Consider the following 117,713-nt stretch of genomic DNA (forward strand, 5'->3'; position numbering starts at 1 on the left):
TCCTCTTGTTTGGGGTTAAATGTGTTCCAAAAAAACGTATGTTGAAGTTCTAACCCCCAGTATCTCAGAATGTTACCTTAGTTGAAAAGAGTCATTGTAGATATAGATAAGTTAAAATAAATTCATACCAGAGTAGGATGGGACCTTAATGCAATATGACTGCTGTCCTTATAAGAAGAGGAGAGGAACACAGAGAGGAGATGCCCATGTGAAGATAGATACATATGGAGAAAACTACATGACAACACAGGCACAGATTGAATTCCAAGGATCAACAACCAACAGGAAGAGGCAAAGATGGGTTCTACCCAGATTATCAGAGGGAGCATGACCTTTATGATACCTTGATTTCAGACCTCTAGCTTCCAGATCTGTGAGACAATAAATTTCTATCGTTTTAAAGCCACCCAGTTTGTGGTACTTTGCTATGGTCCTAAAACACTGATATACCACCTTACTGGTTTCCTGGTTTCTACTCTTGACTACTATCTAGTTTTAACACGGCAGCCAGAATGATCCTGCTAAACCTCTGAGCCAGATCATCTCTTGCTTCTGTCCAAACCCTGCAATGGCTCCACTTTTCATTCAGAATACAAGCCTTACATAGGTCTCTAAGTTCCCATAAAATCTCTCCCCCTTTTATGAATCTGGTCCCTTCTCTTACTCTCTGCCTCATTCACTCTACTTTAGTCACCCTGACCTACTTTGCTGTCCCTAAAACTTCCACACAGACTTCCATCAAGTCTTTGCACTTGATGTTCTCTGTCATGACAATAACAGAGAATTTGACCATACTTGACCTAAGCAAGTTAAGGGTTGCTTAGCTTTAAGTTGAGTGTGGCCCATATTTGCTTTGTGGCTTATAAAACTTTACATATAAACAAATGCATATAGGCTGGAATTGAGGGTGGGGGGAAGTATAGGTGGTTTGGCCATATAGTTTAATGGCTAAGTAAATAAGACTTAGAGAAGTCTGAAAGACCTAAGTGATCAAATTACTTAATAGTGAAAAAGGGAAAATGACCTACGCAATTTTTACTTTAAAAAATCACCCCAGGGCCTCTGTTCCCTCATCTGTAAAATGAGAAAATAAAAGTTAATGCAATATTAAATCAGATGATGCATGCAAGGTGCTAGCCACATGGAAAGCATCCAGTAAATATCAACTATTCTTATTACTATCAATGAAATTTAAAAGGAGTTTAAATATGAGTACTGAGATATCAAGAATAATTATTTTGAGGTCTACCAAAAAATATGCTAGGCAAGCATTTGAGTGGACACATTTTCCTTTGGGACAAGTTTGGGCTTAAAAACTTCTTAACAAAATTCATATCAAACATTTGTGGAACCCTAGGATTTTACAAAGTATAGATAGAAAATGATGTTGTTTGTTTAGGTCTCTCTCAGCACTGACACTTTCTGTATCCAAATAAAGTATTCATCATAGCACCTGTGAACGGGCACAACTCTGGTTCTTGCTTCATGGTCATAGTTCCCCCAGAAAATATTGGCACCCCTAAACACCTCCTCAGTTAAGCCCATTTTCTGCCCCCATCCCTTGCCTTTCGAAGAAAGAAAAAATCCTTTACCTTTTTCTCAAAAATTATCAAACTCACAAAAGAAAACTTTTAATCTATAAAAATTAGTCTCATAGCTCCAAAGGGAGGGTGACCTATTAGGACAGGATCACTGACAGGGTAGATGTGACAACTCCACCCCTGTGGAAATGCGCGAAAAATTTAGGGAGAAGCTACAGACCCTCAAGAGGGTTTGTGCTACTACGTTGGGCAGAAAGGTAGAATCAGACTTAAATAAAAAGCCAATATTTAGACAGCTGTGACAGACTACATCTATTCACTTTAAAAGTTAAGTAAGCGGACGTAAGATAAATGAAAAATATACCAGGATACCATGCTGGTGCTGCAAAGCATGGATGAAAGTTAATTTGAGTGTTTTACTAGATTTCAAAAAATGGAACGGTATTTTATTTTCGGAACTTTGCATGGTCTTTGATGAGAGTCCGCCCTCTGGTGGCTCCAGCAATGACTTGCAAGTGAACAGGCACCTTAACTCTAACACTATCTTGAGCAAGTTCAACTTCTCTAAAGGTAGAAAAAGGAAAATGATCTATCTGATCTTAACTTTAAAAAAAATCACCTGCCCTTCAAACGCTTATATCATTGGGTTCAATTTACTTTAATAATCTTTTTTCAACATAAAGGAAAGATACCCACTGTTCACTTTGTCTTTGGATGATGAATTCATATTTGCTTTCTTCTTTTCTATAATAAGCATGGATTATCTTTCATTTTCAATATTTTTATTTTGAAATGTTAAAATCAGATAGAAAACCGTTAGTACCTGTGAATATATCATCCAGGTCTCTAGAATTATAATATTTTGCCAGATTTGTTTCAGAGTTTCCAATTATTTTCTATTTTGAAACTTATAGAAAAGTTACAAGTACAATTCAGAGCTTTTCTCCAGTTGCTTATTTGATGCCCAAATGCTTTTTAAAATATAATTTATTGTCAAATTGGTTTCCGTACAACACCCAGCACTCATCCCAACAAGTGCCCTCCTCAATGCCCATCACCCACTTTCCCCTCTCTCCTACCCCTCATCAACCCTCAGTTTGTTCTCTGTATTTAAGAGTCTCTTATGGGGCGCCTGGGTGGCTCAGTTGGTTGAGTGTCCAACTTCGGCTCAGGTCATGATCTCACGGTTTGAGGGTTCAAGCCCCACGTTGGGCTCTGTGCTGACAGCTAGCTCAGAGCCTGGAACCTGCTTCAGATTCTGGGTCTCCCTCTCTCTTTGACGCTCCCCTTCTCACGCTGTCTGTCTCTCTCAGAAATAAATAAAAACATTTTAAAAAAGTTTTTAAATAAGAGTCTCTTACGGTTTGCCTCCCTCCCTCTCTGTTTGTAACTATTTTTTCCCTTCCCCTCCCCCATGATCTTCTGTTAAGTTTCTCAAGATCCACATATGAGTGAAAACATATGATATCTCTCTTTCTCTGACTTATTTCACTTAGCATAATACCCTCCAGTTCCATCCACATTGCTGCTAATCGATGCCCAAACACTTTAGTATTTAATATGAGCAAAAACATTTTCATACATAACCACAATGTAACCATGAAAATCTTCAGACTTCAAGTGCTGCCAATTATCTCAATAATGTCCCATGGTGGCTCTAATAACCCATACTAGGCTGTCCAAACAGAGTCAGTCACCCTCCTCACCTTGCTTGAACTCCAACACTCCAAGCTAGGTTGCTCCTCCTACATGGATGACTTTCTCACCCCATCAGGCTCTGCCAACCTATACCAGACTCATCTCCTCCTGCTCACATATAAAGCACAGCCTTGCTCACCCTGTGCAGGCTCAGAAAACTGACACACCTCTCATAGATGCTCTCCTCATCCATCTTGGGCTCATACCCCTTCACCAGGGTTTTTTTCCTTCATACATGCCCTGGTCACACTGTTCAGGGTCTGACACCCCATACTATGCCATTCAAATGTGTAGATGTCCTCCTAACCTTGCTCAAGCTCTGATTCCCCATGCAGACAGCCCACACAAAAGAAGAATCTCCTAACCTTCTTTAAGCTCTGTTATGGGTTGAACTGTGTACCCCCCAAAAAGATATGTTGAAGTCCTAACCCATGTACCTCAGTATGTTGAAGATGTAACTAGTGAATATGAAGTCATACTTAAGTAGGATAGGCCCCTAATGCAATATAACTGGTGTCCTTGTAAGAAGATGTCCTATCTGAAGACAGAGACATACAGAGAGAATGTCACATGACGTTGAAGGCAAAGATTGGAATTATGCAGTTGAAAGCCAAGGAATACTAAAGATTGATGGCAAATCACTATAAGCTAGGGAGAGGCAAAGGATTCCCCTACAGGTTTCAGAGCATGGCCTTGCTGACACCATGATTTCAGACTTCCAGCCTCCAGAACTGAAAATAAATTTCTGTAGTTTTAGGCCATCAGGCTTGTGGTACTTTATTACCCTAAAAAACTAATACAGGCTTTGGTATTGAGAAGTGGGGTACTATAAGGCTGTAACAAACCTAACAACGTGGCTTTGGAATTAGTAAGAGGTAGGGGCTGGAAGCATTTTAAGGTTAGTGACAGAAGAAACCTAGATTGCCTCGAAGAGAATATTGCTTGAAATATGAATGTTAAAGGTGCTTTTGGTGAGGTCACAGACAGAAAGAGCAAACAAGTTGTTGGACAATGGAGAAAAAAAAGCTGATCCTCATTATAAAGTGGCAGAAAACTTGGCCAAATTATTTTCTACTATTGGGAGAAAAGTGGAACTTGTAAGTGATGAACTCAGATGGTGAGCTAAGGAAATTTCCAAGCAAAGTGTGGAAATCACACTCTGGTTCCTCCTTGCTGCTTATAGTAAGGTGATAAAGGAAAGAGATAGAGAATGAATTGTTAATAAAAAGGGAACCAGAATTTAAAGATTTGGAATATTCTCGGTCTAGCCACATTACAAAAAAAATGGGAAAGCATACTCTGGAGAGAACAAAAAGGTGTGGCTGGACAATCTTTGATAAAGAGATTATGAGTGTGATTCAAGGATCCAATCAACCAAATCAGCAGAGGCTAGGAATAGAAATGCAGTTATCCAATAAAGATCTGTGGACAACCCTCTTTTCTGATCGCTTGCCTTGGACTCCTGTGAATTGTGTGGGAGGCTGGCAAAGTTTTTGAGAGTTTTATTCTTCAGAAACACTACCAGCATGGACTAGAAGGAGCAGAGAGGAACATAATGAAGAAATGGAAGAGTCATTTTTGCAGGCACATGGGTAAACTAGGACTCCTAGGTTCCAGAGAGCAGAGCCACCACTTCCTTCTAGAGGACAGAAATACTGAGAACAAACTGAGGGTTGATGGGGGTGGGGGAGAGGGGAAAGTGGGTGATAGGCATTGAGGAGGGCACTTGTTGGGATGAGCACTGGTGTTGTATGTAAGCCAATTTGACAATAAATTATATTTTAAAAAACAGAGGACAGAGCCACTCCTACGAATGAGATGGTGGGTCCACCATCTAGGATGAATGGGGTGGAGCTACTACTTAGGACAAGGGTGGGGAGGTGGGTTCAGCCAGGTGGGGCAATAATGGGACTCGTCATGTCCTGGATTCCAGAGATCTGGACTCCCTTCTGGGTTCAGGGATGGAGCCTCTGCCCAGGGCTAAGAAGGTCAGGTAACCTCCTTGTTTCTAGAGGGAGGAGCCATGTCCTCAGCTGTAGAGGGCAGGGTAGCTGCCCAGGACTAAGGGGGTGGTACCTCTACCCAGGGCCCAGGGGTAGGGTTATTGTCCAGAGGTGAGAGTCAGGGAGGCCACCTAGAGCCAGCGTCCAAGTCATCTTTTCTTTCCAGATGGTGGGCCACCACCCAGAGCTGATGAGACGGGCCCAGTGAACAGAGCCACAGAGAATTATTCTAAAGCTATAAATCCCAATGGAAATACTCTGTTGTGTTGGAAACTGCTTTAAACCAATGATACCTTTTCTCCTTGGAATTTCTCCCTTTTGGAACAGAAATATTTATCCTATACCTGTCTTACCACTGTATCTTGGAAGCAGATAACTTGTTCTCTACAGTTTACAGATACACAGCTAGAGAAGAATTTTGCCCCAGGATGAAGCATACCCTGAGTCTTACCCCTACCTAATTTAAATGATATTTAGATGAGATTTCAGACTTAGACTTGATGCTGACATGGGTGAAGACTTCTGAGGCTAGAGGAATGGGTAAAACTACATGTGGGAAGGCCATTAATTTGGGGAGAGGGGGCAAAGGGCAGACTATTATTGGTTGAATTGTGTCTCCAGAAAAGGATACATTGAAGTACTCACCCTTAGTGTCTCAGAATGTGACGTTATTTGGTAATAGGGTCATTGTAGAAATAATTAGCTAAGTTAAAATGAGATCACACTGGAGTAGAGTGGGCCCCTAATCCAATATGACTAGTGTCTTTTTAAAAAATATTTTGAGATGGTGGGGGAGAGGGGCAGAGGAAAAGAGAGAGAACTCTAAGCAGTCTCCATACTCAGCATAGAGCCCAATTCAGGGATCAATTCCATGACTCTGGGATCATGACCTGAGCTTAAATCAAGAGATGGATGCTCAAATGACTGAGCCACCCAGGAATCCCCCAGTATAACTGGTGTTTTAATAAGATAACCATGCAGAGACAGAGACACAAAATTTCATGTGACAATGAAAGCAGAGATTGGAGTAATGCAGCTGTAAGCCAAGGAACACCAAAGATTGCCTGCAAACCACCATAAAGCTAGGAAGAGTCAAGGAAGGATTCCTCTACAAGCTACAGAGGGTGCATGACCATGCCAACACCTTGAGATGGTAATATCTATGTCCTTCCCCTTAAACCTGGGTAGACTTTTGTAACTGCCTCAACCAATAAAATGTGGTAAAAGTGATGCTGCATGACTTCTGAGGCTAGCTCATAAAACGCAACATAGCTTTCACCTAGTGCATGCTCTCTCTCTCTCCCTTCCTCCCCATCTCTCTCTTTCTCCCTCCATGTATGTGTGTGGTGTGTGTGTGTTTGTGTGTCTGTTTCTGCTCTTGGAATGTATATACTATGTTGTGAGGAATGTAGATACTATGTTGTGAGGAAGCCCAGTCAATATGGAGAGACAAGGTGTGGGTGTTCTGGCTAACAACCCTAGATAGACTCCTAGCCAACAGCTAGCATCAATTGTCACACATGTGAGTAAACAAAGCCTTAATATGGTTCCAGCCTCCACCTTCAAGTCTTCTAACTGAAATCCTAGATATCAGAGAACAGAGACAATCTATACCCTCTGATGCCCTGTATGAACCAGAAGCTTAAGGAGGTGATAAATGATTTTGTATTATATTGAGCCACTAAATGTAGGGGTAACATATTACACAGTAGTAGGTAGATAATGCAAATTGTTTATAGTTCATAGTTCTCTGGAATAACAAGAAACCACCTCTGGATATAATTGGAGATGACGTTTGGGGTCTTGAGAGAGATAAGTATATTTTACATTTAGGTGGAACATAAACCATAGGGAGAGGTAAGTATATTTTGCATTTAGGTGGAACATGAACCATAGGGACAAGAGTGTAGACTGTGCTATATTGTTACATTAAAAACCTCCGAAGAACAATACCTCTATGTATCCATGTCCTTGGTTAATCCTCTCCTATATTGAGTCTAGACTTGACCATGTGGCTTTCTTTGGCCAATGTGATTCAAGCAAAATCTTGAAAGTACTTGCACTTTAGGGCTTGTCCTTTCTCGATGTTGGGAACCCTAATACCACTGTGGGAAGAAGCATGGCCTTACCTGCTAGAGGATTAAAAAAAAAAAAAAAGCTCCTGGAGAGAGCCCAATTATCCCAGTCATTCCAGATGAGGCTCCAGAATTAACCAGCCCCCCCCCCACAAAAAAGGAGCATAGTTATCATAGTTATGCAAGAGGGGACAACATGAGCAAAGGCACAGAGTCATGAACTAGCAGTCTGTGTGCAGAGGACCAACTAAAAGCAGTTCTGTATTACTGTAGGGTCATGTTTGAGATGCGGTATAGCAATAGTGTCTTAAAAAACCAAGTCACAAAGGTATTTTATGCTTTGCCTTCATTCTTCCTGTGGGTCATTATGGGTCTTAAGCAGGGACAAGACATAATCAGTTTACAATTTAGAAAGATCACTTTGGTGGCAGAATACCTAAAGAGGAATGTGCACAGGAGGAACAGTGATCTTTAACACAGTACGGAAGTCCTAGCCTCAGCAATCAGACAACAAAAAGAAATAAAAGGCATCCAAACGGGCAAGAAAAAAGTCAAACTTTCACTATTCACAGATGACATGATACTCTATGTAGAAAACCCAAAAGAATCCACCAATAAATTACTAGAACTGATACACCAATTCAGTAAAGACACAGGATACAAAATCAATGTACAGAAATCTGTTGCGTTTCAAGGAATCTATCCCACTTTCAACTGTACCAAAAACCATAAGATACCTAGAAATAAATCTAACCAAAGAGGTAAAAGATCTGTACTCTGAAAACTACAGAGCACTTATGAAAGAAATTGAACGTGACACAGAATGGAAAAACATTCCATGCTCATGGATTAAAAGAACAAATATTGTTAAAATGTCTATACTCCCCAAAGCAATCTACACATTTAATGCAATATCCCTGTCAAAATACCACTAGCATTTTTCACAGAGCTAGAACAAACAATCCTAAAATTTGTATGGAACCACAAAAGACCACAAGTAGCCAAAGCAATCTTGAAAAAGAAAAGCAAAACTGTAGGCATCACAATTCCTGACTTCAAGTAATATTACAAAGCTGTAGTGATCAAGACAGTATGATATTGGCACAAAAACATACACATAGATAAATGTAATAGAATAGAAAACCAGGAATGGACCCACAACTATATGGCCAATTCATGTTCAACAAGGCAGGAAAGAATTCCCAATGAAAACAGACATTCTCTCCAACAAATAATGTTGAGAAAACTGGATAGCAACATGCAAAGGAAAGAAACTGGACCACTGGCTTATACCATACACAAAATAAATTCAAAATGAATGAAAGACCTACATGTGAGACAGGAAACCATCAAAATCCTAGAGGAGAATATAGGGAACAACCTCTTGACATTGGCCATGACAACTTCTTACTAGATACATTTCCAAAAGCAAGGGATACAAAAGCAAAAATGAACAATTGGGACTTAATCAATATTAAAAGCTTCTGTACAGCAAAAGAAACAATCAATAAAACTAAAAGGCAACTTTTGGAATAGGAGAAGATATTTGCAAATGACATATCTGATACAGGGTTAGCATCCAAAATCTATAAAGAACTTATGAAACTCAACACCCAAAAAAATAAATAATCCAGTTAAGAAATGGGCAGAAGACATGAATAGAAAGACACTTTTCCAAAGATGACATTCAGATGGCTAGCAGACACATGAAAAGATGCTCAACAGCATTCATCATCAGGGAAATACAAATCAAAACTACAATGAGATATCACCTCATACCCATTAGGAGAACCACTATCCAAAAGAGAGAGAGAGAGAAAACAACAACAAAATAACAGCAGCAAGGATGTGGAGAAATTAGAGACCTTGAGTACCGCTGGTGAGATTGTAAAATGGTTGAACCACTATGGAAAGCAATATAGACATTCCTCAAAAAAAAAATTTGTAGAATTATCATACCACCCAATAATTCCACTGCTGGGTAGATAGCGAAATAATTTTGAAGTAGAGTCTCAAAAAGACATTGCACACCCATGTTCATAGCAGCACTATTCACAATAGCCAAGAGGTGGAAGCAACCTAAATGTTCATTGATGGTTGCATGGTTAAAGAAAATGTGATGTATACATACAATGTGATACTATTCAGCCTTAAAAAGGAAAAAAAAATTCCTACTACATGCTACTGGCATGAATAAACCTTGAGGACATCATACTAAGTGAAATAAGCCAATCACAAAAAGACATGTGATTCCACTTATATAAAAGTACCTGAAGTAGTCAAATTTATAGAAACAGAAAGTAAAATGGTGGTTACCAGCGGCTGAGGGGAAGGGAAGAAAGGGGACTAGTTTAATGGGTACAGAGTTTCCATTTTGGAAAATGAAAAACTTCTGGAGATCTGTTGTACAATGATGTGAATGTACTTAACAGTAGGGAACTGTACAGTTCACAATGATTTAGATCATAAACGTTATGTTATGCCAGTTTTTAAAATTTTTTTTATGGTAGTAAATACATTTTTATTTTTATTTTTTTTTTTTACAAATAGTTTATTGTCAAATTAGTTTCCACATAACACCCAGTGCTCATCCCCACAAGTGCCCTCCTCCATGCCCATCCCCCCCTCCCCCCCACATCCATCAGTCCTCAGTTTTTGTCAGCATTCAAGAGTCTCTCATGGTTTGCCTCTCTCCCTTTCCCCCACCATTTCCCCCCTTCTTCTCCCGATTAGTCCTCTGTTAAGTTCCTCCTAGTCCTCCTATACGTGCACACATATGATATTTGTCCTTCTCTGCCTGACTTATTTTTTAAATGTTTATTTATTTTTGAGAGAGAAAGACAGGCCGTGAGTAGGAGAGGGGCAGAGAGAGAGGGAGACAGAATCGGAAGCAGGCTCCAGGCTCTGAGCTGTCCCCACAGAGCCCATCGCGGGGCTGGAACCCACAAACTGCGAGATCATGACCTGAACCGAAGTTAGATGCCTAACCAACTGAGCCACCCAGGCGCCCCAACCAGTTTTTTTTTTTTTTTAAATCACGATAAAAAGATGCATAGAAAACTATGGAAACAAAGTACAAACTCCTGACACATCAGGCACAGTCTCAGCCCTTAATGTATTTACGGTCTAGTGAGTTCCTAGGCAGCATGGACTATGTTTTACTGACTTTTATCCTCAGCACCCTGCAGCGTCTGGCATACAGCAGGCACTCAAGAATTGTTGGCTAGGATGGGGCACCTGGGTGAGTCAGTTGGTTAAACGTCTGACTTAGGCTCAGGTCATGATCTCTCAGTTCATGAATTCAAGCCCTGCTTGTGAGGTTGAGCCCCACTTTGGGCTCCACACTAACAGTGCGGACCCTGAGTGGGATTCTCTCTCTCTCCCTCACTCTCTGACCTTTGCTCACTCTTGCCCTCTCTCTCAAAAAAAATTAATTTTATTTATGGCTAAGCTAATGAGAAGGCAGAAAGAAAGAAAAAAAGAGAAAGAGAGAGAACGAGAGAGAGGGGAGGCCAGAGACATGAAGAGCCCTAAGACATGAAAGGAGAAAAGGGCAGAAAGCATTGAGCCTTAAAAAAATTATTGTGCTCTATGTGGGTTCCGGAGAGGCGGTATGCCTAGGACAAGGGTGGGGTGGGGTGGTCATGGTGTCTATAAAGGTGGCAAATGTGGAAAACCAAGCTTCTGGCCCTAGTACAAACTACACAATTACTCAGGGACATATGTGGAACAGAATCATAGCTTGTTGGGGGGCCAGGAAGAATAGTAAAAATTACAGCCAGCTACCCACTGACAAAGCTTGATATATTCTGATTTAGTTTAAATGAGGGGTGTTGCTTTCAGAGAGAAACTTAACCTCCACCACGCCCTCTTACACAAGACTTCTGAACCACTTTCTCAAACGCTGAGGCTCGCACCAAAAGTTCGGGCGGCAGAGCGAGTGTTGAGTGGTCCAGCCGCCCTTCCCCGGCGCCCCCCCCCCCTTCCCGAGGGCTAGGTGGGTTGGGGACGTCAGCGCTCGAACTCCGAACGCAGTACAGTGAGGGGCGTGGCCTGGAGGACGCATTACCCTGGCGACCACCGCGGTGGCTGCCCAGACTTGATCTGATCGGAGAGTGGGAAAGGTGTGAGTGAAGAGGCGAAACGAAGACGGCTTGCTGCCCCAGCCCCCTCCCCACCCGGCACCCTGGGGGCTGACGGGCGGCCATGGAGCTGTACCTCAGCAACTGCTATAAGGCTGCCGAAGCCGCCGCCACCAAGGCGGCCGCCAGCAGCCTAGCTGCCGACAGGGAGCAGTGCGCCACAGTGAGTGGCGGCTAGTGGGCCGCAGTGGTCCTCCTCCTAGCTCCTGGGCGGAGTCTCGGTCCGCGGGCCGACGGAAGGGGCGGAGACCTCATCGGAGGGAGCGGGGAGGCGGCGGCGGAGGTTGGGGGGGAAGGGGCGGGTGCCTGAGGACTCAGCTTCAGGCCGCTTGGCTGGGCTGGTGGGGAGCGCTGCGGGTGGCGAGGACCAGCATTGGGTGCGGTCCAGACAAACGGTAACCCGTGGAAGCTGAGAGTCTTTCCGGATCGTCAGCAGGGCGGGCTCTTTTAACCCTGAGTGGATGGTTCTTTGGTTTATGTGAAAGTATTAGCCCATTGAAATGTGTGTGAGTAGTTTCATCTAAACTAAAAGAATAGGTCTTTAAAAAAAAGGACAAAACATGGAAAGAGCCTAAGTGTCCATCAACAGACGAATGGATCAAGAAGATGTGGTTTATCTATACCATGGAATACTACATGGCAATGAGAAAATGAAATCTGGCCATGTGTAGCAACATGGATGGAACTTGAGGGTGTTATGCTGAGTGAAATAAGTCAGGCAGAGAAGGACAGATACCATATGTTTGCACGTATAGGAGGATTAGGAGGAACTTAACGGAGGACTGTGGGGNGTGGCGAGGACCAGCATTGGGTGCGGTCCAGACAAACGGTAACCCGTGGAAGCTGAGAGTCTTTCCGGATCGTCAGCAGGGCGGGCTCTTTTAACCCTGAGTGGATGGTTCTTTGGTTTATGTGAAAGTATTAGCCCATTGAAATGTGTGTGAGTAGTTTCATCTAAACTAAAAGAATAGGTCTTTAAAAAAAAGGACAAAACATGGAAAGAGCCTAAGTGTCCATCAACAGACGAATGGATCAAGAAGATGTGGTTTATCTATACCATGGAATACTACATGGCAATGAGAAAATGAAATCTGGCCATGTGTAGCAACATGGATGGAACTTGAGGGTGTTAGGCTGAGTGAAAAAAAAGACAGACTTTCTCGTTGTATCTAACAGGGCTCACACAAAAAAACCATTCCAGAGGTCGGAGCAGCTAATCTATTGGATCTTCCTCTTGGGGTCAAGCTGCCTGTTATCCCAGGAAGCAACAATATATTCTATACTACAAATATAAGTGAAAAGGTAAACTGAGTTTTAATACTGCTTAAGTGATTTTCTTTACCCTTTTTAGCGTACTATTAAACTTGAAACACTTGCTATGATTTTGCTTTGAGTCAACTTCAATTTCACACACAAAGCGAAGGCAAATGAGTTCAAATGTTTAGCGTCTGAACTTCACCTTAATGATGGAAGGTCCCATGATATGCCTCAGCCACCAGTGCAGCCTTACCTCCAAACCAAAGCCTGTGCTCCCAAAGGTTGGGGTCTTTTCTGCCTACCTAAACATATCATGCTAATTCTTACTTCTGTGCCTTTGTCCACCTGGCTCCCACAACCTGGCATGCACTCTTCTCCCCTTCCTGACCTTCAATGAGCCCTCTTTTAAGAGCTACTATAAGAAGCCTTTCACAAGTATCGCAACACCCAACTAATCTTTTCTTACAATTTACATACCCTTGGTCTGCACTATCTTACTTAGCACTGAATCAGCACTTTTAGTGATTTAGCATGCTGCATTCACATTGTTGCACATTTTGACTCCTCTGCCTAACACCCCCAGTCTGTCCTTAATTTAGGCCAAGACTGAAGGAGGTTCAGAACTTTCTAGCTGAGAGTGTGCTTTAAGCACAGTAGCAAAAGATTCTACAGGAATAATTTTGACATCCTTCTTCTTGCACTGTGTAGTATGTCATCAAGGATGAGTACAGGCTTCTTGGTATTTTGGGTACTTTTCTAATATATAAGATTTTTAAAGTTTTTTTGGTAGAAAACAACAGAGTTTCTCTTTTGAAAATGCATAATGGTCTACTAAATATATACCAACCTCACAGAAATTGACTGAGTAACACTCCCACAGATTAGCTTTCTTAAAACATACTCAAATCCTATTTCACTACTAGTAATAACATTCCATTTTAGTTTGTAACTTTAGCCCTATCTGTTGTTTTTTTCCCTCAGTTATCTTCTATTTGCATATTTCTATTCTGTTCCTGCTGTTCACTTGTAAGCTACTTCTTATTTCCAGGTTTTTTTCTATACTCAATTACAGTGATTATCTCTATATTATATTGATTAGCCCCAAAATATATGCATTTAATCATGATGGGGCACTGCATTCAGCTCCCCTAAAGACTAACTTTGTGGGATCTTTGTCTTTAAGAGGATCTCCTCAAGAAGGTAAGACTTTATATATACATCATTAGGTGTTTTTTATTTTCTTACTCATTTTACCCTTATCACCACCTTGTAAGGTGAAGCTATGATTTATCTAGGGTCACAGGTAGATAGTAACAGAGTTCTGACCAGAACCACCATCTCCTGACTCTTAGGGCATGTTTCTTTACCTGACCTTTCTGCTTCCTCAACTGCTGACCATTTTAGCAGATCACTATAGAAACAGGGAATTTAAAGGTCTTTCATGTTGTTTTGAAAGCAAATGGAAGGCAAAATTATATCATCCAACTGTTTTATTTTCAATCAGATTAAAATGTAACAATGTAACCTATGTGTCTTTAGCTCTGCATTAATCCAAACCTGACAAGTGATCCGATACTTCAACATTTTGATACCAAACTTATTCTCAAGTAATTTATTTATAAATTAATTTGCTTATTAGTATACTATACTTAGATGGCAACTGCTCATAAACTTAAATTGTTTTCATTGTAAAGTTAATAGTAAAAACTTTGCCAATTAACTTAGACATTCTGCTTTCAAGAAAAGATAACCTGTTAAGAGAACAATTTTCATACTTTTAAAATTCTTCCCTGTGACCTCCCACTGGCAGGTAGTGATGTTATAATAGATTCTTCAGTTGAGGGAAACCAATCATTTTAATTGACAATAGAAAACTTACCCTGGCCTCAACAAATGGATTTGTTTCTTTCTTTATAGGTCAGTAGCCCAGGGCTGGTCAACACATGTCTGTTACCAACTAAAGTCAACATCTAAAAGAAGCCATAATCAATCCGCTAATTGCATCATTGTTTCAACTGCCATCACTGTTGATCATTTCTCTTCTAGGAAAGATGTGGGCTTCCTATCTAGTCTCACTGTAAATTAAATCATTGCCCAGAAGGATGTCTTTCTTTGCCTTTTTAAGGAAACATTGGTAGTCAGTGAATCCAGTTTCCTGATATAGGTCCCTTAAGAAATACAAGAGGCTAGCATCAATCAAGCAGTCAGAAACTTACAAAGGAAGCTTTTAAATGGAAAAAGAAAGCTAGAACTCTATCATGCACTTCTTGTATTACCCTCTGCCCACATATGAAGGATCCTGTCTGCCTTACAAGAACTCTTAGGGCGACACATCACTGTTCATTAATTGGACTGAGGTTGAGGCTACCACCTCCAACCTGAAGACAGTTTTGGTAGAGAAGAGAGAAAGAGGCAGTGAAATTTACCTAAATCAACCCACTGTCCACATTCCCTTACTTCAGGTTCTGCTTGTATGCTTCATTTTTACTGAACAACCTAGTCATTTCAACAAATTGAGGTTTATAAGTGTAATTTCATCCATTTTACATATGTAATACTTTTGAATCTGTGTATTTGCAGCTTTATCAGCCTTCTTATGACTTTAACCTGACTGATCCTTATTGCCGACTTTTGGAGACCAGCTATAAAAGTCTGCATGATCCACATTTAAAAACATACTATAAACGAAAAGATATCCTAAGGAGATTAAAGAAGGATGGCTACATCACCAGCAATAATAAAGTAGGTTGAAGTCTACTTCCTTTTAACTAATAGAAGTCTAGGGACTTGATAGACACTTGGTTCTGTTCTTCACTAGGAGCCTACATCAACTTTGGTTAGACAATAAAGAATATTTATTAGAGAACTCAATTAATTACTCAGTATTTGGATCTCTAAATAAGACTACTTGTTCCTTCTTGATCTTTTTTCTTTGATAACAGCAAAAGATAAGCATTAAATGATTCAAATATGTAAAGACATCCATACACACGTATTTATTTGTGTATTTTCTCCCAGCTGTATTGTAGTGCCTTTCCTCTTGCTCTAAAAGTAATAATGGCACAATATACCTATCAAGGAATATTTCCTATACTTTTTGAGAAGACTAGAGATAAAACAAAAACCTAGCAGAAAATAGCATAATGAAATAAATTGGGGGGGGTTATTAAATGTCATTATTATACTGGTGTTTTAATAACAAATTCATTGGGAATAGTAAATTTCTGAGTATGATGTGAACCATATTGTTGACATAATATTATTTAGATAGAAATTTCCTGGTGATACAACAGTTTTAGATACAACTCTCCAAATTGCTACCAGAATGTGCTATTATTACCCTTGATCCCAAAATTGTTACTAAAATGAATGCTCTTATGACATTTTTCTCTGGAAAGCTTTGTGATTGTCAAAACTTTCTGTTTATATATTTCATTTTTGGTTTTGTTTTTATAGGTCATATGTACTTTGAAAGAACTGAATAAATACAGGCAGTATCTGACGACTTTAAAATTAGACTTTGAAAGAAACTATATAAAACAACAAGTAAGTTGATACTTAAATTTGTTTTATTTTGGACCTGTAAAGATAGTTTTTATGCAGGATTTGGAAGAAAGGTTTGGTCCTCTGCAGAATATTTACTTATAATAACCTGACCTAGAATTATTAAAGTAACAAATCAAATAAGATCTCTAGAGATCTATAAGAAATAAAAATGAGACTGTTGCCTTTAATTTACAGACAGAAATTTTCACTTTTCTGGAATGGAGTCACATTAGATTTAAGTTCAGGTTAACAGAATTAACCATTTGTAAAGTACAGGAGGTTTACTAAGCCCTAAACTCAAGAAGGCAGACCAAAGGGTAGGTTTATTTCTAGCTAATATAAAGACTTTAATTTTTTTTCTCTCAGAAAATGATTGAAAAACAAGTAAATAAATTGTATGAAACCAAGAGAGCCTGTGATAGTTATGAAAACACACAGTTCCAAGGATGGCTGTTACAGGAAAGTAGACAAGCAACTCCAGACCAAGAGCTGGTAATAAAACACAGGTACGAATGAAATTAATGCATATTTCGTGGACATATTATAGACCCCAGGAAGTTGTTGAACTACTAGAGATCATTGAAAGCAGGATGAAAAAAAAGTATTAGACACTATTTACCTTCCTATAATTTTCAACATGGAGAGAAAGGAAAAGGAGATTAAGAGGTAACAGGTTTTGGGAACCCTGGTGTCAAGGCTTGGGAGCAGAGTTTCTTCCTGAGAAACTGGAGTCACCAGAAGCCCAAGGGGTAAGCCAAACTGATATTTGAAGAAATGCAAAGTACAAATCCCTGAGCTTGGGAAATCCACGTCCATATTAGCAGAGAGAGAGAAGGTGTGTTCAGCATGTTTCAAAATTAAGTTTAAGGAAATTACTGCAGGGTCAAAAAAGGAGAGTTCCTATAACTTTATCTGATGCTAATACAAACAGGTGTTGTTCCCCCACCAACCGTGTGTGTTCATTCAGCTATTACCCACACACGTGCACTGTTACAATTAGGAGGCCAAGCCCATGCCCCAGGAGGCAGAGATGAGTTCTAGTTCTCTTTGTCCTTTATCAGGGGTGAGGGCCAGTCCCCCTTCCCCTGTCTCTTAAATTCCATGGATTCATGTCATGATATGCCAGAATATGTGCTGATCTACCAAGGTCCCAGAGTGGTAGTCTGCAGATCTCTCTATACATGGAAGGTCATTCAAGGACTTGGAAGTTACAGAGAGGCCAGTAACCACTTATTTTTTGGTAATTTTTAAAAGTTTATTTATTTATTTTGAGAGAGAGCATGCAAGTAGAGGGGCAGAGACAGAGGGGGAGAGAGAATCCCAAGCAGGCTCCACACTCAGCATGGAGCCTGACACAGGTCTCAATCTCACAATCGCGAGATCATGACCTGAGTTGAAATTAAGAGTTGGATACTTAACCAACTGAGCCTACCCAGGCATCCTTTACCCATTCTTTTATTTAATTTTTTAAATGTTTTATTTATTTTTATGAGAGAGAGATAGAGACAGCGTGTGCAGGGGAGGGTCAGAGAGAGAGGGAGATACAGATCTGAAGGCATGCTCCAGGCTCTGAGCTAGCTGTCAGCACAGAGCCCGGCGTGGGGCTCGAACCCACGAACCGTGAGATCATGACCTGAGCCGAAGTCGGACACTTAACTGACTGAGCTACACAGGCGCCCCTACCCACTCTTTTTTTTTTTTTAAGGAAATTCCAATTACTTATGTTTTGAAGTCAGTCTTTAAGCTGATTTCAGCTGCCTTTGGAAATTCATGTTCCTCAAACTGCTGAGCTATAGATAATCTCTGTATAAAATGTTTTTAATCACTCTGTTCCACATTTTGCTATTGTCTCAGCCACAATAAAAAACTTTTGTAACAGAGTCTAGTAAAATTAGTACAGCATGGTGAGTTAGGGGATCAGGTTAGCTTAAAGGTCCCTAAAAAATTAGATTTCCTGTATTTAAGAAACAAAATACAACGCAGAAGGTGGTTTGGGAATATCAAAGTAGATAATACCATCATAAGGGAAATATCCAATTTACTTTAACTTATATTTGCACTTTTACTTAGATATTTAGATATGATTAGTAGGGAATTAGACAAGGTGGAGCACACGGCAGAAAAGCAGAGTGCACTCCGGATGAAGGAAGAAGAACTACGACATCAGGACCACATTAGAAGAAAACTTAGTCTTCGTAGACAAATTGAAGAGGTGAGGAAAACCAAATTTTGAAAATTGAAGGGGAAATTGTGTATGGTTGTTTCATTGGTAAACATTTTTAGCAGTTCCACCATAGGACCTGAAGCTATTTCAGATCTAAAAAATAAACCACTATTAAAAATAATAATTTAAAGAATAAACCACTACTTTTTATCAGTCATTCTAGACAAGCTTTTACTTAACATAGTGAGATCAATACCACAAATTATATATCTATTGCATTTTTAGTCACACCTCATCTGCTCTGAAAGTTTAAGATATTACCTCTCGTGAAAAATTATCATGCCTGTATTCTCTCAAAGTACAGACAAGCTTATTTATTTATCTTCTCTGTCAAAATACATTTAAGAGCAACTGATTACATGTGATATACCCCTTAGTCAATAAGAGAAAACCCTCTTGCCAACATCTTTTTAGACCCATCTTTGGAGCCAGGCTTATGCTTGAGTTAAGTTTCCAACAGTAAAATAATTATCTTCCTTTTGCCATTCTATTGCATTCACCAACATATTCCCAATGAAAAGCAGTAAGAGAAACCCATTCTAAAGACACTGTAAGATTTTTATTATGGTTGACTCGATTTCTGTAAGACCCTTCACTTGATCTAATTTGCTTATTGACAAAATACAAAAAAACCAAAAAGATAATGAAAGAAAACCCTCTACTAAATATGATAACATTGTGCTCCTAAGGAATGGAAGATGAAAGAAATGTTACTTTTGACCAAGATTGGAGAAGAAGTAAAAAGAGAAGCCAGAATTGAGGAACAACGTCAAAAAGTCAGGGAGGAAGCTCACCGGAAGGTAGAGTGAGCTTTTACCAATAACGTGGGCTATTTGAGGAAAAGCTTTTTGCCAATTTTGATACTTTAAAGTATGAGTTATCAAAAGTGGCTTAAACTCGTGAGAATAGTTATTGATGGAGAGACCCAGTCTGTTCTGAACCTGGACTTCAAGGGTTGGTCTCAAATGCAACCAGTGTCCAGAAAGTAGGCAATGAGTTAAATTGGATCTAGTTGTTAACAATATATTCTTTTTCATGCTGGACAATAAAAGGAAACTCATCCTTACTGCTTTCCTAACTTTGTACTCATTGTTACTTCAGAAATCTCAAAACAGGAAGGAGGGCACCCTTCAAGTAGACATCATATTTGAAATGTCTGTTTTGCATTTCCAGTGGCAAGTTGCTATTAAATTCTTAAATGTTAAATGTATTTTTTAATATTTTAGAAACAAGCACTTTTAGAGAAAAAAATCGCTCATCATTTACAAAAAATGCAAAGGGATGACCTTAAGAGAGAAGGACCAGAGGGAAGTATAAGTGAAAACAAAGGACAAGATGAAAGAGAAGGTGAGAGAGAGACAATAAATGATAAACTTTCTAAGTAGAAGATGCATATCTATATATTAGATATGGTGGCTTTTAAAAAGAATTTCTATGTGCTGATACAGTGAGGTCACAGTTTCCTTGCAAAGGAAAATCCTAGAAGCCCATGCTACCTGTGCCAAGCAGTATGCAAGGCACTTCCTAGTTACAGCTCAAGTTGTAAAGAATGTACACACACACACACACTCACACACACATACACATTATTATGTATATATAACAAATTCAACACTTCTATAAAGTGATTCAGTAAACAACACTGCCTGCACCACAGGTTTAAAAAGTAGCCAGTAAGAGGAAACTAAAAAAATACAACAAACAGGGAGGAAGATATACATATATACACATACATAGAGACAGACAGAGAAAAGGAGCCAGTGAAAGAAAGCATTAGCAAAAAAAAAAAAAAAAAAAGAAAGAAAGAAAGAAAAGAAACAAAGAGGAAGACCAAGGAAAATATTTTTATTTGTTTTTAAAAAATGTTTATTATTTTTGAGAGAAAGAGACACAGAGCATGAGCGGGGGAGGGACAGAGAGACGGGGAGACAGAATCACAAGCAGGCTCCAGGCTCTGAGCTGTCAGTACAGAGCCCGACGTGGGGCTCAAACCTGCAAACTGCGAGATCATGACCTGAGCCGAAGTTGGACATTTAACAGACTAAGCCACCCAAGTGCCCCAAGAAAAATATTTTTAAAAATGGAAGAAAACATTTCAAATGAGGACCAGTAAGAAAAGATTATACAAAACAGCAAGAGAGCAAACTAGTAAGAGAAAGGGGGGGGGGAATGATTTTTTATTTTTTATTTTTATTTTTTTATTTTTTAAGGAGACAAAAGAAGAGACATTTGAAATATACCAAGCATAGAACAGAAATAGATTAAAAAAAAAAACACCCAAAAGGTTAAAAAGGAAGAGGCAGTAAGAAAAGATGGTACAAACAGAAAAAATGAAGAGAAGGAAAGAATGAATAGGAGAGAAAAAGAAAGAAAACTGAACAAAGTAAACCAATAAGAAAACACACACACACACACACACACACACACACACACACACACACGTCACATTAGATGAGGAGGAAAACAAAAGCAAAGAAAGGAGACAAAGAGACTAGAAGGAGACAGAAAGACAGGAAAAGAAAAAAGTGAAAGAAAGAAGAAACAGATATACAAGGGGAAAATACAGGAACAAAGAGGGAGAAAGGAAGATGGAGAAGAAAGAAGTTTAAAAAGGATAAGTCAGTGGGACAAAGCAAAATAAAAATAGACACAGCCTCTCACAGAGACAAAGGAGTTTGACAGATAGTGAGAGTCTAGTGAGAGACAAAAGAATTTGAGTCATCTAAAAAGGAGTCAGTTCAGAGGTGCCTGGCTGGCTCAGTCAGCAGAGCACATGATTTGATCTTAGGGTCCTGAGTTCAAGCCCCATGTTGGGCATAGAGCTTACGTAAAAAAATTGTTTTAAAGAAATCAGGGGGTGCCTGGGTGGCTTAGTCGGTTAAGCCTCCCACTCTTGATTTCGGTTTTGTGAGATCAAGCCCCACATCAGGCTTTGTGTTGGTGGTGTGGAGCTGCCATTTAAACACTTAAAAATAAATGAATAAAAGAAGTCAATTTAAAAATGCATTAAAATTAGGGGTACCTGGATGGCTCAGTCGGTTTAGCATCTGACTCTTGATTATAGCTCAGGTCATGATCTCACGGTTTGTGAGATAAAATAAACTTAAATTTTATTTTTAAATTACATTAAAATTAGATGGATGTATCAGTCAATCAATTCATAAATACATACATACATTCATATATATGTATATGTATATGTATATATACTTATATAGATTCATATACAGATTTATAGAACTGATTTTTTAAAATACTTTTAATGCTTATTTTTGAGAGAGAGAGAGAATGAATGGGGAAAGGGCAGAGAGAGAGGGAAACAGAATATGAAGCAGGCTCCAGGCCCTGAACTGCCAGCACGGAGCCTGATGCGGGGCTCAAACCCACAAACCATGAGATCATGACCCGAGCTGAAGTCAGATGCTTAATGGACTGAGCAACCCAGGCGCCCCCAATAGAACTGATTTTTAAAGAGAAGCCAGTAGTAAAGACGGGAAAAAAATAGAGGAAAAAAGGGAAAAACAATTTAAAGTAGTGAATATAATGAGAGTAAAAGAAATAGGGGACTGAGGGAGGGGGGTGGGATTAAGGGAAGGAAGGGGCAGGAAGTAAATAAATCTCTAAAAGGGAAGAGTCTGGGAAAAGAAGTAACAAAGAGTGTGAACATGGACAGTGAGAGGATGCTGAAAAGGAGAAGCTAGTGAGAAGATTAAGTACAATCATTGGCAGGAGGAGGAGATCAAGGTCTAAAAAGAAGAAATTAGCTAACAAATATAGTAAAATAATACAGATACAGAGATGCATAGATATAGAAAAGAATGGACTTTAAAAGTACATTCCACTAAAAGGAGTGTAAAAAAAGATAAATAGGAAGACATTATAGGAGGCAGGTATGACACTTTAAGAAGGGAGGAAAAGATGGAAGGATGGAATGGAGGGAGAGAAGGAGAAGGAAAGCAAAGAATTGTGAAAGGGATGAGGCTAGGAAACTTGGTAAAAAAAAATAACAGAGAAGAAATAAGACTAAGTGACACAGGGGTTTAAAAGCAGGAGCTACAGTACAAATTAAGTACAATTGAGGAAGGCAGAGAGAGAGGGAAAGATGTAAAAAGATGTTACTTAAAATAGAGTAAAATAAAGATAGGTAAACTGATGAGACAGCTGAGCCATAGTGGGTGGGTGGGTGGATGGATGGACAGACAGTCGCAAGACTGGACAAAAAAACCCCACAGAAAATAAGAGAGAAGGAAAGAAGTTGTTATAAGGAGTCACTTAAAAGAGAAAGGAAGGGAGGGAGCAAGAAGAAGGAAAGAAGGAAGTAAAGTTTGTACAGGATGAGTCAGTAGGGAAAAGTTATTTGTAAGGGACAGATAGGAGAGTGTAAAGGAAGACCAGTAAAAAAAATCAAGTACAGAGGTGCCTGGGTGGCTCAGTCGGTTAAGCATCTGACTCTTGATTTTGGCTAAAGTCATGATCTCCAGGTGCATGAGTTCCAGCCCTGCACTGACAGTGCAGAGCCTGCTTGGGATTTTCTCTCTCTCTTGCTCTCTCAGTCTCGCTCTCTCTGCCCCTCCCCCACTCACACTGTCTCTGTCTCTCTCGAAATAAATTAATTTTAAAAAATCAAGTACAATTGTATAGTGTGCAAGAGATTTAAAAAGTGGAAGGCAGTAAAACAAAGACCTTAAAGAGAAAGGTGATTGATAGCCATATAGATGGCCACCCAGCTAGGTAGGTGTATAGGTAGAAAGATCTGATTTTAAATAGAAGGAAGCAGCAATGAAAACAGGACAAAGATGTATAAAAAAAGTGGGGAAATGGGAAAAAAAGTTTAAAAAGAGTAGTAGTAAAAAGAGAGTAGATGAACACAGGAAGAAAGAGAGAGGAAAGAAGGGGGAAGGAGGAAGAAAAGATGAATGAACACAGGAAAGAGGGAAAACGAAATGAAGGGACACAGATGGGAAAGAGAGGGTGAGTGTGTGAGTAGTTGGGTGGAGATAACGAAGGAAATAGGAAGAAGGAAGAAACAAATGAGTCAAGGAAGGATGAAAAAAGCAAGAGGGGAGGGAGAGGAAAGAAGGCAGGCAAGCAGGGAAAAAAAAGAAAGAAAAAGAGATAGTGAAAGAAATGGTGTGAGTAAAGATCAGAGGAAAGGGAGGGAAGGGGGAGGAAGTGAGGAATGGAGGGTAGAGAGATCTAAAGAGAAGTCAGATAAAAATAAAGGTGGGTGAATAGATGGAAACCAGGTAGATAGGCAGACAGGATTTTATGAGAAGGGCCTCATACAAAAGACAATATTAGAAGAAAACCTGAGAGAGTGTGAAGGGAAAAAAAGTTTAAAAGGAGAACCAGTAAAAAAGGAGTATATAAAGAATGGAGGGAAGGAGGGAGGAAAGGAGCAGGAAAAAAGAGAAGAAAGGAAGGGAGGCTGGGACATGAGGATAGAGGGAAAGCAGGAAGTAGGGGTGGGGACATAGGGAGGGAAGGAGGGAGGCGGGAAGGCAGGGGTGCAGGTTCACCAAAAGAAGACAAAACAATCCATAGGAAGACAGTTAAAGGAGTAAGAAGGAGACCTAGAGACAGGAGATGAAGATCTAAAGGTAAAATGGAGGGAGGGAGCAGGGAGAAGGAGAGAAGGAAGGCAAGAAAGAAAGAGAAGAATGTTCTAAAATGGGGTAAGGCTAGGAAAACAGTAAAACAAAAAGAAAGATTATTGGAGCAAGACACAGAGGAGTTGAAAAGGAGAAGCTAGGAAGAACATGAAGTACTGAGTGGAGGACAGGGAGAAAGAGATCAACAAAAGTCAGATAAAAATAAAAATAAAGATGGAAGGAAGACAGCTAGATGATAGGTAGGTAAATATGGGTAGATAGACATAATAAAAGGTGGAAGACACCAGAGGAGAATATATTAAATTTTTTTAATGTTTTATTTATTTCTGAGAGAGAGAGCGTGAGCAGGGGAGGGTCAGAGAGAGAGAGGGAGACACAGAATCTGAAACAGGCTCCAGGCTCTGAGCTAGCCATCAGCACGGAGCCCGGAGCCCGGAGCCCGATGCGGGGCTCGAACCCACTAACCATGAGATCATGACCTAAGCCGAAGTCAGACGCTTAATCGACTGAGCCACCCAGGTGCCCTGAGAAGAGAATATATTAAAAAGGTAGAATGAGAGAGAAAGAGGAGAGAAAAGGAAAAAGGTTTGGAAGTGGAGCCAGTGCAAAGTGAATAAAAGACCGTCATCTTCCATCACATAGACACAAAGGGATGCATATCTTAAAACTCTAGTGAAATCCAATCAGCACACATAGTTTGGAATTATTTTGTCTATCTGAATGATTAGAAACAGTAACTGTATTCATCTCTTTCACAGCTGAGGTATATGTGTATTGTTTCCCCTGCCAATCTCTGAGGCACAGCCAAGGAAGAGCATGAGCACTATCACAGCATCTCCAGCATAGTTGTGCTGTTGTGCATCCCCGCACAGAGAAAAGGCCATGTTCTCACTGGGCAGGATGGAGGGATGGAGTTTTTTCCTTCTCCCAGAAGACAATTCTGTTTGCCCAAGTATAGCTTTAACTACACAAGATAATAATGTAAAAGTTATTGTCCTGCCTCCCCATCACATCTGTCCTCGGGTTTCTCAACCTTGCCACTATTGACATTTTGGGCTGGATAATTCTTTGTTGTGGTGGCTGTCCTTTGTGTTGTAGAATGTTTAGTAGCATCCCAGGCCTCCACCCCCTAGATGCCAGGAGTGATCCTCCCTCACCACATGTGTAACAATCACAATGTTTCCAGAAATTTCCAAATGTCCACTAGGGAACAAAATCGCCTCCCACTGAGAACCACTACTTAGCCTCTCCAATTCCTCCTTACAACCCCATATGTACATTAGCATATGGCTCTCCTCCTATTGGGCATGAGAGAATAAATAGACTCTATCTTGGATAACTTTGTCATTTCCACTATTAAAAATAAATATTTTCTTGTGTTCCTTTAAGCTCCTTCTCCAGAGATAAAGAAAACAAGTGATAGTACCAGTGGCCAGAAATTACACCAAGGACAAAAACGTAATTGAAATTATTATGATTAGAAGTACTACAATAGTAATTTGTAGAAAGATAGGATTTGGTACTGACCTCATCTGCTTACAATTCAGATAAATCCTCTATCCTCTGTTATGAATGATGGATTTTGACTCATGTTTGCCAACAGTGCTACAACCTCACTTGCTTTCTGGATTAGACTCCCTAATTGCTTGCTCAGTTCATGTCACCGCCACATGCCCGTGAGCAGAGCAGGCCACATTTTACAGCTGACAAGTCTGCAAGCCCAGTTCATAGCCCTGCTTCTCCATGGCCCCTGCTCCTGATTTCATTTTTGTATTTTTCCATTACCAACAAGATCCCCAGGCACTTTTTTTAACCTGTTCCTCACTGGCTGCTACCGCCACTACTGCCAGTCTTTACTCAGCAGTTCTACCTCCTAGGGAAGTTTTTACCTGTATCTCATTTGTTTCATTCACCTGGAGAGTCATCCTTGCAGATTCCTGACTGGAGGTGCTACTGATGTTTCTGAAGCCAGTAGCCCTAGAGACCTAGTGAGGATGAAGACTCCAGCCCAACACTCTTTCCCAAAACCCTGCCCTTCCTTAGACTTTGGAATTTTCAGGCCTGAAGTAACTTCTGTCACTTCACTGGTAGCAGAAATATTTTACTCTGCCACATATTTTTCTGCAGCAGTGGAGCATGTCCTCAGTGTTGCCCACTCATGTTCCCCTGTTTCTTTTTGAACAGCCTGATGGAATAGTAGTAGTTGTTGCTCTAAAACCTCAACCTATTTCTTGAATAGGCTTCTTTAATATATACATGGCTATCACATTTTGCCAATGTCTTCCTTCCTTTTGGTTTCGGGCTCAGTCATTGATTTTTCTAACATACTACTGTAAACTTTGTGGGATCCCCATAATGGCCCTGAATTTCATGCAGCCTCCCCCATTTTCTTTCCAAAAGATAATGTCCAGATGTTGGGTAAGAGGTGTGGCTTATGTTCTTAATCCTCTATGTGTCAGCAATATGGGCATCACCTAAAAAGCTTATTAGAAATGCAGATTCTCAGGCTTTACTCTGGACCTACCGAACTGGAATCCACATTTTCACAAGATCCCTGTGCTTTATATGCACATTAAAGCTTGGGGAACAGTGGATTCTGTGACCTCATGGAGGTGAAATAAAGCCATGGTGCTTAGATGAAATGTCTTCTGCCTCTGGTCTCCAGAGAGATGTCCTCATCTCCTCTGACATAGTGCTTGGCCTATTGACATTCACAGTGGAAGTCAGCCATCAGGGCAGTGACTCATGGTCTGGTTCCACTGAGCTTAGAGCTCTCTGGCTTTCCCATTTCATCTCAGTTCTGGCTGGCTTCTCCATAATACTCAGGATGGGGCCTTCTTACCTCCACCACATGACTGCCCTTGGTAAGCTTCCCAGCTAGACTCTCAGCCCTTTCTGGGCCATGCCCATCACATAGAAGCCAAGAGTGGCTTAAGAAAGCAAAATCTTAAGGGGAAATAGGAAGAGGTTGGTAAAAAGGTAGAAGAACTTTTAGCTATAAGATGAATAAAGTCTAAAGCTCTAATGGAAAACATGACTATAGTTGACTGCACTGTATCTAACTGAAACTTGCTGAGAGCAGAACTTAAAATGTTTTCAACAACAACAAAATATAAATATGTGAGGTGATAGATGTGTTAATTAAATAGGGGGATCCTTTCACAATATATACATTTATCAAGTCACTACAATGTATACTCTATCTTACAATTCTGTATGCCAATCATATACATCACTAAGCTGAAATTAAAAAGAAAGAAAGAGAGGGAAAGAAGGAAGGGAAGGAAAGGGAGGGCAGGGGAGGGGAGGGGAGAGGAGGGAAGGGAAGAGAAGGAAAGGAAAGGAAAGGGGAGGGAAGGGGAGGGGAGGGGAGGGAGACCAACTTTGGAGAAAAGCTTGCTCTGCTTCACCATATATATTGTAGTTTCTGGCCCATGTCTCAGGTGAGGAGGAGGCAGAAGTAGGGGCGGGTAGCCTAAGAGATTTCTTCCTAGAACCCTAAGTGGGGAGCAGAGCAATAGTTCTTTTCTCTCTATGCTAACTTTGTTTGTCTGAAGCAACCAAGACCCAAAGTAAAAAAACATGAGGCCTCGTGATTTATTTGCTCTCCAACTCTCCCACCACCCTTTCACTTTCCCACTGTCTCTGAGCTGCTAAAGGAATAGACTTCCCCCACAGAACTTTCTTTAAGTCGTATATTCCTTCTTCCTGAGCTTCCTGAGCCCAGATAGCTCTTCCTGGAGGGCTAGGGTATCTCCAGTACACTAAAGGAGAGTTATCTGAGATAAGTATATCAGTCTGTTGCTATACAAAAATGAAGGTTAAATTCAGGGCAATTCTTGAGACAGTTGCATAGCTTGCAAAGCATACTGTCTTGGCTATGTCATCCTATTTTTGAATGACAGGTGCTGAATATTACTTGGGTGTATATTGTGGCATTCCTCCTGTTAAAAATTCTAACGTCCTCTTCCCTAGTTCCACCCCCAAGCAGGTGAAGTACAAAACTAGGGCAGAGGTCTTGTACTTAAGGAATCAAAAATGAGAAAATAATAGAAAATTTTTAAACAGTAGCCCTGTTGTATAATGGCTGTTTCACACCTGTCAAGCCCCAAAAGTAAACACAACAAAATATGGGTCTCCAGACCTACATCTAGAAGGTATGCTCACTGTAAAAAAAGATGTAAAATATAGAAAAATATGTAATATATAGAATGTAACACCATAGTAAACATGGGGAAAAGGCACAAACATTTTACTGAGGACATACAGATCGCAAATAAGCACATGAAAGAGCTGCTTAATATTATTAGTCATTAGGAAATACAAAGTAAAGCACAATGAGATACAACTATACACCCAGTAAAATAGAATTTAAATAACTGAATTCAAATAAGTGTTTGCAAGGACTTGAAGCAGCCATAACTCTGATATTGCAAGTTGGAATGGAAAATGGTAGCTAATTTCAGTTAAACTTCCATATGATCCCAGCCATCCCTGTCCTAGATATGTGCCCAAAAGAAGTGAAAATATATGTCCACGTAAAGACTCCTAGCAGCATTATTCATAATAGCCAAAAACAACTGGAAACAACCTAAATGCCCGTCAGTGGGCAAATGGATAAAGTGTAGTATAGAATATTATGTAGTAATAAAAAGGAATAAACCATTGTTACAGGCAACAATATTGATGAATTTCAAAAGAAATATGCTAAATGAAGGAAGCCAGACCAAGAAAAAAATAAAATAAAAAGAGAGTACATCCTATTTGATTCCATTTGTAGCAAATTCTAGAAAATGAAAACAATGATAGTGACAGCAGATCAGTGGTTGCCTGGAAGACAGGGGTGGAGAGAGGGATGAACTATAAGGGGAAACAAAGACTTTTGGGAGTGGTGGAAATGTTTGTGGTGATGGTTTCAATAGCTTGTATATGTGTCAAAACTGGACAAATGGTGTGTTTTAAGTATATGTGGTTTATTGTACTTCAATTGAATTTTGATAAAATTGTTTAAAATTATATGATTTCTCTTTCATTTATTTTTAGGACCAGGTCACCGTTCTCAGAGTTTTGTAAAAGTTCCTACCAAAAAACCATCAGTCTTCTTATCTTCTCAGCATGATGTACAGAAAAACAAAGCAGAACAAAAGGTAGAAAGTTGTATGTCTCAGATGCTTTGTATTGATCTTAATTTATCCTCTTAACTATTACTTCTATGAGATACCCTCTTCACGGGCATGGTACTGACTGATCAGAGATAATGGGGTCCTACACAGAACAGAACATTCTGAGTCAGCTTTATGTTAAATGTACCATATGGTTTAGCAGAAACCGACTTAAATATTTGCCAACACTGATAATAGCTAATGTTTACTGAGAACTTGCTGTGGGCCAGGGCCTGTGTTAACCTACAAGGAGGGAAAAACGGGGAAACAATTGACATGGGATACAGAGATGGAAAAGACATCATCACTACTCATGAGGACTCACTATGCAGGGATTAGACACAAATAAACAAAAGTCCTTACCATAAAATAAGAGGAGAGTTTTGATTTGTACAAAATGTAGTTGGAGCACAGAAGATTTAGAGACTGGTCCTGCCTAGAGAAATATAACAAGGCTTTATTAAAGGAGGGCTTCATTGTATTAGGTCTTGAGATATGAGTGCAATGCTTCCAGATGAATGAGGATATAGTGAAGCAGTATTACACACCGATATTAAAGTGTTAAGTGAGAGCACGGTAGTGCAAGCCTGCAAAGGCGGGGCAGCACCAGAGAGGAGACTGAAAAGGTGGGTTGCAGCCATTGTTTTGTATACCTTGCGGAGAATGGATTTGTCATCTCAGTAGTGGAGAACCACTGGAGGTTTTTGAGAAGAGATGTGAAAGAAGAATGAGATGGAGTTTAGAAAGGTAATCTGGGGGCACCTGTCTGGCTCAGTTGGAAAGGCATGCAACTCTTGATCTCCCAGGTCATGAGTTCAAGCCCCACATTGAGTATAGAGATTACTTAAGAAAATACACTTAAAAAAAGAGAGAGAAGCCTTTTTTAAAAACTAAAAAAATAAACAAATAAAAATATAGCCTAATTGAAGTGTACAAGATAGATGCAGTGTTTCAGAGAGAGATTAGAGGGAAGATCATTTTGAGTCTACTGGGATAGTCCAGATAAAAATGATAAGGGCCCAAACTAAGGGAGTGGCAGTGAGGGTAAACCAAAGGCCACAGACTTATGATGTTTTAGAGTTAGGCTATGTCAGGATTTGGTCACTAAATAGATTTGTAAATCCAGAGACAGGGAGAGGATGATGATGATGATGATGATGACGACGACAATGACAATTTAATTTTTGTATATAGCTTCTCTTGAAGTAGGATGTCTTTTCTCTGTGCTCCCATAGTGCTCAGGCCTACCTCTATCTCAGAAATCACTATACTGTGTCATATTTTTCTGTCTGTTCTACTGTAAAATGATAAACTTCTTAAGGTCAGGAATTGTATACCTTATTTTAATTCCAAGCAGTGTGTTCAATAAGGATTAGCTTGGATTGGATTGGTCCTAGCTGAAATAAATGGAGTAACTCTAAGCTTTCTACTGTGGATCACTGGATGGATAGTTTTATCTTGTTTTAAAGTTTATTTACTTATTCTGAGATAGAGTGCACACATGGGAGGGACAGAGAGAGAGGGATAGAAAGAATCTCAAGCAGGCACTGCACTGTCAGTGCAGATCCCAACACGGGGCTTGAACTCACAAACCATAAGATCATGACCTGAGCCAAAACCAAGAGTCAGATGTTTAATCAACTGAGCCACCCATGTGCCCCTAGATTGTTATGTCTGTAACAAAAATATGGAAGACAGAGGAGGAAAAAATTTGGAAAGATGGGAGTACATGAGCACATGACAAGGTTCATTTTGAAGTAGTTAGTTTGGGTACCTGTGAGAGATATTCATCAAAGAGGTTGATACTATGTATTAGCATTGATCCCAGAGCTTAGGAGATATGGGATGGGGAAAAAAGGGGACATACTATATTAATGTGATTTCTCTAGAGCCAGCAAGTCTCTTTTAGAAGCTTAATTACTAATGAATGCTTTTTTCTTGAATATTAAACCATACAGAAAGATAAAGAAATGACTAAAACATCACATATTTTAAATGAAGGTAAGAAAATGACAATATTTATAATTGCTCTGTTATCTTTAAGTTAAATAATTACAGTTTTGTCATGTAGTTTTCTAAATTATGCTTTTTTACCCCTAATTATAAAATCTGTGATTATTTTGATTAAAGAAGATATAAAAATTATTCATGATCGTAAATGTTAGTATCCCACATTTTTGAGTGATTGCTGGGTGAATAGGCACTTTGGAATTTGCAAACCATGGGGAAGTTAGAGTCTCTGCTGTGGCTGCCTATACTGATAGGTAGAGTAAATTTCTGAAGTACTGTGATTTGTGCAGAGAATTCTCTCTAGGAGAAGGTCTCTAATGTCATCCTTTCTCCCCAGACATAAAAATACATCCCATTTCCCATCTTCTGGCTGAACTAGAGGTTAGCTAAGTCTCTGTTAGTCTCTGCAGAAGATTCCCGTGCATATTCTACACAAACACAAAGAGCACTACCTCTCCACCCAAGTGGCCAATTAGCACCTCAAATCCAGTATGCACAAAACCAAATTCATCATCTTCCAGTCATAAAACCTGTTCTCTGTTCCTCCTTTTATTCAGTCACAAAGCCGGAGTCACCTTTGACTCTTTCCTATTGCTCATATTCTAATCCAAAAGTTGTCACATTTTGTCGAATCTACATCCTTTAACCATCTCATAATCTTTCTTTCCTTTCTGTTCACACCACCCCTGCCCTTAACAACTGCAATAATTTGCCTTCAGTCTCTTTTTCCTCTTGTTAATCTATCCTATAGTTTGTTATGAATGTAATCTTCTCGAAATATAGCTTTGAACATATAATTCCTCTACTCAAAAGTCTTCGGTGGTTTCCCCTTGCCAACTGAATAAAGTGCAAAGCAGTTCATTCTGAGGCAGGGGGAGTGATGGGAGATTAAGCTTGACAAAGTAATTTAGGAATTCAGACTTGTCTCTGACGGTGGTGGTGAGACACTGGAAGACATCTTGTATTTGGAGATACTGCCTTTATTGGCATAAATAAATACATCCCTGACTATGGTAATTCTAGACATATGGCAGTTCAGCAAGAACTATATCATTTGTTTTTCATATTTAAAAATACTTTTTCTTTTCCCCAGGAATCAAAAGTAGCTCACTTCAAGCTCCAAATGTTTCTGCTAAGACAAATGGCCCCAGACATTCTGTGCAGGCTATTTTGAAACCAGAGGCAAGTAACATTTCTTTTGTCCCAGATACAGATAGAAAAAAATGAAGTAAGAAATTATGATCAAAATTAGTAAAACACAATTTCATTCATTAAAAGACAATTCAGAACAGCCGTATTCCCTGAAATTAACCACTCTATAGTAAGATTTTATAAAAGTTGAAATGCAAACCCACAGTAATAATGCTCTCCCACTTCAGACTTCCAAAGCTCATAGCTGTCAGTTACACTACTCTTGTCATACTGTAAGTAAAGGGAATATCAGTAACAAGTTGTAAACTAGCAAAAAGTGGTAAGATCAAGACTTAAATGTGTTAAACAGATCCAAAATTTGAATGTTACATTTACCTCAATTTTAATAGAGATTTACCAGGAGCAACTTCAATGTTCCCACTTAGCCCTTAGGTTACGGGCTTCCTAAATGATGCGCTTCAAGAACTTCAAAATACATACCTGTGCCCTGCAGAGAAAGCAACAAATTGGGCTTTGAGAATCCTTTTCTTCTAGTGCTGATGGGCGGTGCAGAGATAGCCATGCTGCCTCACCCTGTCCCCTTTGTGAACAGGGATCACTCATCTGATGGTGGAAAGTTGGCGGCAGACATTCAGGGTACAACCTTTGGTCACAGCATAGATTGCCTTTGCGGACTTCCAGATTGTCATTTTAAGAATCAAATCCACGTATTTGGCTCTGTTAGCCCTGTATTAACTGGCTCAGTTGTTCTAAAAAGTTAATATGTTTGAAAGAGGTGTCATCAAGCAGGAAATCCACTAAAGTCTTCCCAAAAGTCTACCTTCACAACTAAGATAGCAAGTGCCATCATTTGCAATGTCCTACATTAAATGCATAGTAAGCAACAGACTCAACTATATATAGCTGCTCAATGTAGCAAGTTAGCCACAATATGCTTCTCTCTATAAACAGATATTTATTAAACAACTGCTGTGTACAGGGCACTGTATTACTATGTCAACATCCATAATTGGTATGCTTAGTTTCTGAAAAAAAGAAACCTAACTATTCTAAGATAGTTTAGTAGTTGTGCATTAGGAATTACTTTTTTCATTAGTTTCACTATGGAGCCATAAAAAAAGTATCCCCTGAGTGTAACATGGATGGTAAACTCAATACTACATACTTTGCCAAAAAGTCAATAAACACATTTAGACTATCAGTTTTTAAAGCAGGCTTTAAAAAATTTTTAATGTTTTTATTTGTTTCTGCGAGAGAGAGACAGCGTGAGCAGGGAGGGTCAGAGAGAAAGAGGGAGACCCAGAATCTGAAGCAGGCTCCAGGCTCTGAGCTGGCAGTCAGCACAGAGCCCGACGCGGGGCTCGAACCCACCAACCGTGAGATCATGACCTGAGCCGAAGTCAGACCCTCAGCCGACTGAGCCACCCAGGCGCCCCCCACCCCTGCCTGCTGCCTTACTGCCAGTTACATTAAATACAATATATGGGGGTGTCTGGGTGGCTCAGTCGGTTGAGTGTCTGACTTCGGCTCAGGTCATGATCTCACGGTTCGTGGGTTCGAGCCCCGCGTCGGGCTCTGTGCTGACTGCCAGCTCAGAGCCTGGAGCCTGCTTCAGATTCTGGGTCTCCCTCTTTCTCTCTGACCCTCCCTGCTCACGCTGTCTCTCTCTCGCAGAAACAAATAAAAACATTAAAAAAATTTAAAGCAGTCTTTAAATATCTATATGAACAATATGAATATATCAAATGGTCACAAAAACCTAATTTATTTTGAGAAATAGCATGACCACTTTTATTACAATAAAATATGATACTATTTTCCAACTTATTTTACCCATTCAATCAGTGTCAGGAAATATACTTCTGATGGCTTATGTTTAGCTCTTAGGCCTGAAAAAAATAAAGTCAACTCTGTTGGATTTATCTTTCTGTATAATTATCTAAGCAGGTAGAGCTCTTGGCCAAATTAGAGGCACATCCTATGCATGCAGAAAACCTGCTCTCTGCCTTCCAGCTTTCTAAAATCATGTCCCCTATAGTTTAAAAACCACACATAATCTTTTTATGTGTTCAGTTGATTACCTTCCATGCTGATCAGTGCATTCCTCAGTTAATTTTAAAATACCAATGAATTATACAAGCCTGTGAATTCTGTAAGTAATATATGTAATATAAACCAAATAAAGCATATATTTTTATTATAAATGGACTTTTAAAATTGTTTTCTTAAATTTCTGTATTTTAAATATGAGAAATAGCTGGTGTTCAAATTCTTTTAAAACTCCTTAGAGGATTTTCATTGTTTTGTTTTTTTTTTCTTGTGGCACATATAGATGAAATATGCTGATTTTAATGAAAAAAGGGCCAAGAAATCAAGCTTTAACTCTGAGACAGGTAAACATTAGCAACAGTTAAGTAAATCCTGAAATCTATTACCCTATTCATTCAACTAACATTTATTGAGCTTCTGCTATATGATAGGCATTTTGCTAATTACTACATACATATAAAGTAGAAACCATACCAAGTAGAAAAGCCATGATCCCTCTCCTGGATTTTACAGTTTGGTGGGGAACAGTTATGCCAATAATCACAACCCATTATAATAAGTGTAATAATGGAGGTATGTACATAGTTCGGTGGAAGCATAAGGAAGCCAGGAAAACTTTTATAGAAGACACAATTGGGCTGAGACATGAAGGAGAAGAAAGAATTTTCTAAGCAGATGAATAGAAGGAGAACCTTCCAGGAAAAGGGAATACATTTACTAAGATACAGACATTAGAGCATAGTACATTTTTGGAAATAGAAATCTTCTCAGAATTGGCTTTATCTAAAAGTTCAAGCTAGAGAATTGCAGAAGATGACTGGTATATAAGGGTTAGATTATTCTCTGGTAGGCCATGCCAAGAAATCTATCTTTTATAAATCTACCTTTTATCCTGTTATTCAAGGGCAACTATTGGAGAATATTGGAAGGGGCATAATATAATCAGAATTTGTCTTTTATAAAAAGGAAAAAAAAAAAAAGAGGGGCATCTGGATGGCTCAGTTGGTTGAGCTCAAGTCATGATCCCAGAGTTGTGGGACTAAGCCCTGCATTAGGCTCCACACTAGAGCCTGCTTGATATTCTCTCTCCCTCTCTCTCTCAAAGATCAGTAGATAGATAGATAGATACATAGATAGATAGATACATAGATAGATAGATAGATAGATAGATAGATAGATAGATAGATGATAGATAAAGGGATAAAAGAATTAGAGGTGAAGAGACTAGAGGAAATGAAACAACAAAAATAATAGCATTTAGTATATGCCAGTTACTATGCTAAACTCATTATATCCTCTCATTTAATCCTCCTACCAACTTAATGAGGACAGAAGTATTTTTATCTACTATTTTACATAAGTAAACTAAGTCTCAGAGTGGTAAATTATCTTGCCCCAGGTTTCATGGTGTATGTGTCAAATCCAAAGTTTTAGCCCAGGTCTGTCTTACTCAACCAATTCTAGCCACATGCCATGCTGTCTCTTTCTACACAATTAAAGAGACTATTACAATAGTCCAGCCTAGAAATGAGTACTGAACAAAGTCAGCGGCAGTGAGGATGAAGAGTTGGGTACAGTTTTGACTCAAATTAAGGAGGTCGAATGGATGAGATTTGGTTACTGATTGAATATGGGAGATTAAGGAGTTGAAGACAACTCCCAGATTTCTAGCCTGGGCAAATAAATAGGTAGTGAATAGTGGTTCCATTCAGTAGACAGGCAGTACAGAAGGATGAGCAAGTTTGGAGGATAAAAAAAATTAGTTCAACTTTTTAAGGTAGATTTTACTTTATCCTTTTAATTCCCTCTTTGATTTGAGAGTTATCCATGTTTCTTAATTATCAAGAAATTAATATTTTAGGTCACAGTTTTTTTAATTAAATTCAGAGAATATAGCCCGTAAATCTTTAACACGTTGAAGTTGTTAAGGTTTTCTTTGTGGCCAAATATGTGATTGCTATTTGAAAGTGCTCCATAGATATACCTAAAAAATGTATATTCTCTATTTGAAGGATGTAAGGGTCTAAATGAATATTAAATTACATTTATTGATTATATGTCTTTACTGATTTTTTTGTCTACTAGATTTTTCTTCTTATTGTCTACTAGATGTGTCCAGCCATTAAAGAGGTGTTTTGAAGTTCTACACAATAATTGTATTTTTATCAAATTCCTGTTGCATTTCTAATATGTTTCACACAGACTCTTCAGGATATTTATTCAACCATAGAAGACTTATTTATTTTTTGTAACAGTCACATTAGTTATCTGTTGCTAAGTTAACAAATTACCCCATAGCTCAGTGGCTTAAAAAAACAATCAGTATTATCCTACCGTTTCTGTGGTTAAGAATATAGGAACAACTTATCTGGGTGGTTCTGACTCAGGGTCTCTCATAAGGTTATGGTCAAGATGTAATCCAGAGATGTTGCAGTCATTTAAAGGATTGACTGGGACTGGAGGATTCCCTTCCAAAATGGCTCGCTCACATAGCTGTTGTCAGGAGATCTCAGTGCCTCACCCGTGGGCCTATCCATAGGGCTTCTTGAATATCTTCATGATATGGCATCTGGCATCCCCCTCAGAGTGAGTGATCCAAGATAGAGGGGATGAAACCACAATATATTTTATAACCTAGTTTCAGAAGCTATACACCATCACTTCTACCCTGTACGGTTCATTAGAACGAAGTCACTAAGTCCAACCCACACTCAAGGGGAAGAAGGTTAACCTCCACTTCTTGGAGGGAGTATTAACAAGGAATTTGTAGACATACTTTAAAACCACCACAACAGGAGCACCTGGGTAGCTTAGTTGGTTAAGTGTCTGACTCTTGGTTTTGCCTCAGTTCATGATCTCACAGTGAGATCGAACCCCATGTTGGGCTCTGCACTAACAGCATGGAGCCTTCTTGGGATTCTCTCTCTCTTCCTCTCTCTCTGTCCCTCCCCCACTTACACTCTCTCACCCTCTCTCAAAACAAACAAACAAACAAACATTTAAAAAATAAAACCACCACAATAGTGTTATCTTCATACTTATTTTTTCAGGTTTATGCACTATTAATTCTAGCTCCTTCCTTTCCAAAACTATACACGTGCAAAAACATACTCATATACAAAGAAACTCAAGAAGGCACATAGAATTTTAAGTAAATCTTTTAAAGCAGATCATTGGAATTTATTGATTATTCACAGTACACTTTATATTTATTAGGAGAAAGATAAATAGTAATTCACCTTTACTTTGAACTGGCTGTAATTGGTAATACAATTTTCTATTAATCAGAGAATTGTTTGTATAAGACTATTTAGTCATGTATACATATAAGTGACATACACCATTCCAATATTCCTATAGAAATATTCTACATGAAGACTGGCTTTAGGGATAATTATCCAGAAATATTTTCTAAACTCCACTTATGCAACTTTGCTAGATGTCATGCAAAGACAATATTTGAGTGGAAAGAGATTATGACTATTAGAATAATAAAAAAAACTTTGATCCAACATCTATGTTAAAGAATTGATTCAATAAATAAGTATTACTGAGTGCTTACTATATGCCAGGCACTGTAAACTATAGGATAGTAAGTCCTATAAGAGAAGGAAAGTATAGGGTGCTTCAGGAGCATTGACAGAGGGTACCTGTCTATCTAGGTAGATTTCAAGGAAGCCTCTCTGAGAGAGGTGACACAAGCTGAGTGAATCCTAAAAGATGAAGAATTTAAGAGAAGGAACTAGAGTTATAAAGGAAATAGTAAGGGCACAGGCAAAGGGAATTGTGTGTTGTTCAGTGTCTCTGGAGCATAGAATATATGTACAATGGTGACCAGAGATGAGGCTGGTGAGGTGGGCAATCACCCCAGATTTTAAAATATATTTTTTGCCTTCCTGGGAGTCCATGGAGGGTTTAAACACAGCAGTGACAGCAGGAAATAAAGACCTATTAGTACATGTTAATTACCATTTTACAAGTAGCTTGTGAAAGATACCAACAAGTAATTTTCTTTCTCTCTCTCTGAAAACTCACCCATAGCTCAAGGAGTCTTCGCTTCTCATGATTCATCAATTAAGTAAGTATCCAATGAAATTTAATAAAGTAATGTGTAATTTTAAATTAACATTTTAATAATTACACAGTAGTGCTGTTTGAGGGCAGATGCTCCCACGGAAGCCTCAGTTCTTGCAGTTCTGCCTGCATTCATTTCTTGCGACCTCTCAGGACTAAGCTCAAATTGTAAAGCTGGCAAAGTTATGTATATTCTTTTACCTTCTCTCTAGTCGCACTTTTGTTCTGTGTTCCCCTAACACACAGGGTCTTCATTTCCCTTTCAGGTAGCACTACCTCTTCTTTCCAGGTAGGTTTCTGGGATCTAGATCTATTCTTTTCCCCTCCACACTCAAACACACATTACTTGTCCCTTTTTAAGGTTATTGGTTTTCTAATAATAGTGAATTAGTTTACCATATAGTATTAATGACTTAGGCTGTCACCTTGTCCTGAAGGTATTTGCACTGTAACCTAACGTAATGAATCTCTAATGAGGCAAAGTCAAGGACAATGGAGAAGGGTTTCTTTGGGGGCTTAGGTACCTTTCAGCCCTCAAACCTTGGTGGCCACCTATTCTGTTAAAGTCCTGTTCCCCTCACACTTGAATATTTTGTGCATACAAAATAACTCCTGATGGAACACACATATCCAACACCACCATCTTTTTTTTTTCCCCGTGATCCCATCCCATTTTTCTGGTGTTAATTCAATTTATAAAGTTTTCTTTTTTCTTTTTTTAGAGGGAATTTTTATTTTATTTTATTTTTAATAGTTTATTGTTAAGTTGGTTTCCATGTAACACCCAGTGCTCATCCTCACAAGTGCCCTCCTCCATGCCCATCACCCCCTTCCCCTCTATCCCACTGCCATCAGCCCTCTACAAATCAAAACCACACTGAGATACCACCTCACATTGGTCAGAGTGGCTAAAATGAACAAATCAGGAGACTTTAGATGCTGGTGAGGATGTGGAGAAACAGGCACCCTCCTACACTGTTGGTGGGAATATAAACTGGTGCAGCCCCTCTGGAAAACAGTGTGGAGGTTCCTCAAAAAATTAACAATAGAACTCTCCTAGAACCTAGCAATAGCACTGCTAGGAATTTACCCAAGGGATATACAAGAGTGCTGACGCGTAGGGGCACATGTACCCCAATGTTCATAGCAGCACTCTCAACAATAGCCAACACATGGAAAGAGCCTAAGTGTGCATCAACTGATGAATGGATCAAGAAGATGTGGTTTATCTATCCAATGGAATACTACATGGCAATGAGAAAGAATGAAATCTGGCCATTTGTAGCAACATGGATGGAACTTGAGGGTGTTATGCTGAGAGAAATAAGTCAGGCAGAGAAGGACTGATACCATATGTTTGCACATATAGGTGGATTAGGAGGAACTTAACGGAGGACCATGGGGGAGAAGAAGGGGAAAAATAGTTGGGGAGAGGGAGGGAGGCAAACCATGTGAGACTTTTGAATGCTGAGAACACCATCATATTTTAAACACTCAAACCAAATGAGGTCCAGGATAGGTTTTATAAATTCCAAATTATGATGAAAATGGTTGGGTAAGTTGAAGCAGTATGTGGTGGTAAATGGTGTTGACATTCAGAGCAAGCTTCCTAGAAGGATTGAGTTTAGGAGTGATGAAGTCAGTTTGTCTGACTTACTGAGTGCTCATAAGATACAAAGATGCTAAAGGAAGGAAACTGACTAGCCCACTTTTAGGATGGTTTAAAGACATAAAGATGAGGAATAGTGATTATATAGTTTTAGAAAGTGTTAATTCCTATTTCCACCTTCCTCCTGCCTCCCCACTATCCTAGACTACAGAACTACAGAACTACAGAATCACGTGAGACTTTTCAAAAACAAATGCTCTGGATACCTTTTTGCTAAAAATCTTAGCTCAACTAAAATGAAGAACTCTACTTGTGACCTGGAGCTTCCTCCCCATTCTTCCTAAATAGACAGTGTTAAAACACCTTTAACTATCCTTAGGACAATTCCAGGCCAGAGCACAACAAAACATAGCTAACAATGGCTTTGAGGAGGGATATGATATTATCAAGTCAATACCTCTGCTGAACAACTGTGACAGCAGCATGTAGGACAAATGGAAGATGCTTAAATAGGTGCCCATTACAGAAGTCCATTAATGATTTGTGGCCTGCACAATGGCCTTCCTTTTGGAGTAGAGAGAAGTATGCATCCAAAACATGTTAAATTAGAATTTATGTGCCAAACTTTTTCGGGAACCTACTATGTTCAAAGTATAGTTCTGGGTATTAGATGAATACTAAGATAAATAAAGCACTACCTCTAACCTCAGTTGTTCTTTACAAAGCATCAGGACAAAAGACAGGGAGACTTGAGGAATGCCGGACAGTGAACTGAGGACAGGGCCGTGGACATAAGCAGTGTCAGGAAAAGGGAAGGCCACTCATGGAACCACCCAGTTTTTGGTTTTCAGATTAAACCACTGATGTTAGGATACAGAAGTGATGCTTTTAATTCCTACTTAGCCACTGGAATGAATAGATGGATTTGGCAATAGAATGGGCTGTGTGTGTGGATGAGCAAAAGGTATTCAGGTATCACCTCAAAGCTATGGATCTGAGATACAAACAGAAGACCACCAATTAGATTAAAAATTAGGTATTCAGAGGATTAGGGAGACTAATTTTAGGTTTGTCACATTCATCCTCAAGAGGTGGTTCGCCAACCATGTGAAGATATCTTTATCTTCTGGACTAAAGCAAAATTGTATGGAGGAGAAAATCAGAAACAGAGCATTATATTTATAGCTTTGTGAAATGGCAAGTTAAACTGTGAAAAAGTGTGCCTTCTCCTTGGGGCTTCTGAACTAATGGTCATTAATATCACTGCCCTCTTTATTTAAGAAGTAGGACGTGAGTGATACAAATGACTTATACCTTAAAACACTTTAATGGCATCAACCTATCAGGGAAAACCATCTAAGACTAGGGAAAATTAGATGGAATATCATGTCACTCCTGAAATTGTGATGGAACTTTCCAATATCATAGCAAGTTCATTTGCATGCTTCTGTTCAATTGACACTATCAAGAATCTGATAATTCATTGCAGATTATAGATTGCATCTGATATTACAACTATTTTCTAGTGGCTTTCTATGAGGCTTCCTCATTTTTCTGGTTAGTTTTGTTCTTAGATCTTTACCATTTCCTTTTACCTAAATGCATGCCTTTCGGACAGAAAGCCTGTGGGGACAGGGAGCAACAAATACACAGGACCCACTGGGTTCCACTTGCTGCGTGTGGTGTGAGGTAGAGAGAGTGGAAAAAAGAGTCTGGATGCATTAGGTTGCAAAGGACCTACAAGAAGGAAATTGTGCTGCAGTTGGCCTAAGAAACTGAGTCTTATAAAAATAAATGAAGCCAAAGGATATAATGTGTGTCACTGACATCCATATTCAAGTTCTAGTTTCATATTGAAAAACGTTCCTAGTCTGAGGATGGGTTATTGCTACCTAACCCTAGCTGAGACCTATAAGTTTTTCTTTCCCCACTAGGAGTCATGTTGTAATTTCAGAGACTGGCTTTATTTCTCAAAATTGAATTGTAGGCCTTGGGGGAAAAAAGTAATTTTGATAAAATAAGGGCAGGCCAAGTAAAAATGAAGATAAAGTGCCATTTTTCCTTTAAGGAAGTCAGGAAGAAGAGAGGCAAGTGATCCATGTAGGCAGGAAAATATGAAATAAATCAAAATTACAGTCTTAGGCCTTGTTTTTTTAAAACTCTTTTTTTAGTATTCTATAAATTACATGACTGTGGTTCTCTTGCTACAATTTAGTAAAATATATTTTTGGTTCCATGTAGTAGGTGATAATAAAGAATTCTGCTGAAAACATAGAATAGATTGCAATGACATGGATGGAGCTAGAGAGTATAATGCCAAGTAAAAGAAGGCAGTCAGAGAAAGACAAATACCATATGATTTCACTCATGTAGAATTTAAGAAACAAAACAAATGAGCAAAGGGGGAAAAGGCAAACCAAGAAACAGACTCTTAACTAAAGAGAACAAACTGATGTTATCAGAAGAGAGATGAAATAGATGATGGGGATTAAGGAGTGCACTTGTTGTGATAAGCAATGGGTGATTAAAATAAAAACTTTAAAAAAGAGAGAAGAAAAACATAAAATATTATGATACCTAGAAAAGGGCTACATCTAATTTGGTATTGCATATGATCGAAACCCATTATTTTAATCCATCGTTATCAATAATCATCCATGGGTCTTTTTCTGCTGTAGGGTGAAGGGGAGAGATTAGGAATTTTGAGGAGGTGGGCAGAAAGCGAATTATCTGAAAGCTCTGATCAAGCAGAGCAGGCAGAGAAGACTAACCTTCCCCCTGTCTCTCCAACCCCATACTCTTCCCAACTCACTACAAAACAAACTTGGCTAAGGTGGTTCATGAATAGCAACATCAGACAGATGTTAGCTTATGCAGCAGCTGTTTCTTATTCTACTATTTATGCAGCGATCATTCTACTCTGAATAATGGAGCATGTCCTATACCCACAGGCCAATATTTAAGTAGGAGGCTAAATAGGGGAATTAGACAAAAAAATAAAGCTTACTCTTTTTTGTGAATTTCTATGGAGAAAAAAATCTCCAAGCACAAAGGAGAAAATCTGACTCACTGATTGGGAATTGGGGGGAAACTTACATAAATTATTAATCATAAGTAATAAAATCAATCTTTCTTTACTTTTAGACAACAAAACTATCAAAACTGCTGTCAAGAAAAAGTATGTATAATGAAATTCACTGATAAAGCAACATGTTAAGGATATTTTGTAATAATGAGATTAGAGAAAAATCTGTGAATCAGACAATGAGCAAAATCATCTGTTGACATTAGCGTTTCCCTCTTTGTCTTCTTCTCTCCCTTGACTTTCACTCTCAGTTAACCTTCAGTTTTGCAGGGGTACAAAGTTATTGCTATTGGCCCTTTGGGCAAGGGGGCTCAGGAGGATATATTGAGGGAGCACTAGGAGGTTTAGTCACCAGGTGAAAAGCATCAACTACCACAGACCTGTTCCATAATGAGAAGCCATTAAGGAAAATATCTTAGCATACAATTAAGATCTGGTAGGGCTGAGCCTCCTGTCCCTTGGGCACGTGAACCAGGATGCCTAGATCTGTCTCTTAATTTTCCTGGGAGTAAGGAAAATCTTAGGGTGGTACTCCATCAAAAGAAATACGTGGTAACCTGAGAACTGTAACTTGGACCAGGTAAAGATAAGAGGGTGAATTTGATGAGTCCCAACTCTAGGGCTAGACAGAGGAATCATGAACATGAGAGAGGTTCGGAAGAGTAGCACACATACACTTTTTTCACACATACATCTGCTCAATTCAGAAAACCAGCAACAATCACAAATTTAGATATACTAGCACTAAAAAGACATTTCTTGGTTTAACAGTATAGTGAAAATAAGCTGAAAATCAGATTCTACTTACCACAGTTCACTTCAGTACAGAAATGCCCCTATTTTATACATCAAGTTTGGAAATGCCTCTTCTCTGCTACCTTATGAGTAATAATGTAGGTTTTCTGTACATTTTCTCTGGTATTAAGAAAATAATACATATTGAGATTCTTGGCTCATATGTATTAGAACAGATTTGGACCAATTTAGACCAAGAAGGTAAGTAACTTACCTGTTAATGGTTAGATGTTAGAAGTGTTTGAGTTCAGCCATGTTTATGTAAAACAAGTGTTTTTCAACCATATGTTGTCATCTCAGACTATGTTTTTCAAACTCAATAGCCATTTTCTAGTGTGGGCAGTAGGTGACAAAGAATGCATTAAGAGAACTAGATAGTGATAATGTTTGCATGACATAATGAGTATGCTTAATGCTACTGAACTGTACAGTTTAAAATGGTAAAATGGTACATTTTATGTTATGTGTACTTTGTCACAATAAAAATGCATAAAAGATTTGGGAATTGGAGTGGAAAAACTGGCTTTTCCCTGAAGTGGCTCTCAGACCTCTAATGGATCACGAGAGATATGCTACCTACAACAAGGTGCTAACTTTTCATTGAATGTTGGCCTAAACTTAAACAATCTGAAAGGTAACTTTGGAGGTAATTGGGAGGAAACAACCATGTTATAGGGAATCTGGTGCCCAAATGCCAGGATATCAAACAATGCATAGCCAGAATACCAAGCATCCAGCCTTTGCTGCCACTGACTTGTATGCATAGCTTTGAGAAATAAGAGTTTCTGTGGAAGGTATGCATTCTTGGTCTAGATGTCTTGAGAGTAACAATAACTTCAAAACAAATATTTTATTATAGGAAGGATAATTTTTATGTTCCCAAAATATATCTGCAATATGTAGAAGTACCTAAACAAGCATAGAGTTTTGCAGGTACAATTTGCATTTGGCCCCAATCTAGTCTTAGGTGTGACAGTGAGTACAATTAACCATTAAGGAAAAGGTCATTCAGGTCTAGTCCCTGGGTTTCTACTTTAGCTCATACTGAAGGATCCCCAACTTCCCTCTACTGCTCAGCCTTCTGGCCCTTTGAATCTCAGGTCTATATCAGCCTTTTTGACTTTAATTAATGTGTTTCTTTACTTCTGAGCCATCCTCTGTCTCCCTATCCAAGACAGTTTGCACTGATAATCTTTTGTTGCACCCAAAGCCTATTCATTTCCTCTAAATCATCAGTACTAATTGTTGACCATTAATTAGGCCTTAATAAGTAGTTGTAGTCGTTGGCATATATAAAGACATAGTGAATTGACAGAGGAAGGCAGCAATAGGCAGGCCACAGAGCCCACAGGCTGACTACTCCACTGTGGTGCTTTTTAACCATTACCTCATAGCTGGACAGATTCCTACATAAAAGAAGGCTACCTCTGCAAAGGCATATACATGTTTTGGAGGCAAATTTGTTGTGTGAAATAGTTTGTATTTCAATACAATAATTAAGAATTTCAATAATTTCAATAATTAAGAATTATTGCATGGACACAGTCTGTCTTTTTGCCAGAGCATTGGTTTTCTATGAGCTTAGACACCCACCTGGCTATATTTTTATTTATTTATTTAAATTCAAGTTACTTAACATACAGTGTTGCATTGGTTTCAGGAGTAGGACCCAGTGATTCATCACTTCCATATAACACCCAGTGCTCATACCAACAAGTGCCCTCCTTAGCGCCCATCACCCATTTAGCCCATAGCCCCACCCACCTCCCCTCGAGGCACCCTTTATTTTTCTCTGAATTTAAGACGCTCTTATGGTTTGCCTCCCTCTCTGTTTTTATTTTATTTTTCCTTCTCTTCCCCTATGTTTATCTGTTTTGTTTCTTAAATTCCACATGAGTGAAATCATATGATATTTGTCTTTTCCTGACGGACTTATTTCACTTAGCATAATACACTCTAGTTCCATCCACGTTGCTGCAAATGGCAAGATTTCATTCTTTTTGATTGCCAAGTAGGATTCCATTGTGTGTGTGTGTGTGTGTGTGTGTGTGTGTGTGTGTGTGTGTGTATTACACATCTCCTTTATCCATTCATCAGTCAATAGATATTTGGGTTCTTTCCATAATTTGGCTATTCTTGATAGCACAGCTATAAACAGTGGGGTGCATGTGTCCCTTTGAAGCAGAATTTTTGTATACTTTGGATATATACCAACTAGTGCAACTGCTGGGTTGTAGGGTAGCTGTATTTTTAATTCTTTGAGGAACATCCCTACTGTTTTCCAGAGTGGCTGTACCAGTTTGCATTCCCACCAACAGTGCAAAAGGGTTCCCCTTTATCCACCTCCTTGCCAACATCTGTTGTTTCCTGCGTTGTTACTCTTAGCCATTCTGACATGTGTGAGGTGGTATCTCATTGTCATTTTGATTTGTATTTCTCTGATGATGAGTGATGTTGAGCATATTTTCATGTGTTTGTTAGCCATTTGTATGTCTTCTTTAAAAAAGTGTCTATTCATATCTTCTGCCCATTTCTTCACTGGATTATTTGTTTTCTGGGTGTTGAGTTTGATAAGTTCTTTATAGATTTTGGATACTAACCCTTTCTCTGATATGTCATTTGCAAAAATATCCCATTCTATAAATTGCCTTTTAGTTTTTTTGATTGTTTCCTTCACTGTATAGAAGCTTTTTATCTTGATGAGGTTCCAATAGTTCATGTTTCTTTATGTTTCCCTTGCCTCGGGAGAGATGTTTCCTAAAAATTTGCTGTGACCTAGGTCAAAGAGGTTTTTGCTTGGTTTCTCCTCTAGGATTTTGATGGTTTCCTGTCTCACATTTAGGTCTTTCACCCATTTTGAATTTATTTTTGTGTATGGTATAAGAAAGTGGTTCATTTTCATTCTTCTACATGTCACTGTTCAGTTTTCTCATAACCATTTGCTGAAGAGACTTTTTTCTATTGGATACCCTTTTCTGCTTTGTCAAAGATTAGTTGGCCATACAATTGTGGGTCTATTTCTGGGCTCTCCATTCTCTTGCATTGATCTATGTGTGTGTGTTTGCACCAGAACCGTACTGTCTTAATGATTACAGCTTTATAATATAGCTTGAAGTCTGGAATTGTGATGCCTCTGGCTTTGGTTTTCTTTTCAATGTTAGTTTGGCTATTAAGGGTCTTTTCTGGTTCCATACAAATTTTAGGATTGTTTGTTTTAGCTCTGTGAAGAATGATGGTTTTATTTTGATAGGGATTGCATTAATGTGTAGAATGCCTTGGGTAGTATAGACATTTTAACAATGTTTATTCTTCAATCCATGAGCATGGAATATTTTTCCATTTCTTTGGCTCTTCTTCAATTTCTTTCATAAGCTTTCTATAGTTTTCATATGTTATACATCTTTGCTTAGGTTTATTCCTAGGTATCTTATGGATTTTCATGCAATTGTAAATGTGATAGATTCCTTGATTCTCTTTCAGTTGCTTAATTATTAGTGTATAGAAATGCAACCAATTTCTATACATTGATTTTATATCCTGTGACTTTGCTGAATTCACATATCACTTCCAGAAGTATTTTGGTGGAGTCTTTCAGGTTTTCCATGTAGATCATCATGTCATTTGTTAAGAGTGACAGTTTGCCTTTTTCTTTGCCAATTTGTATGCCTTTTATTTCTTTTTGTTGTCTGATTGTTGAGGCTAGGATTTCCAGTACTATGTGGAACAACAGTGGTAAGAGTGGACATTCATGTCATGTTCCTGACCTTAGGAGAAAAGCTCTGTTTTCCCCCATTGAGGATGATATTAGCTATGGGTCTTTTGTATATGGCCTTTATGATGTTGAGATATGTTACTTCTATCCCTACTTTCTTGAGGGTATTTATCAAGAAAAGATGCTGTATTTTGTCAAATGCTTTTTCTGTATCTATTGAAAGGATCGTATGGTTCTTGTCCTTTCTTCTATTAATGTGGTTTTTAAAAAATATTTTTACTTATTTCTAGGAGAGAGAGAGAGAGAGAAAGAGAGAGAGAGAGACAGCGTGAGCAGGGGAGGGTCAGAGAGAGAGGGAGACAGACTCCGAAATAGGCTCCAGGCTCCGAGCTGGCAGTCAGCACAGAGCCCGATGCGGGGCTCGAACCCACGAACTGCGAGATCATGACCTAAGCGAAAGTTGGACGCTTAACCGACTAAGCCACCCAGGCGCCCCCACTATTAATGTGGTTTTATCGCATTGATTGATTTGCAAATATTGGACCAGCCCTGCAGTCCAGGAATAAATCCCACTTGATCATGGTGAATAATTCTCTTAATACACTGTTGAATTTGATATGCTAGTATCTTGTTGAGAATTTTTGCATCCATGTTCATCAGGGATATTGGCCTGTAATTCTCCCTTTTAGTGGGGTCTTTGTCTGGTTTTAGAATCAAGTTAATGCTGGCCTCATAGGATGAGTTTGGAAACTTTCCTTCTATTTCTGTTTTTTGGAACAGTTTGAGAAGAATAGGTATTAAGTCTTCTTTCACTGTCTGGCAGAATTCCCCTTATTTGTTGGGAGGAACAAACAAGGCCTCTTGTTTTTTGGGAGATTTTGATAACTGATTCAATTTCTATGCCAGTTATGGGCCTGTTCAATTTTTCTACTTCTTCCTGTTTCAGTTTTGGTAGTGGGTGAGTTTCTAGGAATTTGTCTATTTCTTCAAGATAGCACACTCTGCTGGCATATAATTTTTCATAGTATTCTCTTATTATTGTTTGTATTTCTGTGGTGCTGGTTGTGATGTCTCTTCTTTCATTCATGATTTATTTGGGTCCTCTCTCTTTTCTTTTTAATGTTTGGCTAGGGGTTTATAAGTTTTGTTTATTCTTTCAAAAAACCAGCTTTTAGTATCATTGATCTGTTCTACTGGGTTTTTGTTTTTGTTTTACCCCTATATTGTTTATTTCTACTCTAGTCTTTATTATCTCCATTCTTCTGCTGGCTTTATGCTTTATTTGCTGCTCCTTTTCTAGCTCCTTTAGGTGTTAAATAAGGTTAGGTTGTGTATTTGGACCTTTTTTGCTTCTTGACATAGGCCTGAATTGCAATGTACTTTACTCTTAGGACCGTCTTTGCTCTATCCCAAAGGGTTTGGACTGTTGTGTTTTCATTTTCATTTCCTTCCATGTATTTTTTAATTTTTTCTTTAATTTCCTAGTTAAACCATTCATTCTTAAAATTTTTTATGTTTATTTATTTTCGAGAGAGACAGAGTGTGAGTCGGTTATGTGCAGAGAGAGGGAGACACAGAATCTGAAGCAGGCTTCAGTCTCTGGGCTGTCAGCACAGAGCCGGACATGGGGCTTGAACTCACAAACTATGAGATCATGACCTGAGCCGAAGTCTGGTGCTTACCTAACTGAGCCACCCAGGTGCCCCACCCATTCATTCTTTAGTAGGATGTTCTTTAACCTCCATGTATTTTGAGGGCTTTCCAAATTTTCTCTTGTGGTTGAAGTTTCATAGTGTTGTGATCTGAAAATATGCATGGTATGATCTCCCTCTTTTTGTATCTCTTGAGGGCTGATTTGTGATCCAGTATGTGATCTATTCTAGAGAAGGTCCCATGTGCACTTGAGAAGAATGTGTATTCTGCTGCTTTAGGATGAAATGTTCAGAATATATCTGCTAAGGCCATCTGGCCCAGCCACTTAGCTATTTTTTCTAACCAAGAAGCCATTTATGGTCAGCAATAAATGCTCAAAATCAAAGTTCCAAGGGATTTTTGAATCAAAGGGAATCTTATTAAAAGAATAGATCACAGCCACAGAGAATAAACCAACTTGAAATTAGATATTCTAAATAGATCCTTTCCTGTGTTCTTTCTATACACCATTGCTGGATTCTAGCTATATATTGTTTGATACAAGGAATTAAACTATCCCTAAAATAAATTCACATGTGATTTCCCTGTGTCTTGCTTACCTTCTTTCCAGGTAACTTCAGAAGAACTGAACAGTATAATTCATAATATAATGATCTGGGTTGTGGCTGCAGTGACTAGTATATTATACCCAGCCATCACAAAATATGAAGAAAGGTTGCAAAATATTGTATACCCATTGCCTGATGATTCTACCCTCTCTTCAAATAGTGTGAGTTGCTGCAGCACGTTCAGTGAAATGCTTCTATATGAAGCAAGTAAGGCATTTCAGGCAGAGGTCTGTGAAGACACAGCTGACAGGTCAGTACAGCAACCAGCAGCACCCATAAGCCCACCTTCTGCCCACAAAGAAAGAACAGTTACAGGAAAAACTCATCACAGGAAAAGACAATGTAAAACCTCTGGACCTAAAAATAATGAGACTGCTGGATCCCCTAAGATTAAAACCTGCAAATCTGACAGTCATCTTTCTGCACCAATTGAAACAGGCACAAAGGAATCTGAAGATGCTACCACTAAAACAGATGGCTTAGAACACCCACTGTCTACTGATGAAAAAGCAAAAGTTGTAAAGGAGATGCAGGAGTTAAAGAATGTTTTTGATAACTTCAAACATCATCTAAAAGAGGAAACTGAGCTGATTTTAGAAAATATCTTTCATGAAATGGTGTCTGAATTAACCCAAACCATTCCTATTCTTTCTTCTGTTATGGCAAAAACTTTGGATGACCAAACTGACATTGACAAAGGAGACTTGATTTCCAGTGCCAGTATCTCCTCAGCAGCTGCTGAAATTATGGAAAGCATGCTTGATAAGTTACAGTCTGTTGTTGAGAAAAAATGTATTGAAGTATTTTCACAAGAAAATTTTTCAGTTCACTTTAAATCAGACTTACCAATCAGTGGAGAACATTTCATTTCTCCAGAAGAAAAAACTTCAAAAGCTCCACTGTCTTACACTGTGGAGAACATGAGTGATATTGCAGAGGATATGGTTCATGTGATTTTAGAAAAGCTGATGGCTCTTGCATCTTCTAAGCAAAATGAACTTGCTCGTCTTGAAATCACAACTGAACTGGCTTATCAACAACACAGGGAAGATCCAATATATGTGTCCCTTCAAAGAGCCTGTAAAAGGAAATCCAGTGCTGAACCTGATGCAGCCAGTTTGAATGGCAGAGAAGAAATACAAAATATTGTGTCAAATATTTTTTCCCAGTCCTCTTTGGTTGGTTATATACAGGAAGCAATCAGCACTATATTAAATTATATACGAATTGGACTTAATGAAAGCCTCATTGCATCTAAAGAAACAGTGGTCATCCTTCAACTACTTGATGATATCTTGGCTCAGCTACATCAGAAACCAGCAAAGACAGTTGTCCAGAAAAGAAGACACCCTGGCCTAAGTAGTCCTTCTGGTACTGAAGAAGAGCACAGACTCACGAGCACTAGAGTAGCTAATGATCCTAGATATGGATGCCTATTTCCGCCTATTAATGTTCCTGGCATGCTTCTTTATTCTGAAGATGAAAATAAAGAAATAGACAAGATTGTGGAAAATGTGCTGATTTCATCTATCAAAGATGAAAAAGCAAAATTACAAGAACAGCTTCCTGATCACTGGCTAACCAGGAAAAATGGCGATTTAAAGTACAAAAGAAATATGAACTTACCTACGAAGCCTGCTTCTCAAGGCAAACTAGTATTTCCTGACTGGGGATTAAAGACTGACCTTCCAGCTTTTGATAATAGGGACCTTTTGAAGGACAAGCCATGTTTGAATAAAGACCATTTGCTTCTTGGCCAACATGTAAAGCATCAAATACAAAAAGCCTCAGAAAATATAATTACAAGTATTTTAGCAGAGATTCTCAAAGACATATCTTCTGGGCCCTCTGGTCACCTAGATTATAAAAATGATAAGGAAGCTTCACTTCTTACCTCAGAAAGCCCACAAGATCTTTCCTCTCAAGACTGGATGAACCAGATGTTCTCTGTGTCAGAAATCCAAATAATAGCTCAAGAAGTTGTAGATGCTGTATTAAAAATACTTTACATAGCTTATAGTCACATTATCCATCATTCTTCATCAGTAGATGAAACTTCTCTAGGTAATGCTGACATACCAAATAATGAGCCATTAGAAATATGGTTTGAGAGTAAAAGGAAGATGAAATTTTTATTTTTACTTGGCATAGACCCTACAAAAGATCTCTGGTTAGAACCTGAAGAAAGTAGATCAACACCTGAACCTATAGTTCACATTAGTGATAAGATCATCTATACAATTTTTAAGAAGCTGAAATCATTTATTTGTCCGAAATTGCAAAACTGCTTTAAACTAGAAAGCTATGCTGACCATTCAAAGCCTGTACCTGACAGGAAACCTTCATTTCAATCTCACTTTGGTACTTATACAACTAAAGTGGTAAAAATTGTTTTGGATGCTATCCAGAAAGAACTGAAATACAATAAGAAAAATGAAAATTTTGGGAAGAGTGGCTCTCCCAAGCATTTTATAGATACAGGAGTTTTTGCTGACTATGAAAAGGAATTAGACTCTGTTGTCACAAGGCTAAATAATGACATTATGATAAATTCATTAGCAACTTGTATTTGTGAGTTGTTAAGTGGAAATACAGGTAAAAGCAATGTTATACTCCCTTCAGATGAGCTAAGGTCTAAAATCTCACATGAAACTGCTGACATTGGTCAACAATGTCATTGTCCTCATATGCAAGAGAAAGTTGATAAATGTACCAGATTGCAAGTGTTAGATAGAATTGGGGATACCTTATATGACATGTTACATGAGCTCATAGGAGACCACCCATTTTCTCCCCCATCTGATGAACAAAATAGAGAGCAGATCAACGAGAATTTGAGGACAACCACTTCACTGCAGTCTAATATTCAGCTCATTTCTCATACAATTCTAGAAGATATCATTAGAAAATTATGTAGTGTTGAAATGGATCACATTTACACAAATTCAGAATGTATAGCTACCTCAGAGTATATTGATACTGACAGCCTATCATTTGCTTTGCTCCTTGAGGAAATGAGCAGATGCTCTGACATAATCTCCAGTATGATGTCCAGTGTGATCCAGCCAGGTAGCGAAGAGGTGACTAACAACAAGGGAAAGACAACTGCCTCCAAAACAGGGACCACAAAAGTAAAGCATACAGATAAACTGGAAGCCATGGCTTCAGAGATCTTTGAAATGGTTTTTGCTAAATTGAAATGGTTTGCCAATAGAAATTTAGAAACTCTGGGCACTACAGTCAGTGGAAATAAAAAGAACAATAAGAGGTACTGGGAAAGTGAAAGTATCAACATTTGTACAAACACACATGAAAGACAATTGCAGTCTGCTTTGTATGTGCATGCAAAGAAAGTATCAAGTACTATTTTGAAGGCTATGCAAACAGAATTAAATGTGAGTTTGCCAGATTTGGAAACAGATATGACCAAGCCACTACAGGAGAAAGAAGTGCTTAAGAATCTGGTCAATTTAATTTTAGATGCAGGGCATCCAAATAAGTTTAATGAAACTGAACCAGAAGATCAAGGCATTGAAAATTACAGATACAGGCCAACCTGTGGAAATTTTCTTCCTGGAGGAGCTGACCCAGAGTCTTATCTAGAAGATCTTGCAGATATAGAGAAAGAAAGCCCTCGAGAGGAAAGACCACCAGAAGAAACTAAATCAGAATCTCTTAAGCAATGGGACCTAGAAAGAACATTTAAAAATTTTGAAGTAGAACTCAAAGAACCAGAAAAGTCCCCAGTTGTGCCCATTATAAGAAATATTTTGAATGAAATTTTTCAGGATGACTTAATTGATCAATTAAGTGTGCTTACTCTCTCCCAATCCCATGTATTGGACACTCCTCATGCTGGAGGTAAACCATTTGCTCAAAAATCAATTCCATCTGTGGATAAAAGAATGGATCTTTTAGTGTCTGAAGCAGATGTAACTGTTGTTGTAGGTAATGTTGTTAGAACCATACTTCAAAAACTTTCTTCTGCTGCCATGACAGACAGAAATGCAAATGAAAATAAATATAACACTATCACCTGCTTGGCAAATATCTCTTTTCCTGAACATGCCAGTGGAGAAAAATCCTCTGTTCATTCTACCACACTGGACAGAAATCCAGGTACATTTCAGTCCACATTTGGTAGCAGTAAAAGGACCAAAATTAACGTAGTTGAAGATATTATACAGTCAGTATTAACAAATCTAGAAATGTTTGCTACTTCCAAAGTAAAAGCTCTCTTTTGTCCTCATATCAATCTCACAGTTCCAATGGCTTTGCCTCTACAGCAGGATGAGATTGCTTTAAGCCAACCATGGCTATCAACCAAACATTCATATTCTGATGATCAATGTTCCTCTTGCTCAGGGGATCATAACAAGTCTGGAGAGACCACCTCAATATGTCACCTGACTGCCTGTAAATTAAACAGATATGCGACAGAAGTGGCTAGACAAATTTTACAAGGAATCAAACAAAAGTTAGATAAAGAAATGGAAAATCCATTCTTAGCTCATAATATTGTGGTTTCTGACAGGATCCCAAGTCAGACTGTTAACACAGTGTTAAGTATTACGTCCACTAAAGGTAAATATGAAAAAAACATATTTGACAGAGCTATTGATCTAAGTCGGCCAGAAGATATTATTGAAAGGCTGTTCAATAAAAGTGATTATCGAAAAAAACTTCAACTTCAAATACTAGATACCATTGAAGGTATCTTAAGTGACATCTGTGAGAAAGCACTAGATGAGAATAATGTCCTACTTGCAGAATCCACTCTTAATAAATGTAACATAAGTGGGAAACATTTAGACGCAAACTCTGAAACAATCCCCAAGTGTGCAAATAAGGCTGTTCCAGTGCTTTTAGTTCCTAAGTCTTCTGTTGCTATGATTTCCAGTGATATGGTGGATATTGTTCTTCAAACTCTTACTTCTGCTATCATGCTTGGTGTAAATGCAAAGGATTCTATTTTTCCAAAATTGCCCCTGACGTTTTCTGGTGTATTTCCCGAAGCAGAACATCAACAACCTCTTGTTATGGACCCAATGAATGAAAGAGAAAGGGAGATACTTCCATTTGCAAGAAGGGGAAGAGATGTACAGCTGAAATCAATCTACTGTGATGATAATCAGACAACTATATTTAAAAGACAAGATGCCAAGAAATATGCTTTTGACCCATGTGAAGAAAATGCTCGCTTCATTACTAAAACCATTTTGAATAGATTAAAATCTTTTGCCACAGAAAGAATAGATTTTCTACTTACTCTTTATACTCAGACTAGAGAAAAACCATATGTTGTTGGCCCAGAATTTACAAATTATAAACAAAACTACAGTGTATTTCTTGAAGCAAACCAAACGCCATCAGATGTGAATATCCCAAAAGTCTCAACAGCCAGAACTATTCTTGGTCAAGAGGTAACAGATTACACATTTGCTAATTACAGAGAAAAACACAGACCTGCAATTCATATATCACAAGGTAGTCTTAGGGAATATGCTGATATAATTGCCAGTACCATTTTGATGCTTATAAAAAATGACATAGATTTAGAAATCCAAAAAATGTATTCATATCCAAACAATACTTCATTCCAAGAAAACATAATTGCAAGTGAAACTGTCTACAACATCTTCAAGAGTTTATGTGATAAAATATCTTTAAAGGCAAATAGGTTTTACTCACAGCAGAACCCTAACCTATTTACACAACTAGCTGTACAAAATGAAATATTGCCTGGTCAAAGAAAGATGGAAGATAACAGTGAACTATCTCTTTTTTCAAAATACCCACATCAAAACCAAATTCTATCAGAAGCAGAAAACCTGAGAAGGGTTTTGGAAGAGATATTTAAAAATGGAGAATCTAGACAGGAAAAAACTGCTTTGTTAAGTGTGATTAAGGAAATGTTAAAGAAGATATATCAAAGGATAATGGAAGACATAGACCATTGCCCTCCATTTAAGGAAGCCCCCCACTTTACATCTGGTTCTAAAATTAAAACATCAACAGCAGCACAAAAGAAAACCTTACAGTCACATATAAGCAGTGTTGCAAATGACATAGTTGAAAGTGTTTTCAGAAAAATGTTCTCAATAGTTACAACATCCTTATATGAAAACAAGGAGACCAAGGGAGAACTGGAAGCATCTGGCAATGATGAATTACTGATGAATCCATCATACTTTCAGGACTTGAAACAAGCAGAAAGAAGTGTCCCCCCTGAACATGTGACACTGCAAGTTTGCCCTTCTACAGGCTTTAGAGGTATGGCTTCTTCAGAAAACACCTTATTGCAAACTTCTCCACTGCAAGTGGGTAAAGAATTGGTCCAAAAGGTTCTCAAAAAGATCACAAATTTTGTTTTGCAAAACCTAGAAAACAATTTGTCCCCTAAAGATTGGTCTGATGAAACGCAATCTCTGAGGCCATGCAGTTCTAAAGCTAGTTTCAAAGGCAGCCCTAATACGACTTTTAAAACACACTCTAAAGCAAAATCAAAAGTTATTGTTTTGCCTAAATTTGGAACAAAACCACACCTAGGACCTAGTGGTGCTAAAGCCAAAAGCAAGACCAAGTTAAGTCCTAGAGTGAAGACTTTTAGAGGCAGTCAGTTCAATACTGGCATTGGTCTGCCATACCTGCTATCAACAGGGGATGCTAAAAACTCCTTAGTGAGAAGAAAACTCCCCACTGCAGAACTAAAAATGTATGCCAAGGATATAGTAAGCAATATTCTGGAAACAATTATGAATGAATTTCAAAAGATGAGGCAAAATAGACTAATGGTAAATATAAACACTTTAACTTCTGATCAAATCTTGACAGCAAGTAAATTAGTTAATGCAGTTTTGCAAGGATTATATGCTACAAAGAACAAAAATTTGGTCAACCAAACAAAAGGCTCATACTCCCATGATCTCAAACTTTCACAGATGAATTTTAGGCCAATCTCTCTTTCACATCCAGAAGCCCGTTTCTCTTTGGAGAACGTTTCTTCCCAGCTAGAGAAAGTCTTTCCTAAAGAAGATATTTTAAAACAAATGTTTGGCAAATGGCAAACAGAATCAAATGACATAGAAAATGACAAATATAAGCTATTTATGATAGCTGAGACTGTTCTGAATGAAATTTCAATGAAAACAAAAGAATTAGAACAATCTGTTTCATTTTTAAATTTGTCACCTCTTGAGGCTTGTGAAAGTAGGTACCATAACTTTAAAAGCACTGCTTTTAGAGCTGAAGGTTTTCAAGCACAAATTAATATATTTGGTCAGGAAATTGTTAAAAAGCTATTTGAAAAATTAGAGGTGTACTTTATGACTCAGATGTTCATAACAGATGGTGAAGAAATGCTAGAAAGCAAGAAAGAAACTTCTGCTAGAAATCAAGGAAGCTCCTTAAGAACAAACATCCTCAACAGTGTACCAACCTATAGCACAAAGTTGAAAGACAAAATATTTGGGGTCTCTAGCCACCAAATTGCTCAAGAGATCATGGAAGGGGTTCTGAACATCTTAGAATCATTTGCAGACCTACAGTTTAAACATATCACTACATATGCTTTTTCTGAAATTGTGAAAATACCTATTGAAAACTTTTTTGCTGTCCAACAGAAACCATTAATGAAAACAATATTACCCAAGTTACAACAACTGAATAAGTTTCCTGTTGAATCTAAATCAAGTAGTATGATCTCCCAGGAAAACATGCAGAATAGCCTTCGACAGCTTCACTCATTCCATTCAGAACTGCTTACTTATACCGCTAATATTGTCAATGACATGCTTGATATAATTAAGAACAACCTAGACAAAGAAAAATGCCAAATGGAACCATCTTCAAGTCAGATCATCAGCACACTGATGGACCAGTGTACTCATTTCTATGAATCGATCATCAAAAGCCATCCAAAGGAAAATCTGCTCCAAGTAGCTGAAAATGCCAACACTGCCAATTGTCACAGGTTTGCAACTGGGATGGGAATGTACACTTCAAAGTCAAAGGGAGTTAGCTGTGGGGATGATCTTCCACAAATCCCTGGCTTGTATTTTTATTCAGAGGAAGATAGAAAAGTAAAGGACAAGACTTCAGCAAATCTACCTTCATATATCAGATACTCTGCAGGTGATACACCTAAAACCAGAAAGCCATTGGAAGGGCTCAAATCAGAACTTAAACCATTATATTCTAGAGGTAAAGCCCATGGCCTCATCCATTTTGATCAAGCCTTGAAAGGAAACAGCTCTTTCCCAGAAGGCAGTGTCTTACAAAAACCATCTGAGAAATCTGGTGACTCTGGGCAAGCAGCACCAGAGCACTCCACATCCTTCATAGAAATGGAAGAAGGTGAAAATCAAAGAGTTCATCACTGTGAGTTTCCCAAACCAATTGTTAAGCTAAACCAAATACAGAAAACCATTTCTTCAACCAAAATATGTGTAGCTGCAGAAAATATTGTCAATACGATGCTGTTGAGTTGTAGCCTCTCAGGTCAAACTCCACAAACTAAAGAAAGTATAGAAATAATGAAGCCACTTTTTGTATCAAGGGAAAAGCCTTTGTCTCTAATGTCTGGAGAACAAAAGGATAATAAAAGCTTGCTTAAAATATGGGAAAAAAGAATCAGCTCTAAAACCAAAGAAGAAAACAAAAGCCTTGTAGCAAGTGGAGACGATTTCACTTTACTGGAAAAATGGAAAGATAAGTACCAAAAGTTAGAGAAAATAGCACCTCTTGAAGAGGCTGAAGTCATTGCTTTTGCAGATCAAGAACTGGGACCACATGAAATCCATCTAGTAGCAAGATATGTTACTATAGCTGTGGTCACACATTTCAAGAACTTTGAAGCCAGAGGTGAGTGAGGGATAACAACTTATAAAGAGTTGGCATCATTTTAGATTTTAAAAAGTCCATGAGTTTTGTTTTCACTTCTCACATCCAAGAAGCTGCATCCATTGCTTCTCTGAAAGTAACCTTGGATTTGGGGTGGCTGATTGTGTGTTTTTCAACTGGTCAGTATGCTAAAAGGAAAAAAATATGTTGACACATTTACATAATTTTTATTTGGAGGAGTGTTGTTCAGTTTTCACTATTAACAGATGAAATTAAATGGGCATAATTTAAAGTGATATATTTTGTTGGGCATGAGGTATGACTAGAACATGATGAATCCAGTTGTCTTGCTTGGGAAATACAGCTGCTCTAAAGGCAATTCCCAAACATAAGTTCAAAGAGGGTTTTTGTATGTGTTTTTTTAAAAGACTGATTTCTTAAGTTATAGTCAGAAGTTCCATACATAGTTAATTGACTGTAATGATCCAACTTACTTCTGATATATACAGTTAGTCTTTGCAATTATTGATGATAGAGTTTACAAGAACAGTGGCATTAAACTTCTTGTTCTATTCATGTGCCAATGTTCTGACTTAAGCTCTTTTTAAGTACAGTACTCTAAACCCATGCTTACAAATAGGATACCTGCACCCCTTTTCTATGAATGCTTACATGCATATATTGGGTTAAGCCATATAAAACAGCCATTTTTGTGTGTCAAAAACTGTCAAATATCAGCAGTCAAAAACTGTCAAATATAAGCAGTTTCATTCAGTTCAATTTACTATAGATTATAGAGTGCCAAATGGGATAATTAGCTAAACAGCTGAAAATGTTTTCAAGAATTATGTGAGGTCTCTAGTTATCACTGGAATCACTCTAGGGCATTGCACCTAAAGTTGAAAATCATTTCTCTGCCCTAAGATTTCTCTTCCCCAAAGCTGAAAATACGGCTATACAAGGAAGAAGCAAACAGAGATCTGAATTCTGTTTGGCTATTTTCTTAACTTCCTGGCTGAAGTAAAGTTCCACATGTGAGAAATCGAGATTTGAAGAAAACTCAGTTCCTTTCTTGACTAGGTTTTTCTATTTCTTGAGTAAGTTACCCCCAAAGTAAAATTCGTGTATAAAGTATTGATAGTATTTTGAATGCTCAACCTTTTCCATTAATGCATGTTAAAAATAGTAATGTTTTCTGTTTTAAGGTTCTCTTGATGAAAAAGTATCTATTGTTTCCACACCAATAAGGAAAAAATATGAATCGAAACAACCTCTAAAAAACATTAACTATGATTCTTCACTTTATAAATTTTGTGAACATCTCACTGAACTGGTTATTTCCTATATAATTTCAAGCATTTCTGACTGTACTGAAGATGGTGGAACAAAGCAGAAATCACTGGAAAACCAAGATGCAGCATTTAGCAAGGTTATTTTAGTTCATTCCCAAGTATTTGCAAGTCAGCCCATTTTTATCAGAGGACTTGCTTTAAGCATTTCTGAAATCATTATTCAAATACTTTTTCATAGTGACATTATAAAGGCAGACACTACACAACAAGTGGTTTCCATGAAAACAAAATATATTTACTGCCCAAGAGTAGCTGTGGCTGACTTTGATGATCTCTTTCAGGACCTCTTAATGGGAGTGATCCATGTTCTGTCCAAAGAAATAGGAATAAAGCATCAGTCTGACAGCAGAGGAAGAAACAAACTACTCTCCAGGCTTAAAAGCCATAGTTTGCCCATTTGCAACAAAACCAAAACTATGAAAAGACAGACAGGCCCCAAAAGTTGTCAGTCAGTTCCTACTCACCGAATTAATCAACTAGCACAGAAAAATAAACTAAATCCTCTGGCATGTAAGTTAGGCACTCTGGTTGGTAGCCTAAAAACTCATGAATCCAAGGAGGTAGTCAGTGAAATTTTCAATATTGTTTTCAATTTGTTTTTGCCAGATGAGTGCCCAAATTGGGACATGGATTCTGGTAAAATATCAAGAAAAATGTTCCTATCTTCTAATAACCAGCAAAGCCTTAGAATACCTAGAAATAACGCAGGGCTCTCCCCCAAATCAGCTTTTCTTCTGAATGTTGTATGTGAGAAATTTATTAGAATACTTTTGGAAAAATGTACAGCCCAAAACTTCCTTACAGATAGACCTTCTTCTGACGAAATTTCAGTAGAAGGTCAACTGTTCAACATACTTCAAAATGTAGATGATTATTGCAGGGGAACTATGGACTCTGGCTCACCATTTGAAGAATATGACATGTCAGACCTTTTGGAAAATCTGGCAGAAATAAATCAAGAATCTATGCTTAGTATCACTTCCCATATCTTGGTAAAATCCTTAATGGAAAAACTGTCATGTGGTATACATCGACTTCCCAGAAGTCCACTTTTTACAAGCAAGAATTTAATGTATAGTACTAGAGAAAGACTCCCTCGCTTCCCAAAAGGAAAAAGGCCAGAATTAAAAGAATCAAGACAGGGTAAACGCTCTGTAAGATTCATGAGTTATGACAGCAAGCCTTTGACAGAACCACTGAATAATCCCAGGGTGATTCATTCCAAAACACAAGCCCTATTTGGTAAGCAATTTTCAGGAAAATTCCCTCCTCTACCTCCTCTTCAAAGACCAGGTAAAAGGAAAGTGAATGCAACAGCCATTCTTAACATGCAACATCCAGAAGGCATGAACACAGGAGTTTTCTCTGCCACATTTCTGGAGGAAATAATTGCAGACATTTTCCTTAATCTCTCTACCTCATTGCAGGGCAAAAATGTAAACATCGCTGAAGCTCAGCTCAATGACATAAATATATTATATGTCAACTCCGTGGTGAATGAGTTTAACAATGCGCAAGTCACTGTTTTACGGGATGTTGAAGAAAGGATTTGTTTTCCACCAATTGATAAAGAAACTGTTAGAAAGATTGTTGACTCCGTTTATAGTGATGTTTCATGGGAATACACATTGCAAGTTACCAGTGGCAATCATCTGACACATGCTACCACCTCAATAGCAGAACAGATAACTAATGGCATACTGAAAGAGAGTATGGACTACCAACTCCCATTGTGCTTTGTAGGAAAGATCATGCTTATTTCATATTACCCTCTTAAAGCTGAAAATATATTGCAGAAACTTCAAAACAACCTGAGAGAATTTAATTACCAAGGTCAACATTCGATGGGCTATACCACCATGTTATCACACTCATTTCTAGAACATGTCATCAGAAAGCTATTATTTCAGCTCATTTCTCCACCCTGCGAGGCTTCATGCTTGGGAAAGAAGTATTTAATGACTTTGGATTTTAATGAGATATCCACCTGTATAATAAATAAGGTTTTGTTAGTCATTTCAAAGCATAGGATTTGGCTCACTAAGTATGATTGTCAACATCTATATACAGAAAAACACCTTCAAAATATGGTGGATTCTGTTTATAATAATGTTTTATTAATATCTGACTCTCTTGTGTCAATACAGAAAAGTATAGTAAGCCACAGCCCAGTTATGCTTGACCAAATGGCCAGTCTCATTATTCAAGAGATTATTGACAATCATCTTCAACCCTTTTTATGTGGAGAGAGCTTGCCTTGTTCAGTGACTCCATTGGATGAAATATCAAATATGGTTAAAGAGGTTCTCAGTGAGGTCATGGAGCCACATAGACCCCAGAAGCCATCATCACTAAGTATGGACTTTTATCCAAATGCATTTGTAGAAGATATTGTTGCCAGATTATTATCAAAGTTCTTTAATCCAAAATATAACACTGAATGTGAACTCAATAAAATGACCCAAAAAGTAGTAAACTTAATAAATAACCATTTTAACAAAGCTAACATCTGCATTCTTCGTGATGACCAGGAACAGTCTGTCCCTACTATAGATACAGACACTGTGGATGAACTCGTCAATTCAGTTTATGAGAATGTTCTGAAACAGCATGGGCTAGCCCCTGAGGTTGACAATGAAGAACTCAAAAGCAGTGATATTTTTGCAGAAAATGTTACCAATTTAATTGTGTCAGCTATTTCAGATTATCTATTTCACCCACTGTTTTCTGGGGACTTGTCAGCTTCTTCCTATGCTACTCTAACAGCAGAGAACATTATTCAGAATATCTTTAGTGACAGCAGTGAAACTACCAAGCCAAGCCAGCATCGATCTCCATATAACACCCTGCTGCCATACACATTTTTAGAAGACATAATTAGAGTATTGTTATCTAGAATCTTTCCTTCTACATCTAACATGGTTCCATACAGTGAAACTCCAAAAGGTGGATTAGGAATTAATTGCAGTGAAATCTCTTCAAAGCTAATCAGTGATATTAAGATGAAAATTGCCCAACATGAAATTCGATTTTCAAAAGATGAAGAAACTGAATCTATTTATTCAGAGGATGATGCTCAGCATCTCATTGATTCTGTATTCAGAAATATCTTGCAAAACTCTGGGTCTAAAGAAGCAGTTGAGCATGATATCACAAGCAGTAACAATGTTCTTATTGACAGAATAGCAGGTTTTATCATTAAAGATATCTGTCAGCAACATCTCCATCCATTTGTGTATGGAAAGTCATTACTTCCTCCATCATATACACATTTTGATGATATGAGAAAGCAGAATTTTTTTGCTCGTGTTTATTCCTCAGCCTTTTTGGAAGATGTGATCTCTGGGGTTTTAAGCAAAATATTCCAAAGGGTGTTAGGTATTGTGCAAATAAACTCAATAAGAGATTCAGGAAAAGAACTGTTGGAAATAGCTGAAAAACTCATATATTTGATAATGGAAGAATTCTCAAAAGCTCAAGTTGGCATCCTAAAAAATGCAAGGGAACAATTGTGTTTGCCACCAGTACACAGAGACGTAGTGATCGAAATTATTGACATGGCATATAGCAAAGTTTTACAAGAATATGAACTGGAACCTGATAAAGGATTTCTTGATGATACAAAAACATTGGCTGAACGGGTAACTAAAATTATCCTGGCTGAAGTTTTTGATTTCCAAATTCATCCAGATTTCATAGCAAAGTTGCCTTTTAAATCATATTCAAGACTCAATGCTGATGTTTTGATAAAGAGAGTTCATTATGCTATTAGTAAATCAAGACTCCGAAGACAGACCTATACAACCTATACTACCATATTATCACATACACATTTGGAAAAAATAGTCACTCAGGTTTTATCTCAGTTAAGTCCCTTGAACTGCAATGCAGAAGACCCAGACTTTTCGCAGTCAGACTTTAGCAACACATTTGTGAGGCTGATTGGTGAAACCATGTCAATAATTTCTAAACATGCAATATGCATTATTAAGCATGGAAATGAAAAACAAAATGTGATTTCAGAGAAAGACATCCAGGCTATGGTTGAGGCCATTTACACTGATATTTCTCATTCAAGTCTATACCAGTCTATTACAAAAGATAAAGAAGGCATGAATAATATACCTATTAGAAAAATAGCAAGTTATATAATAAAAGAAATATTTACCCATCATCTTGAGTCATTTTTACCTGGAGATAAAACTCTTCCTTTAGGTACTGTGGGTCAAACTTATCAACAGAGAGCAACAGATCCTAAACAAAGAGAATTATTGTTTATTGTGAATTCAGCTGTCTTTTTAGAGGATGTAATTTCTGAGCTTTTATGCAGAATCCTTTATATATTCTCACATAATGTCTTGGTCGCTGAAAACCTATGTAAAGCAAAAGCCAACATAACTAACATTGTTACAACATTAGTAAAATCAATTGTGCTGGAATTCACCACAACAGAAATTTTAGTTGCAGATCACTTGGATGAAAATCTGTATTTTTCAGAAGGATATAAAGAAATAGTTAAAAAAACTGTCAGCCTAATTTATAAAAAAATATTAGATGATCATAAATCTCTGATTCATATTTATAGAGCTATACAAAGTGATGCTGTTAGTTTTGGGAAAAAAATATGTTATTTGCTAGTAGGAGAAATTTATGATTATCAAGTTGAGTCATTAGTTTTGGGAGAATTAGCAGCTTCTTCCTATTCCTCCCTCAGAGATGAGAACATCATCAGAAATGTGCTTGACACCATCAACAATGATAGCCATGTTTTGCCATCATGTTTCACTGTATTCCCTCGTTCCCTTTTAGAAGATATTAGTTACAAGCTTCTAGCACGTATATTCCTTTCATCTGAGACAGAAACTGAACTAAATGAGAAAGAGGTGCCACCAGATCATGAGTTCGTGAATGCAGCTTCAAAACTGACTGATGAAATTATAACAGAAATTTCTGAACATGAAATTAGACTTGCCACAGCAGAGGAGCATGTGGAAAGTATGCAATTAAGGGCAAATGAGAACTTTATTGACTCTATATGTAATAACATTATGAAAAAAATTAAATTAGGAGATGAAACACAGAGTGACTCATGCAAAAAGGGAAACTCATTCCTCAAGAGAATAGCTGGTTTTATTATGAAAGAGATTGTGGACCACCATCTGCAGCCATTTTTACATGAAGAATCACCTCCCTGTGACTTACCCACAAATGACCATATCATTGAACTCTTAGAACTTGATAAAGAAAACAAACAGTCCTTCCCACAGGCTTCTGTGTATTCTGCTACATTTTTGGAAGACGTCATAATTGAACTTGTTCGCAAATTTTATACTCTCCCAAGTATTGCGGAAAACCCTAAAGACAAAGAGATATCAGAAAAAGACCTCATGAGCATGGCTATAAAATTTGCAAATGCCCTGATTGGGGAGTTTAGGAAAAGTAAAATTAAAGTCCTAGCAAATGCTGGAGAAATGTTTTCTTTTCCACCAATAGCTAAAGAGGCAATCAATAAAGTATCTGATTCTGTGTACAATGAGGTCATAGAAACATGTGGATCTAACAATGTTCAGAAAGATGATGGAAGTAACATTGTTATAGAGATAATAGCTTCTTTGGCCAAAAAGGCAATCTCTGCTTACAAGATTCAACTACTTTTTTCAGGAGACTGGTCTTCCACCTTCTTTTCATTTCTAAATGTGGATAATATCATCCAAAGAGTTCAACACCTTCCATATAATACATTTACAAAAATAAACAAAAGCTTGAAGGAGAACCCAGTTTCTTCACTAAAACAATTATCTACACTTACTCCTTTAACCTCAGGCCTGAAAGATGTAATGGACACTTTGGAAATAGGTAGAGGAACACTTCATGAAAAGGGGAATTTCAAAAAGAAGGACACATCTATGAAAACAGGCAGAATCCATGAGCCGATCTGTACTACTATAACTAGCATTATGAAGGGTGAATTGACTACCCTAGCATCAGAGTTAGTTGGATGTGTGGCAAATAAAAAGAAAGGGAATAAAAAGAAAAAGGAAAGTTCAGTTGGAAAAGATAATGAGAAGGCATCAAAAGTTACTTCTCCAACAACTAATGTGGAAAGTGAAGATACTCAGGGGCCAGATTTGAGTATGGTACTTACAAAGAATGAAATCAAGAAGAAAGACAGGTCGGGTATAAAAGATGAGAAACAACGAGGTGATGAGATGTACCAACATCTTTCATCAGCTACTGATGGTACAAAAACCAAGAAGGTTCTTTTGGAACCAGATTTAAAAATAGATAAAAAGAAGAGTGACAAGAAAAGAGAGGGTGCATTAGAAAAAGAGGCTAGACCTTCTGAATTACCATTTGTGAAATCCAAGGTGAGAAATAGAGAGATCCAGGAGAAGAGGAGAGATTCTCCTGCTTACAGATTTACTGATGACAAACAGATCTTGCATCTTAAACATGTGCAAAATGTCACTGAAAGCATTTACAGAAATGTTTTAGAAATATCTTCTTTCCAAGGACCAGTAGATAATTCAAAATCCTCAAATCCCCTACGTGATAAAGCAGCATACGTAACTCAAGCAGATGGCAAAGATTTTTCCCAGCCTGCCTTAAAAAATTCAGCTAAACAAAATGTTCCTGCAAAAGAGAAAGAGAATGAGAAAACTAAAGATACAGATATTAAAAGTAAACTTAGTAAACCAGACAGTCCACCAGAAAATAACCCCAGGTTTTTTCCTGCTAACTTTTTAGAAGATGTTATCTGTGAAATAGTTAAAAAATTGATTTTTAATTCCTCACCAGGTATAGATGCTGCATGTCAAAATGTAACCAATAATGCAAATCAAGCTGAGCTCTATGACACGGCTATGAAACTCATTGATTCTCTGTTAAAAGAATTTTCAGATGCTCAAATTAAAGTATTAAGCCCAGATCAGGTAGGTCAGTTCCTCCCATCTTCAGATAAAGTTTCATCAGTTCACAATGTACCTCTCAGGCAAAAAGAACCTTCTGCAGATAAAGCACCTCCTGAGAAAAAAACAGCACCTGCCACTAAAACACCTTCTTCCGACGAGGCACCTTCTATGGCTAACACACCATCAAGCGATAAAATGTTGGTCAGTAAGATTGTTCACTCCTCTATATGCAATATTTTACAGGAATATAGATCTCAAGACTCCATTTATAAGGACATAAATAGTAATGGTGAAAACTTAGTAAGAAAGCTAGCTAATGCAGTAATAGAAGAAATTTTGCAGCATCAGCTACACTTGCTACTTTATGATGAGGTTCCAGCTGCAGCATGTTTGCCTCTAGAATCTAAGCAGGTTATGAAAAAGGTCCATAAGGTAGTCCAAACAGCATGCAAAGAATGTCAAACATCATCACCATATACCATAATGCTACCTTATGAATTTTTAGAAAGTATAATTTCTTCTCTTCTATCAAAAATTTTCTCAACAGTATCCAATGCTAAAACAGGAATATCTGAAGATAATTTGTATGCAGAAGTGGATTTCCTTCAAATGAAGTTAGTAAGTACAATTATGGCAGAGATCTCCAAAGATAAAGATATGATTGTACAGTACGTAGAATCCTTACATCCTAATGATGATGAAATTATTCAGTTAGTTGTTCAGACTATTTATAATAATCTCTTGCCACAATTTGGATCTCAAGAGGGCATACAAAATTGTGTCGGCAGTGGTTGCAAAATCCTTTCAGAAACCATAGTTAATTTAGTTGTACAGGAAGTGGCTGGCAACCAGTTGCAGAACTATTTTTCTGGAGAACTAACACCACATCAATGTATAGAAGTTGACAATGTTGTTGAAAATATCCTTAAAAATGTTATCCAAACCACTGAATTTCCCCAGCCTCAGCCATCATGGGCTTACAAACTGCCTTTTAACATAATAGAAGAGATTGCTGTAAATTTTTTGTCAAAGCTTTTATCTATGTTTCCAAAAGCAGATAAGAAACAAAACAATTCTCTAAATGCTGAAATGCAATCCATAATCTCAAAAATCTTAAATTCATTCCAAGAATATCTCTCTAAAAGTCAAATTATTGTAGTGCCACAGGCCAAAGAATCACCCACTGTATCTTTAGCAGACAGTACAACTATTGAAAAAGTAGCTAATTCTGTCTATAACAGTGTTTTAAGGTGCTCTGGTTCCCATATTTCAGTGTATAAAGATTTAAGAGGTAAGAGCAATGTTCTAGCTGATATAATAGGATTTTTAATGGTGAAGGAAATTTCCAATTCAGAATTTCATCCTCAAGTAGAAGAAGAAACATCGAGTTCAGAGTTAGTTCTGGAAGCTGTCAAAATTATGGAAAAAGTGGTTAAGATCATTGATGACCTCAAGTTAAAGAAAAAGCTTTCAACCAAAAAAGATACTGTGGTAGATGCCAGGTTTTTAGAGGAAACTTTGGCCTTGTTCTTGGCTAAACTAATAAATTTGCCAAGTGCCTCAAGCAAAAATGCTAAAAAATTATCAAACTCTGAGGTAAATAAAATTGCATCTTACTTGACAAAATCTGTGACAGCTGAAATTTCCAAAAATAACATTAGTGTTGTAGCTACTAACCCTGAAGAAACCTTTTTAAATCCAGAAAGTATAGAAATTATTTCTCAGATGATCAATTCCATTTATAATCATGTACTACAACAATCTGGAACGCATGAACAACTTTATTATGACATGAAAGGTACAAACAATGCCTTCTTTAAAGAGGTAGCTTCTTTAATCATCAGTAAAGTTTCCAACTGTCCATTAGAAATAATTAGCCCACAAGATTCACAGGCTGATCTCTTTGGCGATTTGGATGTTGGTCGAATTGTTGAAAAGGTGCATGAGCATGCTGTTAAAAGAGGGCCTGAGTTAGATCAAAAAGAATTAAATAAAGATTTAAGCAAAGAGGAACTTCCAATTAAAATAATTCCTCACTGTGGGAAACAACCAATCAATATAGACCCAGACATTGTTGCAGAACACCTAGGAGTCATTTCTATAAAAACACAATCTCTTGAGAGACTGCAGATGGAGTGTTTAACTAGAACTGGACATAGCATCGAAGCACTGAGAAGAGTGGCAATAAGTGGAAGGAGTCATTCAGTGAACACACCTGATGCAGGAAAGGGAAAGAAAGAAAGACGTGTCTCATTGGATGAGGGGGGAAGACTGAATATAAAGCCATTAGAGGTAAGTGCTAAACACAATGGTGAAAAGAAATGAGTAGTTACTAAGACCTGATTGTCTTGTGATTTCCTTCCTCAGGTAGGTCTATGGGAATGCATTTGTAAAATATGGTCTATTTTATCTTGCCCAACCCAGTAGAATGGGACACTAATTCATCCAATTCTCTGCTTTCCTGGGACTTACCCCATCAGATGTGTGGCTCGGTGTAAAGGTGGCAGGCTATTTTCCATTAGCCAGTCAGACTAAACTGCCATTTCTTGAAGAATGGGAATATGAGGAAATACCCTTAACGGTAAACAGGACTGACTGGAATTGTAGTCCTCATTTGACAACTCGGAAGAAATGTGATTTTTATAATTCCCACAATTCTTTTTTATGGATGTGCATTATCATAGTACTGTATGGGTCCAAAAGGGCTGGTTAGAATAACAGGTAAACCTGTTAAAGATTGAAATCCTCAAACTTAAGGCTTCACAATAGTATTGTTTTTACTTAGCAACATTCATCAACAAACATCAGGCTGCAAGCTCTCTAAAGTTCATTTGTTTCTCATTTCATGTTCATTACATAACATTTTCCCAGTTCCCTATATTCTTACATACTCAGGAGGTACCCAGTTTCTTTCCTATTCTGTCCTTGTTGTAGACAGAGTTGTCTTCGTGCTTCTGCTTTTATGAACTAGTTTTTCTGAAGTCTTATATTTGGGCTCTGAATATACTTAAAAGGGGCTTGAAATGCCAAAACACTGTCCTTGGTACAATATAACTATTGAAAAAGTAGTTCTGTTTACAGATCTTAGGGCAGTAGGGTATAGGGACTGTCTTTCAAGATGGAGTTACACTGATCCAGCCCCACGTTCGCATGTAATGAATACCAAAGCCCTCTGTATAAATGAGTCTCTTGCAAGGATAATGGTGTGCACTCACACTCGGGATGTAGCCTGTGATTTACAAACTGTGCAAAGTCCTATAGAACCAGCCTGCCTGGAGCATAAGCCTGGGAGCAGGTTTTCCTAAGCATTATTTTCCAACCCACTGAACTAAGTCTCAGAACTGGTGAAAACATTATGGGTACTTTTTTTTGTTTGTTTCAAATACTGAGATTGTCATAGACACTGATGGAGTCACCTTGGTCCTTAGTTTCTTGGACCTAATGAAGGTCCTTTCCAGTTCTAAAATGTCCTTTTCTCTCTGGGTTCTCAAAATTACATTGGCATTTACTTAGTAACCTTCATGTATATATAAGTAATTCCTTGGGTACAAGATCTATGTGTCTAAACTAAAGAACATTACTCCCAAGTCATTACATCTTAATCATCTGCAGAAATATCTGTCTTGGCTACCTGCTTTCTTCTTTTACATCCTTTATCATACTTTAACTATCTCTTTAGTCCCACAGAAAGCTGGAAGAGATTAGCTAATCAAATCAACTATGCTGCTACTCTTAAGGGAAGCAAAAGCTGTCTCAAGGAAAGCAAACAGTCATAGATAGCTCAGTTAAGACAGATACTCTGCAGCTATCTGGATAGCAGTGCTGTCCATCCCCAACATGGAGATGGAGGTTTCATAAAGAATAGTACATCAGTTTGAGGAACCCAGACAACTCCCAGGCTAGTCCTCAGTCAGGAATCCATAAGCAGTGCTTCATTTGCTATTTTGAGGTACCAAAACTTTCCAACACATCAGACACATGTCTATCAAAGACTCATACAGTGATATATTCCAGAGCCATATAGAAGACTTGAGTTTTTGAACCACTATTTCCTTCCACCAGCACAGATCATCAAAATTGATGGTGTTTCAGTTTCTTAACAGTTCTTTTGTTTTGTTTTGCACTATAAGGCACCATTTCTCTGAAAATCTGGTGTGCAGTGTTACAGAGATCTAAGATTGATCATTCAAATTGATTTAAAGGTTCTGTGGCATCATCAAAGGCTACAGAATGGGAAAAGTCATTTATTTAATTATAACTGTCTTTTCCTTGATCTGTCTTTACCATTGCAAAATGGAAAATGACACTTGACTAGGGAGGTGAGGAGAGATGAACATTTACTCTTTGAAGCTCCGTACATCTTCAAGGATTAGAATGTAGAGAGGTGACAAGTAAACATTCAAAGCTCTTCACAATCATTTTTTAGAATCCAGGTCAGCCAATATCTCTTTTTTATCATGAAAATGTCTATATTTAAATTGCTCTATGATTGGCTCCCTCACTAAGAAGCTTAGAAAAACATGTTAAACGTCTAAATGTTACAGAACTTTCCAGGTAAATGATGAAAACAGGATGTAATTAGAGTATTTGTGCATTTTGCATTTCTCGGCACGTAAAAAGTAAAATGTGAAGCAAAAGAAAAAACTTACTTAGTCTCCCTTCTTTGGACCAGATGACACTTCTTGAATGCAAAACAAAAAGATTATTGAATGAACAAATATTGCTTATGATTTTTTATTTATTTCTTCTTTAAATATACCGCTACTATACCAGTAAATGGCATTTGAGGATAATTTTACTAAATTGAAACTGACAACTATATGAAAATTGCTTTATAACTATAGAACCACAAGAAAAAATGACCGAGGCTATTGTTTTTAATATTAATTGTATCTTTAATTCCAGACTGCTAGTAGGAATTCATTTCAGAATTTAATAAAGCCTGACATCACCAAAGTGGAGCTTTTAAAAGATGTCCACGGCAAAAAAGATCTTATCATTCGTTTGGTAACTCATGATATTGATCCAAGAGTTTCAGAAAATATAGTAGAAGAGAGCTTAACTTCTGATGAAGATGAAGTTGTTTTACAGGAGGTTGTGAAAGAACAACTTCCAGAAAATCCATTTGAAGATCAAGTAAAAGAAGACATGAAGCCCATTACAAGCACAGTGGCTTTTACCAAACCACTGATGAACAAGAGAAATCTGAAAAAATTTTTGTCACTAGGAAAATGTTGTCATCCCAAATCCACTGCAACTTCAACAAATACTGAAGCATCACCAACTCAACAGATAGAATCTGAGGAGACACAACAAAGAACTGTTTCTAAGCCTGTTGTGACTACATCCAAATCCTCAACTGGCACGGATTCTTCCTTTTGGGAAAGAAAGACACAACTAAGTGTAAGTGACAAATGTGACTATCAATAAACAGGTTTCTTCAGAAAAGGCACAGAGTTTCACAAACTTAGTCCAAATAATTTACATTGGGTAGGAAGAAAAGGTCATAAACTGGATCCAGGCAGTGTCTCCCAACTTTGATGATATTTACAATGAAAGGGAAATGATTAACAGATAAAGCCAGAAGCCTCAATTGAAGAAAAATAGATCATAGAAAGAGTCCTGGGTTAGTTAGAAGGACAAGAAAAACAGAAATGGAAACCAGTTAGGAGAAATGCAATCTAATTATTTAAAATCATTGATTTAATTATTTTTTGTACTCAGACCTATAAACAGTCACTGGAAGTTCTGTTTGCAGAAACTCCATGCCAATGGGCAAGATCAGAAGACGGGCTGGAGGAGAGTAAAAAGATTCATGCAAATTCAGCCTATCTGGGTTTGAATTCTGGCTTTTCCACTTAGTAGCCATGTGATCCTGGGGCAAGTTACTTAACTTTTTTTCTCAAAAATTATTTATCCAACTTGTTGAAATGTAGCAAGTTAGTCAAAGTATGTTGAATCTTCCTCAACCCATAAGCCCCACTATGACTTTGACACACAGCGCCTGTCCCTGGTTCTGTATCCTTCTACTGAAGGTCTGTGTTAGCTCTACCAAAAAATTGTACCATACATGTGTTTGGAGAATACACATAATTTAGGATTTCCTAGTGAGACAATCTCCTGTATTATCCATTTACAATGATTTCCAGGTTAACCCAGAAATCGCAGTGAACCAGAGAAAAGAAAACACAGAAGTACAACTGTGGCCAATTCAGAGAGCTCACCATGTACAAGAGCCTCAACACAAACTCAGATCTATTTATTAGGATCTATTTATTAAATGGAAGCCATGTGAGATTTCAGGAGCAAACACAGTATGCCTGGTCAGAAATGCTGGCTACATAGATAACTAAGGAATGTTATAGTATATTTTACTTGATTTATTATAAAATCTTTTTGTAATTACCTGACTTGTACTTTTCCAGGGAGAAGAAATGAAATCTAGTACTGAACCGGTACATTACTTCTTACATAGAATTATGAGTTCATCCTCATACAATGAAGAGGACCTGCCTTCATTTTCTAGGTACAGTTAATTAAAGCAATACAAGTTGGCTAAGAAAATAGAAATCCAAAATGAAAATTATGTTGGTGAGAAGCATGGACCCCTCGAGTAAACCTGTGAGGAAGCCAGTGTCTCACCCCTCAAACTCCCCTCAACTCCTTCCCCTTGTTCCCCTCTGTGGTCACTGCCTAGGCCTCCCCTTTCTATTTTCTCTCTCATTCCTATTTATCTGGTCTCTACTTGCTTCTTTCTACTATAGTAGTCTGGTTAGTATAGTTAGATTAAATCTTAAATGTGTCAGAATCTGGAACCTAAGAGGCCCTGGGTCAATAATAGTTCCTGCACTAATGGCCCACTGAAAGGGCTTCCTACTTAGTTTCCCTATGTACGTAAATGCTCAACAGTGAGGCACTATCACAGGGATCCCAAAAATGGAGGGGTTATGTAAATTGGAGCATTCTGGGAAGAATTCTCAAAACAAGTGGAGTTTGGGTTGGGCCTTAAAGGATGGATGAGATTTAGATAAGTCCATCCAAGTTGGGGAAGACTGTGAGAGAAAGACTGGACTATGCACTATTTATAGGAGATGCTGTAGACTTGAAGTCTGGTTAACACTTTTTCTAGAATAGCCCAAACATGCCTAAAATTGTTCTTATGTTTACAAGAATATTCACAAACTGGGAAGAGAAACACTTTGCATCATGGGATAAATAGGGTATAAGGAGAAAAGTCTACCTGATGGCAACTATATTCTTTTCCACCTCACACTATGAAATTAAGGTTTCTTTTTGACCTGATGCTATTTTAGGACACCTACCCCTGGCCCACCATTGACCCTCTCTCCCCTCATGACAGTTGTAACATACATAAGTAGTAATGCAGGCAACTGTCAATTATTTGTGTCACTGGAGAAGAAAAGAAGGCACATATAAAACCAAACAAAAGTCAATGTAGCAATCATTTTCACTTGATTTGAGAATTCAGAGATATACCATTCTAGATTTACTTCTATATGAATAATGATTTTGATAGATTGTTCTTTTACTTAACCAGTATTCCTTCATATATTACATACATAGAAAATGAAATGTCTTTATCTTTTTTTAGTGGTGATGATGATCGTCCCTCAGATCCAAGTGCCATAGTGTCAGAAGGTTGGATTGATTTTTTTCTTAATTTAGATACTATTTAAAAAGACTTTGCTCTGCATTGATAAATTTCCTGTTGTTAAACATGAAGTTAATGCTGGGCTTTCTAGTAGGTTGACCTACATTGGGGATGTAGTTAACATGAGCCGACTACTTTGCTTTTTCTCCTCTCCTCTCCTCTCCTCTCCTCTCCTCTCCTCTCCTCTCCTCTCCTCTCCTCTCCTCAGAGAGCACGAGCAGGGAGGGGAGAGGGGCAGAAGGAGAGAGAGAGAATCTTAAGTAGGCTCCATGCTGAGTGGAGACGCAGCTCGACGCAGAGCTTGATCTCACAACCCTAGAATCATGACCTGAGCCAAAACCAAGAGTGAGACGCTCAACCCACTTAGCTGCCCAGGCGCCCCTAGTTTGATTTTACTGAATCACTAAGAAGATTTCATTAATAATTTTGGTATAAAGTACATGGTATGATATTAAGAGTTTAAAATTGCTATTCTCCCATAGGAAATATCCAGGAAATATGGGTTTATTACATCTATATGTGGACTAGAGTGCATGCTACTAGGATTTAATCATCTCTTTAAGAGTGTATGCTTTCTTTGTATAACTAGCTTAGTCCCAGTAAAATATATAAAAAGGCTTTTAAAGCTACAAATTAAACCTAAATTTCTTTGTTCATGTTAAAATCTTGCTAGGGTAGATTCTACTTTATCTTTTGTCTCTGTTAGAACTGACTCACTAAAATATTTACAATTTGAGTTTTTGGTCCCCTATTCTTTTTTTTATGTTTATTTTGAGGGATCATGTGTGCAAGTCAAGGAGGGGCAGAGAGAAAGGGAGAGAGAATTCCAAGCAGGCTCTCTTGTGGGCTTTGATCCCACAAACCACGAGATCATGATATGAGGCAAAATCAAGAGTTGGATGTTTAGCCAAATGACCAGGTGTCCTTGGTCCCCTGTTCTTTCAAACTGTAAAGGATCAATGTGGTTCTCACAGTGACAGCATTGGTCTAGAGGTGGGAGTGTAATGTTTACTATAATGTTTACTATAAAGGTGGCCTTGAAAGTCAAACTACAAGGCTGGAGTTGACCTTGATTATTTCAAGCCTGCAGCCCACTCAAAAAGTTACTCGAGAAAGCTATTCTCTCCACTTGTAAGTGGAAATAACACTTATTAAAAGATGAACCATAGAGTATTGTTAAGTTGGCCAGAATTCCATGAGCAGGTCATAGTCAGAAGATGATATAATATACCACTGGTGTGTAGCCTGTAGTATGGAATCATCATACGCTATTAGAGCCAGAAAGAAGCCATCTAATATAACTTCACTTTAAAGATGAAAAAACTGTGGCACCTGAGTGGTTCAGTTGGTCAAGTGACTGACTCTTAATTTCAGCTTAGGTCATGATCTCACAGTAATGAGTTCAAGCCCCATGTTGGGCTCTGCACTGAGCATGGAGCCTGCTTGGGATTCTCTCTCTCCCTCTCTCTCTGCATCTCCCCTACTCATTCTCTCTCTCTCTCTCTCTCTCTCTCTCTCTCAAAATAGATAAATAAACTTTAAAACTTTATTTAAAAAAATAAAGATGAAGAGCCTGAGGTTCATGGTGGGGAAGTGACTTGTCGAAGGTCATACATTGAGTCAGAGTATAGATCCCAAGTCTCCTAAACCTGAATCCATTGTATTGTTTTCCTCAATTTCATTGCACTGCATTATGCTTATTTCCTACATCCTTTGGTAATACTGCACCTCTCCAGTTTGTTCATTCAATCACATTCAACAGAGATTCTCTGAGCACTTTCTTTGTGCTAGACACAGTTCTAAGTTCTGGAGATAAAGCTCTGAGTAAGAGAAACAAAGCCCTTACCCTCATTCTAACTTGGGAGTCAGGAGACAGCATAAACACAATCAATCTAGATAAGAATAAATATCCTCCATCTCGCATAGGGTAAAAGCCAGAGTCTTTATAGTGGCTTACAAGGCCTCACATGGTCTGGACAGTTCTCCTTGCTCCCCAAGACCTCTCCGACCACCTCTTCTTATGATCCCTCTTAAGCACTCTACTCCAGCCACACATGCCCTCATACATGCCAAGCATTCTCCTTTCTCAGAACCTTTGCACTTGCTGAGCTGCTTGAAACATTCTTCTCTCAGAGATCTGCATAGCTCTCTCCTCACTTTCTTCAGATTTTGCTTAAATACCATCTTCTAAGTAAAGCCTCCTCTGAGCACCTTTAAAATTACAACCCCAGCATTCACTGCCATCCCAACACTCCCTATTCTCCTCCCTGCTTTCATTTTTTTTCCTAGCATTTATACCACCTGATGGATTGTATGTTTTTATTTCTTTGTTGGCTATCTCCCTCCCCTAGAATTTAGCTCCATGAGGACAGGGATTTTTGTCCCTTCACTATATCCACACATGACTAGAAAAAAGGCACATAGTAGGCACTAAGTAAATATTTGTCAAATTCATGAATGAATATGATGAAAAGAAAGAAGAGCTAACGTGATAGAAAGTGGCTGGCTAGATTAGTTTGGTCCAAATCCAGAAACATCAGACCATAATGACAAAAGTAAGCAGCGACAGGAAGAACTGGAAGCAGAGGATCCCAGGCACAAGGTACAGTAAGTGCAAAGACCTTAGGATGGTATGAGCTTGGTATGTTAGAGGAAAAAAATAAAGGCCCCCAGTAACTGGAGCCCAATGAGAAGGAAAGTGGTGTGAGATGGGGTTAAAGGGATAGGTAGGGGTCAGATCACATTAGGGCCTGTTATATGCAATGGCAAGGAGTGTGGATTACTTTTTGTCTACAACAGGAATCCTGTGGATTACTTTTTGGTTGCAGGGAAGTGATATAATTTATTAATTTAAAAAAATCCCTCTGGCTACTATTTGGAAAAAGAGCTAGGTAGGGATAGGGTTAAAGCAGGGAGACTGGTTAGGAGGTTTTCACAGTAATCCAGCCAAGAAATGATGGTGGCTTGGACAAGGGGTATAGCAGTGGAGGTGGTAAAAAGTGAACAGATTCAGAATGTATTTTGAAAGTAGAATCAGCAGGACCTGTTAATGGAGTGGATGTTGGAAGTGAGGAAAATAGAAAAAGTCAAGGATGGATCCTACAATTTTGGCTTGAACAACTAAGTGCCTTTTGGTACCATAAGGTGGTGAGATGGTTGGGGAGCAGGTAGCAAAAGTGGAGAGGAGAGAGGGAACAAGAATTCTGTTTGAGGTGTGTGAGAATGGGACCATTAGATACTCAAGTGGAGAGATCACATGAGCAGTTGGATAGTTTAGAATTCAGTGGGGAGGTGACGGCTGCAATACAAATTCTTAGTTTCACAGACTATAAAATCTAAACTTGACTCTGACTGTCTGGCACTCTCAAGTACCTGGAATTTTTCTATCCCGTCTTTATCAGAACAACTTCTTAGATATATCCAGAAGACTTGCTATGCACTTAGCCTAGACGTTTAAAAAATTATATTGGAATGATGGCCCAGATAAGCCCAAATGTCCCCAATTGTCAAAAAATATCAGTTCAAATATGTACAGTACACAAGACTTCCTAAGGTAGGAAAGTACATTCAGATACCTTAGAATAATTAGCAATCGATAATAAAATTTATTGGATATTCTGGTTAATCAGTTTCATCAGATAATTCAACTAATGGGATCTCCCTCATATTCAAGGTAAGTGAAGTTTTAGTATATTTTCTTCTAGAGCCCTTGGCGCAAAGGGTAATCCAGAGAGAATCTTTTCATCTTGGTCCTTTATGATTACACATGTAAAAAATGTATATCAAATACATACACATTATTTCATCTGGTCCTCTTGTGAGAAAGTAGTCACATCCCCATTGTACATATGAGGAAACAGAGTCAGAGAAGGTAGAGAAGTCATCCACCATTCACTGAGCTCCATAATGAAATTGAGACTCAAATACAGTTTTACTGACTCCAAACATGTCCATTGTTCTTTTTAATACTCTCTGCCTCCCTAGATGTGGGTCCTTTTGAAACTTCCCTCTTGGTATTATCTCTACCTCCTAAAGCCAAATGTCAATGGTGTCTGTCAATCACTGATGTCTCCTGGAATTCAAGATAATGCCTCAGTGCTCCCCTGATCTTCATGGGAAGCACCATTTCCTAAGAGCAGCACCTTCCTTTCTGGCATTCCTTTAGCTGGCAGCCCTATCAGTTCTTTACAACTTCCTGCAACTAGAGAGCTGTAGAGGTCCTTAGAAATCACCCACAGCCTAATTTCTCATTTTACAAATGAACGAAGAACCCACAGAGTTTGATTGGCTGTGCAAGATGCACAGCTAGTTGCAAAACCTGCCTTTCCTGATGTGCTGTCTGGTGTTTCTTCTACCACGTCACCCATTGTCTTCCCCAGTTGAGGAATGAAGGGCCAAGACTTGTGCCCACAATTCTAGGGATCTTACCTCTTTTCAGATTTTTCTGTTTGCCTTTTTCTGTGATTCTTTGATAAAATTATTGAGATTGTTTTTGTGCCAAAATTTGTACATGTCTCTGAAATAATTGTTTTTCCAACATTGTATTTTGATCACAGAAAGTCTTGAACATCCAGATCTGGAGAGGGCAAGCACTATTAAGGTAAATATTTTTCACTGGTCCCTCACTGTGAGCTAGTGAAGCCCTGATAGAAATAAGGGACTGCCTTAAAATGAAAGACTGAGTGTATGGTGTGTTCTGAGGGACGTCAGGAAGCACTCCCTTGTCCACACCTTCCCACACACAAATCTCTCCAAGCTGGGGCCCACCTCTGCTGCCTGAATACCCCTTCATCCAAATCTTCATGTTTGGGTTGAATTATTTTTCTTGTGTAAATACACAGAGTAAGCCACAGCCCTCGTAGTGCCTTAAAACAATCCCACGCAGTTTGGTTCCTGTAGCCTCTAGAGAAAAGCCGAACAGGAGTGAGTTCCAGTACACTCCCAGGTAGACCCAGACAAGGGACCTGGTGGGGACAGAGGAGGAATGGGTGCTTCAAACAGGAAGGGACACTGTTTGAGGGAAACCAGTGCTCATTCCAACTACTTCCCATTGTCCCTGAGCACTGACTCTTCATAGGCAGGTTTCCAAATGTCTGAGCAATTCCTCAGTGTGATCCCAAGAAATTCCCCTTCCCTAAGGCCCTCTTGGGAAGTTTCCAATAATGGCTGATGCCACAGATCCTCCTAGACCCTCTTCTCTGTTTTGTGTCACTTTTTCTTTTCTCTTTGTTTGCTTTAACCTCTCCAGCATGTACACACATGCACACATACGCATGTGCGTGTGCGCGCGCGCACACACACACACACACACACACACCAGTTTTCCAGGCACTTCTCATTTAGAAATACTAACATCTATTTTACAACCTCAAGCATCACTTAGAAGCCGTGGTTTCCAAGAAAACATTAAGAGGAGAGGTAGAATCTCCAGTCTGGAGGCCTACTGATAGGCTTTTCCATTGCCAAACTGATTCCCTGACTCATCTTGATTCTTTTTGCTGATTATCTCTCTCACTTGCTGAGTTTTCTGCCATTGTAAAATTATAATTAAAGGCATGATCTATTAAGATATTCAGTATTCTTTATTGAGTAGCACTGAAATTCCTGCTTGCATTCAGCTCCAGGAAAACATTAGTCACTTTATACATGAATGCATACTCTCCTGTGTCAGACACAAAAAAAGAAGCCATCATGTTTCCCTTAATGCCAAAGGCCTTACCATAGTCTAAATGGCCTTATATGAGCTTCCCACCATCTCACTGCCCAACCCCCATTACCTCTATGAAACTCTTTTACCCCTCTGTCCACTCACCGTTACTCCTCCAGACACACTGGCCTCCTTACTGCTCCCCTAAAATGCCAAGCATGCTCTCACCTCAGGGCCTTCGCACTTGCTCTTCCTTTGGCAGGAACACTCTATCCCCAGATAGCTGTGTCTTGCTCCCCCATCTCCTTTCAGCCTTTGCTCAACAGTCACCTTCTCTGTGAGGTCTTCCCTGATCACCCTCATGTAAAATGGAAACACACACACATACACACACACACACACACACACACACACACACACACACTCACGCACTATCCTCCCCTATCCTGCTTTAGTTTTCGTCTTAACACTTAAGTCATTATTCAATCATTCATTTATTGAACAATTTTTTATCAAGTGCCTATTATGTGCCAGGCACTGGAGATTCAGCAGTAAACAAAGCAGACAAACATTCCTGCCCTAATCCTCTGGTACTCTATTCATTTGAATATAAGCTTCATGATGGCAAGGGCTTTGTTTTGTTCATAACTGTATGCCGAGCACCTAACACAGGACTGAAATAGAGTAGATGCCCAACAAACATTTGTTGAAAGAACAGCCTCAGCCATCAAAGCCTAAATTAATCTGTGTTAGGACTTCCCTAGCCCTCTCTCCATTAGTCTGATATACAGCCATATTTGCAAACTACTACACAGAGCAGAGGTTCTCAACCGTGGCTACATCTGGAACCATCTGGCAAACTTTAAAAACTGATTCCCAGGCCTCACCCCAAGAGATTGTGATTAGTCTGGTTTGCAGCCAGGGCCTTGAGAGTTCTAAGGGCTGCCCAGGTGATTTTAATGTGTAGCCAGCACTACAAACCACTGACTTCACCTACTCATGTCAGGCCATTTAGGAGCATCTGCCCCACCCGACCTCACCTTCCTTTAGATCAGAAGTGCTCAGCCTGCCTGCACATAGAGTCAACTGGGCAACTTAGAAAACAAAGAAATGCTTGCCCCACCCTCAGGGGTTCATTTAGATTGTCCCCGTCCCAGATTATCCCTTTAAATGTCCTCTTTTGCAATGCCTTAATCCATAAACTGCCTCAAATCTTCTTAGAAGAATTAGAGTCAAGCTTCTACGATAATACCCTGCCCTCCGCACCATCAACACCAAACACACTTCTCTCATCTTGAATGTGTTTATGCCTTAGTTCATAGATTTGCCACTTCCTTTTTAACTGCCACCATCACGGAATGACTACCCTGCAGCCTGACTACCTCCCCCAGCCTATTTTGTGTGCTTCTGGGATCATGCTGCTTCTGCATTCCAGGAAGTGATAAAAGTCAACAGAGCAAAGCCAGCATCTGAGCCACTATCCCTGCCCTACCACTTCCATGCTCCAGCAACCCCACACTGTCACTTACTCACTCCAGATCTCACAATTGTTATGAAATATTTAAAGGGAGATTGGAGTAGTAAAATGGACATCCCTTTTCCCCCTGCTCCCCGTAAGACCCCCCATGACTATCTTCTCTCAGAGAAGGATCTAAACATGTTATTTATTCCAAGCTCCAGGAGGGAGGGAGCATGCACGGCTGACATTTTTTTTTACAACCTGGGACACTTGAGCCCTTGAAATTATCCTACTGGGGAAGCCCATGTCCAAGTCTGGGGCCAATCCTGGGTGTCACAACTGGCAAGAATTATGAGAAGTCATAACTAGGAATGGCCAAAATCCCAGAGAATAATTCTTTGAGACTTCAGAGCACCAAGAGTATGGTGTATAAGGCCACATGGTTGTGGTTTGTCTCTTGAGGGTTTCTAGGTATTTCTGGTATTCACTGTCCAACAAAGGACAGAGGCTTAAGTTAGTATTTCACCTCTGTCTTGGCAGTTTATCACCCTCTATCAACGTGAAAGTGGTCTGGAAAGCCTTTATTCTTCAAATGATGGCGTTTCAGGTACAACATTTTTATCATTTTATAATGAAGCTCTCAATTATGTCATTCTAAATATAGAAGTTTTGATTATTCATCCCCCCCTTGCAGTGAGTGGTTCCTGTCTTGCAGCAGTGTTACATACCACCAATATGGGACTAAGACAATATTACTAACAGTGTATCTAGATTGTTTTGCAAGTTACAATGCAGTTCTCAGACCTGAACCTCACAGCAAAGGGGTGACATTTACTGGAAGTAACATTTATTAGGTATCAGCTATGTACCAGGCATTCTGCTAAGTTCTTTTGTCAGATCCACCCTGGGAAGCATCATATCCATTGTATTGATGTGGAAACAGAGTCACTGAAGTGAAATAGTTTACCATACCATGTTGCCTCTGCAAGTCTTAAAGTCCTGTTATACAGAAGAGAAAATGGAAGCAAATGATCTTCTGAGGTTGCAAAGCCAGCAAGTGGTAGAGGCAGGGCTCTAACCTCACAGTTCCTGTGGCTTTTATCCCACATTCTTTCTTCCTACCAGCCGGTGGTTACATCCAGTTGCCCTTGCATCTCAGAATGGGTAATGACCAAGGACAGCCTGCAGCACTGAGTGGCAAGTAGGAAAGATCCCACCTAGGTTTTTGACTGCATGTCCAATCAAATAGCAAAATCACATTCTTCTGGACCTTTAGTTTGACTGGGACACCTCCTCCCAACCCCTGCATTCTGAACATTACGGGAACTCATTGGCAGCACCTTTGAATTCAAATAATACAATTTTGCTCTGATAAGGGCTTTTGGAGGGAGAAACGCATAAATGGCCAATCTTGTCCTCAAAATAGTAAAAAGGCCCACTGAGGAGAATTTATTAGAAATTACAGTGATGCCTGTTTATGAAACCCCATAAGAAAAAGAGGACTTCTGGGCCAACACATGCCCATTACGGCTTATAATGTTTTTTGTTTTTGTTTCTTTTACAAAATATGGTTTTATCAGGAATCTAAATCAGTTCACAGTGTGAAGTGACATTCTATAGCACTTGGCATGCATTGTGGAAAATTCAATTTGGCCACAAACACATCCCTTTCTTCATAGCGACCAGTGCCAACCAAGTGAACCCCACTACCCTTTTCACAAAGGTTCCCTGATCAAAGCAGCATCAGGGAACTTGAAAGAGAGTTGGTCTCACTATGCTGGCTTCATTTTGACATAATACCTAAGTCCTACTCCCAGCACGCTATGAATGTCACACTGACTGATTTCTTTCCAGCAGTTTTGCTTTGACAGAAGTAGGAATTGTTAGCCAGAGGTTTCGCTGTGCCCCTAGGATGAGCTTTGTGTATGCCCTTATTCTAGCCAGTGCCAGTCTTGAATAACATGCAGCATCCACTAGAGCAGTGGCCCAAAGTCTTGTCCAGTGATAGCTTGCATCAGGATCACCCAGGACGCTTATTAACAATATAGAATTCTGGCCCCTCCCCAAAGCAGCCCAGTTAGTTTCTTTGGGAAATGGGGTCCAGGCATGTGCTTTCTTAACAAGATCCTCAAATTGCAAAAATAAAGTTTCATTTTCCCCCTCCAGTGAGATTTTCACAATATGGACTTGCAGCATATGCCTCCATCCTATAACTAAAAGCCTTTGTCTTGCTTTTTGAGACTGTAGGTCTCTCCATTCAAGCCTTTGTCTTTGCCTCTGCAGATTTTGACTTTTTTTCCTTATTAATTTCTAGGCTGTTCTTATTTTATCAACTACTAGCACATTCCAGGACTGCATTATTAATTTGAAAACCTAAACTTCTCCCCCTTATTTAGGAGTAAATTTGCTATCTGCTACTTTACTTTTAAGCATAGTTTCTTGAGGTTCCCAAGGTTATATTGCTGGAGAAAATCAAAAGCTAGGTAACTGCAAAAGCTATAGGAGAACATTGTCATTTACTGGAAACAAGAAAGTATGTGCTTTATTGCCCTGTTGTCTTTTCATAACATCTGTCATGATGCATCAGCAACACAGATAAATGCTCATTTCTGTCCTTACAGATACAATAATCATTCTGTTAACATAAACTATGATATGCTTTAAGAGCCCTTTGCACAAAACAACTGATGCAGAAAATATGGGTCCAAATGGAGACTTATTGGCCACACAAGTCCTTTATAGCTCACATAACAAACAGATCACTCGGGGTCAGTCAACTGAAAATTTACCCAAAGCGAGTGAGAAATGATGACCTCTTTTAATGCACTGCTGCTTTTACCTGGACATTCTGGAATGGACGGAAGTAACCTTTTCATGTGGTAAACATGCTCCTCAGGCTGTTTTGGATAGTTACCTGATGGCATGAGGGAGAGACATACTGCTGAGCTGGCTCAAGAAGCATCAGGGTGCAGGCAGTACCGAGCTGGCCTCCACATCAAAGCCTGGGCTCTAGTGCAAGCTTGGCCACCTTCCTACCTCATTTAAGGTCATTAAGGTCATTTCGGTTGAGGCACCTGACCTTACTGAATGTCTCTGGTTCACTTCCCAGGAGTTTCAGAAGGGGTAAATAAAAATTCCTTATGTTATCATAATGAGCACTGATAAATATATAGAATTTTTGAATCACTACATTGTACACCTAAACTAATATACCACTGTCTGTTACCTATACTGGAATGAAAATTAAAAACTTTAAAATAAGACTCTTTGTGAAAGCACTTTAAAACTCAAAAGTTTGGGGCACCTGAGTCCCCAGTCAGTCCCTCAGTCAGTTAAGAATCTGACTTCAGCTCAGGTCATGATCTCACAGTTTGTGAGTTCAAGCCTTGAATCAGGCTCTGTGCTGACAGCCTGGAGCCTGGAGCCTGCTTCAGATTCTGTGTCTCCCTTTCTCTCTCCCCCTCCCCCATTTGCACTCTGTCTCTCTCTCAAAAAATAAACATTAAAAAAAATTTAAACCTCAAAAGTTATTATATAAATGCTTTTTTCTGAATCCTAAATTATCAATCCCCTAGCCTGACAGCCTCAATTGGAAAGCCCAATAAATGATCAAATTTCTCTTTCCATTTGCTCACAGATGCTGATAAGCCCAGTACTTCCAAACAGGGGTCTGAAATAGTGAAGAAAGTATCATCAGTTCTGTCCAAAGTGTTTTCAAGATCCAATGCCAATGTTTCCAGATCTTCCGCACCCTCACCCCCTCACCAGGACTGAAGCTGAAACTGCTGCTACACCTAACATCAATAAGGGCACTGGCCTTCCTCAAAAAATAAATGGTTTTTGAAACATGACATTGTGTACTACACACTGATTCTTAAATTCTTATAAACAAATAAGAGCAAAGAATGTACAAAAAGGCAGCTGGAAAAAAGAAGGGGTTGAAAATGCTTCTGATAGGCATTTTGGCATGAAAAGAGGGACTGTGCCTCCCATAGGGATGTATCTGCCAGGCAGTGTGGGATTCAGTCTCTGCTCTTGAGGCCCCTCAAGCCTTTGCTGGCAAGATAAGACTAACTTAAAAGTGAAAGTGTGGCATCGCTAAGAGTGAGTCATCATGTATTTCGTGTGCTTTAGGAGTTCAAAGAAGGGAGTCATGGTTGTGAGCTGGAGTGGTCAGGGTAAGTTTCCTGGAAGAACTGGAATTGAGGCAATCCTCAAAGGACAGGTAGGATCAGATAGGCCTGGAAAGTATCAGGAAGGCTTTAACCTGTGGTCACAGAGCTGCATACAATGCCCCCATGCCTGAATGATCTAATTCTAGTATAGTATTCAATTCATTCTAGTATACTAGCTACTAGCCCCTGGCTATTTAGTCACTAGTATTATTGAACAACTGAATGTTTCACTTCATTTCAATTTAAATAGCCATGTGGTGCTAGTAGCTCCCTTACTGGATAGTGCCCTTACTAGTTAGTACATGGCCTCATGGGCAGTAGCCGAATTCAGATTAGGTTGAAGAATTCCCTGAAAGTTTTTTAAAATTTTTTAATGTTAGTTTATTTTCGAGAGAGAGACAGAGTATGAGCAGGAGAGGGGCAGAGAGAGAGGGAGACACAGAATCTGGAGCAGGCTCCAGGCTCCAAGCTGTCAGCACGATGCCGGGCTCAAACCCACAAACTGTGAAATCATGACCTGAGCTGAAGTCGTACACCCAATCGACTGAGCCACCCAGGCGCCTCTCTGAAAGTTCATTTTCAAAGTCTATCCTCAAACACCAGTATATGACTCCTCAGAGGGGCTCTGAAGCCTCCAGGCATCTTCTTGGCCCCTTCAAGACACATGAACCACCAATGTGGCCAGAAGGAGCTTTCCAGTCATATCTGTGCTCCTGTACTTACCAAAACTCAATTGATGGACAAAAGATAGGCCCCTTCTAGAATGCCAAAGTCAAGGCATCACAAAGAGCAAATCAGAGCCTATGCCTGCCAACTGGCCTCAAATACAGTGCTTGGCTAAAAACTGCTTCCACAAGACAGAAACACCAGTCTGGTACTGAAACCACCACTCTGGCCTCCCTCTATCCACTCAATAAACAGGAAGATGATCACTCCGCTAGTCATTCTCATAGCCCGGCTTTATCCAAAAAGTTAGGTCAGAGGAAGTTATCAACCTTATCCAAAACTCCCCAGGGAAATATTTCTAGGCAAGTAAATTTCCTTGATGCTATACTGATAGTCCATAAATGTGAACTGAACTTTTGCAAATAAAATGGCAGGCAGTTCTGCCCAAATATCACCTATTCCCAAATTTGGCTGCCTTTATCTGTTCACTCATTCCTGCCCTTACATACTGAAATTCACCACATGCAGCAGCCTACGTTTTAAAGTCATTTTTTAAAGGTTCACAATAATGACAAATACTGATCTTACATATGGGTTTAACTTGTTTTTATTAATAAGTAATATAAATCCAGTTTGAAATTTAAAAGTACAAATGCTGTGGTGAAATGTAAGCCTCTTCACCTCTCCTCTCCCAGATGCTAGCTGGTTCTCCTCTCTAGAAGTAATCTCATTTACCACTGGATTGAGTGTCCTTCCTGAAATACTCTATGGCTTCCCTCAAAATTGAATACCTTCCCTCAAAAAGGCAGAAAACAGAGAGGAAGAGATGGAGGGAGGGGAGAACGGAAGGAGAGACAGAGAACGCAAGCATGCTATTTGACAGATACCATTTCCTGGAGCCGGTGACTTGGTCAGTTTCTATGGTTGCATTTGTAGCTTCAAATAGAGTCAGTCCTCATTTTAAACAATGGTTTTTGTCAAATGAATGTCAATGCTAAATGTCAAAAAGTGAGCACCACAGTGGGAGGAAATTGCCTACCTTAGTGGCTCAAAGCCTGCTGACCAAAATACATTAAAAATGCTCAAGCTAGTAGCTACAGTCCTTGGAGATGGAACCATCTAAATATAAAGAAATATATGAAAGTACCAAAAGTAAAAATGCACTGCCTCACTTGCAATCAAAGAAAATGCAATTAGAGTAAACTGAAGGTACTACAATCTACCTTCTGGAGAAGAAACAAGGAATAAAATGATAAAAGCCAGTGTTGTCCAGAATGTAGGGGAAAAATTACATTTACACTCTACAGTGCTGATGGTTACACAAATTTGATCTTTCTGAAAAGCAATCTAACAATAAGTAAGACAAGTGATTGTTCTGTCTATACTTCTGGATATGATAACTCCACCTTGGGGAATGTGGTCCAAGGGAATACAGAAGGAAAAATTTTAAAAGGACTCTGTATAAAAATGTTCATAACAGTACTATTGATTATGATGAAAAATCAAAACAATCCAAGTTGGGGAAATGGTGCAGTGTATTAACAGAAAGAATGCCATACAGACACTGAAAATGACAAGGAGAGTGATAACATAAATAGAAGTATACATTTGAAAAAAAATCAGCTTGCAAAATAAGATGTGTACTCTGATAACAACCACAGAGCATACTTTACAATTTGGCAATCATATGGCATACTAATAAATAATCTGAAGAAGTTAGAGATTTAATAATCATGAGGGTTTTTTGCTGTTATTAGCTACTTGCTAATAAATGCCTTTCTCTTGAAGAAACATCATCATAATCACCATCACTTCTTAAGTCATTTCTAACCCTATCCTAAACCAAATGGAATGACATCTAATACCTCAATTTCTTGTGAGGCATGAAAAAAAAGAAAACATCAGCTGAGACTTTTTTAAAAGGCTTCTTTAAAAAGGCTAGGTCACCTCCAATCATCCCCAAGGTACTGTTCTAAACACTAATCTGGCAAAAGGTATTCAAATTTTTTACTGAAGTTCATTGTAGAGAGTACACTGGCCTTAAATATAAAATTACAACAGCCATATATTTGTGTGATACACATACACTCGAGTAATTTAATTAACATATGTCACACAGCTTTGCTCCTTTATAGGACATAACACATAAGATCAGTATTTTTAATGATTTGTCTAGGGACCAATGTATCTTTGATGACATACTATTGGTCATACTTAACTTATAGACTACCAAATGCTTATTGCAAATGTAATTATAAATTATTTCCTATTGAAAAATATGACCTGCTCTTATCTATTTTGTGACGCAATTTCCAGTAACACTTGCAGAAATCAGGAGCCACTTATTTAGTAAAGAAAGAAATGCTAGGTTAAATCCTACTGCAAATAATTACACCCAAAATATGTCTTCTAAGTTGACATTTTCAGATAAAAGACATCAGGAAACGTTTAACTTTATTCTTTGGTCCTAACAGCACAGCATAGAGTACTTTATAGTTCACTCAAATACCACTTAGACAACGACCAGGTTATTCCTTTCAAAGAACTTCAGAACATGTTTACAGAAGGTATGTCCTGTGCCAGATAAAGATTATTTCCATTTTAGGATTCACCTGAATTCATAAATTGCTGAGAAAGATACTTATCAGGCACATGGCCCAAAAGGTTAGAGGAAGCAAAAAGGGACTGACAAACTAGGGTGTTAATTAGGCCGCATGAAAGAAATAATGATATAGCAAAAACCAAAAACCAAAACCAAACAAAACATTCTTAATGAGCACTTCATTCAATGTGGCTGTTTAGCCTGGAGATCACTGGAAATTTGTCCACCAGAGAATTCCAACTGTCTTTTGTGAAGTGAATCCATGAAAGGAACAAGTAAACATTCACTGTTCCCAAAGATCAACTAACACCAATTGCTAGCAGGGTGTATACGTGCCTCTCAGATTTCTGACTACAGGGAACATAACTGACAAATGGCCACAGCTGCTGAGCTCTGAAATCCAGTGCTGTAGTAGCTGAAATCCATTATCCCTGCATGTTCACCAAGGCCAAACTTCCCACAGACTGCTGCCAATGACTGAATGTGGCAGAGATATTAAGACAGGCCATTCCTGTGAGACACAGGACTCCTTTAACAGGTGACTTGGGGTCAGGGATGCTGCCAGGTAAGAACTCCAGCCTGACAAAGGATAGCAAGGAGTGGCTCTGACACTACTTCACAGGTGTAGAAAGTAGACAGGGAGACTTAATGGGTTAAAACAAGACAGTTTATTACAGCACAGCAAACAGCATCAGCATGAGTATCAGCAAAGCTTTGCCAGCTCCCATCCCAAGTCCTGCAGGACAATGTAATGGGCTCAGATGGGACACTACTCATGCAGTGGGTTGCATCACAGCTAAGGAACCCAAGGTCAAGGCCCCAAAACAAACCAGTGCCCCTCCCCTGGGAATCAACCAGTTCAATGGTAAGTCACATTGTGGTCACCTTGACCTGCACAAGTGGCTTGGTATTAGGGAGACCCAATGAGCATTGCTTGAAAAACCTTCACCAAGAATGTGCAAGGAGGCTCACAACCCACAGTGGACTGCCTCTCCCAACACACTTGTTTTGCCAAGATGGTCTTAGAATTGCACCATATAGTCCAAGATCTTTCCTACCTACCACCCCTCTTTCCTTCCCTCTCTCCTGCATCTAGGCTGTCCAACAGCTCTCCTGGGCTCCTCTGGCCCCCACTCATTTTCCTTCACAGATGTTTTCCCTAGTAAATCTCTTATATGCCTAATCCCATATTGGCATCTGCTTCTAGAGAACTCAAACTAGCACAAATGGTGCCACTGGTGGTCCAAGAAAACAGGCTGTGATAAGGTGGGGTTCCGGGACTGCATCAGTCATTGGCGGGTAAACAAGTCTGTGGTGATTCAGACTTTGAAATATATGAGAGGAGTAAGGCCTACAGAGACAGTGGAAATGGCTGAATACTGTTAAGTTGTACTGATGCCCTTCAGCAGGTAATGAGAAATGGATGACAGTTAATAAGTAGCTAAGATTAAGTGTGAGAGCCAGAGACTTTCTGTGGAGCTTACAAAGAAGTCTTTTTCTTCTACACTGGAGAAGCAGACCAAGGGAGAACATAATGGAGTGGCAGAACTCAAGGGATATTAAATACTCAATATTTAATATGCAGCAGGTCTGCTCTGCTTAAGTCAGTGCCACATGACTCCATGTGGTTGGAAAATCCTGGGACCCTGAGACATGGAGTGGGAACATCTAGCCAGACACTCCACAGGGTATTGGCTCTGCAGACACCCCCAACCAGACTTTAACTTGCAGAAGGGACCACTCTTTCCCAATGAGAGCTAGCATTTTCCCTGCGCTAGAAGATGCGGTAGAGCCTGCTCCCTCCAGGCAACTCATGTCCCCTTCTGAGGAGCTATGTTCAGCCCCTCTCCTGGTTCCTAAACTGAAAACTAGGAATAAATCCCAGCATAACCTGGCTAGGTTAGTCCTGCGCCTAATAAAGATAACACCAAAGAGTTACAAGAATTAGCTCACAGGTACTGACAGGAGCCAAGGAAGCACTGAATTTGGATTTTGAGGGTGCTATATTGAGAGGGGCAGAAAAGCAAAAATTCATTGATTTGACAGCACATTCTCAGAAGACAGATTTAATCCCCTGACAAGGACCCACTGGAGATACAAAGTCTTGACTAAGGTAGCTCTTAGAGGCCTGGAGAAAGTGATGGCTACCACCAAACAAAGTCTAAATGCCCTAGCTGTCCTGACAAATGGCAAAAGAAGGAATTAAAAGGCAGAGAGAAGTGGACTTGCTACAGGGGATAGATCACAGGAGGTCAAAAAACCCCATGAGAGGGTAATGTTCCACGGGATGGGGGCGGGGAGGTGCAGAGAACACCTCAGTTACCAAAGCCATCAGGAAGGCACTGGTAAAAGGGGCACCAGCATCACTAAGTTCAGAGGCAACTTCCTCTACAGCCCAGGGAGAGACCATCACAGAGCTGAGGCCCTCAAGTAATAGCAACCAGGTAGAGGTGCTACCTTCCAGAAGCCAGAAGGTTGCAAATACTGAAACAAACCACTAGGCCTGAGGGACAGCCAAAGGAGCCTTACCCACAGGGAGTTGTAGAGATGGTAGATGGACTTATGGTGTCCCTAGGAATAATACAGATGGACAGCCAACAAGGGTATCAAGATCTATAAACTGAAAGACAATAGTGGAGGAGCAGGGGTTTGACAGAGGTTTCCCCAATAAAAACTCTGAATTCCTTGCTCAGTTTACAGACTTCAGCTGTTTCCCTGAAGACATAGCTTGGTCCCTAGAAGGAAGGACAAGGACGAATATCCCCCCCGTACTTCCCTTAAAGGGACCCATGGCCACTTGCTTCAGTGTATGAACACTGGGGAAAGAATAGCCAAACATTCGAGGAATACTGGATTCAAGATTAAAGTTGATATTGGTACCTAGAGACCTGAAGCATGATCACGGCCCTGTTAGACTGGGCGTTTCAGGGCTGAATAATAACTGAAGGCCTGGCCTAAAACAGGACTCACAGGGGACTTGCAGACCTACCTAGTGGTCATTTCCCACTCCTCAAATGTGTAATTGGAACCAAGCTGCTGCTTGAGAGTAATCCCCACCTGGGTCCTGGGCCTAATGGATAAGAGCTGTCACAGTGAAGAAAGTCAAGTGGAAACCCCTGAAATTGCTCCTTTCCATGATGGACAAGAATAAATTGGGATGGTTACTTTTCTGTGCCAACTTGGCTCAGGCTGTGGGAGGCTAGTCAGTCAACTAATCGAACATCAATCTAAGCGTTGCAGTGAAAGTATTTTATACGTGTGATTAACATATACAGTTGATTTTAAGTAGAGGAGATTATCCTCAAATATCAGGGTGGGCCTTATCCAATCAGTTGAAGAACTTAAAAGCAAAACTGAGATTTCCCTGAAGAGATTCTGCCTGTGGACTGCAGTGTCAGCTCCTGCCCAAGCATTTCCAACCTGATAAATTTTAGACTTAAATTTCCTGCCCTACAACTTTCAGACTTGCCTAGCCAGCCCCAACAACTGCATAATTCAATTCCTTGACCTCCCTCCAACACACACACCTCTCAGAGCTACCAAGGGTTCAGGTCCAGACCACAATAAAGTGAGTATCAGAACACCACCAAGTTACATGTATCTTTTTGCTTCCCAGTGCATATAAAACTTATATTTACACTATACTGTAGTCTATTAAGTGTGCAATAAATAGCATATTATGCATAAAAAACAATGTACATACCTTAATTTAAAACCACTTTATTGCTAAAAAATGCTAACCATCATCTGAGCTTTCAGTGAGTCATAACCACTGGTCACAGATCACCATAACAAATGTAATAATAATGAAAAAGTTTGAAATCTGGTAATTACCAAAATTTGACAGAGGCACGAAGTAAGCAAATGCTGTGGGGAAAATGACACCAAGACTTCTTTGACACAGGGTTGCCACAGACCCTTAATTTGTAAAAGAGTTATCTGTAAAGCACAATTAAGCAAAGTACAATAAGACAAGGGATGCCTGTATGCTTTCTCATTAGGAATTGGCTTACAGCAGGATACATATATCCTACTGGTTGTTTCCCTGGCAGAACCCTAACCAATACATAAAATAATAATACATCTCAGGGGAGACAGAGTAGATCAGTGCTACTATTAAAAACCTAAAAGATGCAGAGAATGGTAGCCCCCGTATCTTTGCGCCTATAGCAAAATGGGGGTTCCCGGATGACCAGCTGGTGCAGAAAACAGCTTGAGCATGGTGGGTCAGCTCAGTATGTGGGTATAAAATGAAGACGAATGTTTCTGCATTACAGCCACATTTAGGGGTAGAGAAAGAAAAATTTTACAATGGACAGAGCCTCAAGCAGTGCACTTGACTTGGTGTAAAAGAAGTGGCCTAAATAGAGAATATTTATTGCATATATACTGACTCCTAGGCAGTGGCCAATGGCCTGGCCATCTAGTTGGGAGACTGGAAGGGAAAGGGCTGAAGATTAGAGACAAGGTCTGGTGTAAATGCTGTGGACTGACATGTGGGGATAGGCAAAGTGTGAATATTTCTGTATCACACATTAACATCCATCAGAGCATCCAGCATGGAAGAGGCACTGAACTTCCAAGCACACAAAAGGACTCACCCAGGTGCACTGGCCTTTGTCAATGGCTAACACAACATGGGCATAATGGACACATAAGCAAAGTGACCACAAGGGCCAACAGAGGTCCAACAGCAAGGACTCCTGCTTGCCAAAGCTGATCCAACAGGAACTCCTGACAGGCAACTTTGGCTCAAGAACTCACTATTGGTCTTGCTGAAACATTCTCAGAATGCCACAGCAGTGTAAGCCTTTTCCTACTCAATCTTCCTTCTTTCCTCCCCTCTTCTCCAGAGGTTAGACCTCTATCAGGGTCTGACTGCTTTCCCAGACTCATGCCACCTCCTTCTCCATTTTCTTTCATGGGCATGTTCCCCTAAAAAATCTCTTGCGCATCTAATCTTGGACCCAAAATAACATACCAGGTAAACTAAATGTGCTCAGTATTAAAAATGTATTCCTCTGTTTTACAGGGTCAGAAATTCAGTTTTAATAGTTCAGCAGGGATATTAAAGTCCTGATAGGAACTAATTCCTACCAAACTCATAAAGGACTGATTGATAAAAGAGCAAGATTCTCAAGATGAGAAAAAACTGCCAAGGAGACCAGATGGATATGCAATGGAGCTGACAGTGTTCCCATCTCAGCAAGAACAGCTAATTAAAAAGGAAACTAGGCGGGACACCTGGGTGGCTCAGTCGGTTGAGCCTCTGACTTCCGCTCGGGACATGATCTCCCGGTTCGTGGGTTCGAGCCCCGCATCGGGCTCTGTGCTAACAGCTAGCTCGGAGTCTGGAGCCTGTTTCGGATTCTGTGTCTCCCTCTCTCTCTCTGACCCTCCCCTGCTCACGCTGTCTCTCTCTCAGAAATAAATAAAAAACATTAAAAAAAAAAAAAAAGGAAACTAGGCCCACAAGTAGCCTGGTATGTCTGAAATGTGAAAAAAGAGCTGGCTAGCCAAGAGGTAGAAACCTAAATGCCTATCCACTGATGAATGGGTAACAAAACGTGGTATATCCATACAATAGGGATGTTATTCAGCCATCAAAAGAAACAAAGTACTGATCCATGCTACAACATAGATGAACCTCAAAAACATACTAAGTGAAAGACAACAGACACAAAAGGTTACATATTGTACAATTCCACTTATATGAAATGTCCAAAATAGGTATTCCACAGAAATGGAATGCAGACTGGTAGTTGACAGGGATGAGGAGAAGGGAATGGAGAGTAACTGCTTAATGGGAACAGGGTTTCATTTTGGAGTGATGCAAATGTTTTAGGACTAGACAGTGGTGGTGGTTTTACAACACTGTGTACCAAATGCCACTGAATTATCCCCTTAAAATGGTTAATTTCATGTTATGTGAATTTCACCTCGATATAAATAAGTAAATACATACATACATACATAGATAAATAGCAAGGGAAAAAATGTGGAGACACATCAACCAAAAAACAAAACACACACAAAAAAAAGACGTTTATAAAAATTTTTTTTAAAGGAGGATGGGGTGCAGAGGGAGGAGGCTGGTGTTAGGAATCACTATCACATTCACATCAAGCTGTCCAAACCTAGCGAAACCACACTTCTCTTTCTATGGGTATACCTGCCAACTGGAAAGGTCACCTAAACATCTAGCACAAAGACCAGAATTCTGGAATTGCCTAACCCTTTCCTGGCAATTTCATCATAGACTGGGGTCATAAATTCAAGGGCCATGTTTATGAAACCAAATTTAGGATACCTCCTCCAGTAGGTACCAAAGATATTCCCAGGAACAATGGATTTCACTTTAAAATCCAGGATATTTGGCTGTTAAAACTACAACTCTCTAGGACTCTAATACTCAAGGGATTAAAAGAATTCAGCCTCAGAGATTTTACTTATAGTAATAGTAAAAGCATAACTGAATATGACTGCATTTTAAAGGCCTAGTTCATTTGCAATTCTACCAGAGAGTCACAAGCTGCAACTTCAGTGATGCCTGCGGTCACTGGGGTTAGAGGACTCTCGGTCCCAGGAGTGCCGGGCCCTTTTATGCCTGTGGGACTTATCTCGGCTCCTACTTCTACTTCTCTGACTACGCCCCTCAGAACGCCCATTGTGCCGGCCAGAATGTGTGTCTGAGCTTCGACACCTATCTCTATCCCTGTTCTTTTCTTCTCTTTCTTCCCTTCTGGTTGAGGACCTATGTTCATGCTTAGGCTTCTCCTTCTTCGGCTCCCTCTCTCTGTCTTCTGCTCCACTGCGGCAGATGGTCCTGACCTCAGGAGAGCTGGGATGGTGCCTCCGCACCTCTCTGGACTCTGACTTCTGACCCCTCTCTGAGTTCTTGCTGCTGTGCTTTTTAGAGCCAGGGTCATCCTTTTCCTTTACCACCTTGCTTCTGGGTGATGAAGAGGAGGCTGGCTGCTCTGCCTGTACCTCCCGGTCAGTCTTCTCTTTTTCTTTCTTTCTTCTCTTTTTTTCCTTTTTGTCTGGAGGAAAAGAGGGGCGCAACCAATAAGGAAAGGAAGATGCAGGAGAGGGAGGGTATGCAATAGGAAAGCATCATTGGCAGCAGTGTGAAGCAGTCATAATCTATACTTCCAGAAAAGTGTCTCTGAGAAGCCAAGTTGGATGTCTGTCACCCTTGATACGTCAAGTTGCTGTATAAGGTAGTTCTCATCCTTAACTACCTTTCTAAAGACCCTAACTCCAAATACAGTCACATTCTGAGGTACTTGGGGATTAGAACTTTAACATATGAATTTTAGGAGACAGAACTCAACCCATAATATTAGTCTTCCACTGATACCTCTCCTTTCCCAATTAAAGTAAGGTTCCCCAAACACCTTTCTTCTTCACACTTAAGAACTGATTATCAACTCTCAGTGAACACTAGGAAGAATAAACACACTACCCAGAATCTTCTCTCGGGTCTTAACGCTTTACCTTTTTTGTGTTTTTTTGTGGGTTTGTCATCTTCAGAACCCTCAGATGAACTCACTGAGGGGGTGTAAGCCCCACAGCCCTTCTCCTGGAGTTCTTTGGTCATATCATCCATTTCTTCTGAGTCCTTAGGAGCCCGATAGTTAGACACATGATCCACTCGGATAGTTCTTCCTTTGATCTAAGACAGACAGGCAATGCTTCAGCAAAGATGGCCTTCCTATCAAACTATTTGAACCCAGCTGCAGAAAGCCATGGTTTGAACCACACCCTTCACCTTCCTGCTAACTCTGTTTCTGGGGAAATCTCTAAAGCAGACCTGCCCAACTGGTGTGTTACAGTACATATACCCAGATAAAAACTTGCTCACCACTTGGGGAAGCCAGGTGGGGCCAGGTGCAGCTGGAGTCCCTGAGGCAGTCATACTAGGCAGCCTCAGCAGTTTACCCCAGTGTGCCACACAATAACCTTCATGTTCTACATTTGCATTAAGTGAAAAAAGCCTGAGTGGTACTGTCCAAAGCACAAGCAGCAGGGGAAACTGAGAATTCACATGCATGATCAATTACCCTCAATCTGTAACATGAATTTACAGTAAAATATACCGTGGCCTAGAAAGAATTCCTGAAATCAAGCACAATGCTACAGCTGTTTTCTTGATACAGCAATTAGGATGAGGCCAAGGCAGACGAAGAGATGAAAAGGGGGAAGGAATCTTTTTTCTTAAGCCCTCATATCTTGCTCAAACCCCACCATACTGGAACAACTGGCTCGCAGTGATATTTTTGCTATCAGTCACAATTCTCTGGGTGAACAAAAAAAATTAACCCCTCACTTAAAAATATTCGGGCAGATACAGACTATAGGCAAAACCATCCAAAATTTGAAAAGTCTGGCTTTTATTGTTCCCACATAAGAGCAGATTTTTATTCTTACCTTTAAGTCTGAGTAGCTTCTGTCATCTATCCTATCCCCCTTCTCACAACATTTTTGAAAACCTCCCTTTTATGGTGACTCCATTTGACTTCTGACTCTTAAAAATCAAGCCTAGAACCTTGTTCCTTCCTGTGCTATAGTCTCCAATTGCTCCATACTGGTGCAATCAGTGACAAATTCTCCAAGTCAAAAGTCATCCGCAACTATGACAATATTCATCCAATGGCTAAATAAGCATAGGAACTGGGTGGAGCATAGATAAACCTGACTTGTCCCATCACTTTCTCTCAGCCCAAGGGTGAACTGAGAGGGAACAGAGGAGAAAAAACTAAAGAATGGTTATTTTTGTAGAATTTGTCATTTTAACTAGAGAATTTCCAGGGCCTGGTAATGCTAAGTGACTGGAGACATATGACAGACATACAAAGCTATGTCTCAGAGCATGAAGCCATGACAGAGCTCCAAATCCCCTGACAGAGGATAGCATGGAAAACCAATATTTGCTAGTCTCTCTCTTGCCCAATAGATCAGAGATGAGAGTGGGGTGTGAGGATGGAAAGATGAGAAACAAGAGGCTTGGTTTGGGGGAGTGGTGCATGGTACCTATGCTTCTGGGAAGATGAACATGAGGAAAAGAAACAAGTGTTAGTAGGGTCATAAGCCAATGAAATTATTCCCTGGGATCATTTCCTGGTCAGTAGGTCCCTACACCTCTGCAACAGTCTCACACACCCAGCTGACCAGTACTTCCCTTGAACCCATGGCAATCAGGTGGGAAATTAAACCAAACCCCTAGATACAGGAAAAGTCCAGCCAAATCCTGCTTAGTGAACACACTCACCTTGATCCCATTAAAATTGTCAACAGCGAGAATTGTGCTCCTCTGGTCTTCATAGCAGAGGAAACAGAATCCTTTGGATTTCCCAGTCTTCTTGTCCCGCACCAGATTAATGTTAACAATCTCCCCATATCTATTTATTTTATAAAAGAGTAAGACACTATTGATTTAAAATGCAAAATCTTTCAGACTGAATGACAAAACAAAATTCAAATAATAAAGTCTGTACAGGAAACATATCTAGAACAAGATGACACAGAAAGGTTAAAAATAAAAATTAGACAAGGATATAGCACGAATACTCAATTAAAAAATGGGTGGTAATATTAAGACTGAAGATGAATTCAAGGCCAAAAAATATTTAAATGGGACTAAGAGAGCTCTTTTACACTGAGAAAGATCCTAATATATTAAAGATAGATCATAAAACTTTATGCATAAATTTACAAATCAAAAATTTTAATTAAGAAAACTATTAGAAATACAAAGAGAAACTAGTAACAAAAGAGATTTTAACACACCACTTTAGGTTTATAACATAATGTTGACAAAAATAAGGTCAGAGGAATTAATCTCAATATAAAATTACATAACAAATACAAATAAATATAACTATAACAATTATATTGTTAAATATTAATGTCAAAGTAGTGGATATATAGACACATTTAAATCTTACAAAAAGAGGACAATTTCTTCTAAAAAGTCTAAAATTGACTATAACCTCCAAAAACCGAACAGATTATGTTCTCCAATCACAGCATTATACAGCTGGAAATAATATTTTAAATTAAAAAAATACCCTACGGGAGCCTGAGTGGCTCAGTCAGTTAAGCACCTGACTTCAGCTCGGGTCATGATCTAGCAGTGCATGAGTTCAAGCCCCGCCATCAGGCTCTGTGCAGGTAGCTTAGAGCATGAGTCTGCTTCAGATTCTGTCTGTCTGTCTGTCTCTGTCTGTCTCTCTCTCTCTGCCCCTCCCCCACTCAGGCTCTGTCTCCCTCTCTCAAAAATAAACATTAAAAACAATGGCGGGGGGGAAGCACCTGGGTGGCTCAGTTACTTAAGTGTCCAGCTTCAGCTCAGGTCATTATCTCGCAGTCCATGAGTTTGAGCCCCGCATCAGGCTCTGTGCTGACAGCTCAGAGCCTGGAGCCTGCTTTAGATTCTATGTCTCCCCCTCTCTCTCTGCCCCTCTTTCATGCATGCTCTGTCTTTCTCTGTCTCTCAAAATGAATAAGTATTATTCCCTACTAACTAAAACTTGAAACCTACTCTCCTAGCTAACAACTGTACGAAAGAGAAAGTGAAATATAATGAAGAAAAAGAAATCAATGGCAGACTACTTTAAAAAAAAAACGAGAAGAATATATACTAAAACTTACAGTTTATAGTTTTTGGGGCAAAAACTATAGTCGGAAAAATCTGTAACCTTAAAAAAGAGTTTTACTTTAAAACTTTTTTAAAAAACGAGAATATATACCAAAACATACAGGATGGGGCAAAAACCATACTCAGAAAAATCTGTAACCTTAAAGAGTTTTACTGTTAAAAAGACAGAATGAATATAAAAGAAAACAAACCTAAAGAAAGCAGATGGGAATTAATACAGATAAAAACAAAATCTAATTAAATAGAAAATAGAAAATTATACCTATTCCTGTACAAAGTTAAATTCCAGATAAATTAAAGATTCCTAAATTAAAAACTAAAGTCATAAATATATAGTAAGAATTGGGCACCTGGGTGGCTCAGTCGGTTAAGGGTCTGACTTCGACTCAGGTCATGATCTCACGATTCATGAGTTTGAGCCCCGCATCAGGCTCTCTGCTGTCAACACAGAGCCCTCTTCTGATCCCCTGCCCCCCTGCCCCTCTCCAGCTCATGTTCTCTCTCTCTCTCAAAAAAATAAATAAACTTATTTTAAAGATAGCAATTGATTGATACTTAGTAACACAATCACATACATACATCCCAGCCAGGTATCTAGCATCTTTACCTAACAGAATATACAGGCTACTTCAATGTTCACTTTATGCCACTTTGCTTTTACAAAAGACCTATATTAGTACCTGTTTTCACTAACTGAAAGAAATCTGAGGAAGATTTTTGCCTTTGTGAAATGGTAATTGATTCTCCACTTTACACCATTTCAGCTTAGGAAGCTTTCACAGAACACTCTACCTCCAGCTAGCAGAGGAAACCTGTACCTGGGCCAATTCAACTGAGGTCAGGAACTATTAAACACTATTTAATACTGTAGGTATTGGCCAATGCAATTACACAGGAGAAAACGTGTAAAAAATGAAAAAGAAGTAGTAACGCTACCTCTGTTTGAAGATTATATAGGATAGTATGTATAGAAAACCCAAGGATATCAATGATAAAAACAGTGCAACAATTCAGTAAGGTAATAGGATACAAAGCTAAAAAAATAAATCACTCTCTTACATACAAACAATAATCAGAAGATATAATCAAAGAGAAATCCCATTTGTAACAGCAACAAAAAAGATAAAATACTTATTTTATATTTTATAAAATAAATAAAATAAATTTTATTTTATAAAATATTTATAAAATAAATAAATTTTATTTTATAAAATAAATAAAGTTAAGGTTATTAACTTAACAAGCAATGCACAAAGTCTATATAAAGAAAACTTTTTAAAACTGAAAGATACACATAGATTTGAACAAATATGAAGACATCCCTGTTTTTTTTTTTAATGTTTTATTTATTTCTGAGAGAGAAAGAGAGACAGCGTGAGCAGGGGAGGGTCAGAGAGAGAGGGAGATACAGAATCTGAAGCAGGCTCCAGGCTCTGAGCTAGCTGTCAGCACAGAGCCTGATGCGGGGCTCGAACCCACGAACCATGAGATCATGACCTGAGCCGAAGTCAGACGCTTAACTGACTGAGCCACCCAGGCACCCCCAAAACATCCCTTTTTGGATAGAAAGACTCAACATCATAAAGACAGCAACATCTTCCCCAAGTTAATACTTAAATAAAATTAGTACAAGCTGTGTTTTATTTAGCTGGTGGAGTTGATTCTAAAGTTCTCATGGAAAAATGAACATGTAAGAATAGATGGAAAAACTTCAAAAAATAACAAGGAGTGGGAGTAACTCTCCCAGATATTAAACACACTGAAAAATTCTATGATTAATTAGTGTGGTACTGGCACATGAACAGTCAGACAGACCAACAGAAGAGAACAGAGAGCCAATAAAGAGGGGTGCCTGGGTCCCTCAGTCAGTTAAGCATATGACTCTTGATTTGGGTTAGGGTTAGGGTCTCAGGTGGGTCAGGAGATCAAGCCCTGCTCAGTGGGAAGCCTGCCTGGGATTCTCTCTCTCCCTCTCTGACCCTCCCCTGCTTATGCACGCGTTCTCTCATTCTCTCTCTCTCACACACACACAAAATAAGTAAACTTTGTAAAAAAATATTTTAAAAAAGAAAGCCAATAAAGAGACTCAAGTATATATGGAAAAATTAGTAATACAGTAAGGGTGACATCTTAATTTGCTGGGAAAAATATGGACTTTTTTATAAATGCGGGGATAACTGAATAGCCAATGAAAAAAACATGAAATTGGATCTATACCTCACACACTCAGAAATACCCTAAATGGATCAGACTTCAATGCATAAAACTGAAACTATATAAGTACTAGAAGAGAATACAGATAAGTGGGTGGGGAAAAATATTATCTAATTATGACTCAAACTCCAGAATAAAAAATAAAAGACGGATAAATTTGATCATATAAAACACTAGAGCATGAGACTATAAAGGGACAGCACAAAGGAGTTTTTGGGTGATGGAATTGCTCTTTATCCTAATTGTGGGGGTGACTACACATCTATATACACAGTAAAGCTCACAGGACTGCACACCCCCTAAAAAGTCAATTTTACCACATGATAATTTAAATACATGAATTTTTTTTTAAATTCTGCATGTCAAAAAAAATCACAACAAAGTAAAAAGACAAATGACAAATTAAGGGAAAATATTTACAATTTATACCACAGACAGAGGACCAGAAAGCAACTGTTTTTCCTAATTCTATAAAGAACCTTAGCAGACAACTGGTGAAGCTAAATAAAGCCTATGGATTAGATAATAATATTGTATCAGTGTTAACTTCCTGAATTGATCACCATACTGAGGTTAAACAAGAGAATGCCCTTGTTTTGGGGGAAATACACATTGAAGAATTTAGGGATAAATGGGCATTATGTCTGTAACTGATGCTCAAATGATTCAGAAAAAAATAATAGGTAAACACAGGGAGAAATAATGACAAAGCAAATGTGGTAAAATGTTAATATTTAAGCAAAAGGGAAATAGGTATTCCTTATACTACTTTATAACTTTCCTATTTTAAGCCTGAGATTATTTCACCATAAAAAGTAAAAGAAAAAATACAGGAACTTGTTTAAACGGACTCCTATAGACTACACTGGTACAATTCGAGCATCAAGATATAATAATGATGGCAATGTAGTATAACACATCAAATTAAGTAAAATAAACCCACAGTAACTCAATACGTGACAAAATGTTATAACAAAGAGTTAATATCCATTAAGAGCTTTTGTAAAATCACTAAGAAAATGAGGAACATACCAACACAAAAAAAACAAGCAGGGGATATGAATACTTAAAAAATAACAGTGGAGTGTAAATCTATGAAAAGAAGTTCAACCTCAATGATGATTAAACAAAGGCAAAATAAAACAATAATGAGAAGCTACACAACAAATATTTTTTAAATTACCACAGCTGATTAGGATTCAGAAAAATGGGCATTCTAGTGAGAGTAGAAATTGATACAACCTTTTCAGAGAGAAATCTGACTATATTTATAAAACACCTTAAAAATGCTAACATATTGATGCAGTAATTTCACTACAGAAGCTATCAGGAATCCATACAAAGATGTATATACTACCATGTATACTGCAATACAATTTATAATAGCAAAATATTAGAAATAATGTCCAACATTAAAAAAAGATAAAATACACCAAAATTTTAAATTTTTCCTCAAAGTACATTCGATTTTCTTCTTTATGCTTTTCCTTTTTGCCAAATGTTCTATAATGATTATACATTATCTTGATAATCAGAAAACAAAACATTTTTTGAAAACCACTGTTATCAATGGCAATGGCAATCTTAATGGACAGCAACATGTGTAGACAGAATAGAAAATTGGAATAAACAAACACACTAGCTGATCATCACTCAATGCAAATAAGACAAGAACAGCCCTAAGTGGAAGGCTGGACCAGGCAGAGGTATCATAAGGGGTGGAAATATAGGCTGCACCTGCTGTGAACTTCCAGCTGCCCAGAAGTTGGAGGAAGCAGGCTCTGTCTCTCTCAGGGCACTCTGCCAGTGCGGGCTGCCCTCAACCATGGCCTTCTTCTCATGTGTACGGCCCAATTTCCTTCCCATGGCCCTCTGTCCCAACTATAGGATGGTCCAACCATCTACTGCCATGGCAATGTCTCTGCAATGATGTGCTAGCTGTGTTTGCTTCCCCAAACCCTTTTGCCACTGTTCTCTGCCTGTACATGCAACTTCTCTGAACAGTCCTCTGCCCTCAGGGCATCTCTAGCCCTGTAGGCTGTCTAACCACTCTGTGTCATTCTGGATTGTGCCCAGTCCCTCTCCTACCAGCTGTCACTACCAGTGTGAGCTGCCAAAACGCTCTCTCACCCCAGTACTGCTGCTTTCATCTCATAGCAGAATGAAGAGTATATGGTCCACCTCTTCATTCTTGTTCCTCACCAGCCTATAATTCTCAGCTTCTGGATAAAGAGACTGGCTCTGCTCACTAACCTTATGCCCATCTAGAAACAAAACAAAAGAAAACACTGCTGCTTAAACCTTTTGCTTTTTTCCCCATTTCTCTATGCTTTGCCCTAATCCTACAACACCACACAGGTGTGCACAAGAAGAGCCCTGTGATCACGGGTTACCCTTATTTTGTAGGAGTCCAAGGAGCTCAACACAGTGGCTTCTTGTGAGTTCCAGTCTGTTCAGGTGTAGACCGAGGCTGAACAAGCCTCAATGAAAGAGCAATAAAAATAGACCAGAATCCCCAAGACAGCCTCCTAAATTATACAACTTTTTGGATTTTCCATATTGGGAGAGTTCTGTAACCATGTGCTAGGGCTGATCTAGGCCAAAGCAGAAGCTCCAGACGTCCCCATGCAGGGAGGCCAATCAGCCTAGAATTAAATGGATTTTATGATGCCACAAAATGCATTATAGTAGCACACTCTGATGACCCAGAAGGCAGGAAATAAAAAAGGACTTACTGTGAGAACACACAAATGATGTCCCCTTCGGTCAGTTCGTAAGGAAGCCCTCCTAGAAGAAAAAACCATTTCAGTTGCACAAACATTTACCAAGTGTATATTATATACCATGGACTGGGCCCAGCACTGGGGGTGCAAAGAAGAGTAAGCCACAGGGCTGCCCTCAAAGAATTCAGTCTGGGGCACCTGCATGGCTCAGTCGGTTAGGCATCCAACTGCGGCTCAGGTCATGATCTCACAGTTGGTGAGTTTGAGCCCTGCATCAGCCTCTCTGCTGTCAGCACAGAGCATACTTCAGATCCTCTGTCTCCCTCTCCCTCGAAAATAAATAAGCCTTAAAAAAAAAAAAAAAAGAACTCACAGTATGATAATACAACAGAAGTGTATATAGGGTGCAGCAGTAGGGCAGGAAAAGGAGTGACTAACTTTGAGTGAAAAGTTCCATGTCAGCACTAATCAAATAAATACTCCTCACACCCAAAAGCTTATGGACAAAGCAGATAGTTTCCAACATAAAACTCTGCTTCCACAAACATACCTTGAACTGACCTGTTCTTTTACCCACAAATTAACAACTAAGACCCAAAATCAGTTTAACTTAGAAAATTTTAACCCCACCTCACATAGACTAAGGATTATTAAGACAACTGTTGAGCATTCCATAGGAAAGAAATTCCTCTGCAAATCGTTCCTTCATCTTTAAAATGGGAATATTAGTACTTGCCTCACAGAACTGTTGTAAGAATTAAATAAAACAATGGATATAAAGTGCTTAGCACAGTATCTGATGAAATAACCCCTTTGAACAAACTGTCAAATTACTGGATTTGACACAAAGTGAATACAGAGATGATAATCTGGCCATGAACAAAAAGCAGGAGCTAATTAGATGAGGAAAACTAATGCTGAGGGAAGGGGAAAGATGGGCTAGCAGTAATACAGGATAGTGGCTAAGACCATGAGTTCTAGAATCCCATAGTTCTGGTTGTTCCACGTACTAGCTGTGTGACCTTAATTAAGTCCGTTAAGTTCTCTGCACCTCAGTTTACTCATCTGTCTAAAGGGAGGGGGAACACTGTAATGGGAGGGGGAACATGGTAATGGTAACAACCATCTCTGACAAACCAACCAAGTGGCAAGACTCTTACCATAGTGAATGGCAAAGGGTAACTATCGTGGGCACTGATTCAGCAGAGAGAGCAACTAGAAATGCTAGTTGGGAGATGGAGATACGAAAAAAGGATTTAAGGAGCAGATAGCAGAAGGAAAAAGGTGTAATGAATGCTGGGAGGAATGAAGGACGGGAATGCTGAAATATTAGAAAGCAGGCCAGGACAGAATGACGAGCAGTGCGGGAGAAAGATGTGGACCTCACCCAGGAAGATCCAGGCGCTGTCCTTGTACTCGGAGTGCCAGGACACCTTATCCGCCACCCCAAGCTGGACCTCACGCTCATTCAGCTCGTTGATCAGCTTCACTTTAGTTAAAGGGCTGCAGAGACAGGCGGACGTTAAGTGCGGCCTGGCCAGAGGCAGGGAAGAGCAAAACTAGGGAGCTAGTTTTTCAGTCTCCGCGCCTCTCCAGCCCCTCGGCCCGGCAGACGCTCTACCACCCCAGCCCTGGTGGGCCACCTCCCGCGGTTGGCCCCTACTTCCCAAAGGTAAGCGGAGGCCTTACTTCATCTCCGCGGATCCGCGCTCAGCACCTAGTCTTGGACTTCCGGGCGAGCCTGCGTCGCGCATGCGCAGCCCTGACGCAGCATGCCCATTGGATTCCGCGTTGCTCGCATCGCGCCGGAAGAGCTGGACAGCGCCAGGGCGTGGCGCTTGCGCACTAGCGCGGAAAAGGAAAACCTTGTTCCGTAGGTTTCGCGGTAACGGAGAATTTTTGTCTAGTCCCTCGCTTCCTCCCCCTGTGAAACGGGGCGTGAATGTGAGTCATATTTATTGCAGGATTCTCAGCTCCTGAGCGATGCCTCACACTGATTAGGCTAGCTGTAAATGCTGAATAAAGACTGAAAAAAGTGCCTGTTAGCGACTTTAGTAGCAGCCTTTGCTCATTGCAAATCCCCACTCAGGCATCCACTCCCAACCAATAGCCCACACACACGTACACCCATAAAAGCATCCCTTCCCAGGAATTACAGCAGAAAAGTGAAGAAGAGTCTGTTCATATCTTCTGCCCATTTCTTCACTGGGTTGTTTGTTTTTCGGGTGTGGAGTTTGGTGAGTTCCTTATAGATTCTGGATATCAACCCTTTATCTGATATGTCGTTTGCAACTATCTTTTCCCATTCCGTTGGTTGCCTATTAGTTTTGTGGGTTGTTTCCTTTGCCTGGGGACCTCATCAAGATTAAAAGCTTCTGCAGAGCCAAGGAAACAACCCACAAAATTAATAGGCAACCAACGGAATGGGAAAAGATAGTTGCAAATGACATATCAGATAAAGGGTTAATATCCAGAATCTATAAGGAACTCACCAAACTACACGCCCGAAAAACAAACAACCCAGTGAAGAAATGGGCAGAAGACATGAACAGACACTTCTCCAAAGAGGACATCCAGATGGCCAACAGACACATGAAACGATGCTCAGCATCCCTCCTCATCAGGGAAATACAAATCAAAACCACACTGAGATACCACCTCACGCCAGTCAGAGTGGCTAAAATGAGCAAATCAGAGAACTCTAGATGCTGGCGAGGATGTGGAGAAACGGGCACCCTCCTACACTGTTGGTGGGAATGTAAACTGGTACAGCCCCTCTGGAAAACAGTGTGGAGGTTCCTCAGGAAACTAACAATAGAACTCCCTTATGACCCAGCAATAGCACTGCTAGGAATTTACCCAAGGGATACAGAAATGCTGAGGCATAGGAGCACATGTACCCCAATGTTCATAGCAGCACTCTCCACAATAGCTAAAACATGGAAAGAGCCTAAGTGTCCATCAACAGATGAATGGATCAAGAAGATGTGGTTTATCTATACCATGGAATACTACATGGCAATGAGAAACAATGAAATCTGGCCATGTGTAGCAACATGGATGGACCTTGAGGGTGTTATGCTGAGTGAAATAAGTCAGGCAGAGAAGGACAAATATCATATGTTTGCACGTATCGGACGATTAGGAGGAACTTAACAGAGGACCAAGGGGGAGAAGAAGGGGGGAAATGGTGGGGGAAAGGGAGAGAGGCAAACCATGAGAGACTCTTGAATGCTGACAAAAACTGAGAACTGATGTATGTAGGGGGGAGGGGGGATGGGCATGGAGGAGGGCACTTGTGGGGATGAGCACTGCACTGGGTGTTATGTGGAAACTAATTTGACAATAAACTATTTGTAAAAAAAAAATGAAGAAGATAAGTGAGAGGGTAGATTCTTTTTTTCTTTCTCAAGTCCAAATGCATAGTCAACTGACCAGTGTGCCTCTATAAGCTGAATTGAACACCCAGATTTGTGTGAGAGCGGCTATCTTCACCCTTTTCCATAGTCTCCTACTTGAGCAGAAGACAGAAATAGTTAAAAAGCTAATAAGTGAGCAGATGCTAGGTTGCGTGCTAAGCAATTTATATGTATTGACCCTCCATTCTCACAACTACTCCATAAAGTCTATAGATAAAATTACCCTCCTCATTTTATAGAGGAAGAAACTGAGCTTCAAAGGAGTTAGTTAATTCAAAGGATTTACTCTGCCTCTACTTATCAGGTCTGGTTGATCTAATCCATTCTTATTGAGCATCTATGTTTGTCCTATACAGCAAATCTGTAGACAGGAATGTTAAGTTTATGTTCTCTGCCCTTGAGAGCTAATAATATCATTGAGAAGACAAAACATATTTTCTTGGTAGATTTCACTCCAGAATAATCAGGAACCCATAGAAGAAATGGTGGCAGACAATACGTGATTTAAGCCATATTGAAGTTTTGAATCTATCTTGCATGTGCCCACATCAATGACTGCGAGAACATGCATGGTTTAGAAGTAAAGTTCTAGAGTTGTGTAGTTCTCTGCATAGGCCTAGCTCAGATCCTCAGAAATTAGGCACTTCATAAAGGTACTTTGATGATGATGATGACAATTATACCCTCAATGACTCACCATCTATCCAATGTCCTCCCAAAAAGCAGAATGGAGACTATCCACCAATGGCAGTTTCTCTTCATTCCCACTCCAACCTAGATATTCAGTAACTTTGTGGAATTATCTTGGCAATGAAAACTAAACAGAGACAGATTGCATACAGGTTTTATCTGCACCTGGGAATCTTAAGTTGCTTAGTTGTAGGGTTGAAGTAGCCACTGCAAATTGGTAAACTAGCATGTAGCATTATCTGGCTGGATTCTTCAGGCAACTGTGAAATGAGAGAAATGGGGCTACACCTGGGTCTTGGACATTAGGGTTCAAAAGGAAGCTGAAGCAAAAGAGGAGATTAAGACCAACCAAAGAGAAGGAAAATTCAGTTGGAGAACGACACTTTTCTGCATATATAGCAAGCAACCAATACAACTACTGGTTAATGAAATTGAAAACACACAGAGACATGGTTACCTTTAGGGAAACAGATGAGGATAGGAAGAGAGAGGCTTTTCTTTTCCCTATGTTTCTTTCTATACTGTTAGAATTTTCTTCCCTTTATCCAGAGATCACTTACTTTTTTTATTGCCATGTTATCTTGGCAGAGAGATCATGACCTTTATTTTCTCCCTTTTGTCTTTTGTTCATTCATTCAACAAATATTTACTGAGCAACTATTATATGCTAGACACCATTTGAGGTGCTAGGATTGTAACAGTAAGCAAGGCAAGGATAGCTCCTGTCCTCATGGAGTTTACATTCTTGTTGGGGAAGAAGGAAAATAAACATATAAACATACATCCAATGTTGAGAAGTGCTATGAAGGGTAAGGAGACAGAGCATTATGAAGTGTTGCTATTTTAAAAGGGTGATGGTTCAAAGAAGGCCTCCCTGGTAAAATGACATGGAAGCAGAGACTTGTGAGAAGATGAGGAGCAAGCCATGGCATATCTGGAAGAAGAGTGTTCAGGCAGAGTGAACATTAAGTGCAAAGGTCCTGAGACAGGAATGTGTCTGAGAAACAATAAGGAGGCCACAGTGGCTGGAGAGGAGCAGGCAAGGAAGAGAATGACAGATTTTTGTTTATTTAACAAAATCTGATTTAGTGCCCACCATATACCAGACACTGTTCTAGGTCTTTACATACATTAACTCATTTACTTCTCACAACAATCCTATGTGGTAGACACTATTATCCCCATTTTGCAGATGAAGAAACTGGGGCACAGAGAGATTAAGTCACTTGCCCTACGTCACACAGCTAGTCAGTGTTAGAGCCAGGATTTGAATGCAGGTAGTATGGCTCCAACATCTGCACCCTTAGCCAATGTGCATAGGATAAGTGGTGGTGAGGGGAACAGATCAGGCAGGGATATGTTGGGTAGCAACTTTAGATTTGAGGTGAGAAGCCAACAAAGGATTTTAATCTGGCTTAAATTTTAGGAGGATCACCCTGGCTGCAAATTGTGGAGTTGAGGAGAGTGCCTAAGGTAGAGTCAGGGAGACTAGGAAGCTTTGCAATAATTCAGGCAGGAGATGATGGTGGTTTGCCGCAGAGAGATAGCAAAGGAAAGAGTGTCCCATGCTGGTATTTTTTTTTTATGAAAAAATACTTTTATTTTATTTTTTAAAAATGTTTTATTTATTTCTAGGAGAGAGAGAGAGAGAGAGAGAGAGAGAGACAGCGTGAGCAGGGGAGGGTCAGAAAGAGAGGGAGTCACAGACTGAAACAGGCTCCAGGCTCTGAGCTGGCAGTCAGCACAGAGCCCGACGCGGGGCTCGAACCCATGAACCGCGAGACCATGACCTAAGCGAAAGTTGGATGCTTAACTGACTAAGCCACCCAGGCGCCCCGAAAAAATACTTTTAAAAAGTATCGAACACACATGACACCAACATAAAGGCATATTCTATGTTTATGAGTGCTCAGGTGCTGGGCTAGATGTTGGGGATACTACAGTAAACAAGACCACAAGACCCAGTCTCTGCTCCTGAATAGCTCACAATGTTGCCAGATAGTTACATATAAGAATAAATATAATTCAAAGGGATGAAGGTCAAAATGAAGGTATGAATGAAATGTTATTGGAACCAGTTGAAGAATCAATTAATTCTGAATACTGGGGGTTCAAAGGGAGCTGGGATTGGAAAGGAGATTGTCAGGGAAAGCTATGGTGAGGCAGAGGACAGTTGGGCTGCACCATGAAGTGCATGAAGTGCATGAAGATGGAAGACGAGATGGATGCTATGCAGAGAGATCATTTCAAGCAGAAGAATCACGAGAGGCAAATGCATCAAAGTGTGAAAAGTGTATGGTGTGACAATGGGATGGGATGGGGCAGGGAATCCCATGAAGATGGAACGGTTCAGGCCATTTTATGAAAGGTCTTGCAGATGCAGCCAAGAAGTTCAGATTCCAGCCTACAGGCAATGAGAAGTGATCATATGGCTTAATCAGTCACTCATTCAGCTAATGAACAAGCCTCCCACTAGTTGAGGACCTGCCATATGCAAACACTGTATTAGGTGATGAGAATACAAAAGTTAGCATGCTCAGTCTAGAGGGAAATTATATATTTGGGGGAAAGGTACAGTGTAAGTATTGTCCCTTGACCCTGGGAATAAAATAGTCAATTTTATTTCAGATCACCTTGTAACAAATATGGAGGCTGGATTAAAGGCATGCAAGTCTTGATCAGGCTGTGGGATCAGTTGGCTGTGACGGGAAGAACCAAAGTCAACAGATTTCAGTGGCTCAACATGTTGACTAAAGTAGATATGGGCAGTGAGGAAACATCTGAGGGTGGCACTTAGGTTTCTGGTTGAGAGACTAGATGGGTAATGACTAGTCTCTACATTAAGAAGGGCAGGGAGGAGGGCTGGTTTGGGAGAAAACTGATGAATTCAGCTGGCAAACTATTGAATCTAAAGTACCCAAGGAGCCAACAAAGAAGACCAAGGAGGAGGAGGATGGATGAAGATGAAGCAGCAAGATTCAAGAAGGGAGTGAAAGGTGATCAATGTTGTCAAACACCTTGGGAAAGTTCTCTTGGCAGAAGGACCTTTAAGCTTTCAGTGTTTTTCCCCATTTATTTCCAATTGGTCCAAAGCAACGTCACCATCAAAAAAGATGACTTGAGAAGACCCAAAAATCCAATGGCATGCCATCCTGTACTTACTTGCTCCCACACTGGAGACCTAGGGACAATGCTGCCAGAAGGAAGCAAAACAGAAGCCTGAGAGGGTGCATACAGGCCACACTTCCCTTGAGTTGAAGAAAAATGTTAAATATATTTGTTTAAAGGGTCTGTTCCTTAATTATAGGCTGCCTGGAGAAATAGAGAATAAGAAATTATTGTTGTGTTAACAGGAGATCTTACCATCTCTTCCAAGGATATTAACCTGAATCCATTCATGGGCTCCAGGGAGGGCCCTCCATATAAGGGCCCTGCATTTGCTTGCATGATGTGTATGTGACATGAACATATGCATTTTTTAAGGAGCAGGCCCGTAGCTTCCAACAGATTCCAAAATGGTTCCATGGTTCAGAAAACAATAGCTAAGGACCACTGCATTAGAGCATCTAAGGTTTATCTATGAATACCATCATTCACAGATAATTCGGAGCAGTTTATAAGCTTAGAAAAAAACTGTTGCAGGAAAACTGGCATGAGTTATGTGAGTCAGATATAGATAGATTGGAAGCACAATCGCACCCCAACTGACTTCCCCCCAGGCTCAGCACAGCTGCTCGCTCTCAGCAGTCTGACTCTCAGGTATAATCTTGAGAATTAGATCTTTTATCACCCGCTTGTTGTTGTTCAACCTTTGTCCAGTGTCAAGGCCAAAGCAGATTTCCAAACCTGAAGCAGCACAAATTTTAGAAGTGGCTAAGGTTTCTAATGAGCTGACTTTAAAAAGCAGAATCCAGTTTCAGGGGAGAAAGGGAGAGAGTGAAGAAGAAATTGCTGGGGCATTAGATACCTCTGATCCAAGTAGAGCCACCTGTGATCACAACTCACATTTACTCTAAATTCATGATGCTAAGTCCCTGTCAGCAAACAGGCCTGAGGAGCATGAGTGTGGAATTGAACTGAATGGGATCATCAGACCAGGTGGGATGTATAGGTGAGCAAATTGAACTGGGGCTAAATGGAAAAGGAGTTTTGAGGGATGGCAGGAGCCTGCCTAGAGCAGAAGTTCCTAAAAGGTCATGACAGTTGCACCTAAGCAGGTCAGTCTCCAAGCCAATAACTAAGTGCCCTACCCTCTAGTCTCCAAAATAGTCCTTGACCCTCCTGTCAGTCATTATTATTATTTCTGGGGTGTTCTATTGCCAAGCCATATCATAAAATGACATATTGAGACCAAGGGGAAGAAGCCAGTTAGCAGGAGAGACAGGTGAAACACTGATCTAGAGAGTGAGAGACTGTCTTCAGATTAGGGAAAGATTAGAGAAAGTCTTCAGATTCTCTGCCACGGGGCAGAGAAGCTAGACAAATCATTGTAAGGACTAGAATGGATGGGTGATCAGAAAGACAAACTGAGAAGCAAGCAAAGCCCTCAGAGATGAAACACATAGCAGGCCTGCTTTGGGTCAATGTCCAGTGCCATTGCATGTAGGAGGGCTTCATTCTTCTTGTGCATGGTGGATGCTGGCATCCATCATGAGGATGGGCACGAGTTTTCAAAGCCATAGGATGATGCCACACAGTTTTCACTGCCTCTGGTCAGCAACTTACATTTCTGTAACAACATTACAGTTCTGGAGAGATCAGGTAGCATCGTTATATGAAGACAGACTCTGAGACTTGGCAGACCTGGGTTCAAATCCCAGTTCTACCATCTGCTGGCTGTGGAACTCGGGGCAATTAAATTAGCCTGAATTAACTTCTGTGTGCATTGGTGATAATATCACCTCACAGGCATATTGTGAGGATTAAATGAGATTGTGCCTTGTCAAGTGTGTGTGATAAGAAAGACTTTTTGGGGTGCCTGGGTGGCTCGTTGGTTGGGCGTCTGACTTTGGCTCAGGTGATGATCTCATGGGTCGTAAGTTCCAGCCCCGTGTTGGGCTCTATGCTGACAGCTCAGAGCCTGGAGCCTGCTTCGGATTCTGTGTCTCTTTCTCTCTCTGCCCCTCCCCTATTCATGCTCTGTCTTTCTCTGTCTCTCAATAATAAATAAATGTAAAAAAAAAAAGACTTTCAATGAAAAAAGAAATGTTAATTGGATGTATATTTTCTCCCCTCACCTGACCCCCATTGCACAAGCCATCGGAATTAATAAGCAAAAGTATTTGTGCCTTATTACCCAGCTCCTAATTTGCAGGGCAGGGAAGGATTTCCATGCACTAGTCCCAACAATATAAATACATAAAAGAAGCAAGAAAGTTCTGAGCCTTGGGTGGCAAATGAAAACGTCTTTGTACTTATCGTGCTCCTCTGGCATGCATGAAGGCATAGCTAAGATGCAACACAATCAGAGCAACCGACAAGTGCCTAGAAGGATCTTCCTTCCTTTTAAAGACCCTCTTATTTATATAGAAAACAGGAGCAAAGCCTTTCCAAGGATTGCTTTCTCCCTGCAGAGTGTCTGCCCTCTGCTGGGCTTCATGGCCATTGGCATTTGGCATCTCAGGTCAGCAAGCTGCTTTTTCCTGGATAAGTAGAAACTTTTGTAGTATTACATCCAAATGTCTCTCGGGTAGCAGGCACTACTAAGCAGCAATATAAACAGGACCCAGTTTTTGCACTGTCTCCTCATAATAACCCTTTAGTTAAACGTATTAATTTCCTACTGTTGCTGTAACAAATTCCCACAAGCCTAGTGCTTAAAACACCACCAATATATTTACAGTTCTTAAGGTCAGAAGTCTGAAAGCAGTTTCACATCAAAATGTCAGCAGGCCTGGTTCCTTCCGGAGGCTCTAGGGGAGAGTCTGTCTCCTTGCCTTTTTTAACTTCTAGAGGCCTCTTGCAATTTTTGGCTCGTGACCCCTTCCTTGCATCACTCCAACCTTGTGCTTCCATCATCACACCCCCTAATACTGCTCGCTGATCTCCTGCCTCCCTCTTACAAGGACCCTTGGGATTATATCATTGGGCCTACCCACAACATCCAGGATAATTACCCCATCTCAACATTTTTACTTAATCCAGTCAGCAAAGTCCCTTTTGCCACATAAAGCAAGGTATTCGCAGGTTCCAAGGATTTGAAAGTGGACATCTTTGGGAACCATTATCAGTCTGTCACACCCAAGCTTCTGCAACATGGAGTAGCAAAAAGCTATTGGACGATTTAAGAATTGGATGCCAATCCCTGCTCTGCCACTGCTTTCTAACTGGCTAACCTTGGACAGGCCCCTTTGCCTCTCCAAGCCTCAGTTTCTTCACTTTTAAGGTGGGGAGAATAATAACACCTATCTCATAAGGTTTTATTTGAATGTCTGAAAAAAATCTGAGCATAGTAACAATCACAGATCAGGCACTCCATCAACATGCTGGAAGGGGATGTTAACACGGGGGAGGACAGGACGAGCAGTTGGAAGGCTATAATAGTAGTGCAAATGAAAGATAAGAAAGCGCTAAAAGAGAGAGGCACTAGCAATAATGGAAAGCAGGAATGGGAAGGTAAATGGAGAGGTATACATGAGTCCAGAGTCATATATTTCCTTGGACTCAGGGTAGAAAAAAATATTCATTGTCCACAATTACTGGGCTTTAGTGACCCAAAAAGGGGGGGAGGGTCTTCTACTTAATTTGAGCTCAAGCACCTGTGAAAAAACCCAAAGCATAAAGGTGTCAGCTTGAAGGTCGAGATAATAGGATGTACAAAGACACAAAGGCACACGGGGCGCCTGGGTGGCTTAGTCGGTTAAGCGTCAGACTTTCGCTTAGGTCGTGATCTCGCGGTTCGTGGGTTCGAGCCCTGCGTCGGGCTCTGTGCTGACTGCCAGCTCAGAGCCTGGAGCCTGTTTCAGAGTCTGTGGCTCACTCTCTCTCTGACCCTCCCCTGCTCACGCTGTCTCTCTCTCTCTCTCTCCTAGAAATAAATAAAACATTAAAAAAAATTCAAAGAACTGGGAAGTTATCTCTGATACTTCCTTTCTCCCACACCACTCCACACCCAGTTAAGCAAATCCTATTGACCTTATCAACTAAATTATTCTCAGTTCTATCCTACCTTCTGCATCCCCTCTAGAGTGCTCAAATTTAGGCTTCATTGCCTCTAGTTTAAGTTACTAACAGCCTTCTAGGGGCGCCTGGGTGGCTCAGTCAAAGCGTCCGACTTAGGCTCAGGTCATGATCTCACAGCTAGCTCAGAGCCTGGAGCCTGTTTCAGAGTCTGTATCTCCCTCTCTCTCTGACCCTCCCCTGATCATGCTCGCTCGCTCTCTCTCCTAGAAATAAATAAAAATATTTTTAAAAAAAAGACACAAAGGCACAAACTGGCAAAAAAAAAAAAAAGGGTGGGGGGACAACATGTAGTCTCTATGGTTGATAAGAGACAGGACAAATTCTTTTTTTTACAAATAGTTTATTGTCAAGTTGGTTTCCATATAACACCCAGTGCTCATCGCCACAAGTGCCCTCCTCCATGCCCATCTCCGACGTGTGCTCTTCCGATCTCAGTCCTCAGTTTGTTCTCAGCATTCAAGAGTCTTTCATGGTTTGCCTCTCTCCCTTTCCCCCACCATTTCCCCCCTTCTTCTCCCCCGCGGTCCTCCGTTAAGTTCCTCCTAATTCTCCTATACAAGGGTGTTATGCTGAGTGAAATAAGTCAGGCAGATAAGGACAAATACCATATGTTTGCACGTATAGGAGACAGGACAAATTCTTAATGGCTGTTCCACACAAGCTTCTGGCCTGACAATTTCCAACACCTGCTACTTATGAGCTGTGTGGCCTTGGACAAATAAGTCACCTTCTGCATGCCTTGGTTTGCCCATCTGTAAAATTGGAGTATTAAAAGTACCTACCTTATAGAATTTTTGTGGTTTAAGGGAAAATATGTTGTACATTTAGCACAGCACTCAGCATTTAAAGGCCGCATAAATATTAGCTGATATCACTGCTACAAGGCAACTCAGAAGCCCCAGAAGTCTAGGGCTGTTCCTTCAAAGTGCCTCCCATTGCAAGAAGTGATTAAAGCCTCAAATACTAATTTACCCACCTCGTTTTGCCCTGCCACTTCTCAACACACACACACACACACACACACACACACACACACACCTCTCTTTCTACAACTGTAGCACAGGCAGGTAACAAAGTATGAGTAAAACCAAGTGTATACCTACGTATATACTAATGTACATGTGTGTACACAGGCATATGTCTGTGGGCTGCAAAGGGCCTTTGCAAAGTGGTGCCTGAGCTGGAATGGGGGGAAGGAGGTTGTTATTGAGGAGATTTTATTCTTTTTTAAGTTTATTTCTTTATTTTCTGACAGAGAGAGAGAGAGAGAGAGAGAGAGAATGCCAAACAAGCTCCACACTGTCAGCGCAGAGACCAATGTGGGGCTCAAACTCATGAACTGTGAGATCATGACCTGAGCTGAAGTCAGACACTTAACTAAGCCACCCAGGTGCCCCTTTCTTTTGAAATTACATGAATATATCCTCACTGTAAAAATACATAACAAATCAGAAATATTCCAAGTAAATTGCGACAGTTACTTTCCATCC

General features: G+C 39.4%; 2 protein-coding genes across 2 annotated transcripts; one reads left to right on the top strand and one right to left on the bottom strand.

The window, feature by feature from the left end:
• Positions 1-11,523: 11,523 nt before the first annotated feature.
• Positions 11,524-85,678, top strand: LOC120244334 (fibrous sheath-interacting protein 2-like). The gene is made up of 21 exons (XM_039250761.1): positions 11,524-11,622; positions 11,663-11,854; positions 12,636-12,761; positions 15,297-15,458; positions 16,173-16,262; positions 16,671-16,768; positions 18,333-18,474; positions 19,176-19,286; positions 19,713-19,833; positions 25,488-25,556; positions 29,142-29,255; positions 32,957-33,129; positions 50,010-56,416; positions 56,474-58,869; positions 60,054-69,403; positions 72,017-72,514; positions 73,537-73,637; positions 74,724-74,770; positions 79,340-79,383; positions 82,430-82,496; positions 85,527-85,678. The coding sequence occupies exons 1-21, from the start codon at positions 11,524-11,526 to the stop codon at positions 85,661-85,663; spliced, it is 20,544 nt and encodes a 6,847-aa protein (XP_039106692.1). The 3' UTR covers positions 85,664-85,678.
• Positions 85,679-95,373: 9,695 nt separating this feature from the next.
• Positions 95,374-106,686, bottom strand: RBMX2 (RNA binding motif protein X-linked 2). Its single transcript, XM_039250791.1, has 6 exons — positions 106,622-106,686; positions 106,320-106,435; positions 104,945-104,996; positions 98,607-98,736; positions 96,833-97,010; positions 95,374-96,375 (listed from the first exon to the last, which is right to left on the bottom strand). The coding sequence occupies exons 1-6, from the start codon at positions 106,684-106,686 to the stop codon at positions 95,873-95,875; spliced, it is 1,044 nt and encodes a 347-aa protein (XP_039106722.1). The 3' UTR covers positions 95,374-95,872.
• Between the last annotated feature and the right edge of the window lie 11,027 nt (positions 106,687-117,713).

Source organism: Hyaena hyaena, unplaced genomic scaffold, assembly GCF_003009895.1.
Source record: "Hyaena hyaena isolate Hyena2069 unplaced genomic scaffold, ASM300989v1 scaffold_383, whole genome shotgun sequence".
NCBI lineage: Eukaryota > Metazoa > Chordata > Mammalia > Carnivora > Hyaenidae > Hyaena > Hyaena hyaena.

Coding starts and splice junctions, on each gene's coding strand:
- RBMX2 (XM_039250791.1), bottom strand. CDS start 106,686: ATGCGCGACGCAGGCTCGCCCGGAAGTCCAAGACTAGGTGCTGAGCGC. Junction 98,737..104,944: donor ATCATTTGTGTGTTCTCACA/GTAAGTCCTTTT, acceptor TAAAATAAATAG/ATATGGGGAGATTGTTAACA. Junction 97,011..98,606: donor ACAATTTTAATGGGATCAAG/GTGAGTGTGTTC, acceptor TGTCTGTCTTAG/ATCAAAGGAAGAACTATCCG.
- LOC120244334 (XM_039250761.1), top strand. CDS start 11,524: ATGGAGCTGTACCTCAGCAACTGCTATAAGGCTGCCGAAGCCGCCGCC. Junction 12,762..15,296: donor CTACAAATATAAGTGAAAAG/GTAAACTGAGTT, acceptor GTGTATTTGCAG/CTTTATCAGCCTTCTTATGA. Junction 56,417..56,473: donor AATTTGTCCCCTAAAGATTG/GTCTGATGAAAC, acceptor TTTCAAAGGCAG/CCCTAATACGACTTTTAAAA.